The sequence below is a fragment of the Budorcas taxicolor genome, chromosome 4 (assembly GCF_023091745.1).
Source record: "Budorcas taxicolor isolate Tak-1 chromosome 4, Takin1.1, whole genome shotgun sequence".
Classification (NCBI taxonomy): domain Eukaryota; kingdom Metazoa; phylum Chordata; class Mammalia; order Artiodactyla; family Bovidae; genus Budorcas; species Budorcas taxicolor.
This window is the reverse complement of record NC_068913.1, coordinates 118,846,265-118,983,456: the sequence shown is the minus strand read 5'-3', so window position 1 is coordinate 118,983,456 and position 137,192 is coordinate 118,846,265. Positions and strand designations below refer to the sequence as shown.

The window sequence follows — 137,192 nt, the reverse complement described above, 5'->3', positions numbered from 1 at the left end:
CTGCCTGAAAATAGTTTCTGGACCATGAGGCAGGAGAGGACACTCAAATAAAACACAACTGTCTTAAAGAATTGAGACAGACCAGAATTTAGAGGGGCTAACATGGGACATTGTGGGGGGTGGTAGCGCAGCAATGCTTAGGAAGAACTCCAAGAATCCACATAGGGATGCCTTGAATGTGCTGCTGCATGGAGAAATCCCATGAAGATCAACAAAGGACCAGAACAACCCAAAAGCTATAAACGGAACCATTCTTGGAGCTCAGGCAGAGCTGGGCAACGTTTAAACTTCAACCACCCAGAGGGGATAACCCTGGCTGACCACCCAGGACATTCAGAAAGATCCAAGAAGGGTCAATGCATTAGAGCTAGGACAAAGGAGCACTAGAATCTCCTAACGAAGCTTGTAAACGACTCTTGAAATGGTTTATGCTAATCAGCACATAATTTAATGGCCCACCAGAACAAACTTTAGTTTTCTTTAATGAAAAACCAACCTAGCCCTCAATAAAGTAAAATTCACAGAGGCCAGCATTTAAAGAAAAATTACTAATGAAAGGAAGAAGCAGGAATATATGACCAATACCAGGAGAAAAAGTAATAAACAGAAACATACGTAACAGAGACAACAGAATTATCAGCCCAGGGATTTCTAAGACTTGATATAAATATGCTCAAGGACTTAAGGTAAATAGGACCCTAATGAGGAAGGACAGAGAAGATATGAAGTGGAACTTCTAGAGGTGAAAATGCAATATTTGAAATAAAATACTCAGTGGAGAACAACAAAAGCAGATTAGACATTTCCAGTTTCATCTCAGATATACAGAGAGCTGGAAAGAACATCACTGCCAAGCTCATAACAAGAAAATTACAATCAATGGCAATTTTCTCAATCCATCAGAGAACCAAAGGGTTCCAAAGCAGCCAACAGGAAATGGAGACACAGACATCTATAAGGAAGAGCAGGACCTGAGCCTTTGCTTACCTGGAGCAGACAAGTCAAGGTATCTTAGAAGCTGGAACTAAGATTCAGCTAAAAATGTTCAATGACATCTAAAGTCCACATGTGGGCTAACATGAGAGTATGAAGCCCCTCAGAGCTGCAGAGGCAGAAAGACCTACACCATCCTGCAGCCTTCTTCTCCATGAGCCCCATCAGGCGTTGACCAGAAAGATGGGCAGAGTCCTGAGCACAGAGAAAGGGAACAGCCACCACACACACAGACACACACACACCCCTACACACACTCACACCTACACATACACCTATACACACACCTACACACACTCATGCCTACACACACACCTACACATACACACACTCCTCCTCTTCTTCCTCCGAAAATAAACTATAATCTTCAGGGCAGAAAAGCAACAAAAGCGTGGCCTTGAGAAAACAGGGAACCCATTTTCACTGTGGGAAGGGGACAGAGAAAGAAAAAGCCCTAGCTTTTTTGGTGGTGGTTCAATCGTGCTTCAGAAACATGTTTAAAATGTCGATCTGGACAGTGCTCGTGGGCATCACAGCTGGCAGTGGCTGGCCTCCCAACCTTGTTACCGTCTTCCTTTGTTGTTTTAACAGAGAATGAAACAAAACTCACTGGGCTCCCTCACTACCAAGCGGTCCACCCAGGAGACATTCCAGTCTGATCCTTCCCCCACGTCGTGGAGAGCTTTGTGCAGTTACTGCACAGTATGAATAATGAAATTGAGATCTGTGTAAAAGCAAAAAGAAAAACAGTGCTCCTAGAAATGGGGATGTTAAGTTTCTAAATTAATTCTTCTCAATTTAGCTGCTTATGAATCGAACTCATCTTTTCCTGCTGGTCCCTGTTACACCTTAGCTTTCAGTGTGAGTTCAAGCTCCCATCTTTTTTTCTTGCTAACATTGTTTAATCTTTCCAAGTCCAAACGATTTGTGTTGTCTGAATACCCATCATCCTTACATTCACTGTCGCATTGTGCCAACTGATAAGTAGTCGCTTGGGTGTGCCCTCCTCACCTTCAGGGTTACCTTCCTGAGGGTGAAGGACCTGTATTTCTGGCTTATTTGCTTCCTGCTAACTTTAGCTGCCCACCAGCCACCACGAAAGGAGGTGTGCCAGCATGGGGTGAGGCAGTGGAGGCACAAAAATGACCAGGATGCTGCCCTGCCCCAGGGGTCCCCGTCTGACGCCACCAACAGTTCTAGGTGGTTTACATAAGAACAGCCCAGTGCCAGAGCGAATCTACAAGACCAAATTATTAAAACACTTTCTTGCTGAAGGAAGTTAGACATCCATCCCCCTGTTGCAAAGCTGGCAATTAATGCTAATATCCTCAAGTACTGACTGCAGATTGGAAAAAGAAATATGGTCATTGTGTATTGCCACTAAAAATTAAATTGCTGTTTATCATTTTGACTAGTGACAAATCTCATGGAGCCACGCCTGAGCCCTGAGCATTTTGAGCCCTGAGAAAATGTCTAACCTGGTGGCAGGCACATGTCTGGACCTTCATTTCCTCTTTTATGCACAAAGGGCATTGAGAGCTGTATCAGGAGCACAGAAAATGTGCCACAAAGTTCCTGTAGCTTCTGAAATGAGAGGAAGGATCAGTGTCCTGCAAAGGGCTGAAAAAGGGCAGAACGCTAGGCCCGTTCCAAGGCAATGGCAACCCACTCCAGCACGCTTGCCTAGAAAATCCCATGGACGGAGGAGCCTGGTAGGCTGCAGTCCATGCGGTCGCGAAGAGTTGGACACGACTGAGTGACTTCATTTTCACTTTTCACTTTCATGCATTGGAGAAGGAAATGGCAACCCACTCCAGTGTTCTTGCCTGGAGAATCCCAGGGACAGGGGAGCCTGGTGGGCTGCTGTCTATGGGGTCGCACAGACTCTGCCGCGACTGAAGCGACTCAGCAGCAGCAGCGGCAGAAAACAGAAGCCACTACCACTGTCTCCCACGCCCTCTGTCTTCCATCCTGCCCCCAGGGGTGGGCACTTAACCTGGGGGGGTTCGTCCTTCCACACAGTGAGGTTGGAACAAGGTGGCCTGAGAGACGCCAGTGACTGTGTCCTTCTAAGCCTTGGGCTCAGATGTGAAGAAAGAGGCAGGAATGAGAGTCCAAAAGTAACTACTCGCCACTTCAAAGTCAGGCTAACACAGTGTGCAATGCAAGGGAAGGGATCTTCATCAGCAGAAAATGAAAGGAATGTAGATTGCTGCTTTGTGCACCATAGATAAACATTTACCAGCTGTATAAACCCTAAACAATCCTATCCTAATGGTGTACCCCAAGTGTTGGTTCAAGCTTTCATTCACCACCTACCATTTATAAGCTACGACACTAAGTGCTGGGAGGGAAGAGCAGTTTACGTTCCCTCTGGCCAGAAGGAGTTTTAAACAAGGCTAAACAGGCCAGGGAGAAATCAATGTGAAGCAACAGAAATCGGTGCCAGTAGCGGGAGAGGGGGAGACCTTCAGGGACTAGCAGCCTGTCTGGATCCAGGGGAACAGGTCCTGGTTTATGCTGTCACTGTATCTAAGAGCATACACTAAGCTATTGTTAATTTTGAAGCTCTCAGTATTGAATTAGGTCCCTAAGCACTTCAAAGATCTTTTATTTTTTTACAATAATCACTCATATATAGGATATCTTGTTTGAACTGAAACATGCTTATAAACAGGTTTTGCTGCTAGAAAGAGTGTTGACATTTAGAACATTACATGACTGACTGTGGAGACGACCGAAGTGCATCCATGGGCAAAGAGTGTAAGTGAAAGTGTCACTTGCTCAGTTGTGTCCCCCTCTTTGCGACACCATGGACTGTAGCCAGCCAGGCTCCCCTGTCCATGGAATTCTCCAGGCAGGAATGCTGGAGTGGGTTGACACTCCCTTCTCCAGGGGATCTTCCGGACCCAGGGATCAAATGCAGGCCTGCTTTGCAGGCAAATTCTTTACCGTCTGAGCCACCAGGGAAGCCCTGAAAGCCACTGATACGTCTCTCTTATTGAACTCCATTGGGAATTAGAAGGAAAAAATGATGCTTTGATAAATGTTTGTCTCGTAGAATTATATTACTTCAGTGGGTAAATGATCTTAAAAAACAAAAATTGAAAAAAACAATAAAACAAAAGCAGCTAGAGATTGGTAAACTGGAGCTCATTAAAATTTGAAACTGCTTCATTATCTAAAAATGTCACTTAAATGTGAAAAGACACTAGGAAAAATAAACTAGGAAAAAATACTTGCAACGTGTATGACTAACAAGGTTTTAGTACCCAGAATACATACACACTAATCGGTAATAATAATAAAAACCAATAGTCCATTAGAAAAATGGGCAAAGGCTGACCTGGGTTCGATTCCTGGGTTGGGAATATCCCCTGCAGGAGGGCATGGCAACCCACTCCAGTATTCTTGCCTGGACAGAGGAGCCTAGCGGGCCGCAGTCCCTGGGGTTGCAAGGAGTCGGACACAACTGAGCGGCTGAGCACGTGAACACACAGATGACTGGTGAGAATTCTGAAATGGCAAATGACAACGCAAGGAGCTGGGAAGCCTAACTGTGCAGGAGGTGTACGCGCCGAGGCAAATTCCTACCCACCAGACTGGCAGAGGTTCAAAAGGTAAACAATCCCAAGCACTGATGGTGCTGATAGAAGAATAGAGTGGAACAGCCGCTCTTTAGAATGATTTGACAGTATCTGGTAAAGCTATTAATTAGTGAAGGAAAGAATATGCTCTTCTACTCAGCAATATTCCTGCTGGTACACACCCTAGAGAGATGTTCACACATGTGCATTAAGGACCAGAACGTGCTTGCAGCATTGTTGATTATAGCAAAAACAAACAGAACTCCCGAACGAATAAAAACCCCGAACAAGCACAGGGTCAGATGCACATTTTTTCTTAATATATACGTTTATTCACGCATGGTTGGCTTATCACGTGACAGGTGCACAGCAAGGTGATTCAGTTATACACAGCCACATATGTTATTTTTGGAATTATTTTCCATTATAGGTGATTACTCGGAGAAGGCAATGGCACCCCACTCCAGCACTCTTGCCTGGAGAATCCCATGGGCAGAGGAGCCTGGTAGGCTGTAGTCCATGGGGTCGCTAAGAGTCGAACACGACTGAGCGACTTCACTTTTCACTTTCATGCATTGGAGAAGGAGATGGCAACCCACCCCAGTGTTCTTGTCTGGAGAATCCCAGGGACGGGGGAGCCTGGTGGGCTGCTGTCTATGGGGTCGCACAGAGTCAGACACGACTGAAGCGACTTAGCAGCAGCAGCAGCATAGGTGATTACAAGATACTGACTATAGTTCTCTGTGAAATGCACATTTTTTAAAAAAGAATGCATGAATAGAGTGTGATATACTCACGAACTGAGAGTGGTTAACCGGCACTAAACGTGCCAAAATGGAAAGACCTCAGATCAGAGAGATGGACAAAAAAAGAATAAAGATTAAAATGTGTACATAGAGAAGACTTTCCTATAAAGCCAGGGTATAAAGACATGCACACAGGTGGCAAATATTCTGGGCGGGGTACGGGGGAAGGGCTGCACAGTCACAGCGGAATCCCACGTGCTTTGTGCTGGGCATGTTGCAAGCTTCCGTCTCTAAAAAGTATTGAATATCTGAAAGATCACATCATAATAAATGAGGCTTTTTCCCCACTCATATGGTAATTTAATCTTCTGAATTCTCTGACTTCTTTCTTCTTGCAATATTTTATTTTCCATTGAGCCGTTTTACTTGTAAACATTTGACATCATAAATATCAAAAGCCTCAGATGTACTAGTCTGAAATTTTTAACACTTGAAAATCAGAGTAATGTTCTATTAGAAATTGTTTTTTGAATTAAATATAGAAACAGAATGAAGTCAGCTGCTGATTTTTCACCCAAATGCTGATTTTTCAGGCTAATTTGAGATGTAACTGATCAAAAAAGAGAGGTTTTATTGAATCAGAACTGCCTAAGAACACTGTCTAGGTTGGGTTGAGTTTTGTCGGATTCTTCCAGCTTATTTTTTAAACTAAAGATCTGTTCAGTGTTCTTCCAACTAAAAAGCAGCCCCAAAAGAGGGCATTTAGGTTTTTCTCTGGGGAAAAATGATAAAAAAAAAATTAAGGTCCAAATATTTTTCCACCAGCAGAGTGGCACCTACACACCTGCTGAGCACGTGTTTGTGTGAGTGGGTGTGGAACAGTTGCACCCGCATGGGTGTTAAGAGGGAAGAGGAGTGGAAACTTGTGTTCACATGGAGATAGACAAATAGAAGACAGATGAGGAGATGAGGGATCAGCAGTCTGGGGGGTGTTGTGCAGAGGTCTATGGGAACAGGACACTCCAACCCAAACCGGGGCGGCCAGGGAGGCCACACGGGAACCAAGCTTTGCAGAAATCCTTGAGGATGGCGGATGAGCAGTTTCGGGTGGGGGGGGGGGGGGGCTGGTTTTCATGCAGGGACAGATGGGGACAATGTCCTCATTCCTTGCCTTTGTGACCCAATTGTTTTTAGTTTCCTCACTTATTTTTTTAAATTTATTATTATTATTAAACCATTTAAAAATATAGTTTACAATGTTGTGTTAGTTTCAGCCATACAGCAAAGCGATTCATTATACATACATATATATTCTTTTTCAGGTTCTTGTCCATTATAGGAAATAAGAAGACCGTTATAGGGTATTGCAAGATATTGTATATGGTTCCTTGTGCTGGACAGTAGGTGTGACCCAATATTTTTTTCAATGCTTAAAAATAATGTTTTGAGAGAAGGAACTGAGGTCTTCATGACGGAGTTCTGAGAGCAACCACTCAGCTTCTCAGCTGGGGTTTGTAGCAGCCCTAAGAGGAGAAGGCTGGATGGTATCATTGACTCAGTGGAGCTGAGCCTGAGTAGATTCCGTGAGTTGGTGATAGACAGGAAGGCCTGGCATGCTGTGGTCCATGGGGTCACGTAGAGTTGGACATGACTGAGCGACTGAACTGAACTGATCTGAAGCTATTCTTCTCCCCCCAAACCCCCACCCTACCCCTCCCCACCGCTCTGCACCAGGGGCTGCCTTTGTGGGTCTTTGGGATTAGGGAGTGAGTGGCTTGGAGTATATTTCTAGCCACAAACAGTACTCTTCTTCAGCGGGATTCCAGCAAACATAACTTTTGCCCACCTCTACATTTCTAGAGGGGTTTGTTGATATGTGTGTCCCATGTAGACTGACGCCTCGGGAAACTGCCCAGCTGGTCCACCCCAGAGGCGTCCTCCAGGTTTCTCCACTAGCTCTTCCCTCTGTAGTTGATAGCTGCCTGGAGGGAGCTACTCTGGGACTATGGACATGCACAGTCTCTATTCAAACCCTGCCTGTTCATCGATTCTTCTTGGGTGAATTGATTTTGAAGACATTGGGTGCTAAAGGATGCTTTTCTAACTCCACATGCTACATTTATCCCTTGTGACACTGCTGTAAGGAAGACCTTTCACTACTGGCTCTTCATTCATTTATTTATGTCAGGACAGACTTAACAGTCATAGGCTAGTCTATGGATCATAACCTATTATTATCATGACTCATCTTGCTCGAACTGTCACAGATTTGGCCATTCGAAAACCCTTCAAGTTGTACCCCGTGTCCTTTTGCCTTGAGCTTCAGAGTACCTCATGCCCACCCCCAAGTCCCTATGTTGAAACCCTACCCGGCATCGTGGGGATGTTAGGAGATGAGACTTTGAGGGCCGATCAGGTTTAGGTGAGGTCGTGAGCGTGGATCCCTCACGACAGGTCAGCATCCTCAGGAGAGGAGACACTGGAGCTCAGGCCATGTATTCTCTGCCATGTGAGCACATGGCGAGAAGGCGGCCATCTGACCGCCGGAAGAGGGTCCTCATCAAGAACCTGTGCGGCCGGATTTTGATCTTGGACATCCAGCCTCCAGAACCTAGAGGAACAAATGGTTTCTTCAGGCCGCCCAGCTCAGTGGTACTTTATCACAGCAGTCCGCTCTGCCAAGATAGCGAGATGAGCTAGAGAACACTAGTCTTGGTTCTCCCCTTGTCCCGCCTCTTCTGTGTTGCTTTGTTATTTGTTTGTAACACACCTTTTGGTTCTCTCGGTTCTCATGGGAGGTCTCCCTCCATTCTTACTGATTGACATGGCATGAACTTGGTTCTAACCCCAAGCCTGCTAAGGGCATAATCATCGGGGTATCGCTCTCCATCCCTGACCCCTCCATATCCCCCATCTTTTGCACCCCATACTCACCATCCCCTACAATGGTCTCTGACTTCCCTTTTCTCGGTTTCTACTTCGCAACAGACAACTTGAGTGTTTCCTTATTCTTAGTTCTCAGATAAAGGGATCCCCACGCATAGACACACACTCACCATTTCCCTCCTTCTCGGGGGCTGGCGCTCTGTGTTATTTAGCATCTGGGACTTGTCTGCGGTGCTGACACCTGCCCCTGGGGTAGGTGGCGGCCTGGGGTCTGCTTCTTCGGCTGTTTCCGATGGACACTCACCTCGATCATTGTCACTGTTGGGTTGTGTTGGAGCACAGAGGGTTCCCTGAGATGGGAAAGCTGCAGTGGGCAGTTTGCTGGCTGGACCATCAACACGTGGTTGCTCCAAACGGGAGTAAATGCTCCAGAAGAAATCCCTTTTATCTTTGAAGTCCTCCTGCGGAATGATAGAGACAGTGAAGTCCTCCTGCGGAATGATACAGACAGATGGGCGCTGGTCAGTGCCACGGACGTCCTCACCCTCTGCCCGACCTGGGACACAGTTTCACGATTCCATGCTGTTCACACAGCTCGCAGCCCACAGGCCACGTGCCCTACTGAAACGTGAAACCTTGAGCATGGATAACAAAGTCTTCAAAGGAAGGATGAAGGGAGCCGGTCACTGCGGCTGCCCTACGCGCTTTGAAAGTGTCTCTCAGGGAAGTCCAAGGCCCCAGGGGTGGGGTCTGGCGAGCGGAGGGAGGCGGGAAGCGCACACCGCTGCAGGGGGCGCTCCCCCATCACCCCACGTGGGGAGCTTGCCCTCGGGGAGTTTAGGACAGCTGCACCTCGGGGGTGAGCCAGTGCTGGTCTGGGCCCCCAGGTGGCCCTGAGGTGTGAAGACGGGCGGGGGTGTCCAGGTACAGTCCGCTCAGACTTGGAGCCCAGGCGCCAGCTCAGCTGGTAGCCGGAACTGAAGGGACCTGCACCTCCCGGGGCTTCCCGATAGCCCGGCTGGTGCAGAATCTGCCTGCAATGCAGCAGACCCGGGTTCGATTCCTGGACGGGGAAGATCTGCTGGAGCAGGGATAGGCTACCCGCTCCACTGTTCTCGGGCTTCCCTGGTGGCTCAGCTGGTAAAGAATCCGCCAAGGGCCCAGGCGGCCTGGCGGCAGGGCTGCTCCCAGGCCAGAGAGCGTGGGGGGCCGCCTTCCCGGCCGCCTGCACGTCGCAGACACGGGAGGATGGGAGACCCAGGCCACCTCTCGTGGGCTCATGGGCGTTTACAAGCACTGGCCTTTGAATAGTTCCTTCTTGATTTTATTTGACCTCACTGTAGAGGTGTTTTTGTTTTTTTTTTTGCAAAAAATATAATTATTTGTTTTTCCCTTTTTTCCTTCTTTTTTAAAAATTAATTTTTTAATTGAAAGATAATTGCTTTACAGAATTTTGTTTTCTGTCAAACCTCAACATGAATCAACCATAGGTATACATATATCCCCTCGCTTTTGAACCTCCCTCCCATCCCCCTCCCCATCCCACCCCTCTAGTTTGATACAGAGCCCCTGTTTGAGTTTCCTGAGCCAGACAGCAAATTCCCGTTGACTGACTATTTTACCTATGGTAATGTAAGTTTCCATATTACTCTTTCCATACATCTCACCCTCTCCCCCCCCCCCCCCATGTTATTTTTATTTTAAAGAAGTAGCAGTTGGAATCAAATTGTATGCAGTGAAATAGTACACTCAGGAAACCGATCAGTACACAGGGCTTCGCTTGGACTGGCCCATGGCCTTAAACAAACTGTCCCTGCTCTCTGCCCCCTTCCTCGTTTTTAGGGCGAGTGATAACATGCTGGTCTCTGGGGCTGTGGAGAGGAGTAAATGAGTTACTGCGTTAGGTGGTGCTCGGCATTGGGTGGGTGTTAACCAGCCTGCAGCCTGATTACTCCTCCGCCAACACCAGCTTCAGCCCGCCCGCCCCCACCGTGACCCCCACTTCCACTGCCTTCGTGACTCAGCTGTTGCTAGCAGCGTGCGCACAGTCTGGGTTAGTCCGATGAAGTGCTGGTAACCGCAAAGTCCAAACAGCTAGTTAGTGGGGACTGGGGCTTATTTACAACACAAACTCCTGGGCCCGGCCCTTGGACAGTCTAAGCCAGCAGGTCTGGGGTGAGTCCCGGAGCCTGCCTTTGTGGTGAGCATGGTGAGTGATTCTGCTCCAGGCCCACCCGCTGAGAAGCATCTTGTTGGCCTGAACCTGGGGGTCAGGGGCTCGGGTAAGAGCAGAGCCACGTGCCCAGCTTCTCTTCACCAGACTAGATACAATGTGAAGCGTCTATCCACCCATTCTAATCTGTAGAGAATATTCAAGAAACTCCATCAGCGCCTGTTAAGTATCTTCCAGATGCTGCTTTATTCCAGTTGTTCGTGAAGAGACAGAAAGACCCCAGCCCTTCTGGAGTTATGATCTAACTTGGACAAACAGACAATAAGCAACAAATAAATTTACTAAATAGTGAGGGTGAGATGACTAGGACATGAAGAGCAGGGCAAGGCTGACTGAGGTGTGGCTGTAGCTTTCAGCCAGTGATCAGGGAGGGCCTCACTGAGGCAACACTGGAGCAGAGGCTGGAGGAGGTGAGAGCCTACTCACAGGATATCTGGGGGAAGATGCTTCAGGCAGAAGGAAGAGCCAGTGCAAAGGACCTGAGGCAGGATGGTGCGTGGAGGTGTGAGGACCAGCGAGGTGGTCCTGGGGTTGAAGCAGCCTTGGTGCTAGTCACAGGAGTAGGGAATGAGGGTCTAAAGAGGTAAGGAATTTTTTTTTTTTTTACAGTTTTTAACTTCTAAGAAATATTCAGTTCACACACATAGTTAAAAGACCTTCAGTCTTTCCCCTACAAAAGTTGTTAATGAGACTAAACTGTGGACTTCCCAGGTGGCTCTAGTGGTAAAGAATCTGCCTGGGGAAAAAAAGAATCTGCCTGCCAATGCAGGAGACCCAAGAGATGTGGGTTTGATCTCTGGGTCAGGAGGATCCCCTGGAGTAGGGCACGGCAACTCACTCCAGAATTCTTCCCTGGAGAATCCCACGGACAAAGGAGCCTGGTGGGCTATAGTCCATGGGCTTACAAAGAGTTGGACACGACTGAAGCAACTTGGCATGCTTGCAAAGGATGTGTAGCCAAGCTCACTAGGGATGTTTTTCAAAGCATGCTCACTGCTTAGCAGTGGGTGACAAAGTCAGCTTGGTGGGTCATGAGCAGTACTTTAAAAATATAACCGGTCCTTTAGTATAGAACAGGATGCAAACCATCAGAGAGTGCTGAACCTAGCTAAATAGCTATCTCATGAAATTTTTGTTTTCTGTGTCACAGAAAGTTAAGGGAACAGAGGCATTTGATATGTGAGTTTTGAATCTTATTGACTCAAATCTCTGCTCCAGCTACTGAATAAAATTAATTAGTGATCAAACTGTCCTTCTTTCCAAAAATCCACGCATAGCTTCAGGAAATACCCTTGCTGTCCCTCAGCAAAGGAAAAGCAAGGAGCGCTTAAGCTTTCTGGAGATGAACCGGCCAGATGGGGGCGGATAGCCGGGAGGGGAAGGGCGCCACCTGCAGGCAGCGTGCCTCACCTCATCAGACCGCCTGCGGGACCTGTCTTCTAAGTTAAAGGGAGTCATTCCAAGACAGAACAAACCTGTCAATCCTGAAGGAAATCAACCCTGAATCGTCATTGGAAGGCCTGAAGCTGAAACTGAAGCTCCAATACTTTGGCTACCTGATGCAAAGAGCCGACTCACTGGAAAAGATCCTAATGTTGGGAGAGATTGGAGGCGGGAGGAGAAGGGGACGACAGAGGGTGAGATGGTTGGATAGAATCACCCACTCAATGGACATGAGTTTGAGCAAACTCTGGGGAATAGTGAAGGACAGAGGATCCTGGTGTGCTGCAGTTCATAGGGTCACAAAGAGTCGGACGTGGCTTAGTGACTGAACATTTGAAGCTCAGTGGGCTTTATTGGGATGGGGATCCATAAGATGACAGAGATGAAATTGGTGGTTGGGTTAAATCATGAGCCACTGCAGCTGCTGACCTTCAACACTCCTTGAAAGGAGTTCAGAGTGGAGATCAGGAATGAGGTGCTCTGTATTCTGGGAAAAATAGGCCAAACAGGTCTTCGAATATTTAGATATTTCCAGGAGGTTTTATGAATCCAATTCTTGCATCTGCTTGTGTCTAGAAAAGTGCTAAAATGCTTCATGGTGACATCTGCTGCTTGTGACTGGCAGAGACTTTCTGCAAAATATCTGTGCTTCATTGTGTGTGCTTTCCCTTCAGCTAAATCACATATAGACTGACCTTCCCCCGACCTCTTTGGAGCAGTTTCTCAGAGCTTTCTGAAATGCTGTCTTCCAGGCCATAGTCCTCCTTTTGCCCCAAATAAGACTTAACTCACAGCTCTCATGCTATGCACTTTCTTCAGTGGACAGTACAGCTGCTATTGCCAAAAGGTAAAACAGGACATTAAAAAGTAATGAAATTAGCAATGATGAAATCTTGTTTTTATAGTGGCAAAATATACAAAACATAATTTTTCACTGTAACCGTTTTCAAATGTACAGTTCGGTAACATTAAGTACATTCGTGTCCATGGATGGACACGCACCACCTGTGTCCAGAGCCTGTCATCTTCCCTCAACTGACAAAAGTTTATTCATAAGAATAAAGAGCAAAATGCACTGCTTTTAGTGTACAAGTCTCTGAGTTCTGACCAACGCATAGAATTACCTAACCACCACCTCAGTCAGATACAGAGTAGTTAAAATCTCCCCAAATTCCTTCCTGTTCCTTTCCAGTCATGTCTCTCCCAACCACAGTCCTTGGCAACAACTGATGTGCTTTTTGAATTGTATTCTGCTCTTTCCAGTTGTTGTTGTTCAGTCAATAAGTTGTGTCAGGCTCTTTGCAGCCCCGTGGACTGCAGCACGTCAGGCGCCCCTGTCCTCCACTACCTCCCGGAGTTTGCTCAGATTCATGTCCATCAAGTTGGTGAAGCTATCCAACCATCTCATCCTCTGCTGCCCACTTCTCCTTTTGCCTTCTATCTTTCCCAGCATCGGGGTCTTTTCCAGTAGATTGACTCTTCACATCAAACGGCCAAAATACTGGACCGTCATCTTCAGCATCAGTCCTTCCAATGAATATTCAGGGTTGATTTCCTTTAGGATTGATTCATTTGATCTCCTTGCAGTCTAAGGAAGTCTCAAGAGTCTTCTCCAGCACCACAGTTTGAAAGCATCGATTCTTCGGCACTCGGCCTTCTTTGTGACCCAACTCCCACATCTGTACATGACTACTGGAAAAACCATACCATAGCTTTGACTATATGGACCTTTGTTGGCAAAGGCCCCAGGTCCATAACATTCCAGAATGGTACGTGAAAGGAGTCCCATGCGTGGCACCGTGCAGTGAGCAGCCTCCTAGGTCTCACAGCACTCTGCAGGGAGAGTCTTGTGCGCTGCTGAAAGGGCCACTGTGGGGCAGGATTCCACTGGAAAGATGGACCTGGCTGCTTATGCATCCCACAGCTTATCTGAGTTGCTTTCAGTCATGGGTCATTAGAAATAAAGCATTAGCATTCACAAACAGGGTTTTGAGTGAACATAGGCTTCACTTTCCTTGAGTAAATAGGAGTGACGTTTCTGGATACCATGAGAAATATGCATCTACCTGTAAGACACTGCCAAGCTGGCTTCCAAAGCAACTGTGCCATTCTGCATTCACATCAGCAGAGAGAACGGTTAAAGCTTGAACCATTCCAATGAATGTGCCATGCTGTTTCATTATGGTTTTGTCTGAATCCCCTGCTGTGACTTAGGGTACTGAACTCTTGTCCCATCCCTGTGTGCCACCCGTGTATCTTCATTCAAACTTTTTCCCTATTTTGAGTTTGGGTGGTTTGTTTCTTATTATTGAGTTTTGAGAATTCTTTTCATGACATGGAAGCACATTTCTGTCACATGTGTGTTTTGAAAATATTTCCTCCAAGTCAGTGGCTTGTTTTTTCATAACCATTAGTGTCTTTCAAAAAGCAGAGGTTTTAAATTCTGATGAAGTCCAGTTTATCAGTCATTTCCCTTTCATGGTTATGGTTTTAGGGTTTCACATAATCTTTGCCTAGCCAAAGCTGCAAAGGTTTTCTTCTATGCTTTCTTCTAGATAGATGTTTTATGATTTTAGGTCTTCCATTTAATTCTGTGATCCATTTTGAGTTCATTTTTATTATGATGCAAGTTATGGGTCAGGGTTCATATTTCTTTTTCTCTCATGAGACTTTCATTTGCTTTTTATTGAGGTATAGTTATTTACAATACTTTATAAGTTTCAGATCTACAACATAGTGATTCACAATTTTTAAAGATTACATTCCATTAACCATGATTATAAAATATCCCCTGTGCTGAACAACACATCCTCATAGCTTATTTATTTTATCCACAGTAGTTTATACTTCTTATTCTGATGCTTATCACTGAAAGCATATGTAGTCATTATACTATTGACTAAGTCTAGATAGTATATTCAAAAGCAGAGACATTACTTTGCTGACTAAGGTCCGTCTAGTCAAGGCTATGGTTTTTCCAGTAGTCATGTATGGATGTGAGAGTTGGACTGTGAAGAAGGCTGAGTGCCGAAGAATTGATGCTTTTGAACTGTGGTGTTGGAGAAGACTCTTGAGAGTCCCTTGGACTGCAAGGAGATCCAACCAGTCCATTCTGAAGGAGATCAACCCTGGGATTTCTTTGGAAGGAATGATGCTAAAGCTGAAGCTCCAGTACTTTGGCCACCTCATGCGAAGAGTTGACTCATTGGAAAAGACTCTGGTGCTGGGAGGGATTGAGGGCAAGAGAAGGGGACGACCGAGGATGAGATGGCTGGATGGCGTCACGGACTCGATGGACATGAGTCTGAGTGAACTCCGGGAGATGGTGATGGACAGGGAGGCCTGGCGTGCTGCGATTCATGGGGTCGCAAAGAGTCAGACACAACTGAGCGACTGAACTGAACTGAACTGAAGTCTAGATAATCGTAGGGCTATTTTATAACCTAGTTATTGATTCTGTTGGTGGTATTTAGAATGTGTCCTGTGTTTCTCTATTATGTACTGCTGGAATGAATAAATTCCTCTGTGTATCTTCAAATTTGAGATTCTTTCCTTCAGTTAGAATCCCAGAAAGATTGGATCTCATACAATAGTTGTGATTAATACATTTTCGCGTGTGATAATTTGGCTGGTGAATCATGACATCTGGGTTGGGCTTTCATTCATGTTTGATTGCTGTTGAGGTTAAGTGTCTCTTCCAGTGTTCACATCCCTTCATAATGATCTCTTTCATGATTTGTCTGTCAGTCTTCTTACCTCTAAGGCAGTATCTCTGTTAGTAGGCATTCAATGGCACATTCACCTTTGGATGGGAACCATCGCAAAGTCTTGACAGCCTGACACCTTTCTCCATTTACTATAATGTGCCAAAGAGACAAGGAAATGTATTTCTATCAATCTTTGTGTTGTTGGTCTCTTGATTTCTTGAAAAATAGGAAAAACAAAGGAGCATTTTTGACCTTTGAATTTTCAATTACTATGCCAAGCTTTCAAGGCAATTAAGACATAAATAGTCTTTGTACAAGATCTTGTCCTTAATCCGTGATTGATACCTCGTGCTGAAATAGCATAGGTGATGTACAGAAGCATCATCTCAGAGAACACACATGTTAATAAAAGATCGATTGTCAAATACGTTTAGAAAGAAAACAACAAAAAGAGAACATAATTTGTCTTCTCAGATGTCCTGACAAGACCACCGTAACTGCCTCACACCACCTGGATTTCCCTCTCGGTGACTGTCATGTGTGAGCCGTGGTGCCCACACCCGCCAGGGGCTGTCCCCAAGAAAGCATGTGGACAGTTCCCCAAGAAAGCCTGTGTTTAGAACATGGGATGAAGCTGCATTTGAAGATTTAAGCCAGTTTCATATATCTGGGTAATATGTAAGACATTTTATAAACACAAGGTTAAAGATGGCCAGTTAAGTGAATTGACAGTTGAGTAAATTCTCCAAAGCCAACCAGATCCACCCTCTGCTTCTCTTATTTCATTTTTAAACATTGTAACCACTTTGCCGATGGTGGTGGTCACAGAGGAGGAGGAGATCTAAGGATCTTGTTGACTTTATCCAGCCGGTCCTTGAATAGCCCTTTAGAAAATGCTGAGTAATTTAGACTCCTAAAGGAGTCATCTCATTAAATGCTGTGCACTTCCTCTTTTCTATTTACTCAAAGGGAAACACGGGTGGGGAGCAGGTGAGCTCAAACCAGGCCATGCAAGATGTTCTGCTTTAGGAAAACAAGGTTGCCCATGCGCCCAAATGCAAGAGGTGATAGTTCAAAATTTGACCTTGACTGATTGCATTACCGAGGAATTTTTCAGTTTGGAAAAGTATGCTTTGTAATTTTTGTTTTGAGTGTCAACTCTTTTTGTTCATTTAAAAATAGCTGAGTTGACACATTTTCCATATCATTCATATTTTTCCAGCCCAACAGCACCAGTATCTTAAAAGGACTTAGAAACACAAAGTTGTATCAACCCTGTGTTCTCTTGTCGTCTCACATAAGCTTTGCGCTTGTGCCCTAGTGAGACAGGGGAGCAAACGCAGACACATTGTATCTGTCCATTCTGCCTGAAATGCGACTTCTCAGTTTATTTGCCTTGTAGTATTTGGTGAAAGATGCCCATTTTTCTTTTCCTCTCCAGTCAACACAATTTTATTCATTTATTTATTTATTTATTTATTTTGCTGTTAAGTTTCCTGCCGGGAGAGCATTGGGGCTGATATGCTAGAGCAAAGCAAACCCGTTTAGGCCACTTAAGCAACGCATTATGCTTGTCACAGGTAAAGTCTGTGAACCAGCTAATCATTTGCAATTTAGAAAGATATGCCTGTTCAGACACCTAAGTTCCCAACCTAATAGCTATTTCGTCTAGAGATATCTCTCGTTAGGAGCTCCCAGTCCATCAGATGGCTGTTAAAAGAAGACAGAAATGAGCCCTGGCAACCCAAGGGTCAACACAAGTCTCGGCATTGCAGGGTTTATGCTTTTTCAGCCCAGGAGGAGCCCTGTTCACCAGTTAAGACTGGGCGCCAGTTGTGCCAGGGACCCTGAGACACAGGTGTCCACCCAGCTGCCCCGTGGCGATGGGCACCCGTGGGTCCCCCGTCGTGGAGCTGAAGAAGCCCCGAGGCTGGATGCATCTCTGACTGCTCTCTGGCACATCCACCTGGGCAGGGACCAAGAGACCAACGTGGCACAGCTGGCCTGGAGGAAGGGCTTGGCGATGGAGGGGTGCTCCCGGCTGACGACGAGTCTCGGGCCTCCTGCCTGCCCGGTGCAGGGAAAGAGCGTCTCCCGCCTTCTGGAGCGGAGGCGCTGACTGGCGACTCAGCCAAGAGGAGCTGTGGTCTCACCAGGGCTTTGAGGGTAGAGGACACACCTGTGTCTACTTGCAAAACGCGTCTGGGGGATTCCAGAAGAGTCTGGCCCCTCTCTCGCTTTCTGAAGCTCCTCCAGAAGGAAATGGCAACCCACTCCAGTATCCTTGCCTGGAAGATTCCATGGACGGAGGAGCCATGGGGTCTCAAAGAGTCGGACACGACTGAGCAACTTCACTCTCACTTTTCCAGAAGCAGAAGGCGGTTCCTTCCCTTGCAGCCAGTTGGCTTGTTGATCTCATTGGACAAAAAGAGGGAAACTAGGAAAAAGTACTCCAATGAGCGCTGCTTTCCTCTCCAGGCAGTAAAGAGTAAAGCGGCTTTAAAATCTGATCAAAACCCTTGACGAATAAAAGCGCTTTTAGCTGAACAGGTTAGTCCTGGGTGTGGGAATCCCAGCGGAACCTCCCCTCTCCACTGTTCCCCCATGTCTCTCAGTTCTGAGTCAGAAAACTGTGATTTCAGAATCTCAAGGCTGACTTCCTGTGGCTGTTTCCTTCCCTGCCCTTTGGCAGTCTTGTGGGGATTTGGGGGGTCACTGTGCTGGGTCTCTGTTGCTGTGAGGACTTTCTCTGGTTGTGGTTCACGGGCTTCTCAGCAGTGGTTCTCATTTCAGAGCCCAGGCTTCAGTAGCTGCACCTCACAGGCTTAGTGGCTGCACGGCTTGTGGAATCTTCCCGGACCAGGGATTGAACCTGTGTCCCCTGCCCTGGTAGGCGGATTCTTATCCACTGCACCACCAGGGAGGTTTGCAACCTTGCTTTAATGTATGGGGTTTCTTTCACATGACTGTCTCTCTTAGGTGCTATGCAATTTGGGATCCAGGCACAGGTTGTTCCAAGGGTCCTCAGTTCACTTCAGTCGCTCAGTCGTGTCCAACTCTTTGCGACCCCATGAATTGCAGCACGCCAGGCCTCCCTGTCCATCACCAACTCCCGGAGTTCACTCAGACTCACGTCCATCAAGTCGGTGATGCCATCCAGCCATCTCATCATCTGTCGTCCCCTTCTCCCCGTGCCCCCAATCCCTCCCAGCATCAGAGTCTTTTCCAATGAGTCAGCTCTTCACATGAGGTGGCCAAAGTACTGGAGTTTCAGCTTCAGCATCATTCCTTCCAAAGAAATCCCAGGGTTGATCTCCTTCAGAATGGACTGGTTGGATCTCCTTGCAGTCCAAGGAACTCTCAAGAGTCTTCTCCAACACCACAGTTCAAAAGCATCAATTCTTCGGTGCTCAGCCTTCTTCACAGTCCAAATCTCACATCCATACATGACCACAGGAAAAACCATAGCCTTGACTAGACGGACCTTAGTCGGCAAAGTAATGTCTCTGGTTTTGAATATACTATCTAGGTTGGTCATAACTTTTCTTCCAAGGAGTAAGCGTCTTTTAATTTCATGGCTGCAATCACCATCTGCAGTGATTTTGGAGCCCAAAAATATAAAGTCTGACACTGTTTCTACTGTTTCCCCATCTATTTCCCATGAAGTGATGGGACCAGATGCCATGATCTTTGTTTTCTGAATGTTGAGCTTTAAGCCAACCTTTTCGCTCTCCTCTTTCACTTTCACCCCTGTAATCGAGGAAAGGAGCTCAGGTCACGCGCGCGAGCAGGGCAGAGGGGCAGGAGCCAAGGGAGAGGGGAAGGCTGAGCGCAGAGGGGTCCAGGCTGAGCAGGGCCTCAGGGAAGGCGACCAGGGGCTGGTACCAAGGGTGACCAGGCCAATCCAGCCGCTCCTGCCTCTGGGTGAGTTCTGTCCCCTTTGAGGCCATCCTGGGTGTTAACAACCTGATGTCACCCATTTAGTTTGTTCTAAGGAGACTCGTGCAGCCATGAAATTAAAAGACTCCTTGGAAGAAAAGTCATGACCAACCTAGACAGCATATTAAAAAGCAGAGACATTACTTTGCCAACAAAGGTCCGTCTAGTCAAGGCTATGGTTTTTCCAGTGGTCATGTACGGATGTGAGAGTTGGACTATAAAGAAAGCTGAGCACCGGAGAATGGATGCTTTTGAACTGTGGTGTTGGAGAAGACTCTTGAGAGTTCCCTGGACAGCAAGGAGATCCAACCAGTCCATCCTAAAGGAAGTCAGCCCTGAATATTCATGGGAAGGACTGATGTTGAAGCTGAAACTCCAATACTTTGGCCTGATGCGAAGAACTGACTCATTTGAAAAGACCCTGATGCTGGAAAAGATTGAAGGCAGGAGGAGAAGGGGACAACAGAGGATGAGATGGCTGGATGGCATCACCGACTTAATGAACGTGAGTCCGAGTGAACTCCAGGAGTTGGTGATGGACAGGGAGGCCTGGTGTGCTGTAGTCCATGGGGTCGCAAAGAGTCGGACACGACCGTGTGACTGACACTCTTGGCACACGCATGTGTGGCCTGAGCTCTCCTCACTGTGTGGGAAGAAGGCGTGTGCCGTGGTCACAGCGAGACCGCCCCAGGCTCTTGCGGGAACACGGGCACACGTACAGCTGGAGCTAGACGCGCGCCACGCCCGGCCCCCCGGTGAAGGGCTGAGCAGCCCATTGTGCAGGAAAGGCCGAAGAGCTGGCTGAAGGACCAGTCAGGCCTTCCACGTCCTACGCTTGAGGTTTACGGAGCATCAAGTGACAAATCCCGGAGCAGGGGAACTCCCCCTCACAAATCAAGGGTGGTTCATTTCTCACAAAATTAGCACTTTTTCTCCTTAACTGTCGGGGTTTTATAGTTTTTTTCCCCCTTCTCTGAGGTTGTTCACTGAAATATTTGGTTTTAGGAGGGGTTTGCTTTTGAACTGTGATGCTGGAGAAGACTCGAGAGTCCCTGGGACTGCAAGGAGATCCAACCAGTCCATCCTAAAGGAGATCAGTCCTGGGTGTTCATTGGAAGGACTGATGCTGGAGCTGAAACTCTGATACTTTGGCCACCTGATGGGAAGAACTGACTCATTGGAAAAGACCCTGATGCTGGGAAAGATAGAAGATAGGAGGAGAAGGGGATGACAGAGGATGAGATGGTTGGATGGCATCACTGACTCAATGGACATGAGTCTGGGTAAACTCTGGGAGTTGGTGATGGACAGGGAGGCCTGGTGTGCTGCAGTCCATGGGGTCGCAGAGTCAAACACGACTGAGGGACTGAACTGAAGTGAACTGAATTTAGGATTATGAATAATACTATTTTCTTAAAATGTTTTCAATGGGCTACGTTGTAGACCTAGTAAATTTTTACTGCAAAAATGATGACAGGTTTCTGATTGATAGGGTGTGACCTGCATTTTTAAATTGTCATCGTGGACAGTGACTGAAAATATATTCCAACCATCTACCACTTGTTTGAATATAAATTAAAGCTTCTACACACCTGAGGGCACCCAACCAGGACACCAAAGCATGCCCTAGACATCTGAGCCTCTACGAGGGACCCGGCCACCCCTGGGGATGGGGGGATGGGTCCTTCAGCTTCGGGGAGCTCTGAGAAGTAACGTGTACACACAGATGAGAGGCGTGACCTCAGACACACACATGGATGAGTCTGGGTTTACTTGCCATCCAGAAGTGCCAGGTTCAAAAGTAATCCTCTGAAGGTCAAGGGGTAGGTTGATTGTTTGACATGGAGATGAGTGTTTCCAAGGAGAGCAATTCCAAATGCTGGCCAGGCCCCCAGTGGCCCTGGGAGCTGGCAACCTGTGGCTAAGAGCTACCTCGGAAAACCACCCATGTTCTGCTTCTGGGCGGTGAGACTCTGGGGAGAGCTTGCGGGAGGGCCCGGAGGCCAGCGGTGAGGTTCAGTCCAGTGCTGTGGGGGTCAAGAAGGGCCCTGACGATCCCATGGGGGCTGCTTCCTTGAAGCTGCTGGAGCTCCCGTCGGCCGCATTTGGGGGCAGCCTCCCCGTGGGAGGGGGCCTCGGGGTGCCTCCAGGGTCTGTGGGCGCCGGGTGCTGGGGTAGGCCTGCAAGCAGGGCTCCCAAGTGACTGCCTAGGGGGATAACTTAGGCTTTCCAGAGTTGGTCCTAAATTGGAAGTGGAGGCAGCAATTAGGGAAGTGGCAGAACTGACATTCTGACCCTAACCCCGGCCACACCGGCCCAGCTGTTACCGGGCTTGCTGAGCTGGTTGCTGGGGAAAGAGGCTGGCTTCTGCGCCTGGTGGCCATGGGGAAGGGGCTGTTTCCGGGCCTGGCTGCCGCACGTGTGTGTGTGTCCCGTCTCACCGCTGTGTGTGTGTGAGTGTGTGTCCCATCTCACCGCTAACTGCTTCTCTGGCCTTTCACAAGCCACATGACGCTTTGGTATATAAAATCAGGTGTTTAGAATGCGTGGTCTCTGAGCCACTTGCCGTTTCTATAATTCTGTAAGAAACAAACTCGCAAGAATGGCGACTTCGTGTCCACTGAGGGCCTGCGTGGCTCCTGCCGTCCGCAGGCAGACTCTCCTGGTGTGCTTGGAGCCGCCTTTGATGAATCGCAGACTGCGGGGGGTGAAGAAGGTAGCTGGGAGGACATCCGCTGGGGACAGCCCCCTGCTCCCAACTTCCCACGGCAGGAGACCAAGGTCCAGGGCAGAAGGGGTTTTGGGCGCCCCGTGACGCCAGGCCCAGTGTCCCCAGGGTCCCCAGCACCCCCAGCGCCTCCGTGCACGGGCCCAGCCCTTCCTGGCCCGGCGTGTCTGTGTGGAAGCCCCTCCGGGAGGCGCTTGGTACTGCAGAGTGGGCTGCGCTCTTTGGACAGGCGTGGCTCTCACCACCCGCAACCCGCGGGGACACAGGGTCTGCAGCCGTGTGGAGCGGGCCTGCTCTCCAGGGAGATGAATCCCCGAAGGGAACAGATCCCACTGCCCACAGGGAAGCGCGGGGACCATCGCGTGCTGGGTGAAGACTGTAAACGCTGGGGCAATAGGCAGAACCAGGCCCTCCCGCCCGACGTGCTCAGGGCTGCCCCCACGTCCGATGACGAGAACACGTCAGGAGTAGGAGGGCCCCCCAAGCGGGGTGGGCAACCCCCACCCCGTGCCTGCTGTGGCACCCCTCCCCTGCTCCCTCCCCAGGCGCCAGCAGAGGCCACGCCCCCTTTCTACCCACCCCACTAGGGCATCCAGGTTTCTCAGCCCCTCAAGCTCCCTCACCCGACTAAGGTTCATCGTGCGCCCAAGTTTGGGGCCTTCTGCCCCGTAACAGGTTCCTGCTTTACCTCTGAAATGAGTTTGCCCCCACCCCCAGGCCCGCCCCATCCAGCAGCGGCTGCAGCCAGTTCCACTCCCCCGAGTTCTGCTTCATGTCCCTGGGACCCTGATGCACAGGAGCCACCCCCAAAGCGATGAAATCCGACTCCAGCAGGCAGAGTAGTGGCCAGTATTCTTTACTTTGAAAATGTTATTAACTCACCTGTCACAGCAGGGGTTGTTTGTAACGACAACAACCAAATGACAGGTGGGCCGCTGAGCAGCGGCCTGGCCCTCGTGGTACCGTGGCATCCAGGGGCGATGTGCGCACACCCTGAGCCACGGCGGACCCTGACCCCCAGCCCTCTAGCTGTCCCCACTTGGGGGAGGAGCCCCGGGTCTCCCCACTAGGCCAGCTGTATTCACGGGGCCGCCCTAACACTGCAGTTCCAGGATTTCCAGTAGACGGGGTTGATCGCAGGAGTTATCTTCACTCATACTCAGAGCACCACTGGAATGTGCTGTGAGGATTTTAAGAAGATGTAGACACACGAAGACAAAGACAGGGAGCCACGGTGGCCGTGGACAGACCGACAAGGCAAGGATTTCACGGGGGAGGAGCTCCAGCTGCGGGTGGAGGAGGGGGAGGGAGGCGGGGAAGCCACGCAGCCAAGGACAGCTCCCCAGGGCCAGGGGTCCCAAGGGCAGTCTGCCATCAGAGGGGCCCGTGTCACCCAAGGACAATCTCCGTGGTGGGAGGAGGCCCTGGGAGGCTGAGCTGCAGAAGCGCAGTCACGGGCGTCCGAGCAGAGCTGCTGGGACCGGGTCACCTGTGTTCCCCGTGGATGCGGCGTCAGTCCTGGTAGAGGTGGGAGCGTGGGGGCTGGAGGCGTTGGGGACAGCTGAGGTCGGGGGAGGCATTCCCACGGCCTCCCAACTTCCAACAACAAAGTCGAAGGTGAAACTCAGTGGGAAAAGCCTTAGGAGGTCAGAGGGGAAAACGACTTTGCACCCTGAACCTCAATCAGATCACCAGTTGGTTATGCGGGTGGAATAAAGATACTTTATTTGTACACGGTCTCAAAAAGAGACTCTGCGGTATTCTGTCCCGGGGGCTCCTGGGGAGGGTGATACATGTCGAGTAGAATGTCCAGAGGGTGCCAGGAGCCCAGGAGCCCAGGACCCCACAGAGAGCGTCCCTGGTGACGGAGGGGGGCGGGTCCCATGGGCGACTCTGGGTGCGAGTCCAGGTGGGTTCAGGAAGCAGAGTGACCGCCAAGCACGTCGACCACTGACGAGGCAGGAGACCCGGGCGGCAAGGGGACGCGATGTCTCACGCTGCTGCTCGGCTGCCAGAAGCCTCCCCATGCCAGGACGGAGCACCGGTCACAGACATAACAGAAGTGCCGCCAACCTGCCCGTCACCCCGTGGGGGTCCCCGCCTTCCAGAGCCGGTCTGGGGAGCTTCATGCTGACACTTCAAGCGGCAGCGGGACCAGCTGTTGTGTAGTAGCGGGCCGTCACTGTGAACTCGACATGGGCTGCTTTGATCCACATTAAAAGAATATGTAATACCCCACCCCCCACACGCACACGTAAAATAACGGAGTGTGAACACGCGCACAGCCGGGTGCAGCCTGAGAGGTCAGAGTGGGCGGCAGGGAAGGTGGCCCCCGCGGAGGATGCCGTGGGCCAGCAGGGAGGAGGAGGCGGGCCGCTTCCCGCCCCGCCCAGGCGTGGCCTCGAGTCCCAGGGAGGCTCCGATTAATGCTCCCCTTCTTCTCCCCCGTGTGCTTAGTGACCCTGTGCTTCTGGAAAGGACGATCCTAACACAGGGACACAGGAAAATGCGCAAACTGCAAACACAACGTTGTTCATGATGGGCCCGCACATTATTTCCCTAGTGTGAGGGTTTCTCACGCCCTTGGGGCCCTGGGCCAGGAGGCACATCTGGTCCCCGACTCCAGGCACAGCTGAGGTCAGAACTGAGGTCTGAGGATCAGCGCCTGCGGCAGGGGTGGGGGGCGATGGTGCCACGTGGTTCTGGAGTGCGGTCAGCTCTGTCTTGCCGGGTCGCTGATCCCGCGGTCCCGGGGCACACGGATGGTGATAAATGCCAAGCACAGCCAGCAGTCCGTGGAAAGACCTTTATGTTAAGCTTTGTGTTCATGGTTTTTAGTGTGAGGACAACTGATGGAATGTTGGAGCTGAAGATGCTCTCGGAGTCCATTTAACAGTGTCCCCTCCCTCCATGTCTTCCCTGGTGTCTCAGAGGGTACAGAGTCTGCCTACAACACGGGAGACCCGGGTTCAATCCCTGGGTTGGAAGGACCCTCTAGAGAAGGAAATGGCAACCAGTATTCCTGCCTGGAGAATCCCACAGATGGAGGAGCCATGCAGGCTTGGCGGGTACAGTCCATGGGGTAGCCTGGCAGGCTTGGCGGGTACAGTCCATGGGGTTGCAAAGAGCTGGGCACGACGGAGCGACTAAAGCTGGACACGACTTTCACTTCCCTCCCTCTGTGATGGGGAAGCCGGGTGCCGTGAACTGCTTCAATTCCCAGTGGTTACCTGTTTTTGTCTCTTTCCAGCGCATCTGCTCTGTGCTGGCGTTCAGAGCTGGGGCACACAGAACAGGCCAGCCTCGCCCTGGGGGCTCCACTGCCATGGTACATGGAGGGAGGGGTGCCCTGGGGGCGCCCAAGCTGGGCTCAGACCCGAGGGCAGGCGAGTGCTCAGGGAAGCCTTCCTGGAGGAGGTGACGCTTGGGTCAAGTCTCGAAGGCCCGGGAGCAGTTGGGTGAATGAAGAAGTGAAGGAGGGTCAGCGTCTCGGACGGAGGGGCAGAGGTGCGCAGGGCTGAAGACACATGATGCAGTCAGGAAACCTGTGGTAGGTGCCTGGCAGAAACGGCACAGAGAGAAGCAGGAGGGTCCTCTCCTGTAGGAGACTGGGCATTATCCTCAGGGAAATTCAGACATCGCCGGGGGAATCAGGGTATTTAATCTGGGAGGCACCATCAGTTTGGTGCGTCAACTGAAAAAAAAAACATCAACCCACTCAAAGCGCGAGTCCTGAGTTTAACTTTACTTCGGGTGTCTCACTGAGGACCACAGCCCGGGAGACAGCCTCTCAAAGTGCAAACTGTGAGTTTAACTTTACCTGGAATGTCTCACCGAGGACCATGGCCCAGGAGACAGCCTCTCAGAGAGCTCTGAGCAACGGCTTGAAAGGGGTGGGGGTCAGTACATGTGTGATTTTGGAGAAGGGGTCCATGCAACTCAGCACCCATCTCAGCAGAAGGTCACAGTCAGTCACAGGAACAGAAATCTCAGTTACTGATTGCGGTGCTTTTCTAAGCGTGGGACGATGCAAGAACCTTGCTTCATAAACTTTTCTCCTGAAAACACCCAACGCTCTGAAGGCCTGCCCTGCCGGTTCTCCCGGAGCACAGAGGGCCTCGTCCTGATCTCAGCCCTGAATTCCACGCAGGGTGTTCTGTAAGTTGGCCGTCACGGTGGCTAATGACTTGACTTTTGTGGAACTGGGTAGAAGACAACAGTCTTTCTTTCTTTCTTTCTTTCTTTCTGCCGTGTGGGCTTTTCTCCCGCTGTGGGGACTGGGGCCTACTCCCTAGCTGTGGTCCGCGGGCTTCTCACTGCTGCAGTTTCTCCTGTTGCAGGGCCTGGGCTCCAGGCGCGTGTGCTCAGTAGCTGCAGCCCCCGGGCTCTGGAGCTCAGGCTCAGGACTTGTGGCCCCTGGGCTTAGTTGCCCTGCAGCACATGGGATCTTCCCGGTGAGGGAAGGACCCTGCGTCTCCTGCATCGGCAGGTGGATTCTTAACCACTGAGATACTTTACCTAGATGCTTTAACTTTACATGGTCTCAAAAAGAGACTCCACCGCATCCAGTCTTTGGGGCTCCTGGGGAGGGCGTTACACGTAAAGTAGGAATGTCCAGAGGGCGCCAGGAGCCTGGGATCCCACAGACAGGTTCCCTGGCGATGGTGTGACCGTGCCCGGGAGTGGGGTTCCGTGGGGGACCCTGGGTGCCCCAGACAACGTTCTTTAGCTGGTATTCCAGGCAAGAACACTGGAGTGGGACTCCATGCCCTTCTCCAGGGGACCTCCTCGATCCAGGGCTCAAACCCACAAGGGAGACCCCTCTCTCCTGTCAAACAGTAGCGTGGGTCCCCACTTTTCATGGGTTTGGGCCACTTTCTCAAAGTCCTGCGCAGAAGAGCCGTCCATGTGCCCTGTCTCTGCTCTTCTGGAAGCCACCTGTAACCCCGAAGGAGGCTGGCTGTCCTTCACCCGTGTAGCAGCTGCTTAAACACATGCCACTCAAACCAGGTTGCTTTCCCTCTGGACCCCATGCTGAGTGTGGAAGAAGCCTTCTAAAATGTAGGTCCCATAACAGGGGGACTTTGTCAGTTTCGTTCACTGCCAAATCTTCAGAACCTAGAACAGTGCCTGGCATGTGGGAGGCACTCAACTGTTTTAACTGAAAGAACATTTTAAGAGGTCAAGAAGCAACAGTTAGAACTGGACATGGAACAACAGACTGGTTCCAAATTGGGAAAGGAGTACGTCAAGGCTGTATATTGTCACCCTGCTTATTTAACTTCTATGCAGAGTACATCATGAGAAATGCTGGGCTGGCGGAAGCACAAGCTGGAATCAAGATTGCTGGGAGAAATATCAATAACCTCAGATATGCAGATGACACCACCCTTATGGCAGAAAGTGAAGAGGAGCTAAAAAGCCTCTTGATGAAAGTGAAAGAAGAGAGTGAAAAAGTTGGCTTAAAGCTCAACATTCAGAAAACGAAGATCATGGCATCCGGTCCCATCACTTCATGGGAAATAGATGGGGAAACAGTGGAAACAGTGTCAGACTTTATTTTTGGGGGTCCAAAGTCACTGCAGATGGTGACTGCAGCCATGAAATTAAAAGATGCTTGCTTCTTGGAAGAAAAGCTATGACCAATCTAGACTGCGAATTAAAAAGCAGAGACATTACTTTGCTGACAAAGGTCCATCCAGTCAAAACTATAGTTTTTCCTGTGGTCATGTATGGATGTGAGAGTTGGACTATAAAAAAGCTCACAAGGAATAGAGCCAATATTCATGGTAACTTTAAATGGAATATCATCTATAAAAATATTGAATCACTACAATGTGCACCTGAAATTCTATAATAAATTAACTATATTTCAATTAAAAAAAAAGAAAGAAAGCTGAGGGCCAAAGGACTGATGCTTTTGAACTGTGGTATTGGAGAAGACTCTTGAGAGTCCCTTGGACTGTAAGGAGATCCAACTGGTCCATCCTAAAGGAAATAAGTCCTGAATATCCATTGGAAGGACTGATGCTGAAGCTGAAGCTCCAATAATTGACCACCTGAGGCGAAGAGCCTGACTCATTTGAAAAGACCCTGATGCTGGGAAAGGTTGAAGGCAGGAGGAGAAGGGGATGACAGAGGATGAGATGGCTGGATGGCATCACCGACTAAATGGACATGAGTCTGAGTAAACTCCGGGAGCTGGTGATCGAGAGGGAGGCCTGGCCTGCTGCAGTCTGTGGGGCCACAAAGGGTCGGACACTGAACTGAACTGACTGAAGAGCTGTCAGCAGCAGCTTCGTGGCCTCACGTGTGGTGCCCTCTACTGGACGGCGGCCGTCACGGCCTGGGTGCTTGCCCTGCCCCCTCGCTGAGGCTGGTACAGGTCGCAGGCGGCCCTCCGCTGAAGGTCGAGTTCGGCCGTGTTGAAGGTCACTTTCAACAGCTGTATTCCCTACAAATGTCCTCCCGAGTTCCAGCTGCCCACTTTGGGCTCAGGGCTGGTCACAGCCCTGGGGCTACAACGTCCCCCTGCCCACTTTACCTAAGCTCTGCCCCAGCCATTCATCACCTCTCCTGAGTCACCCTGTTTCTCCCCGCTGTGTGTTTACGCGGGGGCCCTGAGGAACCTGGGTCCAGCACTGGTGCGGGGGGGACAGGAGCTCAGCCCTGGAGTGGCTGCCCCCCACCGCACCCCCAGGACCCTCAGCTCCTCTGGGACCCCTCTCTTGGCCCCTGGGCACTGCTCCCAAGAGGCCCACGTTTCCAGCTGCATCTCCAGTCCCAAGCTCAGCTGCTCTGTTGTGACAGGTTCCAGAGTCAGCAGGATTTCTCCCAGAAAATACAGCCCCTGATCCTCAGCCTCTTAGAATGCATCTTAGAAAGAGAGGGGAAGGGGATGGAGGCGCAAAGGAGACAGGAGCTGGAGAGAAAGCCCCTTCCCGCTGCCTCTCCTGCCCAAAGAGGAAAGCGTGCTCCTCGGTGTCTCAGCTGAGTCCTTTCTGCAGGACTGAGTCTCCATGGCTTCCTGCCATGCTTAAGGACGGCGCTTTCTAGAAGCTTGCGCAGGTGCAGGTGCAGACGAGGGGTCCCCAGGGCAGCCCGAGGTGTCTGCACAGGGCGGGGGTCCCGCCGGGGGCTGCCTGAGCTGCCTCCTACCTCCCTCAGGCGCTGGCCCCCGAGGCTCATGTATGTTTCTTTAAGGCTGGTGGTGGCTGCTGCTCTGCTTGGGGGCAGGGGTCACTCAGGCCGGCCCAGGAGGTTTCCAGTCTAAGTAAAAGAGACAAAGCAATTCAGTGGAAGAGAAATATCTGTCCCAGGAAATGAGATGGTGCCTTAAACCTCAGAGCGGGGGGGAGGCCACTGGCTTTTTCTCTTATTCATTCATTTTTTATTTTTTTTTTTTGCCCTAAGGGTCAACTCTCAACGCGATCTTGCCACAGAAACCCTTTAAATGTGAAATGCTATCTTGATACTAGTTGAAGGGTTCCAGTTAAAATGGAACATACCGATTTTAAATGGAAATAGCTGCCTGGCATTGACCCCGCTTTGGAAGCAGAATGGCAGGCTCACAGCAGCTTTCAGGGTGGGAGCAGGGAGGCAGGGAAGACCCAGTCTGGTCCCTGCCAGCTTTTCCAGCATCAGCCATCGCCTTTGCTGCCCAGAGCTGGGGGAGGCCGTGAACTTGGCCAGTGGGACCCAAGACACTACGCTCCATGCCTTGGGAAATTCCACTGGCCCCCTTGTTGCCTCCTCCAGCAGCACTTCCACAGGTGGCACCAAGAGGAGGTTCTACCCCCAGCACAGGTGACACCTATGAGGATGAGGATGAGATGGTGGGATGGCATCACCGACTCAATGGACATGAAAGAAACTCCAGGAGATGGTGAAGGACAGGGAAGCCTGGCGTGCTGCAGCCCACGGGGCCGCGGAGAGTTGGACACGACTGAGCAACTGAACAAGGTGATGCCTCCAGGGTGATGCGTAGGTCCTCTTCCCGGCACGAGGGGGCAGGGAGGACAGCCTGCCTAGCTCCGGACGCGCCCAGGCCACAGAAGCCTGTCCCCTTCCAGCACTCACTGCGGACCACGGTGACCAGGGAGCCTGCTCCTCCATCGCCCGCTCACCTATAGGGCAGGGTGAGTCCACTCTTCTCGGCAGGCGACGATGGGCCGACTCAGGGATTCAGGGCTCAAGGAGAGCCAGTGGGTGAGCAGCCTGTGAGCTGTGCCTTTTCGTGCAGGCCTCCCCAGGACCCAGCGCTCGGAATGGGTCCTTCGCTCCCTCTGGAAAGGTAGAAGTGTCTTGGATAGACGCCCCGCCCTGCGATATGAGGACAGGGTCACATCTTCGAAGGCTCCAGGTGAGGCCCTCGCATCCTGGAAAGTTGATTAAATCCAGAAGGAGGGACTCAACTCACAGCTCAGCTGAAGACTGCTGTTTAAACCAGGACAGTCCCCGGGGACCGTCTCCCGGGGTTCAGTCCCCACCCAGCCCCATGAACTCAGCGATCAGGCCGCTACAAGGGGAAGCAGAGGGCAGCTCGGGGCTCCCGGGACAGGTATGTCCTTGTGTGGAGGCTGCCGAGGCCTTCCTGCTGTCACTCTGGAAACCTGCCTGAGCGGCTGAAGCAGGAAACCACAGTGGGCCTTGCCCAGGACGGCGGGCAAGCCTCTTTCTGTGATGGACAGCGGACGGGGTGGGGGAGTGGGGTGCAGCAGGCAGGTGGGGGGGCCGGAAGTTCACCAGCAGGGGGGCAGACTCACCTGCAGGAAAGGATGACTCTGACGCCCAGCCGACACAGATGATGGGCTCAGAGAACACGCCGGGTTTAAGCCGGCCGGTCAGGGACCAGAACACGGTCACCACCGGGCGGGTCTGCGGTCTTCCCCAAGCGAGTGCACCTCCCAGGCCCTGTGACGGCCCCAGAGAAACCACCTGCTAGGCACTTTCCCTTTCTGCTTCGTGTGGCAGAAGGGCCCGGAGGAGAGAGAAGGCCGCGGAGAGAAGAGAACGCCCCAGGAGCAGGAGAGTCCAGGAGGAGGGCTGCCCAGGATGCGTGGGGAGGGCGTTCGACAGTCTGCCTGTGTTCCGCTTGCTTCAGCTCCTGTGTTGCTTCTGAACGAGGCTTTTCTTTCTGAAGTAAGACCAAACACGCCCCAGGCTGGAGTCTGCAGGCTGGGAACGCAGCTTCTGAAAGGTGGGAAGCGCTTCCCCACCTCAGCACCTCCACCTGGACACCTGCGTCCCGTCAGGTGGACGCAGCGTTCCTGACTTTGTGGGCTGGAGGCCTGCGTGCTCCAGGCGAGGCAGTGAAAATAGATGCAGGATGAAAGAAAAAGGCTGTCAAGGAAACAGGCTGGAGTATCACCAGCCCGTCTCCTCTCCCCAGGGACCGGTCAGTCACGAACTGATGGTAAGAGGGCTTTTCCCTCTTACCGGTTCAATCCAGTGCTCAAAATTCTGCCTCATTTTCGTTTGCTTCAGGTTTAGACCGTGCTTTCAGATACAACCTTTTTTTTTTCCTCCTAGAGTTAAAAATATCTTTCTTTTGATCTTACATATTTGGTTATAAATAGGAAACATACTTTTTAAAAAGGTACAAACGGTCACAGCCAAAACAGCCCTGCTCTTCTTTCCCAGTTAAGACCCCCAACATGAACTCTGACACCAGCCACAGGGTCAGGGCTCCATTTACCCTAGGACGCCAGCCAACAGCGGAGACCTCAGGCTACCCACACTTCTGACAATCTGTCCACAACCCTGGGGATTCCCATGACCCCCTCAGGTTGGACGATCCCCTCGAATGATCCAGAGAACTCAGGAAAGAGCTGAGCTTACGATTACCGTAAGTTTTATCATAACGGACACAATCTTGGACCAGCCTGGACCAGCCAAGTACAGAGACACACAGCGTGAGGTCTGGGTGGGTCCCGAAGACAGAGCTCTGGGTCCTTTCCTGGTGGAGCCGGACATCAGCGCTCTGCTGCATGGGCCGGGAAGCACCACTGAGCCTCAGGCTCCAGAGTTCTCCTTGGCCTCTCAAGGCGCAGCGGCGGGACTGATGACGGGCTGGCTCCATCCTGCGATCCGCCTCCAGCCCCCTTGCCTCCCCCAGGGCGGAGGAGGAGCACCTAGCTCCAAGCCCCACCCCCTGCTCAGTCTAACCAATCGGGTGGCTGGTCTTCGAGCCACCAGCTCCATCCCCAAACTCTGGGTCACGTGATTAGCATACCCTCTCAGGGCCCGCCTAGCATCACAAACACACTCCTGTCACTCAGGAAATCCTGGTCTTTATTACTTGATTCTCCAGCCCAGAGGAGGCGGATATTCAGAGTTATCTCAGATTCCTTCCAGAAATACTGCATTTTTCCCCGAGGGTAGCTTACTACGTCACATGCATGGTTTGGAAAGTCTCTGTAAATGTAATGACTTCATAGGTGAGTCATTTTGCATCTGTGCACGCGCAAGTATGGCCCAAACTCCTGGACTTGGAGCCGTCGGGCCCCCATCACGTGTGTGCCCTTGTGATTTGCGTCACTATTCTGACACGATGCCCTCTGTTGAGTCCTGTGTGCTTCTCCACCAGTACGAGGTCTCATCTCACCAATACCAACTCAGCCTTTTTATTTTGCGCATCCTCTTTTAAATCAGATGTTTATTTATCTATTTGGCTGCGCAGGAGTCTCAGTTGTGGCGTGGCGGATCTTCACTGCACTGTGTGGGACCTGGTTCCCTGACTAGGGACTGAACTGGGCCCCCCTGCATCGGGAGGGCAGCGTCTTAGCCCCAGGACCACCCGGGAAGTCCCCGTTTTACTCATCTTTTGTTCAAATTCTTACTCAGTTTTCAATAAGGTGGTTAGATTTAATTTTCTGGTTTTGCTTTTAATAGCCTTTATTTTTCAGAGCGATTTTAGGTTCACAGCAAAACCAGGCATCATGACAAAGATTTCCTGTATTTCCTCTGCCCCCCAGATGCAGTCACCCTTCTCTATCAGCACCCCACGTTCACCATCTCGTGTGTCCAGCTGATGAACACACATCACGTGTGATCACTGTCCAGAGTCCACCGCTTCCATTGAGGTTCCCTCCTGCTCTGGTACACGCCACGGGTTTGGACAAGCGTGCAGTGACATCAGCACAGCATCCTCCAGAACCATTTTGTGGCCCTAAAAATCTGCTTTCTGCCAATTGATTTTCTTTTATTCTTTTTTGGCCACACCGCGTGACTTTTGGGCCTTCATTGCTCATCAGGAAAGAAACCCGCGCCCCCTGCAGTGGAAGGGCAGAGTCACAACCTCTGGGCAGCCAAAGAAGTCCTGATTTCAGTTTTTCCACGGCTACAAGGGTCCTTGCTCTCTTCTTTTATGACTTGGCGGGGCAGTAATGGTTAGAAAGGCTTGCCTCACTCTACAAGTGTATAATAAGTACTCTCCTGTAATTTATTCTAGTATTTTTACGGTTTCCTTCCTTTTTATTTATTTATTTATTTAGCTGTGCCGGGTGTTTGTTGTGGGGTGTGGGATCTAATTCCCTGACCAGGGATCAAACCCAGGCCCCTTGCATTGGGAGTGTGGCGTCTTCGCCTCTGGACCCCCAGGGAAGCCCCTGTGGTTTCCTTTCTTAGTCCATCTGGACCGGCCCCTCTGTGATGTGCATCCCAAGACTGTTCACTGGACCGTCTCTTAGTGGAAACACCACCTTCCTGGTCCCCTCAGGCTGGCCTGTGGAAAGCCCCCCCTGGCCACGTGCGAAGCACAAGCAGCTGGTCCAAGGGGCCGCAGGCTCACCCGGCAAGACTGTGCAGCTGGGCAGCCGGAAGGTTGCCCCTCAGAGTGTGTTGGGTGGGGGGGTGGCAAGGAGCAGCCTGATCCAGAAATATTTGGGAGACAAAATCAAGAGAGTCAATAACAAAGCAGATCTGGGGCCTAGGGGTGTGGTGGGGGTGAGGGACGACTTCCTGGGGTCGGGCTGTGTGGGTGCTGAGATGCAGGTACGAGGAAGCTGGGTCTCTGCTACAGATCCAGGCCCCCGCGGCTGAGGCCGGGTCGCACAGGGCCTGGCGGCTCTCTCCCCTTCCCTGGCTCCTCTGCCCTCCCCGGGCTTATGCAGGGCCTGGCCCCAGACCCCAGCCTCCTCTCTTCCTACAGGCTCCCCAGCCTCAGCTCTCCCTCCCAAGACCACATGGACCCCGTCCAGCTTACTGACAGGTTGCTCTAGGATGGGGTGCTCCCCTTTTCCGAACAGCTGGGCCCAGGGGCCTGGAGTCCTTGGAGTTGCCACTTCAGCATGGGGGACCAAGGAGCTTCCCTAGAGGGAGGGGGGACATCACCTCTCTGCTCTTTCAGTTACGGATTTCATTCAGCTTTCTCCCAACTTGTGCTAAAAGTTACAATGGCTTAAACCTGGTGGAAATGAACTTTTCTCTTATATTAAGAGAAGGCCCAAAGTCAGCAGTTACGGGCTGGGGTGGAAGCTGCACAACGGTGTCAGGATCCAAACTCCTGGGGTCTTGGTCTGCATCTGCACTCTGCTTTTCCACCTCGAGCCTGCCTCAGGGTCCAGGAAGCCTGCAGGAGTTTCAGCCATCAGATCCACATTCCAAAGAGGAAGCAAGAACAAAGGAAAGGCAAAAGGGATCTAAGGCCGCTGTCTTCCTGCTTCTGAGTTTTTCAGAAGTCCTGCTTCCCGCTAAGTCCTGCTTACGTCTCACTGGCCAGAAATTAGTCCAGCGTCCATACCTAGGAGCAGCGGAGCTGGGAACTGGAATCTCTAAGCTGGGCACACTGCTGCTCCGTTTAAAGATCAACGTCCTGTGATTACAGACAGTGCATGTGAACAAATGGCTGCATCTCCCTCAGGTGACACCTTGGGGGGAAAGGTGAACATCAGTTCAGTTCAGCTGCTCAGTCATGTCTGACTCTGTGACCCCACGGACTGCAGCACACCAGGCCCCCCTGTCCGTCACCGACTGCGGGGCTTGCTCAACCCATGTCCATCGAGCCAGTGATGCCATCCAACCATCTCATCCTCTGTCGCCCCCTTCTCCTCCCACCTTCAATCTTTCCCAGCATCAGGGTCTTTTCCAATCAGTCACCTCTTCACAGCAGGTGGCCAAAGGATTGGCGTTTCAGGTGCAGCATCAGTCCTTCCAATGAATATTCAGGACTGATTTCCTTTAGGACAGACTGGTTGGATCTCCTTGCAGTCCAAGGGACTCTCAAAAGTCTTCTCCAACACCACCATTCAGAAGCATCAATTCTTCGGTGCTCCTCTGAAGGTGAATATAATACAAGGCTATTGTTTATCAAAATCAAGGCCCATTCCTTGGACCCAGATGACCCGGCACAGCTGGGGGCCAAGTGATGGGCAGCAGGGTCACAAGGTGACTGGACCCTTAGGGGGAAAGGCAGGAAGCTGAGCCACAAAGACACCCTGTGAGGGAAACGGGAAGGCGGGATTCTTGCTCTCGGAGAAGGGGTTTACTAATGCCACAGAGGGAGAAGATTACAAAGAATCTGAGGGGCTGGGCTGGGTTGGAGATACAGGATCAACTCATCCATCTCGATGTAGCCATGGCGACGTGTGTGCGTTGGGGTGAGTGTGTCTACACGTGTGCATGCTAAGTCGCTCCAGTCCTGTCTGATTCTTTGCGACCCTATGGACTGTAGCCTGCCCGGCTTCTCTGTCTGTGGGATTCTCCAGGCAAGAATACTGGAGCGGGTTGCTGCCCTGCTCCAGGGGATCTTCCCAACCCAGGGATTGAACCCGTGTCTCTTACATCTCCTGTGTTGGCAGGCAGGTTCTTTACCACTGGCGCCGCTTGGGTGTATAGCGAGGTGTATGTAAATCTCATCTTTGTCCCAGAGAGCCTGGGGGCAGTGACACCCCAGTAGCAATAAACAGTGAGTACCTCGAACTTGCTCTCCAGAAACGTCTTCTCCACTGAAGGGTGCCAGGCTCCCTAGAGGGAACTTGCTCTCCAGAAACGTCTTCTCCACTAAAGGGTGCCAGGCTCCCTAGAGGAACGGCGAATCCGCGAAGGGACAGCGTCACTCCTCCCTCGCCCCTTCCCTTCGCCCTTCTTTCTTTCTCTCATCTTTCCCACTCTGCCCATCCCCCTGAAATACCCCCGTTTCACCTTCAGAGCCCAGCATCCTAGAGACCAGGTGCTCAGAAGCACAGACAGAGCTGGCATTTTCTGCTCACTCGAGAAAGCAGGGACCTGGGGAATATGGAGGAAATTATTCAGATTACTTGGAGGAAATTAAAAAAAGCATTTCCCGCACTGAACCATCCTTTCTCCGCCACAGTCTGCCCGAAGCCTGCAGTTGGGTGTCAGGTGACTGAGGGCAGGGTGTGTCTGGGGCCTGGTTCCCGAGGGCCGCACCTGGCCGCTTTTCCTGTGGGGTTTGCATGAGACTCATTTGCAAAAAAAAAAAAAAAAAAGGATGCCCTGCTGATATTTAAGGCAGTTCCTGTTTAAATGTAAATGTGATGCTTAATTTATCCATCCCTTTCAGGCTTGTGGGGTGAGTGGGTGTGACGGGTGGGAAGAAAAGGGATTGATGGGGGGACGGGGGAGAGAGGGCTGGGGGGGTAGGACCAGTGTCCCCATCTGGGAAGGGCTGCGACACTCCCAGGGAATGCCCAGGAGGACATTCTTTTCGCCCATTGGAGCAGTGTTGGTAGCAAGGCCCTCTGGGGCCAAGTGACCCGGGGCACCTCCTGTCTTCACTGCAGGGTGAGGGTCTGCAGGCACAGGGTGTGAGGCAGGTGGCCTGGCTCACGGGGCCTCCTGCCCAGGGCTGGGGTGAGGGGACCTGGAGAGGGCGTGGGGACCCAGGCCTAGGTCACAGGCACGCGAGTAGGGGGCGGGGATCTGGGAAGGAGGCAGACTCCTGGGCCGGGACAGGCACTGGGGTGGGGTTGGAGGCTGGGGCCAGGCTGCGGCGGGGCGGGGCGGGGCGGTGGCTCGCCCGGCAGAGGAGGTAGCTGTGTGCCCCGGGATGCGGGCACAGGTGTGGCGCCCAGGGCAGGGCTGGTCTTCCAGGCGCCCAGGGCGGCCAGGCATCCGCTGGGTCTCCCGGTGAGACACCCCGAGGCCAGACAGCGCGGAGAGGAGGCGGCGCAAGCATGATGTGCTCGCTGCGGCCCGTGGTCCTGCTGGCCCTGCTGGTCCTGCTGGTGGGGCTGCCAGCGGCCCGGGACCCCCGGGAACCGGACGTGTTCTGTGGAGGTGAGTGTAGGGGTGCGGCGCAGGCCCAGTGTCCCCGCGGCTGGACAGCCTGCCTTCCCCGTCCCCCGGCACCCCAACAGGAAGCTCTCTGGGGTTCCCACTGGACCCCTGGCCTGGGCCGGGGTCCAGAGGTTATGGGAGCGGCTATGGAGCCTCTTGCAGCTCCGCCCTGAGCCTGGATGCTCAGTTCCCGTCTCTGGGCTTCATTTGGGGGCCGTCATGGGGTGTCTGCAAAGAGATCCAACCAGTCCATCCTAAAGGAAATCAACCCTGAATATTCATGGGAAGGACTGATGCTGAAGCTGAAACTCCAATACTTTGGCCACCTGATGAGAAGAGCTGACTGATTGGAAAAGACCCTGATGCTGAGAAAGATTGAAGGCGGGAGTAAAAGGGAACAACAGAGGATGAGAATATTGGATGGCATCACCGACTCGACATGAGTTTGAGTAAGCTCTGGGAGTTGGTGATGGACAAGGAGGCCTGGCGTTCTGCGGTTCATGGGGTCGCAGTCAGATATGACTGAGCGACTGAACTGAACTGAACTTGGGGTGTCGGCTCAGCTGTGGGGTCACACTGGCACATGGGGCCTGGGCACTTTAGTGACATCTCTCCTGGGGTGACGAGCTAGTCACAGCTGATTTGAGTACTTGCGCATCCAGGTTTTTGGCTGTAAGCTTGCCCTTTGGCTGTAGAACCTGCAGGTGGGTTTGGACTGTAAGCTTGCCCTTTGTAGAACCTGCAGGTGGGTTTTAGTCTTTTTAGGGTGGTCCTTCAGTCACACCGAGGAGCGGGGCATCATTAAGGAGGATCGGGGATCTCCTTAATCAGAAGGAGAGGGAGGAGCACATGGGCTTTGACCGGCCATCTCAGTGGGGACGAGACCGTGGAACCGGGAGGCCACTCATGCCAGCAGAAACGTCTGTTGGCTCTGGTCAAGCATGAGCCCCGCTCTGCTGTTTGCTTCTGCGCAGACTCATCACGTGGCTCCTGGTCTCTGGGTGGAGAGGGGAGCCACACCTGTCCAGGCAGTTAGAGTGCAGTCACTGACCTGTGCCAGCTTTCCTGGCTGGGCTCTTGGACGTGGTGGGGTGGGGGATGGGAGGAGGGAGTCCCTTAGGGCCAGGGCCTGGGGACAGGGTGCAGAGGGACAGGTGGGGTGGAGGCGTATAACCTACAGTGGAGAAGGGACCTCAAGCTGGGGGCCAAGGAGGGAGATGGGAGAGGGCGGTGCCCCTGAGGCCTGGGGGCAGGGGATCTGCTGAGAATCCCCAGGGACTCACTGAGGTCCCCGGATCCTCAGAGCTGGGCCCCACCCACCTCAGGCTTTCATTGCAGGCTGAGTTCCTTCAGTTGTGTCCCACTCTTTGTGACTCCATGGACTGTAGCCCGCCAGGCCCCTGTCCATGGGATTCTCCAGGCAAGAATACTGGAGTGGGCTACCATTCCCTTCTCCAGGGGATCTTCCCAACCCAGGAATCAAACCCACTTTTCTTACGTCTCCTGCATTGGCAGGTGGGTTCTTTACCACTAGCGCCACCTGGGAAAACCTAATGTACAGAACATGCAGACAATTGGGTGTGCCTGTGTTCCAATAAACCTTTATTTATAACACCAAGCAGAAGGCCAGTTCTGGCCCATGGGCTCCAGTCACCCAGCCCTGCTCAGGACAGCCTCCAGGCCCGCAAAGGACTGAATCTCATGGCTGCCTCCTCGCAGCCTCTCTGCTCACCTCTTCAGGTCCCTCCCACTCCTTTGTTTTGGCGGGAACTCAACCTAAGACAGGTAGATCGAATGATCGCCCACATTTGACAGATGAGGAAACTAGCAAAACTGAAGTTCTCCCGAGGTCATTCAGCTGGCGAGGGGCAGTGCCAGGCCCATCCACGGAGCTGGGTTCTGCAGTCTGGATCCCCTTGTGCTGTCTTGCGTCTCTGAATGATCCAGAACCAGTGAACCCTTGTGCCTGTGAGCATCTCCAGGGGCCGTGGAGAGAGGTGTGGACCGTTAGAGGAGAAGCTGTAGAGAAAGCAAGGCCAAGTGTGAGAGGAGGGGAAGGCACACCCACGACGGTGCCCTCCTGCCCTCTGCCCTCTGCCCTCTGCCCTCCACCCTCCTGGCTTTCCCCCAGCTCCTCTTGGGCTCCTCTGTGGCCTCCCCCCCATGTCTGAATGCTGGAGCTCAGGCCTGCCCCCTGGTGACCCCTTGGTTCCCCACCACCCTCATCCAGGACCTTAGTTACATCCTCCCTTCCCGGTGCCCCTGGAAGCAGAAGCCCAGCCCCTCTTTACCCCCAAAAGCATCTGAAGCCTCAGCTGTGGCTGTGAGATTGGCTGATGTGACTTTACTGCACTGAACAGCGTGAGGCTCCTGTGTGTGTGTGTGTGTGTGTCTCCCAGTGTGTTGGTGTGTGTATGTGTATGTATGTGTGTCTGTATGTCTCTGTGTGTCTGTGTGTCTCTGTGTATATGGGTGTATATGAATGTATGTGTGTGTGTGTATGAGTATATGTGTCTGTATACGTGTTTGTGTGTGTGTGCGCATCTGTGTGTATATATGTGTATACTTATATGTGTCTCTGTGTGTTTGTGTGTATGAGTATATGTGTCTGTGTGTCTCTGTGTATATGTGTCTCTCTCTATGTGTGTTTGTGTGTGAATATGTGTGTATGTGTCTCTGTGTGTATGTGTATGTATGTGTATATGTGTCTGTATACGTGTTTGTGTGTGTGTGTGTGCATCTGTGTCTATGTATATGTGTGTATACATATGTGTCTCTCTGTGTGTTTGTATGTATGTGTATATGTGTCTGTGTGTCTCTGTGCGTATATGTGCTTGTGTGTGTGTTTAAATATTTGATACTTAAGTTTTGGCTGCAAAGTCCTAACCCCTGAATGTCAGGCCACCTGTCTGTGAGCTTGGGGAGCTTGACCCAAACATCTGTCTACCCTGGAAGGTTGGGTGGCCACTTTTGAAGTCTGGCCCCTCAGGACAAAAGGCAACACCCAGCTGGCCCCAGGGTGGGTGGGGGTCAGGGGCTGAGGGCCTCTGTCTGTGGCAGCCTGAGCTGCAGGACTTGAGACCATCCTGCTGAGCCGACCCTGCCAGGGCATGGCCTCCAAAACAGACCTCGCCCCATGCCGCCCCGCCTGCCCAGCCCCCTGAGTGTCTCCGCCTTCAGCTGGGCTGAGGAGCAGAGGACCAGGCTCCGCCTTTGACTCCTTCCTCTGCTCTCTGCCTGAGGCTTGCCCGACGATTCTCCTCCAAGGCTGTGCGGAGCCGTCCACTCCTTGCTGACCAGGGCAGCCACCAGCACCTTGGGCCTCGTTTATTCCCAGCTGGCCCCCACTTCCTGCCTTCACCCTCCCCCCGCATTCTCCGCACAAAGCCAGTGTCTATTCTGTTTTAGTACCGTTTCCCCCAGTTTTTGGCCAGGCCTCGAGGCACGTGGGGTCGAAGCGTCCCGAGCAGGGAAGCTCAGCATCCTAACCTCTGCGCGCCCAGGGCAGTCCCTCCTGTCACAGGATCTGTTCCTTCCTCCACTCTCACCAGCCCTTTGATCTGCTGGGCTCGTTTGGAGAGGAGATAAAGATGGAGCGGGTGGGGAGACCCCTGGCGGGTGTGGGCCTGCCCTGGCCCAGCTGCACAAGCCTTGGTGTGGAGCATCCGGTCCTGACCCCCTCCACCATCACCCGCTATTCTTGGGGTGCCTGTAGCATGGAGACGACCGCCGGGTCCCCTCCTCTTGCGCTTCGACCTGCGGACTGAGCCGGTTTCCCTCTCCTGGCCCTCCTCCTCTGCGCCCCCTCACCTCGTGGAGGGAGGCCCTCTGTCCTCCGCAGCTCTTGGCAGACCTTCATGCGTGTGTGTCAGCCGTCACCGGGCAGCGCCACACAGGCTATTGATTTAGTGACGACCGTTGCTGCTCAGAATTGATCTAATGTTTCCATTACACTAAAAATGCTTTAACAAGTTCATTGGGAATCAGGTGATGGAAAAGAGCTGCTCGGCTCCCATCACGTCCCCTGGAGGAGGGGGCTTGTAGGGGACCTTGAGGGGCGAAAGCCACCACCCTTTGGTCAGCCTGGTGGTGAGGGACCACCTGTCCCCAGGAGACCAGAGGCCTTGGGGTCCCCACCAGGCCTGCTGGGAAAGGCTCAGCGTGGCTCGCTCGGGGCTTCCCCGAGACCATGTCCCCGGGACCCTGAGTCTTTCTCCATCACCACCCCACCCCACTGCCCAGGCCCTGATGCTCTGCGTCTTTGAGAGACCTCAGCTCCTCTGTCTGAGTGGGGAGGTCTGCGTGTTCCACCAGGCTTCCCGTCCTTCCCTGTCACGTTTTCCCCATTGCCGACCTCAGTTTGAGCCCTGGCTGCTTCCTCGTCCCAAGACCACGTGCCTCAGGCGCCCACAAGTAGCTGGGTGACACCACTGGCTCTCAGGGAGGCGGGAGACATTCAGAGCAGTGACGGGGCCAGGCGCCTGAGTGGGCAGCACTCTGAATGGGCCACGGTCTCTGGCGAGGGGCGCTGTCCAGGGTGCTGAGACTGCACCCTGGCCGAGGGGTCCTGCTCGCCAATGGCAGAGCCGCCCCCATCTGCTCCCAGCCTCGGTGCCCACCTCCTCCCAAGCCCAGGTCCCTAGCCTGGCACAGAAGGCTGGCCTTCTGTTCTGGACCCCGTTCCGAGGCAACTGTTGGTCACTCAGGGCCCCGGGCTGGGACCGCTGCGTAATTGACGAGGTGCGGGAGAAAGGCTGGTGCAGAGCCCCTGTTCACAAGCCAGGGCTTCAAGGCAGCCGCAGAGCCTACAGCGCGGGCGGCCCCGCCCCGTCGATCTGTCCTAGGAGCCTTTCAGGGTCTCAGACGTGGATGGTCTTTGCGTCTGGACTCTCAGGGAGCACCTGTCCCCGAGCCCTACTGATACGCTGCTTCTTGCATCCCTTATGATTTGCACTGGGGTCCCCTCTAGTGGGCATCCCGAAACCAGCCCCAGGGGCCCATGCCAGCCAAACCCCGGGGAGCCCGGGTGTGGGCGAGGTCCCTTTCCTGGCAGGGAGCTGGGTGGGTGACATCCCAGGTGGCAGGCAGTCAGGACAGGACAAGCCGCGTTGGGTAACAATCGCTCCCAGTGCCTCCCATCGTGAGGCGCTTTTCCCTGCCCTGTGGGCAGCCTGGCCGTTTGGCAGTTGTCATGGGCGAAGGCGGAGAGCCTCAGAGGGCCCTGGCCAGCACGCAGATGCCGAGATTCAGCCGTGGCTCACACTTGGCTCCACCCGAAGCCAGGGTAGGAAGCCCAGGGAGGCTGAGCCCCACTTGCCACGTGCCTGGGAAAGGAGCGGCCGGAGCTGGTCACTGACTGCTGTTGCTAATGCCGTGTTTCTGAAACTGAGCCAGGCCTGAGCACTGCTCCCTGATGCCATGGTGATTCACGACAGTGCCGTGGACATCACCCTGGGCCCACCCTCATTTATTTAAAGCATCTGACACCACTATGGGGTCTTTCTCCATCTGCATTTTCCCTGTGTTGTTTTATAACTTACTTGATCTGAAAAACTAAACACCCAAGCCAGCATCTAGCATCCACCCCCAGTGTCTAAGTTCTAAATTCTTCTTTGATTTGTGTGTACACTGTCAGCCAGCTACTGCTGCGTAACAAACAAGCCTTAGTGGCGCTTTTCCCTCCAAGTCTGCTGGTTGACGGGGGCCAGATGCCTAGTCCTTTGTAGTTCAGATGGTAAAAAATCTGCCTGCAGTGCAAGAGACCCAGATTTGATCCCTGGATTAGGAAGATCCCCTGGAGAAGGGAATGGCTACCCACTCCAGTATTCTTGCCTGGAGAGTTCCATGGACAGAGGAGCCTGGCGGGCTACAGTCCATGGGGCGCAAAGAGTCAGACACGACTGAGCGACTAACTCAAGTGTGTAGGCCCAGCAGGCAGGTTTCCCGGGTAATGTTGGTCCAGGCCTGTCCCATACGTGACTCCACCTCCTCTGACCTGGGGCTGGGAGGGATGTGCTCTTCTCTGGCCAGTTTATGGTGCCAAGAGGACTAGTGGGCTCAGACTGGGCAGGTTGTCCCTTCCACCTCAGTCCCCTGGAGTCAGATGGCTGACCCAATGCCCCACGTGGGCAGAGAAGAACTGCAAGGTTATGTTGCAGAGCCAGGGTCCCCATCAGAGTGGGGTCTTCTCCCTCCACCCTCCTGTAGATGGGTGTGTGTCTGCAGAGGGAGTCAAGCCTCTGCTTGCTCAGGACGGTTTATATCGCTGCTCCGGAAACACCAACTTCTTAACCAGCCAGGTAACTGCAGCTTCACCACCGAGTGGGATTACCTGCTGAGATCCACCTCCCACACCCACCTCTCGCTGGGAGCCAGCCCACCCCCACCCACAGGCAGGAGAACTGTGGTCTTGTTGGAATCGACCTGAGTGTCCTTGGGTGCTTTATTGGGAAGTCAGTTTCTTCCTGGGGAGAGCAGGTGTCTGCGTCCTCTGCGGGAGGCAGGCGTCCTTCTGGCAGGAACCGAGGAGCCCCTGGTGATGGGAGCACATCCACCCAGGCTGGGCTCTCGAGCATCCAGGATGACACCAGCTGGGGCTGTGTCTTCATCAGCTCATTAGAACTCAGGAGAGTTTTGTATTTAAGCTTCTTTCTACAACCACACCTTTTATGATGGAGATTTCAGGGGCTACGGCAGTCTCTCCGGAGCCCTCCCTGATGACCTGGCTCGTGTGAGCACTCTCGCGCTCTCCTTGGATGGCCCCACCTGCCCGCTCTTGCCCTCGCTGGCTTGGTTTACCATCTTTCCACACAGAGGGCATTTGGGTGGGACCATGGTGGGTTCTCGGAGAAGGCAGTGGCACCCCACTCCAGGACTCTTGCCTGAGAAATCCATGGACGGAGGAGCCTGGTGGGCTGCAGCCCATGGTGTCGCTAAGAGTCGGACACGACTGAGCGACTTCACTTTCACTTTTCACTTTCATGCACTGGAGAAGGAAATGGCAACCCACTCCAGTGTTCTCGCCTGGAGAGTCCCAGGGACGGGGGAGCCTGGTGGGCTGCCGTCTATGGGGTCGCACAGAGCCGGACACGACTGATGCGACTCAGCAGCGGCGGCAGCGGCGGCAGCGGCGGCAGCATGGTGGGTCCTGGAGGTGCACCTGCTTTTGAATCTCTGCCCTGCGGTCCGGTGCACGACCCGAAGCAAGCTGCTTACTTGCTCAAGCCTCAGTTTTCTCATCTGTGAAATGGGACAATGACACAGGAGCTGCTCTAGCTCCTGTGGGTTTTCATTGTGATGGTGGGCAGAGTCCTCAGCACAGAGCCTGCATGCAGCGGGCCCATCAGTGGAAGCCGCCGCACCTGCGTGTGGCCCCCAGCTCCCCAGACAGGTCTGGAGTCAGTGCCCTGATGGTCTTTTTCAAACTGAAGTATCGCTGACTCCCTACACTTAGTCTCTGCTCTACAGCAAAGTGACTCAGTAATGCATATGTGTACATTTTTCGTGTTCTTTCCCACTACCACAGGATACTAAGTAGAGTTTCCTGTGTTGTACAGCAGGACCTTGTTGTTTATCCATCCTAGATATAATAGCTTGGGCATGAGTTTGAGCAAGCTCCGGGAGTTGGTGATGGACAGGGAGCCTGGCGTGCTGCGGTCCATGGGGTCGCAAAGAGTCAGACATGACTGAGCGATTGAACTGATATCATAGCTTGCATCCCTCACGACCTTTAATCACATCAGGGTGTTTTTAACTGACAGGGCCTGGAGGGCCGGAATTCCCACTCAAATAGCTCCGACTATGCCTTGTGAAAATAGTGACCCACAGCCTGTTTTATGCTTTGCCCAGACTTTTCTTAACATTCCCAAGTCTCAGAGAAATTTCGTACTCAAGACGTGCAGAATAAAAACTTTCAGAGTAATCCGGTGAGAAGGACCTGAACCAAAGAAAGAGATTATAAGCGAGATTTAAGAGCCGTTTGGGTGACACTTCCGGTCACCTGAAGCCTGACTGGAGACCCTTGTATTGTTAGTACTGGAAATCTTCCAGGGGTGTACCTGCCCACATTTCTCCCAGAGTAAACTGCATCTGCTGGCTGTAATCATCCCTTCCCCTGGTGACTGAAGCCTGCTGTCCTGAGCGTCGAGGAAGATGGAGTGAGACGAGAGGTAAATAGAATTACAGTGGAGCTGGAGTGTTCCCTGGAAAACAAACGCTGCCGCTGAAAACCCCGAGAGTGCTTCCTTCTCTTAGAGGGGTGTGGGAGGAAAAAGCCTGTCAGGTTGGCTTGTGAACAACCAGGGTTTCCCTGTTCGACTAGAAAATATCACGGACCAGTTTTCCCTATTCTGCCGTCATCTTTGTACACCTTCAAGTTGTTAACATGAATTCTCACAGCGCCTCTGATTTTAGATCTGGAAAATGTAATTTGGGTTAAAACTCGATGGGGAGTCGCTGGGGCGCTGGGTTGCCGTGGTGACGTGCTGGGGCGGGGAGATGCGCGCAGGAGCCTCTGGGTTGGGCTCTGTCTTTGCACCAGCTGGTGGGCCTCCTCTTTCCAGGCCCCGCCCCCACCTGCTGCCTCCCTGAATCTCTGCCCAGTACTGAGATGTTCCTGGGGTCCCCGGGCCTGGCGCAGGCTTGCTGGCAGAACTCGGATTTTCTCCACCTACAGAGGGACAGAGAGCCTCTGAGGAGCTAACCCTTTCTAGCTCCAGAGGGTAGATCTCCGTTGGGCTGAGCTGAACATCATCATTTTCGTTCCATGCCATTGATGGAGTTAGGCCAGGTCACAGGACAGTTCTGGATAATGAGAGCGGGAGTCCGCCAGGGGCATCTGGAACCTTCCTTACAAACAGGAGTTTACAGGTGAGGAAATACGTGTTCAGACTCTAGGTGTCGCATCTGAGGACTGGAAGCTGAGAACCACAGGTGACACTGCACACCTGGGCAGGAAAGTCACGAGGGTGGCAGAGAAGCTGAGCCAGAGGTGGGGTGTCCCTGAGACGCTGAGCTAACCATTCTGGGCATGTCTTTTTATCCGGAGACAAACTTTATTCCCGAATTGCGCTCCCCCAAACTCATATGCCGTGGAGAAGGCAATGGCACCCCACTCTAGTACTCTTGCCTGGAAAATCCCATGGACAGAGGAGCCTGGTAGGCCGCGGTCCATGGGGTCGCGAAGTCGCACACGACTGAGCGACTTCACTTTCACTTTTCACTTTCATGCATTGGAGAAGGAGATGGCAACCCACTCCAGTGTTACTGCCTGGAGAATCCCAGGGACAGGGGAGCCTGGTGGGCTGCCATCTATGGGGTCACACAGAGTCAGACACAACTGAAGTGACTTAGCAGCAGCAGCAAACTCATGCCAAAGTCCTCCCCCTTGTACCTATGAATGTAATTGTATTTGGAGGCAAGGTCTTTCTTTCAGTCTTGCTTATGTATTGTGGCTGTGCTGGGTCTCCGTTGCCATGAGGACTTCCTCTAGCCGTGGCGAGCGGAGGCTACTCTCTAGCTGTGTGTGGGCTTCTCACGGCCGCGGCTTCTCGTTGTGGAGCAAGGGCTCCAGGCCCTCAGGCTTCAGTAGTTGCTGCGGGCGGGCTCAGTAGTTGTGGCACACGCGGCATGTAGGTCCTTCCTGGACCTGGGATCGAACCAGTGTCCCCTGCACTGCAAGACGGACTCTTCACCACTGGGCCACCAGGGAAGCCCGAGGTTCCTCTTATGAGAGACGGGTCAAGTTGGATTATGAGTTACCGCACGGCTGTTAGCATAGCGGATGCCGTCTTGGGCCGGCACACACGCCGTCCTTCTGCTGACCCCACCCAGGGCTGTGCGCTGCAGTACATTTCCTCTCTGTCATCAGGGGCTTTGTGGTGGGCAGGCACTGCGTGGCAGGCACTGCGTAGCCGTCGCCAGGTCCAGGTGGCCTCGGGGCTCTCTTAGCCTCCAGACAATCACGTAGACCGATGACGTGTTCCAGGCAGCCCCAAGACTAGTGACCCATTCACAGACCTGCTCTGCCCGTGGCCTCCTCACAAGCCCCACACCTCTCATGCGCTCCTGCTCAGGCGTGTGGACGGGCTTCTTTTCCCACTGTCTCAGACACACCATGACCTCACACTGGCGTTTAGCATCTGCTGGTCTCTCTCCCAAGGAGCCTGGACACGCCTCACCTGCACCCAGCCGCCTGCACCCTCCCGTGTGCAGCCCTCCCACCCTCAGAGGCCTGCCTGTGAACCGACCATCCTCCCGGGGTGGGCTGCAGTGAGCTGGCGGCCTTCAGGTTCCACCTGTGCTCACTCGTGTGCCTGAGTCCTGCAGTGGCCCCTCAGGGAGGGTCTGGGGCCTGGGTGCTGGCTCTTGGCTTCCGCCCGTCCCCACGTGACCTCTCGGTCAGCAATCCCTCTGGGCTCTGAACAGGACAGTTAGACATTCCAAGAGGGCAAAGGTGAACGCTCCCAGGCCCCTTGAGGCCTGGCCCTGCACACATCACTCCCTTCATTGCTGTTGGGCAGCCCAGCAGTGTGGGAAGATAGAACGGCATCAAAATACGGCCTTTCCTAATCTCAGAACGTCTCGGAGCACATGAGGCTCTCCTTTCTGGAGCTGACCCACACTCCTCTGTCCTCTGCAAACCCTGAGTGGCTGTGGTCAGGATGGTGGTCTTCTCTTACCTTCCTTTGTAACTCCTGCACCTGGTACAGTGCCCAGAAGAGGGAAAGGGCTTTAATATTTCTTGAATGATCAGATGCATGAGACACAATGATGTCTCCAGCTTCATTTAAAAAGCAGCTATTTTGCTAATGAGGATCCTTTGTAAGGCTAAATTTTCCCCGCCTTAAACATCTGAAATGACTTGACAGGAGCGGGTAGAAGAGTTAAGGAGATTACGGTGCATCTTCTCGGTGGGATATTATACGCAGCTTTGATAACAGCCACCGCTGCGCAGCACGTCGAGAATATACTGATAGTAAAGAACTGAATGAGAAAAGTGGGGCAAGGAAGACACAACTGTACAATAGCGTCATTCCATCGGTCAAATGCTGATACATCGTTCCCCGGCCGACACAGCTGCTCCCGCGGTGGGAAACACCCGCTCCTGGGAGCTGGTGGTCTCTGTCGGTCCCGCCTGGCCGTCTCCTGCTTGTCCTCAGAGCCTGGCTCAAGCGTCGGCGCTCGGGAAGTTCTGAGGTCCAGCCACGCGCGTGCCGTACTCTCCCCGCCCTCGCCCATGCCTTCCTCACGCCGCGTCTCTGTACCGGGCACAGCTGAGACGTGGTGCCCAGGGGTGCCGGGGGGCTTAACAGTAGAGGTGCGTTTCCTCATGGTTCTGGACACCAGAGGTCTGAAGTCGAGGTGTCGGCGAGGCCGCATTCCTCCTGAAACCTCTGAGGAGGGCCTTTCCCGCCTCTACCGACATAGAGCGGAGGCTGATGACCGTCAGCTTGCAGGCGCATAGCCTCAGCCTCTGCGCCTGCCACCCCGAGGGTCTTCATCCGTGTCTCCCTCCCTCCCGGTCTCTGGGTCTCTCCTCTCCTTCCCAGACCCAGTCACCCTAATGACCTCATCTGAGCTTGACCATCTGCCAAGACCCTGTCTCTAGATAAGGTCACCTCCACCGGTGCCGGGGCAGGGCACAAATCCCAGCAGACACAGCTCTGCCCATGACAGCGGGAGAGGGAGGGGAGGAGGAAGGTGGCTACAAGATGCAGGGCGCCTGAAGCTGAGACTTGCTCCCAAGCCCAGCCGGCTTCCCGTGTGCCTGGCCGGCACTCACGCGTCCCCTGGGGGCTCTGGGCTGCCGGTGTCTCCAGCCCTGGAGGACTCCCAGGGGGCTGTGCTCCTCCAGGCCCCAGCTCAGGGTCACTGGGGTGGCTCGTCTCTGGCCTCTCAGCTCATTTCCCACCCACCCCTCATGGAACAGCAGCGCCACCGGCCCCCACACTTCTGGGTCTTGTGGACAAAACTTTCAAGAAAGACTTAAGCAATGGGCACCAGTTCCACTTGCAGGAGACTGAGCGTCCTTTGATGGGGGGTGGGGGGGGGGGGGCGCCGCCCTCGCCAGGACAGCACCCCCCAGGGGTCAGGGCTCAACTTCCCGGAGGAGCTGGGGCCCTGCTTAAAGGAGACAGGTAGCTTCGTGGTGGGATGCAGGCAGAGCCTGGGCCCCTCCCGGCTCTGTGTCTTAGCATCTGCCCAGGAGAATCTGCTGGTCACCCATGCTGGCACCCGGACAAACTGCTGCGGGTGGCTCTGGGGGTTCAGGCAGCCTCGCTCACCCTACTGGTCCAGGCGGGGTGTCTGCAGCCCCCATCCCGCACTGTGGGTTTCTGTGCCCCTTGCTGAGCTCGCTGCCCTCCAGGCAAATGCAAGCGCCTTGAGGGCCTGGCTGGGACCTACTCCTGGGACTCCCCTGTTCTTTGCATCACCTTGCAGACTTCAGGTCCTTGAACGCGGGTGACTCCTGAGCCTCTAGGGCGTGTGTCCAGCAGGGTGCAGGAGTGGGCCGTGGGAAGAGAGGTCTGGACCCCCATGTCACACGTGTTCTCTTGCAGGAGTGGTGTCAGCAGAGGGGCCAGCAGGCTGCAGGCTTCCCAGGCACTGTCCCCACCCACAGGGCTGGGAGTGGGGTGCCCCCAGCCTGCCCTCTGCAGCCCCCAGGGACCATCCTGACGGCTCCGACACCCGCCTCATCTCCTCCCCGTTTCCAAATCTCACTCCCAGCAAGAGAGAGAGAAAAGGCCAGGAGAGAGGAGGAGGCAGACGGAGGGAGGAGACAGGCAGGCCCAGCTGGGGGGAGGGCTCGCCCTCTGGCAGGCAACGTGACCCGCCAACCCCCCCAGGAGGCTTCAGGCCCGCCGCCTGCTCTAATAAACTCGAAACTCCAGTGACTTAAGTGAAGATTTCAGATTAACATTTAAATTAATGCCGGACTAGAAATCTGGAGGCCCAGGTCGCTGATGTGACTGTGTTAACTTGTTCTGTGACCTGGGGCGAAAATGTGAAATGATCTGTTCTGCTCGAGCCACCCCTTCCCTGCGCAGGGGAGGTCAGGACGCAGGCCTGGACAACCTCACGCCCTCCAGGGCTGTCCGGGAAGCCCGGCCTTCGGCGTGGGTGGGGCTCACCTCTGCCCCGAGCCGCTCTGCTTGACCTGCGAGTGTGGGCCCTGGAGGCTGGGACTCCAGGCAGCTGGTGCCACAGAAGAGAAGGCAGGGCCAGGGGCGTGGGGACCACGGCAACCCCGCCGTCAACTCTGCTTTCCTCTCCCCAGCCTGCCCCGGCTCTCCCCAGACTTGGCCCGAGCTGAAAGGAGCAGGACATTAACAGGACAGATTGCCTGGGGGTAGGCACGGTGGCCAGGTTCACCCCGTGGGCTCCACAGAGCCTGGAGCATCCTAGACCTGCCAGATCCTGGAACATCCTGGAACCCGAGTCTGCAGGCACAGAGCAGAGAGCCACGCAGGACTGGGGTCCCAGGAGGGTTGCCGGGTCCAGCTGGGCGGGGGTGGTCGGTCTGCTGAGTGGATGTGGACGCTAGGTGGCTTCTAGGTTATCCTCCTCCTCTGATGAAGAGAGAGCTAAGTGAGGCAGAGGAGCGAAGCAGGCACCCCAGGGCAGGCTCAGAAGCCCCGGGCTGTGAACAGGGACCTCGCTGCCCTCCAAGCAGCAGCCGTATCAGGAAGGGCTGGGGGGCACTGCTGGAGCATGGAGGCCCCTGGTCCCCAGGGCCCTGCTCCGTGGGGCTCCTCAGGCCGGCCGGCCACGGCCTTCTTGGGGGGACCCATGTCGCCCCCTGGAAGCCGCCTCCCAGCACCGCGGCCACACCAGCCACTGCCCCTGTGCACTGACCGTTCCCTTCCCTGTGGCCAAGAGACTGGTTCCCACTCCCTTCCCCTTCCTGGGAGCAAGGAATGAAGGGGGTCAGGAGCCTCAAGGACACCCTTGCTCATACCTGTCTGTCCCCAGGGATCCTGAGCCGTCCTCAGCCGCAACGGGCACGCGTGCTTTCTTCCTGAGAGGCCTCCCGGCCATGGTGCTGGGCCATCCGCCAGCCGCGAGGCTGGGGGTGTGTGGTCCCCACCCCCATCGGTGGGCTCGGCGGGTCAGGGACTCCCTGGTGACCCTTTCCTGGGGCCGTAATGGACTCGGAAGGGCAGTGCTGAGGCCCCTCACAGAGGAGGGAAGCTGCCATCCAGGGGGCCGGGAGAGCTGCCCCGAGTGCCCAGGGCGCTGGTCCAGCGTGACAGGAGGGCATCACGGGGTCAAGAGCCTTCAGGAAGGTGCTGGGATGCCAAGTTACGAGGCCCCGGAAGCTGGGAAGGAGGTGTGCGGCTGCAGGCTGGGCTTGGGGGAGCAGGCCGTGCCAGGCTCTCCAGGCTTTGGGCAACTGTCTGCTGCCCTTCCAACTCCCACTGGCTCCATGTACCGACGAGCTGTTCTCGGAGGCCTGGGGATGGAGAAAGAGCAGGTGTCACTCAGGAGGCCGGCACCTCCATAGTAGGTAACCCTAATGATCAAGGACGGCTCACACTGCCCAAGGGTCACCCGGTCAGCAGCTGGGCTGGGTGACCCACGGCTTGCCCGCGCGCCCCCGCAGACGTGCTGGGCGGCCTGCAGAGTGGGACTGGGGAACGTCGCCCAGTCTCTCTAAGCCTCACCGTGACAGGGTCACTCTCCAGGCTCCGAGGAGTGTCGAAAGCCTGGCTCACGACTCAGCACGGGGCAGGCAGGATGTGTCTGTAGTGATGTCGGTGAGACTGTGGTTGCTCCTTGCTACCGTCAACGCAGGCTGAGCCCACGCCATCCCACTCTGGTGTACGATCGGGTTGTCCAGTCGCTCGGTCATGTCCGACTCTTTGTGATCCCGTGGATGGCAGCACACAAGGCTTCCCTGTCCTTCACCATCTCCCAGAGTTTGCTCAAACTCAAGTCCATTGAGTCAGTGATGCTAACCAGGAAACAGAGCTAAAACCAGGGTCAGCCATGCCCGTGTTCAGATTTGGGAATTTAAAGGTTATGCTGTTCACCCCCGAAATGCAGCGCTCAAATCAGTCAGAAAATGTGTGCGTGCCTCGTTTAACACCAGGCGAGGGGCTGTGAGCAGCCCAGGCTTTGCTGGGCTCCTCCGACATCCGTGTCAGAATGGGGGCAAAGACAGCAATTTCAGAACCAGCGTCCTGTTGAGCAAACGAGGCTGATGTTGGAGGCATCGTCACTTCGTTTACTTTTTCTTGGTGAGAATTCTCAGCTGGGCAGCCCTGCCTGAGAAGAGGAGCAGAATCAGCTCCAGAACTGGGTAGAAAGGTCAGTTTCAGAGGTTCCCTGAGATTTTAAATCCAGCCAAAGTGTGTCTTTGGGAGCAGGGCCCCGTTTCTGACAATGTACTTCTCTTTGCTGAGGCTCCGAGAGTGTAATGGCTGTGACCCAGTGTGGCTCAGGAACTCTGCAAGACTCGGAGCGAAGGCCTCTTTATTCTTTAACAAAAAAGTGTTTTACATGAAAATGTAAAATGTATGTGGTTTATGAAAAACACAGGGGGCAAAAGGATAAGCAAAGGAAGCCTCAGCCTGGCTCTCTGAAAACTCTGCACGTCTTGGCCTGTGCAGAAGCAACCAGAGGACAGGAGCTTGTCCCAGCCCCAGGGACTGTGGGCTTGAGACTCTGCAGCTGGACTGAGGCTCGGGTGGGGGGCCCTTCCAGGAGTAACGCGCGCTCCTTGCCTTGTTTAGCGTGCAGGGCTCTGATGGACGAAGTGGAGTACGACGTCACCAAGGCTCGGCAGGAGAAGACCAAGGTGGGCTCCTTCCGAATAAATCCTGACGGGACGCAGGAGAGGAGAAAGGTAGCGGAAAAGAAATTATGTCCCCGTGTATAATTGCGGGTGCGGGCAATTACCAGCCATTTATCCAAACAGCAGTTGGTCTTAATCTTCTAACCTTTCTCTTGTTCAGGGTATCAGCTCTAAATTGCTTCTGAGTCCTGGGGGACCCAAAGTAATCTTTAAGCTTGAAATTGAAGTCTCTCTCCCAGCACCTAAATTTTGTGTCTTGTCAAGTCGGAAGGCGTTTCGGCACTATTGTGCATCAGGATAAAAATAGCGCTTCCACGGTTCTTGGGTGAGGCCTGCAGGGGACCCAGAGCGGCTGTGGGGGCTGCCTAGGGACCTCAGAGGCTGAACGCCTCCCCCAGGCTCCCCAGCCCTGCCGCCAAGATCCGCAGAATATTCTCCTGGGGGTAAGGATGCGAGACCCGTCTCTGAGACAGACTCAGTCACTTGTCTGAGTGGAAAGATGGATATGCTTCCTTCATGGAACCCACCCGGGAGGGCCCCCCCTCCACCACCCTGCCCCACCCTGCCCTGAGTGTCTGATGGCAGGGGTCTAAGGATCCAAGAGGGAGGGTCTAGGTGGGGCCAGGGCAAACCTGGGCTCCTGTCTTCTCCCCCCACCCAGCGCTCAGGTGGTAAGTGCTCAGAAGAGTAAGTGATTTCATAGTCATCCTAAGCAAAACAAGGGCTTCCCTGGTGGCGTAGCTGGTAAAGAATCTGCCTGCAATGCAGGCCACCTGGGTTCAATCCCTGGGTCTGGAAGATCCCCTGGAGGAGGGCATGCACGGCAACCCACCTCAGTATTCTTGTCTGGAGAATCCCCGTGGACAGAGGAGCCTGGTGGGCTACAGTTCATGGGGTCGAAAAGAGTCAGACGTGACTGAGCGACTCACACACATAAGTGAAGCAAGTCTGGAAAAGGTGTTGCACAATGTCACCCAACGTGCTCAGGGCTGAACGGAAGTTGGGTTTGGATTTCCTGTTGGTTTGGTCCAGTACTTGAACTAATGACTGAGTTGGGCCATCCGCTTTTTCCACCTCTTTCTGGAGCACTTGCCCATCAGACAGCATGGGAGTGGGCTGGTCAAGGCCCAGCAGGGCACTCTGAAGGGTGTCTTTAAGAGACATGTTGGGTCAGGAGCCACCCCAAGAAGGGCAGGGCCTTCCTTCCCACATCAACCCTTCTCCCATAATTTCCCAAGTAATTCACCAGAATTATTGGATAATTCTGATAACTCAGGTGCTTCCCCAGGAAAGATCGCCGTGCACCCACAGCAGCTCCATTCAGGCCGATTCCCTGTGACAAGGTGGCCCTGGCGGTCACAGTGACCTGCAGGGGCGGAGCAGCCCTGGCCCCTCCGCCGGCCACACTGTCTCCCACCGTCCAGCAGGGCAGGGAAGGTGTGTGTGCAGGGGTCAAGTGCAGCCTCTAAAGCAAAGGGTGGGTCACTATGGTAAGAGATTAGACTGTGGGTTACCGGACCCATTGCTGGTGCATCTGGGCCAGGACAGGGGAAGGAGTCTTTCTCTCAAGAGTGACCCGGGGGACCTGGAAGGTCCCAGAGGAGGTGGCGGGGTGGCAACCTCGGGGAGCCGGCAGCTGTTGATCAAGAACCCCACCATGCCAGCCTTTCAGTGATTTCCTGTCCTGACAGCGACCTGCAGAGTAAACCTGCTTTCTGATGAGAACACGCAGAGCAAGTCAGCGGTGTCCCAGGGTCCCTTGGAGACAGTGGGCCCCATGGGGCTGGGGCGGGCGCACATGGGCCCTGCCCCCTCCAAGCTCTCCCACTGCACCCCTGGGGGCTTTCCCTGGGGTCCGTGCAGAGTGCCCCGAGCTCCCACGTGGACTCACCTCCAGCAGCAACAGGCCTGCTCAGCTCCGCTCCGAGACAATCGACTTGAAACCACATCTTCAAAGTCACCACAAACTGACTCCTGAGCCCCGAGAGCTGCCATTCTGCCGCGTCCATCCCTCGGGCCAAGGTGACCTCAGAGGCCCGGCGTCCACGAGCCCCGCCGTCCTGGGGCATGTTCAGCAGTCATGGGGAGAGGCCCCCCCAAATCCAGCGCTCGGCACTGGAGCCAGACTCTCCGGATCGGCACAGGGAGGGGCCACAGTGCCCAGAGAAGCTGGGCTTCCAGCCACGTGTCCTGGAACCGTGCGGCTTTGTAGTCAGGGCTGGAGGCCAGTCTCCCGACCGCTGGCATACACGAGGCCAGTGACTGCGGCGGTTCCCACGCCTCACAGAACCCAGCAGCATTCCCTCCCACCCGCTCAGGAAATGCTCCCCGGCTTCAAAGCCCCGTGGCCATTTTCTTGGCCAGCCAGACTTGAAACACAGGGGCCTTGTGCAGCATGAAGTCAGGGCCTCACCCACCGCCTTGGATGCGGGCCTGGTGGCCTGCCGGCGGGGCTGGTGTGCAGGCATCTCTCGGTCCTTCTGTGTATGCTCAGCTTGGTGTTTGAGAAGCACACATGCGCATACACACACACAAAAGAAGCACCCGGTGGGACTGGGCCTGCGCTCCAGCTGGGAGAGGCCTAGACTCAGGGTGCGTCCCGACATGCTGGCCAAAGGCAGCGAGACCCACCACCTGCCTGTGCGCCTCCCCCCCACAGCCTTTTCTCTGCCCTCCATACTCTGCAGTGGAAGCACTGGGGCCTGTGCTGAAATCCACCCGCCCTGTCTGTTCCCTGACTCTTCCAGTGGGCGTCCCAGCTGGGTTACCGCAGCCTCCGGTCCAGGAGCTGGGGGAGCCCGGGAGACGGGCCTGAGGAGCCCGGGGAGCCAGTCCTCAGGCCACACCCGCTACAGGAGGCAGGCCTGGCTCTGCGGGGTTAGGACCTGCCCTGGCCCCCACCACCGGCTGGCTCCACCCTGCTTTGGCTCAGCCATGCGGCCTCATGTGCCCCTTGGCTCTGGGCCAGCCTGGCCTTGAGCCCTCCTCCCCTGTTTCCTCTCTCAGCTCCGTACACCCCTGTGCAGGGCGGCCTGCCCCAGAGGCTGCTCACTGGACCACAGACACCAGGACACACCCCCCGCATGGCCACCTGTAGGATGCTGGGAGGTGGGGACGTTCGGAGGGCCGGCTCTTGGAGGATGGGGTGGGGCTCGGGTGGGGTCAGGTCAGGGTTGAAGTCAGGTTTGGGGTTGGGGTGGGAGGTCATGGTTGGGGTGGGAGGTCATGGTTGGGGTGGGAGGTCAGGGTTGGGATGGGAGGTCGGATTGGGGTTGGAGATTGGCGTTGGGGTGGGAGGTCCGGGTGGGGTGGGAGATCGGGGTTGGGGTAGGAGGTCAGTTTTGGGTGGGTGGTTAGGGTTGGGGTGGGAGGTCAGGGTTGGCATGGGAGGTCGGGGTTGGGGTGGGAGGTCGGGGATGGGGTGGGAGGTCGGGGTTGGGGTGGGAGGTTGGGGTGGGGTGGGAGATCGGGGTTGGAGTGGGAGGTCAGTTTTGGGTGGAAGGTCAGGGTTGGGATGGGAGGTCAGGGGTGGGGTGGGAGGTCAGGGATGGGGTGGGAGGTCGGGGTTGAGTTGGGGGAAGATGGGGCAGATGGCTTTTGTCCCGTATCCCTGGGGGTTCCCACTGACTCCAGGAGCCCTGCTCTCTCCTAGAGTTTTCTCCAGTGAGCAGAAAGGGCTAGACTGGGGGTGGGGCAGCGCAGGGAAGGGGGTCCAGTCCTCCTGGGTGCGGTACCTCTCAGGAGCGCTCCCCTGGCCCGGGACTGTCCCCAGTGGACTCGGGCCCCAGCCGCCCCTGGAAGATCCCCTTTTACCTTCTGCCCCCTCTGCAGGCACTGCCCCCTCCCCGCCCACGTTTGGAGAAGTGGGGGAGGGGACAATGAACCTCCAGTGAAACCCAGACCCAGACAGGTACTGTGAGGCCCTCTCAGGCAAAGTGCCCCTCTGGTGCCCCGTGCACAGGAGGGCCACCGGGCCCCCATCAACTCCCCACCCGGCGTGCTGGGCCAGGAGACCCTTGGGGAGAGGCCCCATTTTCTCTGAGTGGTAACCAAGCCAGGCCTGAGGCGGGAGCGTCACAGACTCAGTGGACAGTGGAGCTTGGGGCTCCCAGCCTGGCTCCAGGCCCTGGACCCGGGCAGGCCTGAGGGGAGGGGCGCAGAGTGCTGAGGTGAAGAGAAACCTCGTTTGCTTGAATTGACCCCATCCTCGTGGCAGCAAGAGGCCTGTTTGCCAGCGAGATGAGAGGGTGAGTTGGACAGTCACAGGCCGCCTGGGGGCAGAGGGGAACTCAGTCCCGTAGTGATGGTCAGACTGCGGGGCCCCCCAACCATCGGGCCATCAGTCAGCGTCCAGGGGTGAAACGGGCGTGGGAGCATGTACGTGAAGTGTTAGAGTGCATCGTGACGACGGAAGCTATTGTCTCCTGACGCTTTATGTAATGAGTTGCATCGGAAAAAGTGGGTCACGGCCCAAACATTGAGAGCCACGGCAGCAGATGGCCCTTCTCAGCATGGGACCGCAGCCTAAAGATGTCTCATTCGGGAGGACTGTTCGTACCCATCAGTGCCACAGGAATTGCTATTCCCCAAGCGGAAACCAACAGAACCTCTCCTCCAGGGGTTATGGCAGAAAGCAGGCTGGGTGTTGGTGGTCTGCGCAGTCCGTGGACCCAGGAACCAAGGCGCCCTGGGCGCCACAGGTGTCTCCCCAGCCCACGGGGGCCCCGGCGGCCTGGCTCCTGGCTCCGGGCTCCAGGCTCCCGGCTCCCAGCCGCTGTAGCTCAGAGGTTATGCTCTGGCCCCAGGGCCACCCTGAGCCGGGACGCCTGGGCGTGTTCAGCCGTGCTGGGTGTGGTGGAGAGGAGGAGTTCTCGGGCCTCAGAGGGGAGCAGGGTGAGCGCTGCGTATGCCAGCAGCGAGAGACAGATCTGGTCTTCATCCCCCTCCCGGCCTCAGAGCTTGACGGTGTGACCACTGCTCGTTTCAAAAAGGCGGCCCTGGGAAGCTCAGCGTCGAACGCCGGGCCAGCCAGCTAAAGCAGCGTCTCCTGTCCTACACAGCAGACAGTCCGCCTGTCGGTGGCTCTGGGGGTGAGTTCAGAGGCCCAGGGACCCCAGGGGTGACCAAGCCCCTTTCTGCCTTTCCTGTCTGCCGATCTTGGCAGAAAGAGAGCTCAGCCTGGTGGGCGGATGCTCCTCGTGGTCCCCGATGAGCCACCCATCTCCTGGTGTCACGTGTAGACAACATTCAGGACAGAAAAATGGAAAAGTGTTGCCTTACGCTCCTTTTCAACAAGCGGGGAATTTGTCCAAAAGATCCTGACACCCCAGCCCCAAGACACTCCGGATGGTATCTTACGGTCAGGACACTGCAAGGAAGTGTGCCCGACCCGGGAGTCCCCGTGAGGTGAGGCCCGCCCTGGGGTGGGGGCCCTGCCTGAGCAGAAGAGGGGCAACAGAGGCGGGTCTGTCAGCCTGAGGGTCGGGGGTCGGCGGTCCTGTGCCAGGAGGCTGCCCGGCAGCCCACACTTCCGCCCTGTGCTGTGAGCGTGAGGGCCCAGAAGACTGCGGAGACCCCGGACTGACGATGGGGCTGAAGTGGGGTGGGGGACAGTCCTGAGCTCTCTCTCGAAGTTTCCTGCAAGCGGTAGAAAGATGGTGTGCGGATGGGCGCACGGCTGGAAGCTACACGGGCAAGCAGGAGTTGGGGGACCACCCTTAAGATGTTTTATGGATGTCGTCAGCCCGCGGTTGTGTGTAATTCAGCAGCTAAGTTATGTCCAGCTCTTTGTGACCCCATGGACTGCAGCACACCAGGCTTCCCTGTCCTTCACCATCTCCCAGACTTTGCTCAAACCCATGTCCACTGAGTTGGTGATGCCATCCAACCTTATCTCATCCTCTGTCGTCCCCTTCTCCTGCCCTCAATCTTCCCCAGCTTCAGGGTCTTTTCCAGTGAGTTGGCTCTTCCCGTCAAGTGGCCAAAATATTGGCGCTTCAGCATCAGTCCTTCTAATGAATATTCAGGTGGTGGCTAACACCGTATTCGATATATTACTTTGACAATTGTGGATTAAATTATGTTCACGTGAACCTGTGAATCAGCATGTAAAAAGTCAGGAAGGTGTAGTGCAGTTTTTAAGTACAAAAAGGAAGTGACTACTCGGCGTATACAGGTACTCCCCATGAGTGAGCATGCGGCCTTGGAGGATGGGGACACAGAATACACGCCTCGATGGTGATGGGGTCATCCGGGCATTGCCATGAGACTTTGGGGGTTTTTTGGGCTCATCTTTCTAATGTTTTCCCATCATGGACAGATTATTACTGCGTAATTAAAAAAATTAAGTTTGGGTTGTTTTTTTTTTTCCGAGAAATCAAAAGAATTCCATGTCATTTCAGGAATTCCAATTCTCAAAAGTAGTCTTGCTCTCAGTGAGGTGGCAGGCACACATGGATATCTGCTGCACAGAACACGTGCCAGCAGGCAGGTGGCCACCCCCTGGTCTGTGTGGCCTCTGGTCCTGGTTCCTGGTGGCCCACCGGGTCAGCAGTGGGGGCTGCCTTCCATCCCCACCCTTGGGAGGTTTGGGCAGTCCCGGCAAGGCAGCGCTGGAGTCAGGGGGCTGTCAGCTTTGTCTCTGTTGCTGATTCTTCTCTCTGTGAGCCGCGGGGGCCCTGGACCCAGTCTCTGAGACGAGTGGATCTCCTATCTCAGGCATCCAGAGGACACACGCAGAATCCGTGTGTTCAGTCCTTGACAGTCTGGCTGCTGTCCGTCCAGCTCCCTTTTCCTTCTCTCCCAGAGAAGAATGAAGAGGAGAGGCCTTTCTAGTTTTCACGCCTGTGCACTTGGGGTCCTTTGCACCTGAGTCATTCGTTTAGCCGACGGCTTTGACTGTGTGTCGTCTTCTCTTTTATCTCTCCTTTTCTTTCTTTAAACAAGTTATATTTGAACTTTTTCTATAAAGAATCCTTTTTTTAAAAAAAAACCTGTTTATTTATTTTCGGCTGTGCTGGGGCTCCGTTGCTCCGTGTGGGCTTCCGCCGCCAGCTGCAGCCAGCAGGCACTACCCTCCGCTGGGGCGCACAGGCTTCTCGCGGAGGTGCCCTCTCTTGTTGGAGAGCTCAGGCTCGAGGCACACAGGCGTCAGCAGCTGCGACTCGAGGCTTCGTAGCTGTGGCTCGCAGGCTTTAGCTGCCCCACGGCATCTTCCCAGACCAGGGCAGATCCCGTGTCCCCTGAACTGGCAGGTGGATTCTAACCCACTGAGCCGCCAGAGAAGTTCCTCTTTCATTTTTTAAAAAGAGAAGCCCCCTGGCTGTTGTGCTGATTTGTTGATACAGTGCCACGGGCATCTCTCCCGCGTGAGTCCAGGGACAGCTCCCACAAGAGCTGCCCTCCTGCCCACTGGCGTGGGTGGGCGGGGGAGGCTGCTGCCATGGTCATTCGGGGGCCCAGTCCTCGGGGTCCCCTGCATGTTCCGAGGAGGGTGGGGACTTCGGGGCAGGGGGCTCCTGAGGAAGGTCCGGGGGGCAGACTGAGAGTGGAATGTCTCCCTTCTGCCCGCACAGCCTGGCTCGGGCTCTGACACCCCTGCTCACCTGGCTGATTGCCAGGGAGCTGGGCCAGCTGACCACAGGCAGTTTCGCCCTGTGGCCGCTGGGGACAGGCTGTGCCGCGGTGGCTCTGTGGTCACCAGGCATCTACCGTGTCACCCAAGTGAGGGTTCCTCAAACTGACGACCGGCAGCCCCAGCGCAGAGCAGCTAAAGCCGATAATCTCCCGATGCAATGGGGTCAGTCATCCACCTCAGGCTTGTTGAAGCCCGGCTTCACTCCACAGACACTAAGGTCTCGGGAGGCCCCAGATGGACGCCACTGCAGGCCTGCGCCTGGCATGGTCCCATCTTACACGTGACCTGACCTCAGCGCCTCTAACCCGGTGAGGCCGGCCGGCCCAGGTCTGCAGACGATCTTGCACCCACCCCATCTCAGTCAGGGATGTGCCGAGTGTGAGAATCTCTGCGGTGATTTTAAATAGAGAGGACTGAATGCAGGGTTTCAGGGCTTAGATGCTCCCACGCAGCCACCAGGAGGGCTGGGGACCAAGGCCTGGTGGCCAGAAGGTTCAGGAAGGTTGGCACTGAGTGGGCGCAGCTGTGGCTGCTCCAGCCGTGGGGCCAGGACCCTGGGACGAGGGCGGGACTTTGGATTCCTCACCCTGGCCAGCTTGCTACCCCCTGCCCAGCTGTGGACATCTGGGCCCTGCAGGACTGCCAGTTTCTTCCTCCCACGGGGCTGACAGGCTGGCGTCTCCTGCACTCGGCAGACTCCACACCGGCCTCTCGCCCCTGCTGGAGGGCCCCGAGCTGTCTGAGTTGCCCTGGGCCTGTCCCCGGGGCGGGGACCACCAGTGGCTGGGGACCACCACTGGCTGGACCACCAGGTTGGAACCGCCCTCGGTGGCCAAACCCTCTTCCTCCTCAGCCTCAGCCGCCCCCTGAGAGGCCAGGGTGCAAATGCAAACCTGAGGGGCAGGAGCGAGTGTGTGCAGGCGTGTGTGATGTGCGTGTGCACGGACGTGTGAGGGCGCAGTTGCCCGTCTCAGAGCCGAGAGGGGAGACTGGGTCACTCGAGTGTGGTGGGGGCGGTGGGAGGTACCATCGTGGGCAGGCCTGGCTGGGACCCACCCAGAGAGGGACGCTGGGGCCCCCTGAGCACGGCAAAGACACAGCTCTGCCCACGAACCTCGAGCCCTGGCCGGGCGCTCGGTGCGCTTCCGGGCAGGGCCACCAGGGGGCCCTTTTCCCCAGGGCTTGCCATCCAGCCAGGGCCTCAACAAGGGTTAACCTTCCCCCACCCCCAAACCACGGGGATTAAACATTCACGGCGTCCCCGGGGCATGCAGGGTAGAGGGTGACGCAAAATTAAAAGGGAAGGAGATTATTTTTAATCCTCTTGGTAGGTGTTGAAACAATGCAGGGAGGGCCAAGCCGCTGAGTCGGTCGCCTTAGACAGGCTGGAAGGACCGTCGCTGCCACTGGGAGCAGGTAATTAGACTGCCTATTTTTCTTTCCTAAGGAAGAGAATTGCTTTAATCCCATAGACATTGCTTCTCTGGTCAAAGGTGCTCAGATTTCCACTGCGCTTGATGCTGTTGGCGAGTGGAATTCAGAGTCGAGGTCGACCTCTGCCTCTGGGGTGGACTGTGGAAGGCGAGTGTCCCTCACGTCCCAAAGAACACCCTGCAGGTCACCAGGTCTTCTCTGGGCCTTGTTCCAGGAACTCTCTCTTCCCAGCTGTCAGCAGAGTGATCTGCAGCCTCTGCCGCCTGGGCATGCTCTTAAAAATTCAGGGAACAAGCATTCACGTTGCTTTGAGAGTCTTTTCGGGGATGGCATGAGCTTTCCTTTTTTTTTTAATCCAGATTTTGCACTTTTTATTTTGTATTGGGGTATAGCCAATTAACAATGTTGTGGTAGTTTCAAGCGAACCGCCAAGGGACTCAGCCATACCTATACCTGTATCTATTCTCCCCAAACCTCACAAACTTTCCTTTTTTCCCTTCTGTCTTTCTGACTGATCAGCACGTTCCAGGATTGACTACAGAGCAGTCCTTTTTATGTATTTATTTTACTGAAGTAGAGTTGATTTACAATGTTGGGTTGATTTCTGCTGCACACCAAAGTGACTGAGTTATTCACACACAGATGCATCTTTTTTGTATTCTTTTCCATTACGGTTTATCACAGGATATTGACTATAGTTCCCTGCGCTACACAGCAGGACCTTCTTGTTTATCCATCCCGTGTACCCCAGTCTGTATCTGCTCACCCCAAACTCCCAATCCCGCCCTCCTGCACCCCCACCCCCTGGCAACCCCAGTCTGCTCTCGAGGTCTGTGAGCCCACAGCAGTTCCACTTGCTGGCCAACTGAAGTCATGTCAAGGTTCCGAGCTGCCAGCCCTGGCCCATTCCTTCTTCCCGCCTTCCGAGCTGAGGACGGGAGGGGAGGCTGTGATAGACAGGCACAGACACGTGTTGTCCGGCGTTCAGCCCATGCGGGGACGACCGTGGCAGGCGCAACCCTGGGACGCCTGACTCTGCAGTTATCTGTAGGTGGTCACACCGAGGCCCAGGTTATCTGTATGTGGTCACACCGAGGCCCAGGTTATCTGTAGGTGGCCACACTGAGGCCCAGGATATCTGTTATCTGTATGTGGTCACATTGAGTCCCAGGTTATCTGTTATCTGTACGTGGTCACACCGAGGTCCAGGATATCTGTTATCTGTATGTGGTCACACCGAGTCCCAGGTTATCTGTTATCTGTATGTGGTCACACCGAGGCCCAGGTTGTCTGTAGGTGGCCACACCGAGGCCCAGGTTATCTGTTATCTGTAGGTGGTCACACCGAGGCCCAGGTTGTCTGTTATCTGTATGTGGTCACATCGAGTCCCAGGTTATCTGTTATCTGTATGTGGTCACACTGAGTCCCAGGTTATCTCTGTGTAGCCACACCGAGGCCCCGGTCACCGCTCACGCGTGCTCTGCGTGTGGTTTATTCTTAGCCCCGCTAATGCATGGACGATCCCCCAGAGACGTCCTGCTCTCTCTGATCTGTATGTCAGCAGGCTTGAAGGGATATCCGTTGCAGATCTTTTTGGTTTTATTGAGTGATAAAGGAGAAATTAGTGTATTTTGTTTTCTGACTATGGAGTGAGGAAGAGATGGTTGGTAACATAACATAAAGCCATGGCATAAAAAGGTGTCCTGGTACCCAAATAGTCAAAGAACCATTTAATAGGACAATGACCCAGAGAAAGAAGCAGCCCTCAGGGCCGAGCATGAGTTGGCAGGCAGAGCAGATGGAACTGTCTTTGTTATAAAGCAGCTATTAGAGAATATCAGGCGAACTTTCAGAGCCAATTTTTACCGCTTTTCTAAGTTGCAGCATCATTTTCACTTACAGAGGGTCCTACCAGACACTGATCTGATTGAAGTAAACTCCTATTTATGATGTTGAACAGATGTTGACACGCATTCTGGTTTATTCGCTCAAGCTGTCATTGAGATCCAAGCTGACTTGGGTCTCAAACTTTCACACAAGATTCTCCAGGGAGCTGGGCGATTTACAGCACGTGAGCAGCTCTCGTTCTCCCAGGTCTGTCTGATATATCCTGGGCATGCAGGGCTCAGGGCTCAGCCCTCCAGGGACCTGATGGGCAATGTCCCCCTTCCCTGATGACCGGGCATTTCCCTGGATCCCTGCCCCTCTAGCCACCAGCCACATGGCCTTGCATCTTGCTTGGACTCCCGGCTGTGTCTGCCTGATGGACTGTGAGGCGCTGAGAGCAGCCAGAGTTCCTGAAGGCTCAGCTGAGGAGTGATTAGGACCAGACAAGTCAGGGGCCAGCGCACCTCGGAGTGCGGACCAGACAAGTCAGGGGCCAGCGCACCTCGGAGTGCGGACCGTGCGTCACCGGCCATCACCCCTCACGAGGGAGAGCTGGAGTCCCAGTGCAGAGGGAGAGACGAAAACGGCAGGATGGATCGGCTGGTGAAATCACCGGCCCCCGTCAAAGGCGCGCACACACCGCTACCTGGCCGTGGGCTCAGCACATCCTCAGTCTAAGGCTTGAGGAGCCCTCTTGCCGTCCAAACACGTTTTTAACCTTCTAAGTGCTATCTGAGCCTCCCTAGTTCAGATGCCGTGGCTAGTCTAGTGACGTACATGCTAAGTTCACATGATCTTGAGGGAAAGAAATTCTTTAATTTAGCTTCATGTTAAGCAACAGTGGCAAGTGAAAGTGGCTTAGTTGTGTCCCACTCTTTGCAACCCTGTGGACTATACAGTCCATGGAATTCTCCAGGCCAGAATACTGGAGTGGGTAGCCTTTCCCTTCTCCAGCGGATCTTCCCAACCCAGGACTTGAACCAGGGTCTCCTGCGTTGTGGGCAGATTCTTTACCAGCTGAGCTACCAGGGAAGCTGTCGGTAGTGTCCCCCACAAAAGAAGTGCGTGCGTGCTCATTTGTGTTCAGCTCTTTACAACTCCGTGGACTGTAGCCCACCAGGCTCCTCTGTCCATGGGATTCTCCAGACAAGAATACTGGAGCAAGTCGCCGTTTCCTCCTCCAGGGGATCTTCCAGACCTAGGGATTGAACCCACGTGTCTTGCATCTCCTCATTGGCAGGCAGGTTCTTTACCACTAGCGCCCCCTGGGAAGCCCTAATATGGACCCTATTCCTTGATTTTCAATTTAAAAACATGACGGAGAAGGCAGAGAACACTGATCGTCAGAATTTAGGTCTAGTATGACCCAATTGTTTTTAAGAGTCTATCTATGATGAGTAGCCTATTCACAAATAAAATGTGGGTGGTCACCCAGTGTGCTGTGCCTGCGGTCAGCAGAGGCCTGGAGGCTGCCGTGCACCTGCTGGCAGGGGATGGGGCTGGGCTCGGCCGCCGAGGATGCTGCCCCACGGTCAGCCCGGATGCCATGCCAGCAAGCCCAGGGCAGCCAGACGGCTTCATTCCCCATCACGGTGACTCAGCAGAGGCTTCCGCTCGGAACCTGGTCCGCAGCCGCAGGTCTCTGCTGGGGGCCACCTGGAGCAACACTGGAGACGCAGCTGGCAGAGAAGGGGAGTGCCAGGGAGCCACCCGGCCTCGAGGGGAGAGGCGGGCGCTGTGGGCACAGGACAGCCACCGCCACAGAGGATTCGCTGGTCTTCATTGTCCACGCACCGAGCTTGAGAAGCCCTGTTCAACAGGAGTCGTCTTTTCTCGTTACTTAGTTGGTGCTTTCTGTCTGCGCTGGGTCTTGGCCGCTGCTCGGCTTCCCTCTGCTTGGGGCCAGCCCGGCTGCCGTCCGTTGCGGTGCGCGGGCCTCTCACTGCGGGGCGTCGCTTCAGGAGCTGTGGCCCCCGGGTCCTAGAGCACATGCCCAATAATTGGGGTGCCCCGGCCTAGCTGTGGGATCTTCCCGGACCAGGGATCAACCTGAGTCTCCTGTACTGGGAGGTGGATACTTTACCGCTGAGCCACCAGGGGAACATAGGAGTTTTAGTTTCTTAGACTTGGAGTTCCAGTGTTTAGAGAAACTGTGGCTGTCCCTTTACGAAGGATGGCCACCTGGCGTTGCATGGCTCTCTTACATTGAAACCCCAGCTGCCGTGGTTGGCCCTCAGCTGTGGTCAGGTCCAGTTTGGAAGGAGTGACGCAGGGAGGAAGGGGCATGGAAAAAAACCACATGCGAATCTGGTGATTAGCTGTGCTGAACAGCACCCACCCCCCATTCACATACACACAGAGCCTCGGAATGTGACCTTGTTTGACCACAGGACCTGAGGAGATGTTCGTAGTTAAGATGAGGTCATGCTGGACTAAGATGGGCCCCGATCCGGTGACTGGAGTCTTTACAGGAGGGCCAGCAAGACTGGAGATGCTCAGAGGGGAGACGCAGGCAGGACGCCTGGGACGGCCAAGGGCATGGAGGCTGGAGCAGGGGAGGAGGGACCCTGCTTGGAGACACGGCGTCCTCCGTCTCCCAGGCTCGGAGGCCAGTATCCCCTGCTGGGGACAGTTGTTTTCCTGGCAGGTGCAGAATCTTTGCCTATAACCGGGTCTCTGACAAAGGAGAGAGGCCTGGAGGATGCAGAGGACTGTGCTTGGAGGGTGGAGGGCTGTGGGGGGCTCTCAGTGGGCATGAAGACCACCTCCTCTCCTGCAGGGTTCAGCTCTAGATGCAGAAACTGCCTCAGCTTGCACAGCCTTCGGGGGGGATGGATTGGGGGCTCTGATGCGTGGTTTTCAAGGGCTGGACCCGAACGCCCCTCGTCTCTGCTCCCATGTGACTTCCACGGTGGGGACAGCCCCTGAGTCCCCCAGTCGAGCCTGACGTGGGACAGAAGGAAAAGTCAGGGCCCTGCTTACGATAAGAAGAGAGGCCGAGGAAGCGCTGGGGTGGGCACAGCACCAACCGAGAGGCTTTAAAATTTATGTGAAGAGAGAATATTCTCCCCTGTCCACTGTTGAAGTTTGGTTAAAAAAAAATAATTATGCTCTTTGGGCTCTTCTCACGCTCTTCTCCTGAACTTTCTGGAACATCAGAGGGAAGGAGGCATCTCTGGCCCCTCGACTGGCTGGAGTTCAGTCCGTCTGGAGAGCTCTACGGAAAGTGTGGGGTGAAGAGTTGCCTCTCATAGTCCAGAGGCCGCTGGGTCCACTAATAAGCTCCTCTGTGGGCAGCTCTCCCGGTGTTTCAGGGGAGGAGTTGAGTTCTCGACAGAGGGTCAGGCGATGCTGCCCAGAGGCTGGGTCTCCGGGGGCTCCTGGGGGTGAGGTCCCCCAGACTGGGGAGCAGTGGGCTGGGAGCCCCTGATGGGTGTTCAGCAGTTTCCAGGAGGTATGGGACGCACTTGCGCCTGCTGACTATTTGAAATGAAGTGAAGTGAAGTTGCTCAGTCGTGTCCGACTCTTTGCGACCCCATGGACTGTAGCCTACAAGGCTCCTCTGTCCACAGAAATTTCCAGGAAAGAGTACTGGAGTGGGGTGCCATTTCCTTCTCCAGGGGATCTTCCCGACCCAGGGATCGAACCCAGGTCCTCTGCATTGCAGGCAGATGCTTTACCATCTGAGCCACCAGGGAAACCCGCTGACTATTTGGGGTTTTCAAATTTTTTTTTCTTCGTTAGAAAACTTAAGTTACAGAAGTAACATGGTAATTTTAACTTGAGATCCACACCAAAAAGTTTGTCAGTGACCCTTCCACCCTCCCCTGCTGACTTCCCACGATCCTCAAACCTGAACAAACACGCACATCTGATATGTATTCATTTTTCTCTTTTTATCACTTAAAAATAATAGTAAAATCATGCTATATATATATTCCCCTGAAGGGCATGGAAATGTTAAACCGATTTAAACGTTAAGTTTAAATGCGTTCCTCACCCCGTAGACGGATGGTTGTCCTCCCCCTTCCCCGATTCACATGTCGAACCCTAACCTCCCCACCATGTGACTATGTTGAGGTCTTCGAGGAGGGGATTCAGGGTAAGTGAGGTCATAGGGTGGGGCTCAATCGCATGGGACTGGTGTCCCCATAAGAAGAGTCGGAGATGCCAGCCCGCTCTCTTGGCCGAGTGAGGTCACAGAGAGGGGTGGCCGTGGGCCAAGCAGGAGGGGAGTCGTCAGACTCAGCCGGACCCTGGATCTCGGATGTCCAGCCTCCAGGACTGTGCGAAAATACTTCTACTGTGAAATCCTCCCAGCTGGTGGTGTTTGGTAAAGGTGGCCCACGCTAAAACACTCACTTAATGAACACAGGTCACGGATAGCCTCCAGGTCAGTGGACGGAGGCCCAGCCTGGTCACTGGGACTGTTCTCCTACAAATGCGCACACAGGCTGCTTCCAGGTGTTGCCGCTACAGCAACACTGCAACAAGCCTCCTGATTACGCATGTGTGTGTGTGTGTGTTAATCGCTTAGTCGTGTCTGACTCTCTGTGACCCCATGGACTATGTGCTCCAGGCTCCTCCGTCCATGGGATTCTCCAGGCAAGAATACTGGGGTGGGTTGCCGTTTCCTCCTCCAGGGGATCTTCCCGACCCAGGGATCGAAGCCGGGTCTCCTGCATTGCAGGCGGATTCTTTACTGTCTGAGCCCCCAGGGAAACCTGATTATATATGTGCGGTTCCCGTGATTTCTGCAGGACAGACTCACCATGGGGTGGGGCTCCCGGGGCAGGCACATCTTGACTCATCCTTGCCGCCAGCTTTTCTCCCCACAGATTATTGCCACATTGTATCTGCTGGCCACACCTGCGGGCTCTCCTGGGCTTTTGCCAGAACTGGATGACGTCATTGTTTAATTCCTGGTAATATATGAAAAATGGCATCTCACTCCCGTCTTGATTTCCCCCTCACTGGCTCCCAGGATGTTAAGCAGGTTTGCGGTGCTTGAGTTGCTCATTTGTGACCTTTACCCGTGTTCTGTGAGGCCGTTAGTCTTGCGTGTTATTTCCCGGGTGACCGTGCAGGGCGGCTGGCTCCGTGCCTCCCACTCGAGCTCTTGGTGGCATCTGTCTGAGGCCTTGGTGCCTTTGCCTCACAAGCAGTCTCTTTTCTTGATGCCTTTGGGTGTCTCATCTCGTTCAAGACTGCATCCCCATCTTTGTACTGATTGCTTTCTGAATTTTCTTCCGATAGCTTGTGCTTTCACGTTTCAACGTTGAGTCTATTCAGAACTCGGTTTTTGGATATGATGTGAGGTGTGGTCCAGCTTTCTTTCCTTCTGGCAAGTCATCTGTGTTAGCGCTGTCTACTAAACAAACCACGCTCCCCCTCCCCGTTGCATTAGAATGACGTTGTCAGCTTTTCAAGGATGCATTTGTCAGGAACTGAAACACAGACGCTCCCTTGCAAGATCCGAACATCCGAAGTATTTCTGTAGCTTTTCAGAGCGTTTGTTAAAGCCCGTGATTTATCCTAGTTGCTTGCGTTCTGTTGTATTCTCTGTCCTGAAGGACATGCTCTATGCTGAACTCATGTTCCCTACACCTCATAGCATAATATTTGGCTCATAGTGTGTTCATTCTCAATTTCTGTGAAATAAAAGAATAAATGTTTGCTTGACAGGTATGTCACTTCTCCTTTTGTTCTGCAAGGCGTTTGGGGACTGTTTCCACTATTTTCTGAAGAGCCTGGGAAGATGATGGAATGTCAAGGAAAAAAAGTACTCAGGGACTTCCCTGGCGGTCCAGCAGTTAAGACTCCCTGCTTCCACTTCAGGGAAAGCGGGTTTAATCCCCGGTCAGGGAACTAAGATCCCACATGCTGCACGGCTCGGCCAAAGAGTTAAAAAATGAATAAATAAAAACGTAATAAAAGAGGATCGCCACCGGTGAGCATCCTAGGCGTTTGATCTGATGATGTTGTGAGTGTGGTGTCAGGCGTGTGCTGAGCAAGCTCAGGGGGGCCTGAAAGGAGTCTGTGATGCCAGCATCCACGTCTGCAGACCTGGGAGGGCTGCCCTTCGCCCTCTGCCCTGCGCACCCTGGGGCAGTCACGCACACGGCCAGCCCCTGGTCCTGCGTCCCCAGCCCCCAGCCCCGTGGCTCCCACGTCCTCTGCCATCACTGGTGCTGCTGGACCATATATACGACCCAGACAGAGGCACTGTGGTCCAATTAGTCAAGAGAAAACACTGACATTAGCATCTGGGCGTATAGAACGATTCAACACCACACTGTCCTCGGGGAGAGGAGATAAAACAGATGATTCAGTAACCATGGACAGATAAAAATAATAATTATCAGAGGGCGGAAAGTGATGGGAGAGAATTAAAGATTACAGTAGCTTAGCACAGAATTAAGGTTAATTAACCAAACTCTGGCCACGCATGCGTTTCAATTGATCAATACAAACAAAAGGAGTGGCACCTACTCCTGGTGCTGGCTAGCGGCCTGGTGGCTGCTCCCTCTCCCCAGCCTGAGTCCTCCTGGGACCCTGAAGAGGATGGGAACGCCCCGCTTTCCCATTCAGATCCCCAAGGGAAGTCGATCTTCCTCCTAGGACGAGACGGGAGTGTGGCTTCCGCAGCACCTCCGTCCACAGCGCCCCTCCTGCCCTGGGGCGTCTGGACTCACTCAGTAGCTCTTCATTTCTGAGACTTGTGTCACAAAGCACCACAGACCGGGCCTCAGGGATGGACTGTCTCCCAGTTCAGGAGGCCAGAAGTCCAAAACCAAGGTGTTGGCGGTTGGTTTTTTCTCGGGGACTCGGGGAAAAGTGGATTTCCTGCCTCTCGTCACCGCAGTCCTTGGTGTTCCTTGGTTTGGGGATGTGTCCCCCGGGTCTCTGCCTCGCTCAGCATGTGGCCTTCCCCTGTCTGCGTGTCTGTGCCCTCCTCCAATTCCTAGCAGGACATCAGCCACACTGGATCAGGGCCCACCCGAACTGAATATGCCCTCACCGTAGCTCCTTACCTCTGCAAAGACGCTCCTGCACTCACGGTGCCAGGTGTGTGGACGTGAGCTTATCTTTCCAGAGACAGTTTGACTCGTGCAGGTTCAGACTTGGCAACCCTGGGGCCTCCCAGCTCTGTCTTTCTGATTCCACCAGACTGAGTGGGTTTGCCTTCCCACCCTGCCCTTTTGCTGAGGGTCCTCAGATGACAAAGGTGCCAAAGGGTGGGTGGGGACCCTCTGCAGCCCCTCCTCACGTTCACTCGTTCAGAGGCTGCTAAGGCCGCAGGCAGTGGGGCTGGGGCTGGGACATCCCGCCCCATGTAGGGTGGTGGACGGAATCACACTAAAGACTTTAGGGAAACAAACCCTGACCCTGACCCCCACTGCCCTCAGGAAGCTCACCCCCCTTCCTGGCCTCCGTCTGGGCCTGCAGCTGAATGTCCTGTACCTTTTGTCTCTGATCTTTGCGTTCATTTCCAGTACGTGAGACTGTTCTCCTCCTGGCTGGTTCAGACCATTTGCGAAGAATAACTTCACGAGCCTGGAATTAGATGCTGCACAAAAGTCTAAATACATAATGCATTTTGTAATTCTGTCACACTCAAAACAAGCTGTCAAAACTGTCTGGCATGACTTATCCTTAATAAATCCCTCGTCCCGTTAATTGCTCCTTATTCCACTGAATCGGAATTGTTCGACTCCACAATCGGGGAGGGATAAAGGGATGCATTTAGAGAATTGCGCCGTTTTCCCAGTGCAAGAGGATCCAGGACTGGCAGTGGGCGCCATGCAGCCCTCAGCGAGGGAGCTGGGTGGAATGCACTACAGCTTTGCATCTGCGGTTTCTAACAGTTCTCTCCTTGGAAGCTTTGGAGGGAAAGCAACATGCTGAGTCTTGGGAAAGACGGCTGAGGTGTGAGGCTGAGTCCCCTGATGCTGGTTGTTCGCTACAAACAGTAGCTTTGCCCTCCCCCCGCCCCCCGCTTGGTGCCAGTGGTGACAGGTGTCTGCCCAGGGCAGTGTGCACTCCTTGAAGGCTCGGGAGGGGTCATGCCCTCTGGCCCCCGCACTCAGAGAAAGGCTTTGGCCTCATACGGACCTGACTAGCTTCTGACTTCAGCGTGCACCCGAGTTCTGTGACCTGGAGCAAGAGACCAGCTTCTCGGTGGTGCGTCTGGGGAGGTGGGATGGGGCCCCCAGCCTTGGTGGAAGGAGACAGGAGAGGCACAGCCTCGTGGGTGGAGAGAAGGGCATCTCACTGGGAGAGGCCCCAGGCAGCAGGCCCCAGGAGCCACAGACATCTGCTGTGTCTGCTGTGGGGCCAGCTGTGTGGTACCAGGGGCAAAGGCAGGCCTGGCCCCCTGAAATCACTGAGTACATCTCTCGAGGCCTCTGTTTCCTGGCCTGCAATACTAAACAATACCCACCCCAGCAGTGTGTGTGTTGCGGGGGAAGGGGGGGTTCTTAGATCGAAGTGTGCAGGAAGCTCCACGACTGTGGCGTCACTGTGGGTGGGAGGAGAGCAGGGCCTGGGTAGCAGATGCTCCAGGCTCCCTGGGGCCATGAGGCTCCCTCAGTATCTGCATGTGTATCCACGTGTGTGCACACATGTGTGTGTAACACGTCTGGGAGACCTGTTGTCGGGTCCTCCGGGAGAGAGGCACTGTGGCCGCCAGAGCAGGGAGGACGCTGGGGTGGTGGGAGCTGTGGAACCTGGACATCACTCAGAGGGCGGGGCCGGGTGGGGGATGGGGCACCGGGGCTCAGCTCGCCAGAGGAGGGCTGGGCAAGAATCTTCTGGAAAGAACCAGACAGATTTACCGTGGGGACTGAAATTCGAATTGCATTTCATTTTCACGTGTCACAAAATATTCTTTTGATTTTTTTCCAGCCATTTTTAAATGTAAAAACCGGTCTTGGCTCATGGACACAAACCTCGAGGCCAACATGGCCCTGTGTGATTTCAGGTGGGGGCCAGACCACAGATTCTGGGAGAACAGAGGCCACCTTAATTTTGCTCACTGCTGTCTCTTGACGTCTAACCCAGTATCTGGAACCCAACAGGTGCTCAGTAAACATCGGTCGCCTGATAGATTTCACCGCTTGGGTCTGTGGGCCTCTCCTCAGGCACCGTTCTTCCGGCTTCCGCGCGGGTAGGACACTTGCCCTGTCCTCAGAGTGGGTCACTTGTCTTGCTTCCCAGCACCGCGCTTGCTGAGTGCAGTTTAGCCATGCCCGTAGCCTCTGCGATCCTGGAGCCCAGTGGAGAGGTCCCAGAATGCTCACTCCACCCACGGCCCAGGCCCCACCCACAACTCCGGCCCCACCCACAGCCCAGGCCCCACCCACAGCCCAGGCCCCACCCACGACCCAGGCCCCACCCACAGCCCAGGCCCCACCCACGACCCAGGCCCCACCCACAGATCAGGCCCCACCTACGGCCCAGGTCCCGCCCACAGCTTCCCTTTGGGAGCGATAGGGGAACGTTTCTTACTCCCAGTTTACAAATATAGACTATATTTAGAAATATAACCCTCCTCCAAGATCTGGGTGTTAAAGAGCAGAAAGATAACATTTATCCAAATGCACAGAAATCAGGAAGAAAGAGCTTTCGCTTTAGCTCGGCTCAAATGGAACAAAATGACCTCAGGCCCAGCTCCTTTCGAAAGCGTTAGCAGGGGGCCGAGGGGAGACACTGCTGTGACAGGGTGGAGCCCCGTAGGCGCTGAGCGATGCCGCAGGCCTGAGATAAACCCCAGCTGTTCCTCCTCTCACCGTCTCCCTGGAGCAGGTTTCCGAGGAACTCGGCGCTCCGGCCTGGAGGGAGCCACTCCTCTTTAGGGAAACCGCTGAGGAACGTTGCCCCGTCTGGGTTCGTAGTTTATTTTCACAGGTGTCTCTCTGTTAGGCAGACTGGTGTTCGTGGTCTGACCAGAAGCATCAGTAGATAAAACCAAATAGGACTTAGTTAGCCTACATTATGGAGAAGGCGATGGCAACCCACTCCAATATTCTTGCCTGGAGAATCCCGGGGACGGGGGAGCCTGGTGGGCTGCGGTCTATGGGGTTGCACAGAGTCGGACACGACTGAAGCGACTTAGCAGCAGCAGCCGCAGCCTACATTAAGGAACACGGCCTGAGAAAATAGTCCAACAGGAGAAAAAGTACCTCATGTGCAGAAATGCTCAGAGTAGAATCATTCATCTCGTTTTAAATGTGGGCAACTCCCTACATGTCCGAAGTGAAAGGGCTTCGAGGAGGCTGTGGATTCTCATGGGCGCCCACCACCTGGCCGATCGGACAGTCGTGGAGCCGGGGGCTCCTGGAAAGGCCTGTGATGGGGCAAGAGGGCAGTGGGGACACAAGAGGGGGCTGGGCCAGGGCCGGGCGTGGTACTGAGATGGTGGGCAGCTCCCTCCTTGCATCGGAGCCCGGTTGCTTGAGTGAAACAGCACCTCATTGCACACTTGAATGAACAGCACCTCCTTGCACGCTTAGCTTGTGAAGGCTTTGATTTGGGAAGACTCAAGTTCGCTGGCGGCCCTCAAGGAGGAAACCAAACTGAACAAGCCAAATGTTCTTTGGGACAAGAACAAAGCTGACGTAGGAACCGTCTCTCTTTTTTTACATTAAAACCTTTCTCCTGGCGGTGCCGGGTGGTTGGTCGCCGCGGGGCTTTGCTCTAGTTGTGGCAAGCGGACACTGGTCTCTCTTTGCGGGGGGCAGCCTTCGCATTGCGGTGGCTTCTTCTGTGGCAGAGCACAGACTCAGCAGCTGTGGCTCATAGGCCCAGCTGCTCCGCGGCTGGTGGGATCCTCCCAGACCAGGGATGGAACCTGTGTCCCCAGCAATGGCAGGTGGATTCCCAGCCACTAGACCCCCAGGGAATTCCCCTCTCTGTCCTTCTGTGGAGAGAGGTTGGGGATCTCATCAGGCCCATGTTTTGCATCCATTCTTTTGAGGCTTTAAGAGATGCTATGACTTGGAACCCAAGAATTAGCAGGAAGGCAGGAACGCCGATGACCCTTCCCCCTGGACAGGGGGTGGTGGCTCCCTACACCGTTCAGTGGTTTACTGATCATCAGTCCCCATTGCATCTGAAGCTACAACACATCTGGTCACCGCCCTGGGACCGACTGGCTCAGAACCAGGTGCCCTTTTTATCTGTTTTTGGCATTGCTGTGCAGCATGTGGGATCTTAGTTCCCAACCAGAGATCAAACCTGTGCCCCCTGCACTGAGAGATTGGAGTCTTAACCACCAGAATGCCAGCTCAGTTCAGTCGCTCAGTCCTGGCTGACTCTGTCACCCCATGCACTGCAGCACGCCAGGCCTCCCTGTCCATCACCACCTCCCAGAGTTTTCCCAAACCCATGTCCATCAAGCCGGTGATGCCATCCAACCATCTCATCCTCTGTCATCCCCTTCTCCTTCTGTCCTCAATCTTTCCCAGCATCAGGGTCTTTTCCAAAGAGTCAGTTCTTTGCATCAGGTGGCCAAAGGATTGGGGTTCCAGCTTTAGCATCAGTCCTTCCAATGAATATTTAGGACTGATTTCTTTTATGATTGACTGGTTTGGTCTTGCAGTTCAAAGGACTCTCAAGTCTTCTTCAACACCACAGTTCAAAAGCATCAATTCTTTGGCGCTCAGCTTTCTTTAGATGCAACTCTCACATCCATACTCAACTACTGGAAAAGCTATAGCCTTGACTAGAAAGACCTTTGTTGGCAAAGTAATGTCTCTCTTTTTAATGTGCTGTCTAGGTTTGTCATAGCTTTCCCTCCAAGGAGCAAGTGTCTTTTAATTTCATGGCTGCAGTGATTTTGGAGTCCAAGAAAATAAAGTCTCTCACTGTTTCCATTGTTTCCCCATCTACTTGCCATGAAATTATGGGACTGGATGCCAGAATCTTCGTTTTTTGAATGTTGAGTTTTAAACCAGCTTTTCCACTCTCCTCTTTCACTTTCATTAAGAGGCTCTTTAGTTCTTCTTCACTTTCTGCCATAAGGGTGGTGTCATCTGCATATCTGAGGTTATTGATCTTTCTCCTGGCAATCTTGATTCCAGCTTGTGCTTCATCCAGTCCAGATTACTCTGCATATAAATTAAATAAACAGGGCGACAATATACAGCCTTGATGTACTTCTTTACCAATTTGGAACCAGTCTGTTGTTCCATGTCTGTTTCTAACTGTTGCTTCCTGACCTGCATACAGATTTCTCAGGAGGCAGGTAATATGGTCTGGTATTCCCATATCTTTAAGAATTGTCCACAATTTGTTGTGATCCACACAGTCAAAGGCTTTGACATAGTAAATAAAGCAGATGTTTTTCTGGAACTCTCTTGCTTTTTCCATGATCCAGCGGATATTGGCAATTTGACCTCTGGTTCCTCTGCCTTTTCTAAATCTAGCTTGCACATCTGGAAGTTCTTGGTTCATGTACTGTTGAAGCCTGGCTTAGAGAATTTTGAGCATTAGTTTGCTAGTGTGTGCAATGAGTGCAATTGTGCGGTAGTTTGAGCATTCTTTGGTATTGCCTTTCTTTGGGATTGGAATGAAACTGACCTTTTCCAGTCCTGCGGCCACTGCTGAGTTTTCCAGATTTGCTGGCATATTGAGTGCAGCACTTTCACAGCATCATCTTTTGGAATTTGAAATAGCTAGGCAGGAAGCTAGGGAAGTCCCCACGCTTTTTTTCTTTTTTTTTGGTTTCTGAGACAAAGGAACTGCTGAGCCAGGAGGAGATGCAGGATCTCAAATGTTGTGTTAAAGCTGTTCTCACGCTGCTAGCGTTGGGTGAGCTGAGTTTGGCGCATCAGAGAAAACACAACCCTTTTCTGTTCTGCTTTTTTTACTCCATGGCCTGGGTGCCGGGCTGGGGCAGGAGGGTGTGCCGTGACATGGACTCCAGCTTGGGATGCTCCTCCTGGCACCAGGACCTCCCAGCAGAGTTACACCGGATCCTCCCTCCTGGTGTGGGTTTGCAGAACAGAGGGAAGGCCAGAACTGCATGAGAGAAAAATAATGCCATGGAGAATGAGCTCATTTTTGCTTTCAGTGTTCAGCCTTGTAATCTCCCCTCAAGACAGGCATCCAGGAAGGCTGTGCCCCTCACTGTAGCCTCCTTGGCCCCTTCAGTTTTCTCTGCTTGTGGATGAAAGATCAGTGCCCTGGGCCCGGTCTGCTCACTTGTGACCTGCTGTCTCACTCAGCTCAGCGCTCATCATGGTAATGGTGGGGGTGGGGGGGTGAGGTCCACCCAGAGGCGCTGTCTGGTCTGAGGACCCAGGCCTCTTTGCAGGTCACCCCACACGCATCTCTAAGGACAAGCCTTTGACTCAGTCTCTCTGTACAAATGGCCCTTCTTCCGGCCTCTGCTCTTTCTTAGGCAGAGCACAGAAGCAGCAAATAGAAAATCAGAGCGGGCAGCCCCCTCTTGCCACTGCCGCCCCGAGCGTCAGCAGGATCCTAAGCTGTGAGGCCCCTCCCTGTGCACACAGCGCCCGAGGGGCTGGGGGACGGGGAGAGTGGCGGCAGGTCTGGGCGGGGGCATAGGATCCTGAGGCCAAGACTGCTGGGCCTCAGACCACGCTTTGCATGCCACGGGTCTGGATGCCCGTGGCTGGCAGCTCTCTGATTCTGAGAGGATGGGAAGGGGTGAAACGGTGAGAGGTCCTCAGGCTGGCTTTTCATGGCGCTGCGTCAGAGTCCCAGGACTGTCTACTGGCCCATAGTTAGGAGGCTGCAGAGATCGGTCTGCGTTCCTTCAGTCCGCTTCACTTGCAAGTAATCTACACGCTAAAACAGTCGGCGTCCATCAGAAGGAAAGACATCATGTCCTTTTACATCTGTGTGTCATGCTGAACTCTTGAAGGGTCTTCCTACCAGTTACTTGCCCTGGTCAGACACGCGAAAGCAGCTGGGGCTTTCCTCCCAGGTTTATAGGCCAGGCCTCTGGCGAGCGAGGGGGCCAGCGTGTGGTCCGGCCCTCCGTAGGCTGTAGGCAGTGCCGACCAGGGTGGAGGTATTTGAGGGGGCCCGAGCAGGGTCGCCCTGGCTCAGACGGGATCACAGCACACGTGCATCGGGGCGCCGGCCCGCGTCTCATGTCGTTCTGGGTCCCCTCGTGACGGTAGGCCCTCGAGCAGCCCCGGCCACCTCTTGGGCATGGGCTGCACTCGCAAGACTTCAGGCCAGGGCTAAATACGGTCTGGGACTGTGTTAGGAGCTCGGCAGCCGAAGTCCCACGGACCAAGCGGCTTAAACAGCAGAAAAGTATTGTCTGCAGTCCGGGGCTGGGAATCCCGACCCAGGTGTGGGCAGGGCCAGTTCCTCCCGAGGCCTCTCTCCTGTCCGGCCGATGCCATCTCCCCCCCCTTCCGCCCCGCCAGGCCTCACAAGCTGTCCCTCTGTGCGTGTCTGTGTCCTGAACCCAGCTCGTAAGGACGCTGGTCAGATCAGATCAGGGCCCTCGGGACTGGTGACCTTAGCTTACCTGTGTTGTTCAGTCACTCAGTCATGTCCGACTCTTTGTGACCCCACGGACTGCAGCACACCAGGCTTCCCTCTCCTCCATCTCCTAGAGTTTGCTCGAACTCGTTCACGTCCATCGCGTCGGTGATGCCATCCAAGCAGCTCATCCTCTGCTGCCTCCCTTTCCTCCTGTCCACAGTCCTTCCCAGCATCAGGGTTTTACCTTAATCACCTCTTTATGGGCCCCACCACCTGAGGTCTGGGGGAGCCGGGGGATGGCCCTGCTGGCTGCTTCGTGGGCGGCAGAACGGTGTGCCAACTGAAACGGCTCTGCCCTGTGGGGCCCTGGCAAGTCACCCCTGTCGGAGCCTCAGTCTCCCCACCTGGGAGGGAGTCTCTAAGGCCTTCCTGCCCCAGTGTCTGCGTGGCTGAGTCCTCAGCATGATGGCCTGGCAGCGTCAGGGCCGTGGAAGGGAGCCTCCAGACCAGGGCTACTCAACCAGGAAAGGGGGCAAAACACTCACCTCACCCCCTCAAAACTATTGTTTCAGGATAGAATAAGGTAAGACGTGTCCCCAAACTGATGTTTAACAAGCAATCCAGAGGGATTCTGCCGTAGCTCACACTGGTCAGGAGCTCCCTTTGAACCGGTCCTCAGGACATGGGGCATCTCGAATCTGCACAGATTTACGTTTAGCCGCCTGCGCAGTGAGTGTCCTTCATCCGAGGTCCAAGGGGAGACCGTCCGCAGCCTTCTGGATGTGCACGAGCCCTTTTATCCCCAGGTGAGAAAGACAGGGGGTTGTGCTGGGCTTGGATCTTGTACAAAGAGGAGGACGCTCAGAAGTGCACACATGGACACTCACATATACACACATGCACATGGACACACACACAGAGACACTCATGCACACATACACATGCACACACAGATACACCCGGACACACAGACGCATGCACATAAGACCCACAGGCACACACACACACAAGCACACACAGACACACATGGACACACACAGACACATACACACAGGCACACATGCACACACAGACACCCATGGACACACACAGACACATGCACACAAGCACACACAGACACACACAAGCACACACAGATACACCCGGACACACAGACACATGCACACAAGCACACACAGACACCCATGGACACACACAGACACATACACACAAGCACACACAGACACACATGGACACACACAGACACACACAGGAGGCACACATGCGCACACAGACACCCATGGACACACACAGACACATACAGACCCACAGGCACATACGCACAAGCACACACAGACACACGTGGACACACACAGACACATACACACAGGCACACATTCACACACAGGGACACATAGACACATACAGACCCACAGGCACACACACACAAGCACACACAGACACACGTGGACACACACAGACACATACACACAAGCACACACAGACACACAGGGACACACACAGACACATACAGGCACACATGCACACACAGACACCCATGGACACACACAGACACATACAGACCCACAGGCACACACACACAAGCGCACACAGACACACAGGGACACACAGACACATACAGACCCACAGGCACACACACACAAGCACACACAGACACACAGGGACACACAGGCACGGGTGAGAACAGACGCACATGCACATGTGCACACGCACACATAGACATACATAGACACACAGGCACCTGAGGACACACACAGACACACATACAGACCTGCACGCACATACATACACACATGCACACACATTCACTCACATACTGTGAGTGCACCAAGAATGTCTCTGGAGGATGGAGAGCTGGGCATTAGGGTCTAGGGGAGGCATCTTCTTACTTTTTACTCTATGCTTTTGTTCTTTTCTGATTGAAAAAAAAAAGCAAGTGAATGTGTTACTTTTTCTATTTAAAACTATTTTTAAAGAAAGGGTTTCCTCTGCGGCCAGCGGGAACGTCTGTGTGTGCATGTTTCCGCAATGAGGGAGATGAAACTCGAGGTTCTGAACTGATCCCAGTCTTCGTCCTTTTCCTCTGAGAGCTGAGACTTCCAAAGGAGATCTCACAGGCATGACGCAACCGGGAAATGCCACAACAGAGTTCCCGGAGGTGACTTTTCACTTCTATTCCAGGAAAGCAGTTTGCAGAAATGGTTAGAAATGGATACCTATTGTGTTTTCAGAAGCAAGATGGTGAAACACTGGCAGCTTTAGGAGGTGGGGGGAGAAAATTGTAACATAAGGACACGGATATCTATTTATGTGATCTTTAGCTAAATTGATAGACAAGCAGTCATATTATCATCCACTGGGGTTTACTGGCTCTCTTCCAGGCAGTCTTTTTCAAGTATTTCTTTGAATTTTTATTCAGAATCACAAGAAAGTCCCCTTTAAAAAGGCTGAATTAGAGAGGTAAGTTTGTCTGGTGCGGAGACGGAGCTGAATAAATACTGTTGGCTGAATGGACACGTTCCCATCGCCTCTGTCACCGCTGCAGCTCTTCCTGCCTTTGCCCTTTTGAGCACTGTCACTGTCTTCTATTACTTTTTTTCTAATCTGCAAAATCCTTCCGGGGTAAGCCAGCAGAGGTCAAAGCTCAGAAGGAGCGTGAAAAGGTCGCCGTAAATCCTCTCTTAGAGTGATTTTTAACAAAGATTGAAAAATTGTAACCTTTTTCACATGGATAGTTGTATTTCAGTTCACCTAAAAATGTTTGAAAAGTAAACTTTCTTACAAGACTAATAAATAGAATACTTTTTAAGATGAGAAATCAAATGGCAGTGCCAATTTCTATTTAATAATGAAAAGAAAGTATATATTTTTTAACTTTAGGAAGTCAAATTGAGTTCAATGACTCCCATTTGGAGTTCATTAACAGTGATCCAGTATGCAATTTTTCTATACTTTCAAGGTTTCTACGTTGTTTAGCTGAAAACAGGCTCCAGACTTTTTTTAAAAATGTGATTGAAATTTTAATAGTTTTGAATTCTAGGAAATATTTTCCCCCAAATCACATTATTCTTTTTATTATTTCTATTTTTCTCACACTCTGAGCATATACTTTATGTTGACATAATATGTCCAGGAATAAAAATAGGAGACACTTGCAAACTATTTATTTCAAATAATGACTTTCTCTCAGTATTCAGATTAAAGGAGGCAAAATTTTGATGCTGTTTTCATAAATTTATTGCATCATTTGTGGTAAGTTGTGCTGCAGTCTTTGTATTTTTGCCCCCAAGGTTTTATTGATTGCACAAATTCACCTGTTTTAACATCAAATTTATGTAGCTGAAAAAGCTAATATTAATTCTGTTATATGTTGGCTGGCTTTGGCTCTCTGAACAAAGGCTGCTTAAAATCTCTCTTATTGATTAAGTCCAGATGGGATTCATTTTTTTCTGATATACAGAACACTGGAAAATTTATCAACCTTTATTATTCTTCATCGAAATGAGCTTCTTTAGATTTCTAATTTTATTGTCCAATAAAACTAAACAGTCAATGCTATTTGCATATTATATGAAGAAGTGTCACACAACAAACTCATAGCAGTCAATTAACATAAAAGCTAATTATATATCTCATCAACTTACAAGAGTTTCTGAATTCATGCTCTCTGTTGTAGCCTAAAGCAAAGGAGGTTTGAATTTTCACTTCTAAATATTGATTTTTAACTAATATCAGAAGTGATTTCAGTATTTTTATGGATGAAAAGTTAGTGATTAAAGTAGATGTGATATTTGCTATAATGCAATTAAATTTTTTATATTAACGACACCTCTAGAAAGAAAACCTTTGCAACAATGTGAAACTAAGCAGGCTAAGTGCTGGTTTCCTATCTCAGGGGCATTCCAAAATAAGCATCCAGATAAGTAAGATTTATTTGAGATTGTCAGACTGTTATGAAGGAGACAGCATACCACAAGGACAGTTTTCACGTCCGACTATACACCGTAATGTAATTGTATCACTGCCTGATTGTGATAGCTATCAAGCAAGAAATTTGCTACAAGATTAACAGAGACATAGTAATGAGCAAACACGGAAAGCACCCTGTAATTGACTGTTATTAAAGTGTTGTCATAGTGGTCTCGAAAAATTCCCTAACTCCAGCTTTCTAGAGAAACTGAACCCCAAACTTTCAGCTACCTTTTTCTATTTTCAAGTTGGAATATGAGTACCTCCTCCCACCCCCATGTCATTGCTCACAGAACAAGCACATGGTCAGAAGGGGCCTAAAGGTAAAAAAAAAAAAAGAGTCATACCTGGGTTTCAGAAAGAGAAAAGTTAGGATTTTACCCTGAGAGTGCACTGAGACAGCAACGATATCGTAACGGATTGTTTTTGTATTTATAACTTACACCAAATGAGTCCATGTGTAAAAGTAATGGCCGGTGAATCAGTTTTCTCCCGATACAATGATGGCGGCCTTTTTCATTCATATTTTAATGAGGTTAGTATCTCTGAGACCCTCCTTCCAGGACGGAGGCAACGCTCCCCTAAGACTACAATAGGAGTTGCTTTATTGACAAGTACTATTCAAAATCTTCATAGTATAGAAAGAAAGCCTCAGTTTTATTCCACTTGTCTCAATACTTATTGCACTCTTAAAATCAAAATGCTTTGAGGGGAGAAAAAGCCTCAATTATTCCCCAAACAGTCTTTAAATTTAGTGAAAGTAGTTCAGCTAAGTGGAATCATTTTAAACCCTAATTGTGTGCATTTTAAAAGTGGAATCATGTTAAACCCTAATTGTGTGCATTTTAATAAACGTATAAAGAGTTGACATGCATAAGCATCTTTTTCTTTAAAATTTTCTCACAAAATCAGATGCATTGATTGGGATTTTAGGTCAATTTAAAAAAAAGTATTCCTGTGGAACGAACTCTACTCGTCTCCTGCTGTGTGTTTTTTCTTGCTCTCAGTGAAGATTGTAAAAGGGCATTTTCTGAGCTCTCTGCCAGCAACATGTCCTACTCTTTCTATTAAAGAACGTTTACTAGAAAGAGCCAGCTAATTACATCAAAAAGCCAGTTAGCCTTCAAAGGTGTATGAAATCCACAGAACTCACGTGTTGATCCCTGGATACCACATATTTGTGTTAAAACTGGTGCAACACTACTCTATTGGGACATACGAAATCCCAATTTCAAAACAAGAAAAACAATCCTGTTTCCTAGAAAGTTATCACGTGGCTACGGTTTTTTGTTTTGTTTTTAAAAAGCACCAACCGGGAAATACATAAAATGGCTCTCAAAAGTAAGTTGTGGAAGGTCTCACGTTTTTAACGTTCTGATTTGTTCAGATCTTATATACTCGGGGTTTTCGTACGCCGCTCAGAAAGTCAGGTCTGTTTTAAAAAAGGATTTCGAAAGTGGTCTCGGCGCCACGGGAACCAGTGTGGTGTATTCGTCCAGGGTTCCAAGAGCACCCTCCAGCGCGCACAGCCTCTCTTTTCAGTGACAGCGTCTCCCCAATGCTTACGCTGAGACTGGGGACTGGGGAGAGGGCTAGGGAGGGGCAGAGAGGAGCATCCCTGATGACAGATTTCTAAACGAAAGCGCCAGCTCTTCACTTGGAGGTTAAAGTGCCGCTTTGTCGACATCCAGAAAGTGCTAGGAGCCTCTTCATATGGACCAGACCAGGAAAGACACAGCAGCACTCTCCCGGCAGAATGAAGACCATACTCATTCTGTTCACGATCTGCTTGACTAATTGTAGTTTAAGAACTGACTTCTCTTTCCTAGCTTTTAAGTCCCAACACGTATAATCTTTCGTCTCCGTAAGTCCATAAAACAGATTTTGTTGGTTAACCTATGTTTTTGGTTGTGTTTACAACTTACGAGGCTTACATGGCACAATTAAAAGTGTGATTACTTTGTATTTATTGTTTTTATAGTGCACTTTCAGCTACTTTTTAAAGGGTCTTCTGATCGTAGACAGGAAAATAAAATCACTCCTTTAAAAAAACGATATTTTAGCGAATCAAGAACGTTGCCGTAGACTCCAGCTTAACAAACGACTTAATTGCCAAGCTGACCGCAGGGGCCTTGAAAGCAGCTCGGAGTCGGTCTCCAGGTTCGCCGGGAGAAGGTGGGAAATTCCACCCCCACGCCCGTGCTGGGGGCGGTGGAAAGTTCCCGCGGTGCCCTGTCCCCGCGCATAGTTGGCTCCTTGCTGGGACCGGGGGTGAGCGCAGGGCCGCCGGCGCGGCCGGGGCTGCAAGCAGCTTTGCGCTCAGGGGCGCGGGGCGCGGGCGGCGGGCGGGGCGCGGGGCCTTTGTGCGCCCGGAGCGCGCCCGCGAGCGCCGCGCGGTCGCCGGCGCCGGAAGGGTTCACGCTGCGTCTGAAAGGGGGACAGTGGAGGCGCGGTGTATGCCCAGCGCCGAGATCGAGTTCCTTTGTGGCCCGGCCCCTTTCCCCCCGGTTGGCAGGCAGACTTCCTGCTTTGATCGGCAGAGGCTGGAGAGGCAGAAAGGCCCGCGGAGGCCGGGCCCGCGGCGCCCTTGGCGGGTCCCCGCCCCCTTCCGGAAGGAGCCGCGGGGACGCGGCCTCCTGCACCTTGACCTGGCCAGACGGCCCCCGAGTAGGGTGGGTTTTTTGGTCCCTGTTACCAAGGGCGCGGGGCGCTCTTTGACCCCCGCGCGGGGCGGGCGTGGTGGTCTCAGGGCCCCCTGAATCCTCGCCGGATTCCGGAGGGAGAGGGGCGCGCGGGCCCCCGCACCGGCTGCTCCAAAGACGACGCGCCCGCGCCCCGCGAGCGGGGACAGGCTGTCCGCCCGGCTTTTCCCCGCCACGCGGCTCCCGGCCCTGCCCAGGACCCCGGCGGCCGCCGAGAGGCCAGGCCGCTGCGGAGCGCGAGCCCGGGCCTGGGCCCAGCTCGAGAGGTGCGCGGCCGCAGAGGCCCCGCGCTCCGGCTCCTGTCTCTCGGCTTCTCGCGAGTAAATAGATAATAACAGCCCTTCTCTGTGGCTCAGAGCCTTCTTCTGCACGCTCCGTGATTTTCGGAAATTATCTCCTGTGGAAGGGGAGTTGCTAGTTCGATTGGAAGTTTCTCTTGTGATCACTTTCAAACATAGGCACCTGTTAAAAACCGGAATTTAAGCTAACCTCTTAAATGCTGTAAATAATGTGACTGGGCAGTAACCGGACAGAAAGACTGCGCGCGTGAGGAGGGGGGGGCACTGCCACGTGCGTTCAAGGGAATGGCTCTTCAGTAACACTAACATTTAAGTCAAGTTTCCTGCCTTTTTTGGTTTTGTTTTTTTCTTCACAGATTCCCTTAGCCCAGTCGGAGGCATTCCTCGCAGACCTCCTGGACAAAGTGTGCGAGCGGATGAATGACTACAGACTCGAAGAAGACCCCGTGACGAAGGAGAAGACTTTCAAGAGATTTGCTCCGAGGAAAGGAGACAAAATATACCAAGAATTTAAAGAATTCTATTTTTATTCAGATGCTTACAGACCGTTGAAATTCGCGGTAAGCTCTTTTTCCGCAGAGGAATTCTATGCTCCGTGAACGTGTTTTTGGTACTTTAAAGAAATTTCTTGCTGTTTGGGATTTTGTTGAGTTTTGAGACAGGCCGGTTAAAATGTTGCCTGTTAGCCTTGTTGTCCTGCTGCTTTCTGCGTGTTAACCAGGCGCTCAGTGACTTGCCTTTCGCATCACTGGAGGGCCGTGGTATTTTCATCTCCGTGGAGACACTTAAATGATATTTTCCAGGAGGTGCGTTACAAGTCCCAGTGACTTGGAGGCACCGTTTGCAGGCTGCTTTGCTCCCGGGACGGTGGGGAAGGGGACTCAGTCGGTCCCATGGGCGGGCAGCTCTTGTACAGGCTCCTGTGCCAGGCACAGGGGCAGTGGTTCTGAGATTAAAACCTAAATTAAAATGAGTGCTGTTTTCAAATATGGATAGCCACTCGATGGAGGGAGAATGACGCACATCACTTTTTTCTCAGGCTTCACAGAAGAGGGAGAATTCTCCTCCCAAGTTAATTCAACTATTTTAGCACAGACTCGGTGAAACAAAGGCTTAGGTATGACCGTCGGCCTTGTGGCACATTTCCTCCCTTCATGTTTATTCTACTTGAACGGTGGCCTCTGGCTCAGAATGTGCCTACCAGATATATGGCAAGAGATTTCATTTCACTTTTGCTGTTGAGTCAGATCCAGTGATGGGAAAGCCTATTTAAGAAATGTCTGTGGTTCACTCGGTGGCCAAAATGTCAGACATGCCTACCCCCTGATAGAAGGGCGGCAGCTGACTTTGGAAGATTTCGTTTTAATTAAAAAATCAAGGCAGTAATTCCAGGGCTGGAGATGCTAGAGCATGGGGACTGCAGAGAGGAAAGTGCTTATATTTCACAGGTCTTCCATAAACACGTGATAGCGGAAGTTAAATATTTTTAAATGCCATTTAAAATTTTTTTGAGTCTCACTTAATGAACTCGGAAAATGAGTTCCAAGTCTCCAGTGAACACCATTTAGCATTACAGTTCCTAAGAGTGTAAGCTTGTGTTTCCCCAAGGCAGACACATACTCCAGTCAGAATTCAAGGGTTTCAGAGGCATGGGTACATTTGAGCACCCTCTTTTCAGAAATGTCAGATTTGGGGGCAGAGGGTGGGGGGAGCGAAGTGAAATTATAGATGGATCTGTAACTGTTAGAAAAGAAAGTTTCCCGAGTGACTGACAAGCTGTTTATCCAGAGGGCAATGGAAGATGCGTTTGTGTGTTCATTGCTGAGAAAGCTTAATTGTTTTCACATTTCAGATCCTGCTTTAGAACCACAAAATGGATTGTTATGTTAAACATAAAGGAAACTGGTTTAACCATTTTAAGGAGCCATGTTCTTTGAAGTTTCCAAAAAAACAAAAACCCACCAAAAAAGCGAACACTTTTCAGCTCCATAAGTGGGAGCGCCCCCCCTCCTGTTCCTTGCATTCCATTCCAGTTTGAGGAAGAGAAACCAATATGAAGAACCATTTTCCTGCCTTACCCTCGTCTTTCAACACGACTAATCAGTCAGCTGAGTCTTGGGGAAAATGATGCAGTTAGCATTCTAGGGAGAGGGTTCATCCCATGCAGTGATGTCTTAAACCAAAAGGGCTGATGAAAATGGACCACCTTGGTAACATGATGTTTTTAGCTAATAAAACTGTGACAAGTCCTTCCTAGCAAGGTGTTCTGTGAGCGCACATCTATCCACGTCTGGTGGTGTTCTGTTTCTGCAGTGTGAGACTATAATAGAAGAGTTCGAAGATGAAATATTTTCGCTTATCACCCAGGAGGCACACCAGCTCGCTGACGCACTGTGCGGTGGAAAGTCAGGTACTGTGTCTGACGCGGCATGCGCCCTCTCCCAGGCCCACCCCTCTCCCGCTCAGCAGCTTGTTTTTATTTTTTTCAAACCGAGCCTCTGTCTCCCTGCCACCGGCCTCCGATGAATCAGAGAGGACTCCGTGTGAGCGTGTGAGCGGAAGCAAGGCTGCGAGGCCTTGTTGCTTGTACTTCTGCTCCTCGACGTTTTTAAGTGAATTCAAACATGCTTGACTTCCAGCCGGGAAGGAGCAGAGGCTTGGTCAGCCCTGCCGGCATCCAAAGCACTTCTCCTTTTAAACTTTTAGAGCCGAGTTCTCCACCCTGGACCAGGGAAGGATTTCTTTATGACTTGCCTGCTCACCTGCCCCAAGAGAGAGGGGGGTCTCTTTAGTAAGAAATTTCTAATGTTTTCCTGTTGGTTTATTTGGTGCTGGAATTTTTTTTTTTTCAAGTTCCTTTCCCCAAATATCTACTTCTTAAAACATTCTTTTTCTGGTGTGGAAAATAATATTTGATGCGTATGTATGAACACATACATACACACAACCAGAAGCTAGAAAACACTACCAAAACGTTATTTCCTGTATACAGAGCTGAAACACAGGATCACCCCGACCCCCGCTCCCCCCGCTTAAACACACGCCTTTTAGCCTGTGTCATTTTGATACTTTAAAGGATGTAGGACAGGTTGCACATTGTTTTCAGATATCTTTGAAGAAATGAGTGTCATATATGGAAATGATGATTGAAAGCTGGGGAAATACTTTTATGCAATTATGGACGCTTCAGATGTTTAGCAGTCAGCAATTGTTTATAATTAAATATAATTTAAAAAATAAATAAATATACCTGCATCCATAGAATCAAATTTAGTGCCAAAGTCCTTAAAATAATAGTTACTGCAGTTTGAAGATATATGTTTGTCATCGAAGTTATTGAACAAGAAAGTAATAGATTTCCATTAACATGACCAAGTTTTCTTACTGAGTAGCTGATGGGGTTGTTCTCTGTTTAAAATCCAGTTTGGCTGGGAGTTTGCAGGGCAAAGTGAAGTGATATAGTCAGAATATAGGCAGGAATTCTAGAGCTTTTTCCATTGGTTTTGGATATGTGCTGTTGTAAGTAGTGAATGTCACATAATGGGAGCAAACTTCACATCATCACAATTTCCCAGAGAAAGTATTTTTGAGGTTTTTCAAGCAGTTCAGAGATGAATGTGTCTGTTAGGATCTAAACAAAAGTGTAATGAATGGGATCGGGAACGTTTGTTTTTCTGTTTTTCCTCCAAGGGTTTGGGCTTGTCATAATCGTCTTTGCTATATGAGTACCTGCTCAGATATTATGGAGTTCTCTAGAAAGTTTCGCCAACTCTTTATGGCAGGAGTTGCTTCAAATAATAAGATTCTGAGGAAACACTGTTTCCAAGTGCAGCAGTTCGGCTTAAGTTCCATTACATTAACTATCTCTTCATTCCTTCCGTATATTTATAATTGGACATAAAAATTAATAGTATCCTAAAGAAAATACAGTGTGAAGCGTAAACTTAAGATATGTGCGGTATTACTAGTGTGAAATAAAACATGATCAAGTCATTCTTAATAGCATCGACTTTTAAAAGACTGATTAAGTGTTTACATTGTAAACTCAAGTATCAGTGCACCAGAACTATTGAGAAAGCAAGGTAACCAGCCACTCCAGAGGCTCCTCCGCCACATGGCTGCTACCCAGTGAAGTGGAGTGAGCTTTTTCAGGCTGTTCCTCTGTGAAACATACTTATGGGTACTCTAAACAATTTATAAATAAAAACTAGGAATCCATTAATTCTAAAAAGAGGCAAGAGTCCCCGCCCCTCCTAACTGCCCCCTCCCCCACCATGCCATCACTGAAGTAAGTAAACCACATAACAAGGTCAAGGGGTTTCCAAACTCAAAAATCATTCTCAGGAAAAAGCTAAAGTGACAAAGTAATGAGAATAATCCTAATGCATGATTGCAGCCAACAAAGAAATAGTATGTTTTAACATACGGCGTGGTTTTAGAAAGCTGGGTAAAAGGTGAGGCTCTCGTATCATAGAGAAACTCCAGATGCTTTTCATGTACTCTGAAATACAAGCACAGCAAGTTTCCTATGGCAGCATGAGGGTCAGCCTCTGTTCTGAAAAGATGAGGCTTTGTTTTATCCTGTTCTACCACAGCTTTGCTGCGATCCCTCTGCACGTTTAAATGATGCTTTAAAGAGATGACTGTGTATGTGTGTGTGCGAGTGTGTAACGGAGGTTATGAAAGTACATTAACCAATACTTTTCCTATATACTATAAACAAACACTGTCCTGAGGGCTCATAAAATATCTACATTGCTTTTAGGGAGATTAATGATCTTTTCAAAGATAGACATTTTTAGAACTAGAAGTTTGGTTGGAAGGTTAATATACTTTATATACACCTTATATATTTGTGTGTGTGAGAGAGATTTTTGCTTTTTTTCTAGTTAAGGTAGACCTTTTCACTCTATTTGTAATAGTTAGCATGGGAGCAGATCAGTGCACATTCACAGACGTCAGCATTTCAGCTTTAGAGGTATAAATGACCTGGGAAATTTCTGTAAGGTATTTAAGTCTACATCATGGTGATTTGATGTGTCCATCCATCTAATTAATTAACACATGTATGATTGTTTAAAATAGAAGGCCCACCCCTATACACAGATAAATGGGGAATAATGGAGAAAACATATGTTAAACTTAAGATGACTGTGTTTGGCTTTAAAAATAATACTTCACTGAGATTTTCATAAACATGTGTTATCTTTTCGATGAGTGAGAAGCATCTCAGTGGAGTGCTGTGGGTTTGCAGGCGGACCTGCAGACCCCACTGTAGTTTATTCAGTGGAGAGAAGAAAAGTTACCAAGTGCGCTCTGTTTCAGGGGCCTGAGACAGCAATAGTGGTAATAGGCTATTTCTTACGAATCTCCTTTTTTCCTAGGCAGAAAATAAGAGTTCAGTAGATTTTCCCAGTTGGATGTTTTGTAGCATTTGACCGAGGCTTCTCTAGATTGTCATTGTAATGTCTTGGAGTAAAAATGGTATTTTAAAATCTTAATAAGATACAAGGTCATGATTAAAAAGATGGCTATATTTCACTCAAGGTTAAACATGTCACTCTAGATTATGGATGAATGGATTCTTTGGTTTGTGGAGGTATTCATTAGGAAGAGTGAGTTTATAAATATAAATACATAAATATGTTTTATATACATATCACTTCTGCTTTGGTATCAAATCTTAACATTAAAAAAAACAGACCAATTTTGTGACATGAGCAGTTTGAATGGCCACCTAAGGAATAAGGTCTCAAGTATTCTGAAATGGTGAGCCTGCATTTAAAGTAAAGGCATTTTGACCTTTCTGTATAGATTTTCAAGCATTAAAGAGCGTGGTAAATTCTAATATTAAAAATAATTACTTTCAAGGCTAATACATGATACAAAATAACACAAAGGCTAGCCTATTTCCTATTTTAAATAAATTATGTAGCTAGAATAATCCATCACCCAGTCTAGAGAGCTGGCATTCTTTGCTTCCAGTGGAAAATGTACTATGGATCCCAGCCTCTCCGCACCTTGGATTAAGTGCCCAGCACACTGATGCCCTGTCTCGAGTTTTCCTTAAACACTCCCATGGCCACGGGCAGGAGGACACAACCCATGGGCTTTGTTTCACAATGCTCCAGGAAGGAAGGCTGGCAGTGCCCCTGGGATAGCAGTGGGTGACCAGCCTGCAGCGGAATAAACTGTATTCTTCTCTCTACTTGTGTGTATTTGAAAATGTCAGAAGGTTTTTTTTTTTTTCAATGTGCTTCCACAAGAATGTGCTTTTGCAGAAAGTAAGTGACCTATGGGCTGATGTTAAATGTGAGAGTGATTCCATCTAATTTTTTCCCCCCAGGTCTGTGTGAAACATCCACTAAGCATACTGAACTCTAGGAATGACGGTGCCGCTAGCAGAGAGGAGTCACGGCGCGGCCCCCGAGGCCAACGTCTGCGTTTCTGTCTTCACCTTTCTTCATGAGAAGAAGCGCTGTGTCTCTTTTTCATACTGCAGGCTCTCATCTTTGATATTTTACTGAATATCTCTTCTTTGGCATCATGACAAATCCCACTTCTTTCTCCAGGTGCAGTTGAGGAGTACATGAAACAACTACTTTTGTGGATTTTGGTATTTACAAACAGTCTTGGCAGGAAAGCATCTAGTTTAGTGAGAGGACAAACGTGAAGACACGTCACAAATGAAATAAGGGTTTAGTAACATGCGCTGCAGTGTCCATGCACATATATAATATAGTGTCCTGTTTGAAAAGGACTTGGTTTGATTTCATAAGTACTTGATTAGTCACAAAATTAAGAAAATGCATTGCAAAATTCCAGGCTAATTTTTCTGGGCTGTATGGCTATCACTGAAAGAAATGAATTCACTTCATGTCAGGAATGAAGTTTAAATTGCTAGAAACCTTAAGTTTAAATACTTTCTAATGCCTAAGATTTAACCAAATGGATAGAAAGCAGTGGACAGTAATAGTGAACAGTTATATTGGCCTTTCTAATGCATGCGTTCTGAACTGAGCTGATTCAGAAAGTTGGTTTATTTTTCGTGTATTTATTATCGTGTATTCTTAAAGGCTGACACCAATGGACACGTTTATTTTGCTGCAAACTCTCCTGTCATGCTTTGTTTTTTAAAGGTTTTCACCTAGCATTTAGCATGTAGATTTTACTACTAACCAACTATTGTTCTGTCTATGGATGTTTTTGTAGGTGTGGAGATGGAAGGAGAGGTGGAAACTTACAGAAAATTGCCTTTTGACCACCTTAATGGAGTGTAGTAATCTCACTCTTAGAGATTTCATTGTCTTGGGGAAATCTAATTTGTTGGAGATTTCACTGTCTCTGTTAAATTTACATTTAGTGGAATAAAACTTTAACTGTTTAAAATGTCAGGGCATGCTTCACACACACGTTTTAAAGAAGAAATTCTCATTGTTATCCCTGGGAAATTTATAAAGTGGGTTGATGTTCCGCCTCCAAAAGCAGAAACTATTTGCCATGTGTTACGTGGTTACCTAGAAAGCACATTACTTAAACCGTTCAGCTGACACTTCGGGAGAAAACAATTTGTAAGTTTAGAAAAATTTGCCAACATGAAGAGAAAGAGGTTTCCTTTCTCCCTTTCCCACCTCAACTTGTGTTAAAAGTCAGGCTTCTGTGTCAATGTCATTCATTCACTGAGAAAGTTTCTGGTTCCCTCGCTGATTGAGAAGTGCGTGGAGCCAGACATTAGAGCCCGGTGCATCTGCGCTGCCTGCAGCTGACAAAACAATGGAAATGGCATTTAAGAATCATTCACGTCGTTTTTCAGGACGGTAGGAAAACTGACTTAAAGCATGGTGCCTAAAACTTTAGTAAACTCACCTATTCAGGTTTCGTTCGCTTATCAGATAATAAGCCATAAACGTTTTCCTACCTTCGGCTTCCTTGGTAAACACTAAACTGTTTCTTCACAGGAATACGGCAGAGATGCTGGCACGGAGTCCCCGTTGGAACCGTAACACGTGTGTGTGTGTGGGGGGGGTGTCGCTGACAAACGCTTACATGGACGGTGCTCATGCCATTGTAGAATTTAAGAGAGTGTGGGCTTTGGGTTCCACCCTGAGCGACCGTGGGGCGGTCTGCCTTCACACCACTGATGGTGTTTCTCGTGGATGCTGATGCTTCTGCTGTGATGAGAAGCACGTGCCTCGCCTCTCACAGTGAATATCTCAAGGTTTTGCTCAATATGGCTATTCAGTTTTTTCTTACTTCCTAGTAAAAATAATCTTGTCTCTTACAAGATTTTCAGTATCTCATGACGTAGCTATTTTTCTTCCAGATCAAACTTGCTAAACTCACGTAAACATTTGTGATTGCTGATTAAAACTACATTTGAATCCTGGATATGAGTCACTGCGCTTCTTACGGCTGTGACAACTCCTAGGTTTCCCTCTGGGTCATGGTGAGGCTGCGCTGCTTTTGCTAATGAAAAATAATGAGAGAGGAGCCCCTGGCTCCATCGTCCCTCCAACCACGCTCCTGCCTTTTAATGACTTTTATTGACCAAAAAAACAAAACAAAAGCAAAAAGCCAGAAAAAAGGAAAAAGAAGACAACACCCAGGGTGTAACAGAAAAGTTTCTTAGAGCCCCTGAAAAGCAACCTAATACTGAGAAGAAATTCCCGGAGAAAACGTTGGGGGAGGTTTACATTACTTACTAAAATAATGAGGAGAGAAGATGTGTTTGAGGTAGATGGTTTCAAATTGTACTTTATGAGATGGTTTCTTTGGGTCTCTATGGAAGACTTCTGTGAGCCTCTTCTCATAAAGAAAAGGACCAAATTGGCTGAGATGCACAGCTTATATTTTGTTATGTGGATTACTATTTGCAAAGAATAAGCCAAGACCAATGAATCTATTTCACTGAGGAGTGGAGAGTGGAATAGAACAAAGTCCCAAAAGGGAGCAATCAATACTTGATTTACTAAGACAAGCCCTAAAAAAATAGAGTCAATAGCTGGTTATATTTTTTATACCTGTTTCTCTGTTTGGTTGACATTTATTCATAAATGTAATAGTATGATCTAAATAAATATTTTAAACTGTATACCAGTCTATCTTAAAATTCATGTTGTAATGAATATGAGAAAAAGCCAGCCTTTGATGTGATCGTGTATCCTGTGTTAAACTCTAAGGCAAATCTTTGAGGTAATCTTTAATCTTGACACCCAGTCCATAGCATATTCCATAGTTTTATACCAGAATGCAATTAACAATATTATATAGTCACGATAAAAAGGATACTCATTAGATATGTGCATTTTTTATTGTGATCTTTAGCCTACAATTTAATCCCCCTTTATAAGTTTCTTAAATTCCTCAGATTATTTGCTTTTAGAGCAAGGACTTAAATAAATGAAAGGTCAAATGCAACAAATGAAATTGAAATATGAAAGTCGTAGAAACTCGTTGCCCATGAATTACCCATAAAAAGAGGCAGATGACATGCTTCTCTGGGGGTCCTGCTTGGCACCTCCTGCCTGAAACATGTATTTGCTGGGGAGGAAGGATCCACCCTTTTCATCTGTTTTCAGGATTTGCCCTGCTCAAACAGATGATGATTGCACTGAATAGAATATTGGCTCATTTGTCTGTAGGACCATCACCGGAAAGACCAAGCTTTGCTTTGTAAGGACAGTTTGTGGAAGTGGAGTCTAAAGCATCAGATACAGCTCTCTCCTTGCCAGTCCTGGGGGGACTTGGAAGGTGGCTGGGTGGGTAGAAACCTAGGTTTGTAGGTGCAGCCTACAAGCTTAGGTACATAGATAGGAATCAAGTCAGGGCTCAGAGAGCCCAGCTACAGCGTGGCCAGCACCAGGGTGATCCCAGAGAAAAAGTGTCCAGAAATTTAATTCCTTAAAGAAAAAAAAAAATCATTCCTATACTCCCATCTTGATTTCCAAGAAAGAAAAAAGATAGGCTGTACCATAACACACATAGAAAATGTTCTACCCCACAACAGCAAACTGCTCCTGAGACACGTTTGATCTGTTACAAGGTTAGCGGGACGTGTGCAGGGACAAGAGAGGACAGAGTCTGTGTGATCAGTACCTTGAGACCACGGGATTTCTGCACCATGGTTTATGGCCCTGGATATGTTCCAGCGTCTGCTAGTTTACAGTCTATGAGAACTGGAGTAGGATTCATACCCTCGTGTTGTGTGAAGATTATGTAGCTCTTCATTGCGTTGAATTGGCTCACGGTGCTGCTCAGGTCTGCCGCAGCCTCCTACTTTTCTGCATATTCACTGTTAATTTTTGAGACTTTGCTATTGAAACTCCAGCTAAAAATCTTTATTAAGTAATTGTAATACATAGTGGAACCATACGTGAAGGACTAAGAAGCCTGGTGTGCTGCAGTCCGTGAGGTCGCAAAGAGTCAGACATAACTTAGCGACTGAACAGTGAACAGCGATATATACCTTTGTTGTGTATTTCCTAAGCCTCCTATAAGTGTGTTATTATACTTCATAATTTAAAAAATAAAAACGAGGAAAAAGTTACTAAGAAAATAAGCCACGATGTTACATGGAAAATGTATTTGAATCTTACTATAATATGGCTTAGTATTATGAACAAAATTCCAAGGAGCCATGGGTCAAAATTGTATACCCTCCCCCAAACAATAGCGCGAAGCGGAAGCCTGATACAGCAGGGTAAGCCATTCGATCAGATAGAGTCATGTTCTGTTGAACTACAGTGTAGGCCCAAGTTTCCTGACTGCAGACTTGGTTGATCTGTGATGCAGCTCGGAGGCATACAGATCTTTCCTTAGAGCAGAGATTCTAGCGACTTCTTTCTCCTTTAGGGATTGTTACTAAACCAATATCTAAGGAATGCAGGTTATATAATGAAACATTGGAAGCCCAATGTCAGCTAATTAAGGGCCTGCCTGGGAGTCAGAAAGATCCTCTAAGTGATAAGTAAAACTGTTAATACCGGTCTTAAACTTTGTGAGCAGAGAAGCTGGCTCCTGAAGAGTGCTGATGTCCTGCCGACATTCCGTGTCAGGGGTTTGCCCCAAGCTGCTCTCTGACCAGTGGGGATTTCTCTGCTGTGTGATCTGATAGCGGCCAATAAAAGGTGCTGATAACGCTGGGGGAACACCACTGTCCGCAGAGAGAGGAGACTTCAGTCAGGTGAGCTCCACTGTCTGATAGAAATGATCCTTATGGCTTTGCTGTTCTTCATCAAAGGACCTTGATTAAGCACCTTCATGCCCTGTGGTTTGTAGAAGAAAGCAGAGAACCAAAAAATAGACTATTTGGTCCCCATTAAAAATGGACTCCATTTAAAGCAACATGGTATTAAAAGAGAGCAAGATCTCATGCAAATGCAGCTTCAATAAGTGTTATTAAATTATTAGACCTTTAGGTGAAAATATGCCCGCGAACTGCCTTTATATGCAATCAAAGCCGTGATTAAATATTAATGCCCTAAGATTAAAGGGTCACTTGAGTAGGTTTTCTTAAGCAATACCCCCAAATGGTGAATAGGAGATGTTGCAGATTAGCTGGCTTTTGTATACTTTGTGGGCGCTAAAACCTGCACCAGTTCTGAGGGTGAAAGCCGCCAGGGTGTGGGCCAGCCGTGCACAAGCTGAGGCGCTGTGTGCTGGACGTGTGTTTTCTCCTGTCAAACCACAGAAGGCTCATCCGGCCTCGCACCTCCTCCTGGTGCCTTGCCTTTCGCAGGACGAGAAGCGTCTGAAGCAGCGTTTGTGTTTCATAAAACCCAAGGACGAGCTGCTGATTGTCCGTATGAACTAAGGGTGTGTGAGACCTTCAGCCTTGAGAAAGGAATACTTACTGCTCGCTCAGAAATCCTTTTCCTTCTCCTCGGCGTAGGGTAGGTCCAAGGGAGCCTTGGTGGCCGACAACATACCCAGTGGTGGAAGCTCTCTCCTGCGTTCCCACGATTGCTGAGGGCCCGCAGTCACCCCGTGGCTCAGGGGACGGCGGTGGGACCAGAGATCCCCTCCCCTCCGGGCAAGGTCGTCACATGGCCCAGGCCCTGGCACTGAGGGGGCGCCCAGGCAGGCGAGAGGAGCAGGACCGGGGGGAGTGGTCCCTCTGGGGGATGTCCTTGACCCGAGGCCCCAGGGAGCAGGCTTCTCGGCTGGCCAGCCCGTGAGGCTGTGGGAAAGCCGCGGGAATGGAGGGGGCCCACCAGCTTCTCCGGCTTGTTCTCGTTGGTCTGAACCTGGGAGCCAGCCCGGCTCGCAGCCCTGCTCTTGCCTGGCTGAGAAATAGAGCTTCGTGGTCAGACCTGAGTGAGCAATGCCCCAGCCTGTCCCGGACGTCCCCTCGTCCGCCCGCAGGCCCGGGCCCTTGCTCCACGTGGCCTCGTCAGCTGGCACTATGGCAGGACGCCTGGTGCCCCGTCCCTCGTGGGGTTCCTGCGTGGCAGCTGGCCCCATCACGACCCCCCACCCACTCTCCACACACCTGGACTTGCCCTGCTCATCACCATCCTGGGTCCAGCGGGCCCCTGGGTCCAGCAGGCACCGGGAGGAGTCCAGGGTAACGCGTCCGTGACCGTGGGCATCGCACCCTCCACACCCTGTGGAACCGGAACCCGACATGGGAAAGGGGGCATGCGTGGAGGGAGACCACGCCGGGGTCTTCAGCGTGAGAAATGATGTCCCCCTGGGTGGACCTGAGCTGGGCTCTGTGGTCTCCCCGCTAGGACCACCTCTTCCAGGGTGACCAGCCCCTTGGAGGGGGTCAGCGGGTGCAGAGAGGGTAAAGACCTGGCTGGAGGCTGGGGAGTGCCAGCGGTAAACACGTCCAGGGACAGCTTTCGGAACCTGTACGGAAGCTTTTTGGAAGGTACATTCCCTGGCCCGTGGCCTTTGCTAGGGTTGAGAGAAGGGTCTGGTACGAGAGCATGTGAGGCTGAAGAAGCAGAGCCGCCGAGGAAGAAGCTGGAGCCTGCCGAGGATGGAGGTGTTCTTGCCCTGCCCCCTTGGGGACACCGTGGTGCAGGGGCCTCCGTGATCCTCAGCTAAGGGACAGAGGCCAGCCCGATCTCAGTCTGCTCTTGGTTTTGCAGGGGGACTGGCAGGAAGTGTGGGGCCCCATTCTGGCCCCAGGGCCTCCGCTGTGCACCCTGGGGCCACGCGGGGCTGGGCATCTTCAGGAACCTGCCCTCCGGGCTTTCGCAGAACTGCGACCTCCTGGGGTGTGCTGGGGCCGTGGGCACTGCCTGAGTGTCATGCCGTGCTCCGATGGTGGAGCCATTTCATCTAGTTTGGGTAAATTTCAGTAAGGGAGAGGACATTTTGTTTTTGTTTATTACCTTCGGTTCTCACAGAGCGGAAGGTGTCCGGGAGGAGATGGGCACTCGCGGATCCCCTTAGAGTCTGTGTCAGATGACGCCCCTGGACGAGCCTGCATCCTGGCGACCCCCCCGGTCAGGAACACTCCCTTATCCGGAGGTGGCGGGGTGGGCCTCCAGCCTTGCTCCACTGCTCTTATCTGCTGGCCCCATCTCCGTGCTCCTGAGCCCCTGCATGGACGTTGCTGGTCTTCTGCTCATCTGGGAGACCACATTCGAGACCACCTAAGTGCCCTGCCCCGCACTGGGTCTCCCTTTCTGGGGTCCACGGGGCTCGGGCTGTGGGAGTCCTCGTTCCTCTGAAGGCTCAGAGAGTGTGGTTCAGACCAGAGCAGGCAGGGCTGCGGCAGGTGGGTGCCCAGGGCCGCCTCCGTCTGCCCCGACCAGGGAAACTGCAGAGAAAGGCATTTCTGCCTCTTTAACTTAGCTTTCCTTTTTTAAAACCAGACAAAACAGGGACTTCCCTGGCGGTCCTGCAGTTCGGACTCCATCCTTCCCCAGAAAGGGGTGCAGGTTCGATCCCTGATTGGGGGAACTAAGATCCCTCATGCCATGTGGCCCAGAAAAAAAATCCAGACAAAATAAAATGAAAATCAGACACAAAAAAAACCCCTATGTTCTTTCTTATAAGTAAAAAGAAATACATGTATTTAGAAAATATAGATTTAAAAAATAAGAAAATAAGACTTTTCTCAGCTTCATCACTCAGCTAGTTGTCTCAAATATGTATGTCTGTGCACACGTGTGAGTACACGTGTGTGAATTAGACATCTTCCCTCCTGCTTGTGAGTAGCCTTTGCCCTCAACGTGCGGTGAGCTCCTTTCCCTGTCGTCTCATCCCCTTTAACACCGTGACTCTGACGGCTGCCAAGTGTGACCTCGTGTTCTCACACACACCACACTCGTTCAGTCTCCTGTGTTGGGCCATCTGGATTATCTTCAGTACTTTTATCATTGTGAAAAAGACGAAGGTGAGTTTTGGTAGCTGCGTGTGTGAGCTCAATTGTGTCTGACTCTGCGACCCCGTGGACTGTAGCCCGCCAGGCTCTCCTGTCCATGGAATTCTCCAGGCAAGAATACTGGAGTGGGGTGCCATGTCCCTCTCCAGAGGATCTTCCTGACCCAGGGATCGAACCCGCATCTCCTGCCTCTCCCGCAGTGGCAGGTTGGTGCTTTACCACTGAGCCATCTGGTAGCTGTGTCTTTAGCATATTCAAGGAAATTTCCTGTGGATGAATTTCTGGAAGCAGGATTTCTGGCATTAGCACATGTGAATCACTGGGGTCTCTGTGTGGCCCTTGCGAGGCGGGCACCGTCCCCATCAGCCTGGACCAGGTTCCTCATGGTCCAGGGAGGCCTTAGGGAGCCTTGAGTCTCTGGTGCCCACAATGCCTTTGGTGCCATCCTCCTGGGGAGATCTGGCATCTAGGAGAGCCGTGCCCTGCTTGGCAAATTCCTGCATCTTCACTCCAAAGACAACGGAACCTGGACCAACCCATGCCCGCCTGGTGAGGTTCCCAAGCTGTAGGCTGGAGCCGGTCACCCAGAGTTCAGGTGAGCCCTGCCACACCCCGCCCTGTCTGGCCCCGGGAGCGCGCCGCTGCTCTGATAACTGCAGTCCCGGTGATGCTTCCAGACCATTCCGTGTGCACTGGTGGTTCAGAAATACAATTACTGCCTTCATGCGAAGCTGAAACAACCAGCATCTAGGACCTCCCTGGTGGTCCAGTGGTCAAGACTGAGCTCCCACTGCAGGAGACATGGGTTCAGCCCCTGGTCAGGGGAGTGATATCCCGCGGCCAGAGCAGAGCGGCCAAGAAATAGGGCAAAGAAACCAGGGTCTGGAGAGACACGTGACCAGGGCTAAAGGCCCAGGCGTCCCTACCGCAGGGCCAGCGTGCCTCCCTGGGGTGCCCCAGTGTCAGACCCCGGAAGCAGGTCCGGGGCCCCTGGGCGGCCCCGCCCGGGCATCGGCGCGAGCAGGACCGTGGGGGCAGCCCTGCCAGTTTGTCCGCAGGCGACATCTCTCCTCAGGACCACAGCAGGGACGTGGTGCCAGTGAGAGGCGGGTGGGTGGCGGGTGGGTGGTGAGCAGGGCCGCGCCATCCTGTTCAGGCTGCCGACCCGGCCGGGTGCTGCTGGCTGACGCGGTGCTCACCCGTGCCGGGTCAGCCAGGCCCGGGAGGAGTGGCCCAGACACCGCCCCGCAGGAACCGGCCGCTCTGAACACAGGCAGGTCACGAAGTCAGCCCAGGTCAGCCCTTCACCCCTCGGAGTCATTTCCTTGAGTTCACCGCTGCAATAGGAACATGGTCTGTGAACTCAACTTTCCCCTCTTTTGCCCTAAAGAGCTGCTTCTCCTGTAGCCAACATTCAACCCCCTCAGTACCCCTCTAGGCAGAGCTTATTAACCTTTTTTTAAATGCCCTGGGAGCCCTGGGAACCCTCCTTAGGCAAAGATGTTTAAATGCATGAAGTGAAATAACAAGACCTCTAGGAAACCAATTAGATTTAAGATAGTTACGAAATACACTTGTGATGTATGCACCTCTACTGATAGGTTAACTAACGAGGTCTCATCACCCTCTTTGAAGCAGCAGGCACGGAGCAGGAACGGTGCTATCATCTGTAACAACTGTAGCACAGCACAGAGGCGTCTGTGGTTCACAGTGTCACAGGCGACACAATGCTTGCCAGAGTGTCATTATGCCGATTTCATAATGAAACGAACTGGTCCATTTTAGTTAGAGATAGATGGCAACAAGGATGGGTTTTTCCCACCCAAATTCACAGAACGCAGGTGAGTAACTCCTGCCCTACAGGAAATAGAAATAAGCGATGTTGAGAGGATGAATGAGGAATGGAGGGGCTAACTGTTTGGTCCAAGGCCACACAGCAAGTTAGAGCCCCACCCTTGGGCTCCTGCCAGAGGTGCTGACCTGCTGGTCTGGCTTAGCCTCTCCCCTTCTTACCCTCCCGTCCTAAAGTGGTCCCAGGTTTCATCCTGAAATGCTCCCCCAAAGACCAGTCAGCTGCACTTACTACTATTAGTAAAGGTACAAAATGGTCTCAAAAGCGCTGTTGTTCAGTCACTCAGTCGTGTCCGACTCTCTGTGAATCCACGAACCGCAGTACCTCAGGCTTCCCTGTCCTTCACCATCTCCTGGAGTATGCTCAGACTCACGTCCGTTGAGTCGGTGATGCCAACCGTCTCATCTCATATGAAGAAAAATTTTATGGGTAATACAAAACCCCAATCCGAACCCCATAAACAGACTTGTTTCATCCAGGGGGGATTAGAAGACTCCTTTCATCTGAGAAACACCTCACAAAAGCCAACCACCAGTGCTATCTTTTGGGAGCACTCAAATCAGTAATGAGGCTGCTTGAAGAAACCCTTCAGACCAGCGTTCAGATTTAACGGAAGTATGTACAAATAAGTCAACGGTAAGCTCCACTTATTATACTTGGGTGGCAAAGGGAGATGGGACCGTAAGGTCTTTGGGTCTTGTGTTGCCAGAATTCTTTACAAAACGAAGCGCTCTGGGGGAAAGTGGGCCCCTCAAATTGACTAATCTCATACATTTCCAGTAATAAATACCAGCAAGAATGGGGACTTTTCTGGTGGTGCACTGGGTGAGAATCCGCCTGCCAAGGCAGAGGACCTGGGTTCCACCCCCGGTCCCGGACGATCCCCCATGCCGCTCAGCTAAGCGCGTGCGCCGCGACGACCGAGCCAGCGCTCCAGAGCCCAGGAGCCGGAGCCGCTGAGCGCAGGAGCTCCGGCTCCTGAGACGCCCACGCTCCAGAGCCTGCGCCCCACAGCGAGAGAAGGCGGCAGAATGAGGGCCCTGTGCACCGCAGCGGGAATAGTAGCGCCCACTCGGCGCAGCTCGAGAAAAGCCCGCAGCAGCCAGGAACAGCCAGCACAGCCCCAAACTTAGAAACAGGGGGGAAAGAAGAGTGGGCCAGTACGTGGTGATTTCTTCACCTAGCTGGTCATCTGAAGGGAAAGCAGGCGATTGGATGTCCTCTCTTTTCATCCATCAACAGTAGGACTCCCCAGGCAGTGTCCCTTCCAGTCACGTGTTCCTACCTCCCAGGGCTGCAGAGTTACTGACTGATGGATGGTCTTGCCTCCATTGCCCAGGATACTCTGAGCATCCCAGCGAGCTCTCAGGGAGGGAGCCGACGCCCGTCTGCCACTTCCTTGGGGGCATCCTCCCCTGTGCTGCCTGCCCCCTGGCGTTTGCATCTCCGCTGCTTCACCTGTCGCCATACTGCCCCTGCCCCAAACCTACCACCTCCTGCCCAGCTCCTGCCCCGGTCCTCCAGGCTTCATGGGCCAGGAAGGCTCCCAGCCTGCCTCCAGCTGCGCCCCATCCCCCTCTCTCAGCCCGAGTTCAGCCCATTCTTGCCCCTCGGGTGTTTCTCTCCCGTGTTGACTCCCGCTGCTCTCTCGACATTCTTCCTGCCCCTCTGGGGTGTCTGGATCCCCGTATTCGGGTGTGACTCTGTGTCTGAATAGCAGGCTGACTATACTGTGAAATGCTCGCCATTATAAGTCTAGTAAACCCACTGCCTCCCGTTGTTGCCGCATTTTTTTTCCATCGTGATAAGGATTCTTAGGCTTGTTCTCTCTCTGGTCATGAAGGCAAACACCACGCTCTTTTGCGATGCGTGTAAATATCGAGTCTTTACACTGTACACCCGGGAGGAGCATAACGTTACCTGCCAATTCCATCTCGGTCAAAACAAACACAATAGACAAGAGGCAGCTGAGGGGTGCTGGGGAGAGAGCTTGCAACAGGGGGGCGAGCCCAGAAGACCTCGGCCTCCGAGACGGTCTTCCTTCCTCCCGGGGCGCAAAGGCCCGGCTGGACGGTGGCTCCGCCCCGCGGTTCTGTGAATTTCTGGACGCCTCCGCCCAAGGTGATGCCCGGAAGTATTTGCCGTCGCGGCAGTTTGCAGTCCTCATCCTGGCCTGTCTGGCCTGCTCGTCTCAGTCGTGTTTCTGTCCCCACGTCCCCACATCGGGCGACCCGTCGTCCCTCCAGGGCCCACCCCCACGTCCTGGGAGCCCCCAGGGCTAGCAAGGCCTCCCCCACCCGGCCCTCGCCCCGAGCTCATTTGCTAATCTGCGGCCCGCTTCTCTGCCTGCGCCCCCCTTCAGCCTCTCACCCCCCTCTGCCCTTCCAGGCTTTGTTGGGCTGTCTCCTCTTTTTTCCCTTTGTTGCTGTGGGTTCCCCAGACTGTTTGCACATTAAAAAAAAAAAATTTCCGTCTTCCATGTCAGCGCGTTCTCTCCTGCCCCGTTTCCTGCAAGCGTGTGGATGCCTGAGGCCCACCATGGCAACGTCGGAAGGGACCGGAAAGCGATGCCTCGGATCAGCCCCCCGGCCAAAACTTCCCCTCCTTGTTAGAGGAGGGGCCAGAACGAGCAGCCAGACTCCGGGGTTGGGGGAGGAAGGTTGTGGACACCCAGCGCTGAGTCCAGGTGCTTAGGTGGCCCTCCCCTCGGGGTGCTGGGCTCTGGGGCCTGCCGGTGGAGAAACAGCTCTTTGCTCTCTGGGTACTGAGTCGATTAGGTCGTGTCCGACTCTTTGTGACCCCATGGACTGTAGCCCGCCATGCTCCTTTGTCCATGGGATTCTCCAGGCAAGAACACTGGAGTGGGCTGCCATTTCCTCCTCCAGGGGATCTTTCCGAGCCAGGGATCAAACCCGCATCTTTTACCTCTCCTGCGTTGGTAGGCGGGCTCTATACCCCCGGTACCACCCTCTAGTGCTGCTAAAAAAAAAAAAAAAAAAATCAGCAGACAACTGGAAATACCTCCTTCATGCCACGGCGCCATCCTGGGGCCGGCTGCCCTTCCCGCTAACACTCCTGACAGTCCCCCTTCCGGGGACGTCAGCCTCCTGACGCATGAGCCCCCTGTAGCCTCCGGTCCCCTCGAGCCCCGTGGGGCCAGGGCAGGGCGCGTCCTGGCTCCGGGTCCTGATTAGAAATGTAAAGGAGCAGCTGCCCGTCTCTCCCCGGGGTGCGCCCCTGTCCCTCCGCGGGCCAGCCCTTCCCACCGCGCACACAGAGCGAGGCAGCCAGGCGTGCCGGGGGCGGGGGCCGCCAGTGGCCCCTTCGCCCTTTGCCTTCTGGTGGCTTCTGAACCATGAAGTCCTGGTCAGCGGTGCTCAGGACCATTCCTGGAGTGGGAGTAGGGGAGGGAGGCAGGGAAGGACCCTGGGGGAGCAGTGGGGGGCGGGTGTCCTGAGCTCATGTTTCCTGTTGGGAAGCATCCCTCCTTCCCAGGGACTTGGCGACCCAGGCTGGGGATGCAAGGAGTGGCTGAGAACACAGCGACACTCAGCCAGAGAGCGTGGTCCTTGCCCTGTGGCGATGCCCGCCTGGAACCTCGGTCCTCCTGGCCTGTGCTGGGTGGGGAAGGGGAGGGCTGCTGTGTGGGGCTCTTCTGCCCGCTCCAGGGAGGACACTCCAGGCCCTGGGGTGGGTGGAGAGATAAAGGCCTGAACAGGAGCCAGGCTGCCCCAGCACCACTGTGCCTGCTGACCCTGCTGCCTCTGGGGCTCCTCTCTTGGCATTCGCCCCCCGACACCCGGGTGCAGGCTTCATCTCTTCTCTCCTGGCCCCTTGGAGGCCACCCCCCTGCAGCCCACCCTTTATCTGCTCCAGGGACCTCTCACCACCGTCCCTGACGCCGCCTCCGCCATCGGGCCCTGCCACCACCTTCAGCATCGCTTTCTGTGGCCGACCTCTTGGCCCGGCAAGTAGTGCTGACTTCCCGTGAGCACGCCCGCCTCCCCCGCCCCCGGCATCTCTGACCCCACTTCCACGCGCACGAGTTCTCACACGGCTTCCCTGCTCAGGATCCCGGCAGTGGGGTGGTCGCCAGTGGCAGGACAGAAACACAAAGGGACAGGGGAGAGTGTGCTGGGGCTGGACGCCCGAGTCCCGGGCAGCTTCCATTGCAGGAACGCATGCCTGTGCGTTCTGGCCCCGTAGGAGCTGTCTGTCCAGCGGCCCTCCCCGTCCTGCCCAGGGCTTTGCGCATCAGGCCGGGGTTGGGGTGGGGCTGTACCCCTCCTCAGTGTACCCCTCAGGCCAGCGGGGAGGCCCCTTTGTCCCTCTCAGGGATGCCGGGGAGGTGAAGTGAGGCCAGAATCCTCAGAGACCCCCGGATGATGGACGCACCAACAGATGGGAGCATCATGCTGCTGGGCGGAGTATAACCTGGGGCTGCAGCGGCCAAGGCAGCTGGGCCCCGGGGGGCAGGGAGCCCAGCTGAGGGGGTCGCGGACAGGACAGTGACGGGCAGGCAGGGACCCCAGTCCAGCTCAGAGCTTGGGCTGGCTGCATCGCGTGGCCAGGGAAGGACCTGAGCCAGGGGCTGAGCCAGGTCACCGAACGACCACAGGGGGATGCCGTGACTGCAAGGGGCCTCCAATCCGTCCTTTACCAGTTAGTTCTACAGACAAAATACATGCTACGGATCCGGACCTGGTGTTAGTAGCATAGCGAGGCCCACAACTGTTCCCCAGAATTCCTTCTCCCTTCACAGCCCCACCTCCAACCCCCGCGAGTGGCTGCCCCGCCCTCCCCCCAACCCGCTCAGCACCCCCGTGAGAGGAAATCCTCTAAGGGACTATGAGCTGGGACCCTCGGGCCGCCTCCTGCAGGGTGTCTTGCCACCTCCAGCATCGTCGCGCAGTCTGGACCAGGCAGATGGCGGGGAGGCCCTCGGGTGAGGGCCGTGCCCAGCACAGAGCCAAGAGCCCTGGGGAGAGTTCCTTTAAATCAGTTACAATTAAATAAAATTAAAATTCAGGTCCTCCACTGCCCTAGCCACGTTTCAAAGGCTGGACAGGCACGTGGACAAGTGGCTTCCATGTCGGCTGGTACGGAAAGCCCTCCTAGACTGCACTGTGTGTGAAGCAGCCTGGGTCTCCACACAGCCCCTGGGGACAGAGCTGCCCAGGGATCTAGGCCCTGCTGGCGGCAGAAGGGTCTCCAGAGAAGTGCCTTCAGTGTCCCGTGCAGAATACCCTGTGCTTGGGGGCCTCCTTGCTGTAATGCTCTGTTCTCACAGGGTGGATACGCTCATGGGAGTGTATACACGTAATGCATGTATTTTTGAGCGGATACATATGTACACATATATAAATTATGTCTGAGGTACATGCAGGTGCTGATGTGGTTGATAAAATGTCATTTAAAAGCCCCATGGAGGGCTTCCCTGGTGGGTTGGTGGTGAAGCATCCGCTTGCCAGTGCAGAGGACATGGGTTCGATCCTTGGTCCGGGAAGATCCCACGTGCCTTGGAACAGCTAAGCCCGTGAGCCACATCTACTGAGCGAACCTCTAGAACCCTGAAGCCACAACCACAAAAGCCCGCGTGCCCTGGAGCCCGAACTCTGCACCCAGAGAAGCCCTCACAACGAGAAGCCCGCGCACGGCAACCGGAGATGAGCGCGCACGGCAGCGAAGGCCCGGGACAGCCAAACACAAGTAAATACAAAGCTGTTTTTAAAAAGCCCCGTGGAGCTGAAAGCTGTGTTACTGTCTACGTTTTCTCAGAAAGCACTACCACCGTAACAACCATCTGGCTGCTGATCCAATCTTCGGATGTTAAAAGAGATCTTTTTATCTGAGAAGGCAGGGATCACTGCCCCAGATGAAAGGGATGGGTCGGGCTGGAAACGTGGAAGCGGGGTGTGAGTTCCTTCGAGCTGGCGTGAAGAGCTGTGTGGGCACGACAGGCAGGCCCAGACTGGCTCTCGGGCCGAGGCCCTGCGCACAGGAGGCAAGCAGGGCGTTGGGCCTGGGCGTGCAGTTGGCCATCCCAGAACGCATGAAGAGAGCACCGCCAATGGGGAAACCGAGGCACAGACCGAAGACTACCGGCTCCCACACTGGGCAGTGGCGGGGCCCTGCCTGGGGCCGCCCCAGAGCCCGCCTGGCGGGGAGAGGACAGCGCCGTCCCCCAGGAGGGAGACCTCCCGTTGCCCAGGTCTCCCGGTCCGTTCCGGCCCCTGTTCAGCCTGTCAGATTACAGGCAGCCACGCTCCGAGTTCTCTCTGATGTGCAGACACTCCCCTTGGGAGTTCATAGTGGCAGCCAAGAAATTAACTTGCAGAGGTCACCCAGCACCCTCTGCTGAGGGCTGAAAGCTCCCGGGCCTGCCCTGGCCTCAGTGACGGGGACCCATAGAGCAGTGCGCTGCCCCCCACAGGCCTGGGACCCCAGGAACAGGGTCTCTGGGTCAGAGCACCTGGCTTGTGATGGATAGCCTCCAAAGACCCCTCCTTGACCCCCATCTAGGGCTCCACCCGACCGGCCTGGAGCAGACAGCAGCCCGGGAAGGCGTCTTGGAGGGACAGGAGTGGGGCCCTGGTGAGGGTGGGGGACACCGGTCAGGTCAGGGCTCCAGGGAGTCCCTGACCTCCTAGGGGTAATTGTGTCCTTAGAAGACAGACAACCCAGCAGGGGGTGGGGTGTGATGGAGGGGGCAGGGCGGGGGCTTGCCAAGAGGCAGACCAGCCCCAGGCCAGGAGGGGACTTCGGAGAAAGCCCGGCTGTGCTGCGAGAAAGGGACAGCCAAGGAGCCACCGGCCTCCTAAAGCCAAGGACACCCCAGAGATCATGGCGGAGCGGCTCTGGGAGGCTGGCTCTCACAGGTGGGCCGGTTTCCATCACACCTGTGCCCAGAGGCCGGTGTTGGTCCTGATGACCGGGGGTCCAGATGGCAAAGGGGCCGTGCTCCCCTGAGAGGAGAAGGGGGCCCCAAGGGGGCAACAAGGCAAGTGACCCCCTAGGTCACAGCTCAAGAAGGAGTTGGTGGCTGGAGCAAGGGATACGGGAGACCTTGAAAGTCACCGTCGGGTCAGCAGAGTTGAGTGAACGGAGCCCAGGGCAGAGCTCAGCCTGTGCTGTAGCAGGAGGCGTCATGCTTTGCAGTGTAAAGGGGGGGTCCTGACCTCGAGTGGGGCTCACGATGGACATGGTGTGGGGGGTGGCCAGGTGGAGACCAGAAACCCTGGAGGAGTTATCTGGACACTGTGTGCTAAGTCACTTCAATCATGTCTGACTCTTTGTGACCCCACGGACTGTAGCCCACCAGGCTCCTCTGTCCCTGGGATTCTTCAGGCAAGAATACTGGAGTGGGTTGCCATGCCCTCCTCCAGGGGATCTTCCCGACCCGGGGACTGAACCCATGTCTCTTACGTCTCCTGTATTGGCAGGCGGGTTCTTTTACCACTCGAGCCAGCTGAGAAGCCCCTATCTGGGCGCGAGCATGTCCCAAGAGGAACAGCTGACAGGCTCTAATTCGACACTAACCTGGCCAGTGTGAACCAGGTCTGCGGTGGAGAGGGGAGACGGGGACAAAACGGCTTGGAAGAGCCAGACAGTGGCCTGCCTGCAGCCTCACCCCAGATGGGCCTCTCCTGCATCCGCTGCCCACACTTCCTTCCACCCAGAACCCTGAGTTTCCGTGGGTGCCTCCTGGAAGGGGCTGACCCGGCCCCAGCTCCAGGGAGGGCTCTGATTGGGCAGGTCAGTCACCACGTCACCTGGTCATTGGCTCAAGAAAAGCACAGAACGTGATGTGAGCCAGTGAGGCATCAAGACATGTTCACTGGGAGCCTCTGGGAAGGACCTTCCTTCTTTCTAAGCGTGGGACCCAGGAGTGGGAGTCCTCTGGGTGTGAAGCAAGAAGCTTGAGACCCCCATTTTGGCCAGAAGTCAAACTGTATCCATGCAGAAAGGAAGCATTAGGATGAAGCCAACAACTGGGGAGTCAAAGGGAGAGGCAAAGAAAGCCAGCCTGGGTGACGCTGGTGAGCCCTGCTCAAGCCTTTCCTGAAGCCATCTTACTGCTGGACCTTGGGGCTTGTTTAAGCCAATGTGTTTTTCTGTTTCTTGTGACTGAGAGCATCATGACACAGCTATAGATCCGTTTTACATTAAACAATGCTGACAGGCTGTTCAAAAAATGAAGACCGTGGCACCCCTTTTAATCACTTCATGGCAAATAGGTGGGGAAACAATGGAAACAATGATAGACTTTCTTTTCTTGGGCTCCAAAATCCCTGCAGATGGTGACTGCAGCCATGAAGTTAAAAGACACTTGCTCCTTGGAAGAACAGCTATGACCAACCTAGACAGCATATTAAAAAGCAGAGACATTACTTTGCTGACAAAGGTTTGGTCTTTCCTGTAGTCATGTACATATGTGAGAGTTGGACCATCAAGAAAACGAAGCGCTGAAGAACTGATGTTTTTGAACTTGGTGTCGGAGAAGACTCTTGAGAGTCCCTTGGACAGCAAGGAGATCCAACCAGTCAATCCTAAATGAAATCAACCTTGAATATTCATTGGAAGGACTGATGCTAAAGCTGAAGCTCCAATACTTCAACCACCTGATGCAAATAGCTGACTTATTAGAAAAGACCCTGATGCTGGGAAAGATGGAAGGCAAGGGGAGAAGGGGATGACAGAGGATGAGATGGTTGGATGACATCACCAACTTGATGGACACGAGTTTGAGCAAGCTCCAGGAGTTAGTGATGGACAGGGAAGCCTGGCATGCTGCAGTCCATAGGGTCGCAAAGTTGGACACAACTGAGTGACTGACCTGAACTGACAGGCTAGATGAATGAGGGTCTCATGTTTATAATGACATCTGAGATGCTGTTGTGATCAGTGCATTTAAAAACCTTTCTTCATTCATCATCTTATTTTCCCCATGTGGATTATCTCAGTGAACAAATAGTAAAGGACAGTGACCATCGTGCTATGGCCCTCACACCTGGATGCTTGAAAGGCCTCCTGTTGGTCGTGAGAGTCAGCTAGACCAGCAAAGACAGTCAGAATTTGCATAGGAGAGGGAAAATAAAAGTGATAGTCTTTGGAATCGTATCCTGATTTGGTTTCTTCTCTGTATCCCAGAGTTGGAGGCCCAGAGCTGGGAACAGGACTGCTTATCCTACTGCAGACTCTGGATTCTCTTCCCAGGCCCATGGCAGGGGTACCAGACTGGTCAGAGGGTCCCGGGTGTCGCCATGACCCCATTCTGCCTAGGAAACCTGGTTCCTGTCCTCAGGCCTGACACCCCCAGCTCCAGCCATGCCTCTGACGACAATCCGGCCCTGATTTGAGTCCTGGAAGCAGGGACCTCCCCACATCCTGCTGACAGTGAGGCTTTAACCTCTAATGCCCTGAGCAGATGCCCAGTCAGTCCCCAAAAGCCAGCAGGAAAAGACTCTGACCTCCAATTCACTCCATCACGGCTTGATTTCAGCCCTGCAAGCAATTAGCATTTGGCATCAAACACAGTAACAGACAGAAGCTGCTCCCCACATACACACGACTCACATAACACACACACACAATCAGGTATACGTGTAAGTGTGCACGAGTGGGTGTGCACCCACAAGCACCTGCATCCACACGTGGACGGGCACACACAGGTTCACACGTACACACACATACAAAGAGTCACATCCTTTGCGTGGGCGGCATGCAGGTGTGCACACACACGAGGCTCCCTTGTAGGCTGTGCACTCACACACCACATGCACGTGCATCTCACTCACAAGCATGCACAGACACCATACCAATGTGGGTGTGCACAGCCTCACGCGTGCACGCCTGGGTCAGCCCCTCCACATATGTGGGATGCAGGACGCTTCTCCGCTCACCCCGCAAGATGCCTGTGGCCACCCCCGGCCACCGCCCAGCTCACATGCCAGATAGAAGGCTGCTGCTGCTGCTGCTGCTAAGTCGCTTCAATCATGTTCGACTCTGTGCGACCCCAGAGACGGCAGCCCACCAGGCTCCCCCGTCCCTGGGATTCTCCAAGCAAGAACACTGGAGTGGGTTGCCATTTCCTTCTTCAATGCAGGAAAGTGAAAAGTGAAAGTGAAGTCACTCAGTCGTGTCCGACTCCTAGCGACCCCATGGACTGCAGCCCACCAGGCTCCTCCATCCATGGGATTTTCCAGGCAAGAGCACTGGAGTGGGGTGCCATTGCCTTCTCCAAGATAGAAGGCTATCAGGCCCCCAGTGAAAACTCTGGTATTTCCTCTGCCTCTAGGATATTTTTACGTTTTCCAAGAGACAGTATTCTTGTATTGGAGAGAGGCTTGAATTAGGAAGTGGAAAACCCAGTCGTCCTTGAAGGCTGTCATGGTGGGGCTCCCCAGGCAGCGCTGCTGAGCCAGGTGAGAGACTTCCAGCTCTGGGGTATAAATGGCACGAGGCTGGGGAGCGGTGGGCTGTGGGGCAGCCACCACAGTGAGCCCAGACAACCTCGGGGAGCCCTGGAGCCCGGCTGGCCCTTATGACCAACCTAGATAGCATATTGAAAAGCAGAGATATTACTTTGCCGACTAAGGTCCGTCTAGTCAAGGCTATAGTTTTTCCTGTGGTCATGTATGGATGTGAGAGTTGGACTGTGAAGAAGGCTGAGCGCTGAAGAATTGATGCTTTTGAACTGTGGTGTTGGAGGAGACTCCTGAGAGTCCCTTGGACTGCAAGGAGATCCAACCAGTCCATTCTAAAGGAGATCAACCCTGGGATTTCTTTGGAAGGAATGATGCTAAAGCTGAAGCTCCAGTACTTTGGCCACCTCATGCTAAGGGTTGATTCATTGGAAAAGACTCTGATGCTGGGAAGGATTGGGGGCAGGAGGAGAAGGGGACGACCGAGGATGAGATGGCTGGATGGCATCACGGACTTGATGGACGTGAATCTGAGTGAACTCCGGGAGATGGTGATGGACAGGGAGGCCTGGCGTGCTGCGATTCATGGGGTCGCAAAGAGTCGGACACGACTGAGCGACTGGACTGAACTGAACATTGTGGAGAGAGTGTGCAGATTCTCTAAAGCAGGTACGACCTGGGGGAACCATTGGGTCCCATGCTGGGAAGCACCATCCGCAGAGCGCAGCTGAGGCTGAGGCAGAGAACAAGGCTCACGGCAGAGTGCCACCACCCAAAACACAAGGGGGTTTCACAGAGTGGGTTCCCCTCCTGGGGGCTCAGCCTTAGGACGTGGGAGTCACGTCTTGACAGATGTTCTCAGAGACCACATCGGCTTTAGCCAGCCCACAGAGAACATGCTAAACAGCACAAATGGATTTTGTAGTGGGTGAGGGGTGGTGAGATGCCTGGCCACTCTGAATGGGAAAATGTAAACGTTCAGTTCAGTTCAGTCGCTCAGTCGTGTCCGACTCTTTGCAATCCCATGGACTGCAGCACGCCAGGCTTCCCTGTCCATCATCAACTCCCGGAGTTTACTCAAACTCATGTCCGTTGAGTCAGTGATGCCATCCAACCATCTCATCCTCTGTCGTCCCCTTCTCCTCCTGCCCTCAATCTTTCCCAGCATCAGGGTCTTTTCAAACGAGTCAGATCTTTGCATCAGGTGGTCAAAGGATTGGAGCTTCAACTTCAGCATCAGTCCTTCCAATGATGCTAGGAAGAGTGATGCTGGAAGGACTGATGGCCTTACCAAGAGCCAAGAGTTTAAGTAGAGCTCAGGCACACGCCTTGCATGGAATATAAGATAGACACCAGGACAGGGAGATCAGTGAAAACCCTCCAGAAATGGTCCCCAAATCTCAGGTGTGGGCAAGGAAGGAACTTGAAAGGGGCCGTTTTCACGGGCTATTTTCTGCGAAGTACACACAGCACCCCAGAACTCTGCAGGACTCAGCGGCTCACAGGAGAAAGTGTGTATCCTTCTGCTCCTCGACCCATGACTCAGCAGCAGTTCAACTGCCCAGGGATGGGCTCGGCTGGGCGGCTGTGTGTGGGTGGGTCCAGGTCCACATCACAGGGGTTCATCTGGAGTCCAGGCCCCTGGAGATTCCAGGAGCTGAAGTAAGCCAGCACTCTGCAAAGAGTTCACATCCAAAGCTCAACATCGAAACAGTGGGCGTACACTCTGTGCAAAGAGGAGGGGGAGGGAAAGTGAATATTTACTGAGAAACAGTCCTAACTAGCAACGGACCTAGGCAATGCTTTCTGTTGCTACAATTTTTGTTTCTGCGTCTTGCCTTGTTTATGTTGAGATAAACTTAAGGTGCTGGCACTCCTGTCTCGACCTGCAGGGATTATGTTTCCTTTACCTCTTCTTTTTCTGAGATCTCCTCGACTTTTTTTTTTTACCAAGGCTGCCGCTGCTGTTTGTGTAGATCAGAGAAAGGCTCCCCCACTGAGTAGAAGCCTTGATGAGTGGGTGGCACCTTTTCACAATTTAGAAAAAGGCACCCCTTTCCTGAGGTGGATGCAGCTCTGTGCTAGGACAGGGAGCTTGGCAAACAGAATACAGGTTGAGTTTTAACCCCACCATCTCAGAGGCTGTCTTTGTGCAGTGAGCAATCTACTCAACTGTACATGGCACCCTGTGTCTGTACAACTCTTCTCGCTCTGCGCTAGCAAGTAACATGAAATTACACATGTAGGTCAATGGATGCCCTCTGAAAAACAAGAAGGAAAAGACTCCCGTTGCTTTCCATATTCAGTAGGGTGCACGCACTTTATATTTCGGAGTCGGGGGCTCATACGAGTTCACTCAAACAGTTTTCTCTTCCTGAGACGGTAGAGATGAGAATGCAAATTTGCTTGAGTTGGACAGTGTGACCCAGAGTGATCACAAAAGAGGGCTGGGAATAGCAATATTGACATTAGCCTTGAGCATTTACTACATGAAGATTATAAGAATAGTGCCAATACCAATACATATAAATGCTGTTACATGAGAACGTCCGGTGACAGGGAGTGTGGTGCGGCTCAGCAGCTTTGAGCCAGTAGTAGATAAGCCTCTGTGCAGAGACATTACGTCACAGTTTCTTTAACCTCATTCTTAGCTTTGCCTTCCCAGCTCTCCGAATAGAAGTCCATGTGGGCCCTCCTGCCCTTTCAGGTCCTCCAGGGGGTTTTCCTAACCCAGGTACCGGACCCAGGTCTCCTGCATCACAGGCAGATTCTTTACCACCTGAGCCACCAGGGAAGCCCAAACTGCAGATATTAAACAGTTAAAGCCATGGACACGCATCCTTTAGCACCCCAGGGGCTGTCAACGTTTGCACTTGAATCTTCCTCCTCATTCTGGGCTGATGCCCTCAGAGCGAGAAGTGGGAAAGGGTGAGGAGCCAGAGGTGAAGGGTCACGGGCAGGGGGGCTGCCCCTGTTCTCAGGACTGGCCGTCCCCAGGGTCGGGAAGGACGGGCCGCCGTCCCCAGGGTTGGGAAGGACGGGCCGCCGTCGCCGATCAGACACACGGGGTTGCCTTTCGGCTGCTGGCCTGTGCTGCTCTGACAAATTAGCTGCATGTCTCACTGTCCTGTCGGCCTCACTCTCTGGATCCAAGGTGAGCTGGTGGGCTGTGATCCACGGCCATTCAGGGGTCCATGCGGATGTGGGCTCGCTGCCCTGTGAGCTCACTGTCTGTCCTGAGGCATCGAGAGCTGCAGAGATGGGAAATGAAGGATGGGGGGTCTCACAACTCACAAGCCTTGGACCTGAAGTCTAACTGGGTCACTTTGCCCGAGGACCATTGGCCAGACCTGCCCACCAGGAGGCTGGGAGATGCGTGGGTGTGCACAGAGTGTTTGGGGAGCCGTCGCCCCTTGGTCCTCCCACAGTTGTCCTGTGCCCCGGTGCCAGGCATCCACCGCCAGGGCTCCCTCCTTGGAAGCAGCCAGCCATGCCTCTGCCTGCCCCGGACCCGCCTTAAAAACGCAATCACTGCTGGACCCGAAGCCTCAGCTCTGCCATTGCCAATGTGGCGGCTTTGGGAGGGTGACCTATGCCCTCCGGGCCTCACGGATGCCTTCCCAGGAATAGGACTGTGCTCCTGGGGCTGTGGGGCAGGACTGCAGAGAGCTCCCAGGAAGGTTTGTGCTGAGATAGACGGGTGGTCAGGCTCAGGGCTTGGCAGGTCCCGGGGCGGCCAGAGGGTGGACCCGGGTGAGCTGTGCACAGGGAGGGTGCTCTGCCTGCCTTCATGGCTTCACGTTGCAGGCCAGTCCTCCAAGAAAGTGCAGGACGAGGAAGCTAAAACTTCCCCCAAGGGTTCCCATCTCCACTGGAAGCAGTGCCTAGAGCACAGGGGCTGGGCTTGCCACATGACAGCGATGTGCCCCCTCCTTTCCCGTCCCAGCGCTGGCCTTCTGCAGCCTCACCACCCGCGCTTCCAGTTTGAGAAGCTCAGTCCTGACCCCGTGGACCCACTGCAGTGAACTAGACTCACTCCCTGGGAGTTGGCAAGATGGTAGAAACATCAGCCGTGATTAACACCTCCATGCTAACCGGGGTCCTGGGCACCCAGCGAGACTCGGAGCCCGTGGGTGCCCAGCGGGACCCAACACCGCAGGACCCCGTGTAGGACCCCCTCGATGTCTCCATCAGGGCCCTGCATGTCATCCTCTCGCTCCAGGCAGCATCCTGAAGGCCTCCTGGCGCGGCTCAGGGGGGCCTCCTGAGAGCCCACAGACAGCTTCTCTGCTTCCTTCCCTCCAGGTTTCAGAGGAGGAGATGGAGGCGGAGAGGAGAAAGGAACACTCTCAGCAGGATAACTGCGTGCTATGCCCTGGACAAGGGGATGGCAACTCACTCCTGTGTTCCTGCCTGGAGAATCCCCTGGGCAGAAGAGCCCATGGTCTATGGGGTGGCAGAGAGTCAGACATGACTGGGCGACTCAACAGCAGCGTAGTGCAGCGCCCACGGGGGACCAAGAACCTCTTCCTGGATCGTTCTACGGGAGGGACAGCGTCTTGCTAGGTCACACGGATGCTAAAGTTGGGGGGCTACGTCACAGATGCCACGGGCCAGCAGAGGAAGCTGAGGACCAGTGACAGGAGGACGAGGACTCAGCCAGACCCACCCCATCCTCACCGCCAGGGAGAGCGCCACGGCTCAGACGCCTGGCCCTTCCATGGTGGGAAAAACGGAGTCCACTGCAGGGGCTGTGCTGGGAGATGGTTTAAGAGAATCCACGTTACTTGTGGAGTACTGGCTGGACTGGGCTGAAGAGTATCCCTGGCCCCCCAGAGTCACGTCCATTCATGAACCTGTGAACGTGACCTTACTTGAAAATAACACCTTTGCAGATGGACATGAAGGTGAAGTCATGCTGAATTCAGGTGGGCCCTTTCTTTGTAAAAGCGGATCTGGACGCAGACTGGCATGTGGGGAGAAGGCCGCGTGAGCACAGGGGCTGGGGCGATGCGCCCACAAGCCAAGGACACCAGGGGCTGATGTTCCAAGGCTGGCAGAGGTGAGGGACAGACCCTGCTGGCACCTGCCACCGACTCCTGACTTCCATTCTCCGGGACTGAGACAAAAAACCCCCAGTTTGCGATGCTTGGTTGGGGCAGCCGCAGGAAGCCAGGCCCTGACAGGGACCTTTAAGCACAAAGGCTTCCCTGGTGGCTCAGATGGTAAAGAATCCACCCGCAATGTGGGTTGAATCCCTGGGTTGGGAAGATCTCCTGGAGGAGGGCCCGGCAACCCACTCCAGTATTCTTGCCTCTAGAATCCCGTGGACAGAGGAGCCTGGCAGGTTACAGTCCATGCGGTCGCAAGAGTTGGACACGACTGAGCAACTAACACTTTCTTTCAAGCAACACTAGGTACAGTCATGATTTAAGACAGACAGGTACAATGGACCAAAAGTCTAGGTGAACCTGACTGCTGGGGTAGGAAACCCGAAGGGAGAGCTGGGATGTCTCCTAAGGAAGCAACCGGCCGAAGGACACGTGCACAAGGAGCTGAGAGAGCCGGGAGGGGAGTGCTCAGCAGGGTCTCCCAGGGAGCCCTGGCTGCTGGCCGCGGTGCTGCTCCGTCTGCATGCCAGCTGTGGGCTCATAGTAGCTGCAGTGCTGGCCACTTGCCTCCTAACCTGAAGGGGTCTTGAGAGAATCTCGGCGGAAAGGGGCATTCCTTAGTCCTGGAAACCAGGGGACAGTCTGTGGGGTGGAGGCTGCCCCTCCCCCAGTCGGCGGCCAGTCACCTCCGCTGGGGTCCGGAGGGCCAAGGAGGGTCTTCCGAATGCAGGACTGCAAGGCGAGCTTCAGAGTGAATCAGGTTTTATGCCCGAGGCAGAGGGGATTCTAACACACACTGGAGCAGAAAGACACAGAGAGCCTTGCAGATGGCTGCCACGGGCAATACTTGGCAGACAGGTTCCGTGGGGGAGTTGAACCTTCTGTAACCTCGTGGTGGACTTGCCGGTGAGTGCTCAAGCTCTGTCTGTCTCACACACACAATCAGAGGCACAGATACGCTTGCAATTATCTCCAAGTTTTGCCAGGGTGGTTTTATTTGAGGCGGCCCTAAGGCTGACACCCCTCCTTCTCACCCCACCGAACATCTCATGCAAACACGCCTGCACAGCTCAGACGTCGAGCAGAAACTGGAACTTAGGCAGCCAGGAACCTGCAGGCTTGCTGCTAACCAGGGCAGTAGCAAATGTACAGTCGGAGCTCGGCGAATAATTAATAGTAATGAAAACTGACGTTGTAAAAATTAAAGGGAGAGGGCTGATGGGAAGGAATTAGTTTGGTTGTCAGACCCCAGGCCTAAAGGGAAACACATTGCTTTGGAGAATCTTTTAATTAATTCCAGAGTCTCCCCGTTCTTTCTCTACCAAATGAGCTGAGTTCCTTTCCTGGGCAGGAGGCTCTGGTGCAGACGGATGCAGAGAGGGATGGGGGAGAGCCGAATGGTTATCAGGGATCATCCCACCTCCATCCGGAGCCTCCGGAATCTCCCCGCCCTCCCGGCAAAGAAAGCTCAAGGTGGGGGTGACCACGCAGTCTCAGCCAGCCGCCCCAAGAGGGGTTAGTTTTGTAAATGTACTTTTACTACCTATGAATAAACCAGGAGGTCTACCTCATTCATAGCTAAAATGAAAATGGATCTCTACAGTCTGACCAAGTTCAGCCACTGAGCTGCGGCATTAACTTGTATTCTAACAAGATTAAAATATATTTGTCCTGGGGATTAGCATACTTAAGTCCCCTTTCCCCTTTGGAGCGGTGGCAGGGCACTTTGATCTGCCTTGCGTGGCGAGAGCGCGGCTTGGGCCCAGCTATCCGACTGCCAAGTGTGAAATCGGCCTGATGTCATCCTCAGTCTTCATCTTTTACATCTTCCACCAGTTTAATTATATTTCCGCCACAAAGCTCCGGCACCTCATTGCATATTCAAGTTTGACTAGGAAGCATTTTTTTTTTTTTAAAAAAAGGTGCGAATGAAATACTCCTGTAGGGGGAAGGGAGGGAACCAACCTCGTGGTGCAGAGGAAGCCATCCGGCCCCAGCCCTGGGTTTGCCCCAGACGCCCTCACCTGCGTGGAAATGTGCATCCACCCGGCCAGCTCTGAGCTGAGCTGGGCGCCCTCGTGGGGTTCCAGGCGCAAAAGCCATTGTTAAACCCACGCGTGGCGTCCAGGGCTACTGGCTTGTGACTCCGTGGGTCTGTGTTACATTCATTCTCCCGGAGCTGGTCCTGTTCCCCTGGGGCTCGAAATCCACCCCAGGGGGCTCCCTTTGCTGCGTAAAAGCCGCCTTCCTCTTGGTGAGCGAGCTGACCTGTCACCCAGGAATCGTCCACTTTGAGGCCCTGTGCAGCCACCAAAAAAAAAAAAAATTTCGAGGGCACTCTCAGGGCCCCAAAGGGCCATGTCTGGCTGACCTCTGACCACCTCGAAGGAATCAGAGTTGAACTCTGCATCCAGATGTCGAGTTCTGGCCCTCCAGCCCTTGGCGAATGCCCCAGAACTGCGGGGAAGGCCAGCCTGACTGCAGGATAGGCCTTCAGGTCCCAGGGGGGCACCTCCTAATACCTCCACCCCAGGGCCACCAGGGCCTCCCAGGCGGCTTATGATGGGGGGGCCGGGCCAGGGGAGGGGAGCCTGGCCAGGCCTCGGTCCTGGGGCACCCCTCCGCGGGCACTCGTGTCTGGGAGAGGAAGTGAACCCCCTGCAGGCGTGGCTGGCTTTTGACCTTCACCCCAGGCTCTGTTGACACCCCCGCTGGAGTGTCTCAGAGACCCTGCACTCTCCAGGGTCGCCAGTCTTTGGGCGTTACTTCCCCAAGCCAGCCGGGCAGAACAGAAATGCAGGTGGGCTTCCTGAGCCTTCCAGAGCAGATTGGCCCTGGGCCACCTCTCCTCCTTGGACAGCCCCCTTTGTCGAGGTCTCCCAAGCCCCACCCCCTCCTTCTGGGTGGGGGTGCACGCAGATACAAGCCATAGGTAGACTGAGTTGAAACTCACTTTCTCCACGTGCAGAAAACCAAGAGGCAACCCTGATATATATTTTTTTAAGGTCCAGATTTAGGACGATCTTTATTTTAAATCATCAGTCTTGTTGAAATGGGAGGTTAACAACCTATCACTTCTTCAACTGAATGATATAATTATAAAATTATCTCCACATAATTAGCTCAGGATTATGTTTCATTCTGGTTAGCATGTAATCAAAGCCTGTTATGCTTTTAGCTATAGGAACAGCAATTAATTTCAAAGGGGGTACTTAGACCCTTCACTATTTAGACAAAATAGCTCATCGTGCCAGGAGCAGGCGGCTGGCTCTTGGAGGAAGAGCGGTGGTTGGGGTGGCTGTGATGCGAGGGTGGGGTGGGGTGCAGGGGGGACTCCCAGCCCTCCTCCCAGCCCCCTGCTGTCTCATTGGGTGCCCACCTCCTAGGCGCTGAGTCCCTCCATGTCTCATGGTGACTGAGGCTCACTGCTCAGTGCGATTGGAATGGAGAAGCGAGTGGTGTGTGAAGTTGCTGAGCCTCCTAGGAACCCAAGGCACAGTGTCTTGCTCATTTTGGGGGGAAAGCCTGGGGAAAAGAGCCTGATATGAGTGGGACTGCCTGTGTTTTTGAGCCCTGTGATCACAAAGGGCACACCTAGCCATGTTTGGAAGGAGAAGGGACTCCTGATTCTAGAAAGTGCTGACGGGACTCCTGCGGCTCTCTGGTAGGAGCGCTCCCATCACTGTTCCGCTTTTCACGGCCACGTGGATATTTCATCATCTCCCCTTCCCCTCAGCCGTTATATAGAGGCCGCCTGGCATGGCAGAAGTGGACACCATGCTGGCGGCTCTACCAGTCAGGCCCAGGGAGCTGAGTACGAGTCTCCCCTGAAGAAGGGGCGTGTGCTGCCCACCCAGCAAGGCTGTTCCGTGCCCCATGCTTCTGTCCTTTCCCTCATAAACACCCCCTTGCAGGGAGCCTGTTAGGTAGCAGTTCTTTCTGCCTGAGGCATGAATGATTTGGCTTCGGGGCACAGGACTGCCTGTTCACAAAACTCAGCCCTTTCCTTGCCCCAGGTTTCTTTCAGTGAGAAGAAGTGCTGTTGTATAAGTATTTGCATGAAAAAATATGGAGCTTCGTATGCTGAGCCTGGCATGATGGGAAACTCAGCCTCATGCTTTCTCAGCCGGCTTCAGTCTTGTGCCAAATAAATTTGCTGTTGCTCAGTTGCTAAGTCGTGTCCGGCTCTTTGCCACCCCGTAGACTGTAGCCCGCCAGGCTCCTCTGTCCATGGGATTCTCCAGGCAAAAACACTGGAGTGGGCTGCCATTTCCTTTTCCAGGAGAGGAGATCTTCCCAACCCAGGGATCGAACCTGTGTCTATTGTGTCTCCTACACTTGCAGGCAGCTCTTTACCACTGAGCCACCAGGGAAGTCTTAACAAACAGGTGTTTGGAAATCAGCATGTCAGTCGTTCCTCCTAGACTGAAATCTGTCCGGTTTAACCCAGATGTCTTGGCACAGGGGGCGGGGGCACAATCTGAGACTTAAAACTGGCAGCCTCTGAGTTTCTTATCCGGGCACCTTTCTCACAGTAGCAGAGGCGTGGAACCGGCCTCGACAGGAGTAAATTCTGCAAAAGGCTGCTGACCCTGCAGTGTCCCCCCACTGCCTGAATCCAAAGAAACGCAGCTTTCCGGATTCACATTTTGTTTGGGGGAAGTGTGAATCAAAATCCTCGGGAGAAAGTTGTGGCCTAAAGGGGAAACTCTCCATGAGGCTGGAGAGCCGGGGCCGGAGTCCTGGCGAAGTTGGAGGGGGCCGGGGATGGGAGGGGGGCGCGGCAGACCCCCGAACCGGGCAGCAACTCCTCGAGGCGCGCCTGGCAGCTGGAGCCTGTGATTACCCATCCAGAGAGGAGAGAAAAGCAGGGAAGGGGGAGAAAGGGCAGTTAGCGGAGCGGGTAGGGCCGGGGGAGGCGGAGGGCAAAGCCCGGCGCAGAGCCTGACAGTCCTCTCGCAGACAAAGGACTTGGCGGGAGGAGCGAACCCCGAACGCGCTGGCTGAAAGGCTCGGGCCGCGCGCTCGGACCGCGCGGCCAAGTTTCTCAGCGCGACAGATGGGGCCCTGCGGCCGCCCGGCCCAGCCCTCCAGACGGTCCGCGCCCGCGGTGACCCCCACCCGCCCTCGGCCCCACGGAGGACCCCCGGGCGGGGGCTGGGGCGGGCCCCTCCCGGCCGCGCTCCCCACTCGGGCTCTCTCTGCGGACGCGGTCCACTGAGGCCCCGTGCTCTTCTTCCCTCCCCGGGTGTCTCCGGGGAGACTGGGCTGGGGGTGGGGGCTCTCTGGGACGCCTTCCAGCCCGAGGGGGCGAAAAGGCGGCCGAGGAGGCAGGTCTCCGCCACTCTTCGTTCTGGGCAAAGCTCTAGGCTCGGCCCTGGGAGGCGGAGTGGGGAGGGACTGCCAACGGGGCGAGGCCGGGGCTCTGGTCCTAGCGTTCCCTGGGATGCGGAGCGCCTAGCGGGTCTGGGGACTCCCTCCCTCGCCCAGAGGCGCTGCCGGCACCTGGAAAGGGCTGGGGCAGGGCCGGGCAGGGCAGCAAGCTGGGCCACACCTGTTCCAGAGACTCTTGGGCCTCCTCACTGCCCCTGGGCTGGCCTAAGATGACGAGGTGGTCAGTCACCCCGATGGCTAAGCAGGAGGCTAACAACAACAATAACAGTAATAATAACGCGGTCCTCGTCAGCCTCACCAGCCAGCCCAGGCGTGGGGCGGGCCACTCGATTAAATCTCATAATATGGAGTCACTTTAATGACTATTATTACGTTTCAGGCGATTTCAAGAATGGCTTTTTATTTGCTCTGGGCGGGGAGCATAAACAGAATAAACTATCTGAGATTAATAATGAAAATATGAATGGTCTACTCAGGCTTGCGCAGCCCGGCTCCCGTCGGGCGCCCTGGAGCCCAAGGCGCAGGTACCGCGCGCGCGCGCGCTGCTCTCCCCCGCAAAGGGCGGCCCACGAGGTGGCGGGACTCAGCGCAGCGCCAGGCCTGCCCGCGGCCTCCCCTCGCCCACCACCCAGCCCACCCTGCCCGCCTGCTCTTGAAGCCAGAGGCCTCGCCCTCGGCCCTGACAGGAGAGAGAAGCTCGCGCAGAAATGGGGTCCCCACCCCGAGGCCCAGCGCGGAGCTGCAGTGCGTCCCTGAGGCGGCGCGGGCTGCTGGTTGGGGGGTCAGTCTCCCCCGAGGCCTTGGGCGCCAGTCGCTATTAATCTCCCAGGGCATGGCGGCCCGGCCTGGCGAGCAGCAGGTTTCGGCAGAGCCGGGCCCTTCCTGGGGGCTCTTGGGGAGCTTCCCCGGGCGGGCAGAGACGGGAGAGGTCGGATATTAAACCAGCGGGAGACAGAATGACTTTTAGCCGAGGACAGAGCGAGCAAATACAGCCTCGCAGCCGGCCCCGCGCGGCCAGCAGGCGTATTTGCATATATAGTGTGTGATGTTTGCCCTATGCGTTGCATGCCAGGGCACACTTGTGCCAAGCGGTCCAGAAACCCCAGCGATTTGCCCTTTCCAACCAAGGGAAAACAGGAACGATGGGACCTTCTCGGAGATCAGACTGGTGGCGCCCACTTTTGCCCCCTAAAGAAAGCCCTCGGCAGTCCACTTCCTGCGACCTTCGCTGGGCTGGTGCTGACCCTCGGATTCTGACTCCAAACTGAGGATGGGGGCTCACTTATTCGACCCCACTGGGCAGCTGGAGGAGGGGCTGTCTAAACACCAAGGAATCCCGCTGGGTCTCTGGTCCTGTACCTTTGGGGGAGCATGTTCCACTGGCCTGGGGGGCTGCGACCGTCCACGCTCAGCTCCCAGGCCTCAGTCTAGTCTCTGCGCAGCTAAGGAGGCCTGGGACACAGCCAAGCCGGAGGGTTGGGGCCGTGCAGCTGCAAGCCACAAGGACTTCCTTCCTAAAGGAGCTTTCCTCTGAGAACATTTAGGAAACCCCGCCTGCTGCGGGGGTGACAGTCTGGTGGGGTCCAAGTGGGGCGTCACCGGTACTGCAGTCTGGGTCCAGATCCGAGCTGGACAGAGCTGTGGGGCCCCAGGTGGAACTCAGTGGTGGCCGGACTTCACAACGGGGCGTCGCCTGCCCTGCAGCCCGACTCTGGTCTCCACTGTCTGTGCTGTTGCTTTGTTGTGTCCAACTCTCTGCAACCCTGTGGACGGCAGCCCGCCAGGCGCCTCTGTCCATGGGATTCTCCAGGCAAGAGTACTGGAGTGGGTTGCCATTTCCTTCTCCACGGGATCTTCCCCACCCAGGGATGGAACCCGTGTCTCTTGTGTGTCCTGCACTGGCAGGCAGATTCTTTACCACTGTGCCGCCCGGGAAGCCCAGCTCCTAGTGAAAGCGGCTGGTGTGCATGGAAATGGCTCTCCATGAGTTATGAGAGAATTTAAAAACATGTAATAAACATAGGAGCAAAACCAGAATCTCAGCGTTTGGAAGGTCTGAGAGTTCATTTAGTCCAATTTCCTACTGGAAGGGTGGAAAAAAGCAAAAGCAAAGCCTTATGCCACAGTAGGCCTAGTGTCTGCTTGCATACCTCTGAGGATGGGGCACTCATTACCTTACAGAACCATACATTGCCCCTTAACAGCGCTATGATTTGCCAGTGGGATGAAAGACAAAAGCTAAAAATGATTGCTGAATGTTACTATGTGATCTTTTTATTAAAAGGAAAGAGAGGCCAAGGGTAATAGAAGTTGGGCTAGTGCAGTTTTGTTTTGTCTTTAAGACCCCCCAGATCTTCGCAGGGGCAGTGGTGGCTAAGGAAGACGTGGTCCCGCCCCATTAACGCTCCTGGGACCAGGCAGCAGGACCAGGCTCTGGAGCTTCTGCAGCAAGACCCCAGAACGTGTCTCTGCAAAACCCGGGAGCAGCTCAGCTCCTGCCCGGAGGCCCAGCGTCCTTCCCCTTGGGAAGCCGGTGTGGAATGGAAATGCCTAAAAGGTCGGTCGCCTTGGGAACAGACGTCCTCTCCCGTCTCTGAGCTCCTTTTACTGGGAGAAGAAAACTGTAGCCAAGAGAGTTTGGAAACAGAGCAGTTGGGTTCACAGGGTCGTCGGCTGTCCTCTGAGGCCAGGTGAGTTGCAGTTCCCGAGGTCGAAACTCCCATCCACTTCCGGTCCTTTCCCGGCATCCGCCTTGGGATGCCGGCAGTGCGTGCTCTGGGGAAAAGACAACAACCCAACATAAAGGAGAAGAGCCTTTGTCTCAGGTCAAGCGAGAGGTCCTCTCCCCTGGGGCTGAGCGCCTCTGTCCCGGGGCAGCCAGGGCCAGAGACCTGTTGCGTTCTGCAAGATTTTAAATATTTATTCAAAGAAAAAGCACTGAACTTTGGAACACTTCCTTCTGGTAAAGAAACATGTACTTAAATTCCTTTGGTTGTTCTGTACTCACACAGCAGACATCCAAAGTGTCTTCATTATTTAAAAAGAAAAAATTATGCCTCTGGCTACAAAGGTAGGCATGTGCACACCTGCCGTGGAGGGAAAGACCTGAGCATCTGAGCACCACGGCAGGTCAGCTGGGCTCAGAAACACACTTAAAAAAAAACCTACTCATTCCATCTTGGACAACTGATATTTTACAATAAAGTGGTTTTTTTTTTTTATTTAATGTAACTTTCAAGAATTTCAACACACAAAAATGCAGGGGGAATGTTCACAATTTTGATAATCACAGTCGTAAATAGAAACATTCATTTCTTATAAGATTATAAATATTTGCTACTGGGACTGTAAAATGCACGTGTAATAAACTAAAAAATAAAAATAAAAAAATAAAAACCCCAAAACTTTGCTTCCTGCTAAAAGGCATATCATTTCATTGAGTTTCCTAAGCAGCAGATGGTTATTCACAGAATTTTAAATTACAACTTTTGCTTTTATAGTTTTTTTTCCTTAAAAAAAAAAAAAGGTTTACGCTAGTATATACAAAGTGAAACTATTATCGCAGTGAAATAAAGAGGTTTAAGGCAAAGAGAGAAGTTCACCCTCAGTCCTCAGGGCAGGGCCCGGGGCACCCCCCTAGGCTGTCCCGGCACAGACGGACATTTGGACACAATTCTTTTTCCATACAATAAACAGAAGACAGTGTGGAGCTACAGATAAAGATATAGATAATGTGTTTGTTTATATATATGTACTTGGTGGGGATATACTGAATATATTTCATTTACACTGTACCACACTTCAAAAAATAAAATGTATATTTAAAAAAAAAACCAGAAAAGACAAAAAGAGATAAGAAATGATTATTTACATTTTCTTCCTTCCTCTAGATCCTGGAGAATTCTGAGTTCCTTTAAAAGTCAAGGTAGCCACATGTTCTAGAACTGTGGACTCTTACACGTCTGCTTGTGTGTATATGGGCACACACACAGATAATATGTACACATGCACACACATATTTACCATGAAAGAATGCTCTCTATAGCAGAAGCGGCCACTTTAAAAACAGAAAAAAAGAAAAGAAAGTGAAGAAAAAGGAAAGAGGGGAACCGCCAGCTCCTTCTCAGGCTTCCGCAGCCCCCGAGGCATACCCAGCAGATCTTGGCTGCGTTTCTGGGGGCCCCCGGGCATTGCCTGGGCAGCTGATGGAGCCACAGGGGAGCTTCTGGCCCCAGGTCTGGAGGGACAGGGCGGCCCGAAGCCTGTGGGCCTCCAGCCACTGGCGCCCTGAGCCTCGGAGCGGTGCCGGAGGTGGGACACTCCGGTGCTGGAGGCGGGTGGCTGGACAGGGGACAGCGACGCAGATGCAGACAGAAGGATGCAGGGAGGCGCGGGCCAGGCCTCAGCGAGGAGGGAGGGAAGGCAGGAAGAGGGGAGGAGGGGGGCTGGCGTGGGCCCGGCCCAGGCATCCCTGGGGAGCAGGGCACCGGACCGAGGCCCAGCGGCCCTTTTCCTGCGATGCCGGTGGCGGGCCTGGGCATGTGGACCCTCCTGCCGGCCTCACCAAGCCCACACAAACAAAGTGGCAGAACTCAAGACCAAGTAGGAGCTATTTATTCGGTTCACAGTCGTGTGAAATGCAGCAATAAAAATCTTTGGACTTCAGCAAGTTGTTTTAATTTTTTCTTAAAAAAAAAAAAAAGTGTCCGATGTCCCATAATGGAACTTAGGGGATTAAAAAAGATGAAACCCTAAGTAGCCCCCTTTGCAAAAACAAAAAAAAACAACATAAAATTAGCATACTCTCATAAACATAAAAACTCAAAAAATATTTTATAGTCAGACATTTTGGATTTTACACCTCCTGTAAATTATATATACATAGAATATTGCAGAACCGTAGCTAATATGCGATATCTTCACTATTAATGCTGGTATAATGTTTATACACTGGCCCTTGATTTCTGATTTTAAATTATTGCATTATTTAGCCGGGGCGGGCCGGGACGTGGCACCTGCCCGCCCTACTCGCTGTCGGACTTGCCCTCCTTGGCGGTGGTGGAGTGGTTGTACAGACCCTGCGCCATGAGGTGCACGGCCAGCGTGTTCTTGCTGCCCGTGGCCTTCTTGATCTTGGCTCGCTTGTTCTGGAACCAGATCTTGATCTGCGACTCGTTGAGGCTGAGCTCCTGCGCCAGGCTCTGGCGCCGCTGCTCCGTCAGGTACCTGTTGGTCTGGAACTCGGCCTTGAGCCGCTGCAGCTGCTCTGCCGTGAAGGCCGTGCGGGGCCGCTTGTCTTCTTTGTTGGGGTTCTTCTTCTTTGGTTTGCGAGACCTGGGACCTGGGGAGGCGCGGTGGACACAGAGAGCACGGGTTAGGAGGGCTTCGGGCCGGCCTGGACGCTGGAGGGGGTGGGGTCGCCGCCGGCACAGGAGGCTGCCCCAGCCAGTGGCGGCCCGGAGGAAAGCAGGGCTGGGTTTGGGGTGGGCCGGGGCGGAGCTCTCGTGGAGGGGCCGGGGAGGGGGGCCGGGAAGTCTGCAGGAGCGGTGGGCTTGGGGGTCAAGGGCAGGCTTAACGGAAAAATCAGGACAGCAAAAAACCCAAAACTCTGTGGCCAGGCCTTTTCAAGTCTTTCCTGGAGTTCTGTCCTCGAATGGGGACACGATGGGGTGGCTGCGGGGAGAGAGATGAGGGGGACATACTGGAGGGGGCTGGGGCAGTCAGAATAGCAGGAAGAGCCCCGCAGGTGCAGGGGGTCTCCCCACAGGTCCAGGGCCATGGGATCCAGCCTAAGGTGGGTGCTGAGAACAGGAGGGCTCTGCCTCCCCCAGCCGGCCCTGTGGGCCCACGTCCATCCTTTCCTTTAAGGGGAAGGAGCAGAAGCTTCCCGCCCTTCACCCCACCAGGTCTCCCCCAGCCCCCTGTCCAGGAGAGGGGACACGCTGCTGCCAGCCCAGGAGCTGCGGAGGCCACGGGGGACCTCGCTGACCTTGGGCAGAAGGTTCACACTTTTCACTGCCACATTCTTCCCGGTGGGCCGCCCCACAGGACGTGAGGTTGGTGCGGGTCGGTGGCGCTGGGGATCCTAGGGCCCTGGCAACGGAAAGGGCCTGAGAAAGGTGATCAAGTGTTGCCTTTTTCTGGGTTTCCGAAGGTCAGATGGGGTAAGGGGGTCAGAGAGGGAAGAGGCCTTTGCAGGAGGGGGTGGTGGCTGCAGGTCTGGGGGTTTTAATCTGTGAAGTGTGTGAAGTCACGCTGGGGGCTGGCTCCCGCTTCTTCCGAGGAGCCCTGGCTGAGAGGCTGGAGAAGGCTAGAGCACCCAGGTCCCCGCCCCTCGCCCCGCCGGACTGAAGGCGGGATGAGGCCCCGAGGAGCACTCTGACCAGGAGGGTGGATCATCACCCAGGCCTTCTCCAGCTAGGGATCTGGGGCCGTTCGCAGACCCAGGAGGCCGGCGGAAGCCCCTCCTCAGCCCACTGAGCCTTGCGCTGTCTCCAGGAGCCACGATGGGAAAGGAGGGCAGAGCCCGGTGGAGAGGGGGCACCGGACTGACTGCTCGGCTCAAGCCCCGGGCCTTCAAGGTTGGAAGCACACCCAGGAACACATCCACCCGGGCGCACGGCGCCCCCCGCCCCCACCGCGCCCACAACTCGCTCACACGCCGAGGTGGCCGGCTCCTCGCCTGCTGCAGCCTGGCTTTTTCCCGGAGGGTGCGGATTCGGGGAGGCTGCCCGCGGCGTCCCGGGGGCGCCGCGCGAGGCGGGCAGAAGGCGGCCCTGCGAGGCCTCTACAGGCCCGGCGGAGGCCCCCACCGCGGCCTCGCGCGGCGCAGCCCGCCCGCTGTTTCCACCCGCAAACTCCCCGGTCCTGGGGCACTCGCACACGCCAATCAGCCCACAAAAGGCCAGGGCCACTTTATAAAAAGGAAATCTCCCTAAAATCAGAGATTTTAGTTCCTTTTCCTTCTTGATTTTCGTTCAAAACGCACTTAAAGAGTCTCGGAGAAACCATACCTCCGCAACAAAACAAAACAAAACTCTGCGTCGTTGCTTTCGTAAACGCCCGGAAACACATCTTATCTTACGGGGCTTTTTTTTTTTTTTTTTTTTTAAAGTCCAGGAAAACCAGCCACTGAGCCAGGCCCGACTGCCGGGCTTCCCCCGGCCTCTGGGTCCTGGCGCGGCCGCGACTCCCGCGCCGCACAAAGCCGGGCCTCCGCTCCTAGCCGGCCGCATTGTGAGCCTATATGTTAATTAAATATTAACAAAGGAGAGACGCGAGAACAATGGAGCAAATTTCAGATCTAGCTGGAGAAGTTGGGGTTTCATCAGAGATACACACAGACCGTTTCTGCAGGCTGGCGACCAAGGGGTGACTTAGTTGCGCTGTGAACTGTGTAAAAGATCCCCGCAAAACAGTTGAGGGTTCAGGGGAACAAGGGGGTCCGGTCTGCGCGGCCGGCTCGGGGACAAACGGAGTCTGCGCTTAATGGCGGTTCGCAGCCGCAGACCCTCATTCACTGCGGCTCACGCTTCTATGGGGACGTGGACTCAGCTTTTAAAAATCCCGGGTCTATGAAAAAGACGCCCAGAAGCTCTGCACACCCTCACCAGCTCCCCCGCGCACTTCCTCTGAAATCTGCTTCTTTCCTACCCAGGAAAGCTCGGTAAAGGTCGTCTATCTGGGGACAGCAGGCCTTCCTCCTCCAAGCTGTGTGCGCACCTCTTGGCAAATAAAACGAGGCACAGGGCGAAGAGCTCCTCTGTCTGCCTTCCTTCCCTCTGCGGATCCCTCCACCGACCCCTGCTCAACCTCAGCCGAGGACGACCAGCCGAGCCTCGCTTTCTTCCCCGGACACCTCTGGGAAACTGGGGCGGCAGGATGAGTCTAGGTATGGGGCGGGCTGGGCGTGGGTCCGGATCTGGACCGAATTGGAAGAACAAGCGAGGGTGTGCGCTTCAGGGCCTGTTTTCCAGCCACCCCCGTTCCCACCAAATAAACTCTGGTCAGGGCAGGGATGCGCTAGGGGCTAGGAAAGGTCCCCCAAAGCAAGGGAGAACGGAAGTCCTGGTACTTCTCGCCGTCCTAGGAAATCTGTAGCCCCGAGTGAATCAACCCTGCCCCTCTCTCCGCCTGGCCGTGGCCCGGGTCAGCGTCGGCCGCACACAATGTCGCTCTGTGCGCGTCTTTGTGTTGGGGGCGAGGCATGCTCGTGTCTTCTTCCTCCCGGTAAGTTCCCGCCCCAGGCGCGCAACCCCGCGGGCCTCCCTACCGCAGGCCGAGGCGCGGGTCCCCGGGGCTCACCTGAAGAAGGTCGGTCCGAGTAGCGCGTGCAGTACACCCACGCCGGCCAGAGCATGGGCTGCGCGCCCAGGTTGGCGCTGGCCTGCGAGCTGTCCGAGTCTGAGCTCACCGACAGGTCGCCGCCGCCCAAGCCGCGGGCCTTGAGCGCTCCGTCCAGGGGACCCCCGGGGTCTCCGCCTTTCTTGGCGCCGCTGTGCAGTGAGAGCGCCTTGGAGCCGCCTTCGCCGTCACCCGGAGAGTCGCTACCGCCACCGCCGGGCAGAGGCCCGCCCGCCCCAGGCGCCCCGGGCGCGTTCTGCCGGGGCTCCCGGCCCGACCCCAGGAGCTGCTCCGCGCCGCCCGCGCCGCCGCCTCCCTCCACGCCGCCTTCGCCGCCTGCCCCGGCGCCTCTGCCTCCTCCAGCTCCGGGACAGCACGTCCCCGCGTCCTTTCTCCGGCCAAACTCGGGCCGCAGGATGTTGTCGATGAAGAAGTTGGTGATGCGGTGTGGGTGCTGGTGGTTGCCCGGCGCCTGCAGAACCGCAGGCAGCATCAGAGCCCGCCGGCGGCCAGTGTCCGCGTCACCCGGGCTGCCGGCGCCGCCGCTGGGGCTGGATTCCGGCGGCCGCTGCCCCTCCGCCGCCGCCGCTTCGCTGGGCTTGGGGTCATTCTCCTCCATGCTGCTCGCAACAAATCCCGAGTCGGTTCTCCGGGGAGACCAGTCAGCCTTCCGCTCCTCCGCTCCGCACGCGGAGACTCCCGAGGCCGGCCGGTGTCCCTTCCCTGCTGACTCTCCCGAGGGCGAGCGCGGCGGCCGCAGCCAGGGCTGAGGTCCTACAGGTCGCCAGCCGCGCTCAGAGCCGAAGCCACGTTCCGATCCACGAGTTGAGTTAGAAAATACCAAGAGTCGCCCCGCGCCCAGACGCGGAGATTCAAAACAGTCCGGTCCGAGTCTTCGCAGCGCACCCAGGAGCTAGACGGTCACAAGGGTCCGGCGCGGATCCGGGGCGCCTAGGGGCTCCACGCGCCTCTCCACGTCCGGCTGCCTCCGGCTCCGGCGCCGCCGCCGCCCGGCCGCCCGGGGCTGGAGCTCCGCGCATGCAGGCAGCGCGCTCGCCCGCGCTCACGCCCGCCGGGGCCCGCTCGGGCCAACGCCGCCGCCGCCGCCGCCACCCGGCCGCCCCCGCCCGCGCGCCCCGGCCGGCCCTCTAGGGTGCGGGGCGCGAGCGGTCAGCGCGCCCGCCGCCGCCGCCAGCACGCACATGGAGGCCCACGGGCCCGCGCTGCGCTCGGCCGGCCTCCGGGCCCCTGCGAGCGGCCACCGCCCCCCCGCGGGCCGGGGCGCCCCCGCCGAGCCCCGCCGAGCCCCGCGGCCCGAGTTGCATGGGTGAGCGGCGGGCCGGGCCGGGCCGGGCCGGGCTGGGCCGCCCGCGTTCCCTCGCCGTCCGCGCGCCCTCGCACCTCGGCCTCCGCGCGGCCAGGAAATTTCCAGGCCACTCGGCGCAACCCGAGACACTCGGACTCTGGATTTTTGTTCTTATTTTTAACCGAGCCCCCTCGAGTGACGTCGCGGGCCGGTCTCCTGGACACGTGCCTCGGTCCAATGGTCGTAGCGCCGCGCGCCCACGTGACCGGCTCGGTGACAGCAGCCTCCCGCCGCCCCGCCCCCCCTTAAAGGGGCCGCGTCCCTGCGCTCCGAGTACGGAGCCTGGACCCGCGAGACCGCCGCCGCGTCCTCTGCGCGCGCGCGTGCGCGTGCGCGCGTTTTCCCCGCGGCTTCTCGCCGCTCTGAGAAACGCGCGCGACAGCCCCGCCGGGTCGCCCATACGCGGCCGGGGACAACCGCTGGAAGGGTGCTTTTTTTTTTTTTTTAACATTTCCATATTGTTTACCGTGGGGGGAAAAATCCCACAATTCCTTGCACAAAAATGCATAAATAACATTAAATGAGCTGCCGAGATACAAAGGGACTTCTGGAAGTCCGCCTTGCTGGAGAGGGGAATTGTCACTTACATTTGACTTTGGTAACCTGGGCAGCTTCCCGTGTTTAACGCAGAGCCGACGCGCAGGCCCCTCTTCCTGCAGACACTCACTGTAAGTGTGCGCGCGTGTGTGCGCACGTGTGCAGGGAGCCGCGTGCATGCGGTCGGATCCCACCCCAGCCACGGAGCCTCCTGAAGCGTGCATGCAGACCCGGAAGAGCTCAGGAACACGATGTGGAACTCCGTGTTGGGGAAAGAGAATAAAGGAGCACTGCGCATTATAACCAAATCTTCTTTCTGGAAGGAGAAGGGAAGGGGATGGTTCAGCCAAGCCTTCAAAACCACGTGGAACAAACTACTCCCCAGCGGCTGCCTCCTACCAAGTCCCCACTCTCATCTCCCACCCCTAGTTTTTACCCCACCGAAGGTCCGAAGGACTACAGGACAGTCACCTCTTTTCCTTGTCTTAAAATTTTTCTGGAGGGCCCATATGAAAAGGAAATTAGAAATCAAATGGTGGGGTGGGGCCCCAATTTGCTTCTCCTCCCCCTCCCCTCCTTCCAAGATCGCTCTCTAAGCTTCCTTTCCAGATGCTGTCAGAAAGTCCAACTGGAACTTCTGTTTCCTCTTCTCCCGCCTCCTACTTGTGGCTCCTTCCTGTTCACGTCTCTGTCCTTGCCCCCAGCTGCAGACACCCCCACCAAACACCCTGTCTGCCCCCAGTTGCAGACACCGCCACCAAACACCCTGTCTGCCCCCAGCTGCAGACAGGCATGTGACCTGAGACACGCCTGTCCATCATTTAAAAGGCACTTTCATGGAAATTTTTGAAGTTCAAGAAACATCCAAAAGGGCAACTTGCAGGGTGCTGGAGCATTGGCACAGTAAAACTACAGTGGAGAGGGTATGGGAAGGATGGGGAGAAAGGGAGAGCCCACGTGGCTTCAGGGTGCCTGCTTTTGGTGACCCTGGGCCTGGGCAGCCATCAGGAGGCTCTCAGGCTAGGAAGATGCAGTAGGTCTGGCCCAGCAGCCCTCCTGGCAATGTGGCCGCCAGGCCACCTTGAGGCTTGAAGGCTTGACTTGCTTAGCTTTTCCTTTGGTCCCCACGAGGGTCCCATCGTCTCTCCACCCCAGATTGGTCCACCCACTGAGGGCTCCAGGGTGAGGCCTGGGTTGAACTAGAAGCAACAGTTACAAGGTGCTTCTGGGGGCGTTTAACCCACGGAGGAGAGGCATGAAGTGGGTAGAAAGAGGTACTGGGCTGGGTCACCTGGCCGTTAAATGCAGGTAGTAGCTGGGTGTGGGCAGGCTCTGGAGGCAGTTGGGGAGGTTCATTGATCCTTGGTGAGACTCTGTCAGGATGGGGAAACCCTTTCCACTGGGGTACTCACATCTCTCTCCCTCCCCCACTCCAGTGGAGGTATCTTCACCAAATTGCCTGGCTAGGCACACTCCTGCCAGCGGCCCTCCCTGGGTCTCAAAAAATGAAACCCATAGTCTGCCTGCTGCTGGGAAAATGAGGCTGGTGAGGTTATGGCAACACTCTATTTACACACGTTTAGGGCTGCAGGGGAGTTTTACTGCAACTCTGGGGACCCTTAATCACCAGGGAATGTCTAATTATTTGGGGCCTCCTGATCACAGAATGGGTAGGGGGAGGGCCCAGGGCTGGCTGGTTCCTGCAAAGCCACCCCAGGTTAATTTCTCCACCTGTCCCCTGAAAAGCACTTAGGCTGGCTCCTCAGAAATACTCCCTAATGTCATGGGCACTTTTGCCTCTCAGTGCCGTGGCATTAACTGAGCGGTGGTCCAGATGCAAACTGCTGGTGGTGGCATGAACTCTGCCAAAGCAGCACCGCCATCTCCATGCTAACCCCACTTATTGGGGGTGGGGGTGGGGGGCAGCAACCTGTGGACACTGGTCTCCAGGCCGCAGGTGAGGCTGGTCTGAGGAAGCAGGACGATTCCTGAGTGATGGCCTGCTGCCCTCCTCCAGTGATTAGAGGGGAGGCCTGCAGGAGAAGAGGAGGGAAGGAAGAAGTCATTAGAGGGTATCCAGCTACACAAAGCCAACCCAAACCTCAACATAATTCCACAAAAGAGCTCCCCTCGAGCGTGGGCACCACCCAAAGGCACAGCGTGGAGGAAGGGAGAATCTGGGTGGAAGCTGCATAAAGTTAATTTGCTCAGGGCGGAGGGAATCCTAAATCTTACAAAAATCGCACAAGCCCTTTCTGAAAGCTCTAAGGCGTGCTTGAAGACCAACAGGCCCCGCCGGATGTGGGACAACACCCCCTTCCTCCCGCCTGCCTGTTTTCTGGGTTGGGGGAGCGCCCAGGCGGGGCAAAGGGGGAAGGCACATTTCCAAGTGTCCGCTCCCTGGGCCCAGCCCGCAAGGCCGCTCAGCTTCTCCACCCACACAGCGGCCGCCCCGCAGCGGGAAGCTTCTCCGCGTGACCAGGCGACCCGGCACTGGACATCTGCTTCTCCCCAACCTGGTGAGGCCGCGATCGGCCCGGGATCTCCGATCCTATCTCCTCCTGCCAGGCCCAGAAGACTGTGGGCAAACCGCCGCCCCCCGCCCCGCCCCGCCCCCGCCGCCGCCCCCGCCCCCGCCCCCGCCGCTTCGGGAGAACCGGCCCCCTGCCCTCCCCAGGCTCGCGGCACAAAGGCGGACCTCGGAGCACATCAAGGGGAGACGCAGCTCCCGACCCGGTATGTCCCCAGCTCCGACGCGAGTCCGACGAAATCTGCGGCCGCAGCAGATCCTGGGGACGCTGGCTCCAGATCGGAGCCTCCCAGTTTTTTCTTAAAACGACGCCAGCGGAGGCTGACTTTTCCGGCCTCTGTCCTGTCCCCTCACTCCCCACACTGCTCTGGGTGGGCGTGGGGACACTGAAAAAATAAATAATAACCAATGAAATATGAGCGGCGTTGGTTCTCGGGGTCCCTGTCGCTCGGTTGGTAGAGGTGCCCAACAATTCCGGAGAGCGAAATCTCACCTCCTCGCAGAATCAGGCCGGGGAGCCGCACGCCCGTGGCCGAGAGCCAGCCCCGCGCGGCCGGTCCCGGCGCCTGGCCGGGAATTAGGGCCGATCCGGGAGAAAGGGCTCGACCTGGCGGAGAGCCCCCTGGCCCTCGGCTCCTGCAGCTGCGGCCGAGACCCCGGCCTGCAGACAAAGGCCTAAATGATGGGGCAGGCGGAAGGGGGGGTGATCGGGCGGGGCCGGGGGAGGGGGGCGCAGAGGAAGCGAGAGTGTCTTACCTCCAGCCACGCGCAGGCCTGCAGACGCACCGGGCGAACTTGGGGGCCTGGGTAGGAACCTCGACGAGGAGCCCTGGAAAGGGTTAAGCGTAGCAGCCGGAGAGCCTGGAAGAGGCCTGCAGAGTCTTGAGGGATGGGACGCACCCGCTCCTGCGCTCTGGCCTCTCCCTGCCTGGGGCGGCAAGCTCCGGAGAGAGCCTGGTGGGTGGGTGGGCGACCGCGGAGGCTTGGCTCAGGAAGGGGGTGGGCAGCCAGCCACACTGCTTGTCTGGACCCGGCCACCAGAGCCAGAGAAGAAGCGGCTTGGGCTTGGCTAAAGGGCCCTGGGAGCTGGGGGCGAGAAGTGGGTGCCTTCCTGTCCAGGCCACAGGGAGAGGGCCTACTTGGGATGCTTAGCCTAAGTGCCAGCCTGCGAGAGCTGGGGTGACAGGCGGAGGGCTGCGGCGATGGGCAGAGGACTGGGGCAGTGCGTGGAAGGCTGGAGAGATGGGCAGAGGGCTGGGGAGACAGGAGGAAGGCTGAGGTGATGCCTGGAGCCTGGGGAGATGGGCGGAGGGCTGGGGAAACAGGGAAGGGCTGGGGTGATGCCTGGAGGGCTGGGGAGATAGGGGGAGGGTAGGCAGTTTTGAGCAGGAGACTAAGGTGCAGAAATCACCGCTAACCTGACTTCTCAGGGAAAAAAAGGCTTCTAAAGGGAAACCGTAAGATCGCCCCACTTGTGCTAGGAAACCCACACCCAGACTCATTCCTTTGCCTTGGCACACCCTCCATGGGCTTTCTCTAGCGCCAGGCAACTCTCTTCTCAAAAGACCTGCACTAGGATTGCTTGGGAATCACCATG

At 53.8% G+C, this 137,192-nt stretch overlaps 2 protein-coding genes across 2 annotated transcripts; one reads left to right on the top strand and one right to left on the bottom strand.

Annotated features, from left to right (window-relative positions):
- The first annotated feature begins 37,399 nt into the window (after positions 1-37,399).
- Positions 37,400-92,081, top strand: CNPY1 (canopy FGF signaling regulator 1). Its single transcript, XM_052639238.1, has 5 exons — positions 37,400-37,502; positions 53,240-53,352; positions 86,054-86,257; positions 88,011-88,107; positions 92,044-92,081. Exons 1-5 carry the CDS (start codon positions 37,400-37,402, stop codon positions 92,079-92,081), a joined length of 555 nt encoding a protein of 184 aa, XP_052495198.1.
- Positions 92,082-127,843: 35,762 nt separating this feature from the next.
- Positions 127,844-131,781, bottom strand: EN2 (engrailed homeobox 2). The gene is made up of 2 exons (XM_052639249.1): positions 131,124-131,781; positions 127,844-128,160 (listed from the first exon to the last, which is right to left on the bottom strand). Exons 1-2 carry the CDS (start codon positions 131,779-131,781, stop codon positions 127,844-127,846), a joined length of 975 nt encoding a protein of 324 aa, XP_052495209.1.
- Between the last annotated feature and the right edge of the window lie 5,411 nt (positions 131,782-137,192).

Coding starts and splice junctions, on each gene's coding strand:
- CNPY1 (XM_052639238.1), top strand. CDS start 37,400: ATGATGTGCTCGCTGCGGCCCGTGGTCCTGCTGGCCCTGCTGGTCCTG. Junction 53,353..86,053: donor GGACGCAGGAGAGGAGAAAG/GTAGCGGAAAAG, acceptor TTTTCTTCACAG/ATTCCCTTAGCCCAGTCGGA. Junction 86,258..88,010: donor ACAGACCGTTGAAATTCGCG/GTAAGCTCTTTT, acceptor CTGTTTCTGCAG/TGTGAGACTATAATAGAAGA.
- EN2 (XM_052639249.1), bottom strand. CDS start 131,781: ATGGAGGAGAATGACCCCAAGCCCAGCGAAGCGGCGGCGGCGGAGGGG. Junction 128,161..131,123: donor CTCGGACCGACCTTCTTCAG/GTGAGCCCCGGG, acceptor GCGCCTCCCCAG/GTCCCAGGTCTCGCAAACCA.